Below are 110,031 nucleotides of genomic sequence, written 5' to 3'. Positions count from 1 at the left end.
CCAAGCCCCACTGCACATATGTTAGAGTTGGCTAATTGACTTGATGCTGTGTTCTGTAGACATTTAGCATCAGTTCTGAAGCTTTGTAATTTGGAGCCAGTAAATTTTGTTTCCATCTAAGTCATTTCAGCAGGTTCCTAAAGAGTTGAGGGCTCTGGATGCTATGCCTTTAAGCTGAATGAACACGGGAAGAAAGGGTGGGAGACTCCGTGAGGTTGCCTCCCGTAAGGCTGGCAGGCACTGGGCACTAGGGCAGCTCCTGGCTGTCTCTGCTCCCCAGGCTTCATGCTGCACTGATTCCCACCTCTCCAAAGGCCCAGATAGCAGTCAGTGGGGCCAGGCTGGTGGGCAGGGAGGAGGAGTTCCCAGAACCAGAGGCTGCTGTCAGGGTAGAGACCCAAGTTCTTCCATTGATGAGACAGTTTCTTTCACCACCTTCTCTCTCTAACCTCCAGTCTCTTTTCTCAGCTTGAAGTTCTGTTCTGAATGCAAAGACTGAAATGCAGCTGGCCCCGGTTCTCTTTCTAGGGCAGCTACTGTGGGTCATGGTCATAAGTGAGCCAATAGATGGGTCAGGTAAGCCCTGGTTCAACAGGCTCTACTTGGGTAGAGGGTGTGCAGGGTGACCTGGCTCACCCCACGTTATCCTGTCAGCCTCAGAGAGACTTGTGAAGCAATCTTCTAGATCACTGTTTATTTTTCTCATTTCCTCCTTTCTTCCCTGTTGCCTCTAGTATCACAGTAGACATGTGTGATAGCCTGACATGTACTTGGTAGAGGACACTGTGTTCACCATGCTTGGTGGAAGAGACCTGGTCCTTTCATCTCATCTGCACCATCCTATCAGGAATTGTGGCCTTGGAACAGGCTCCGAGTTTGTCAGCATAGACAGTGAGACTAATTAAGACACGACTGCATTAGTCACATTGGAGGTGACAACTGAGCAGCATGTTTCTGGTTTGTGTCCGAGAGATCCTGACACACTTTTCAATTATGTGGAACTAATAGCATGTGGCTTCCATGCAGCCATGCTGGGTGGGAGGGAGGGAAGTCTCAAATGAAAGCATGACCCACTGTGGGCAACACTGGTTTGTTCCTCACTTACTGTTTTGCACTTCCTTTTGAAAATCACAGAAGTTGTCACTGGAGTGAATGTGCTAAAGGGTACCTGCCTCTTTCAGAAGAGCTTTTGGTTTCTACCCCTTTTGCAGGAGAATTATGAGACAACTCCAAGGGGAACCTGGGTGACATGAGAACCTGTCATTTCAACAGGCCTGTGATGAAAACACCAGCCTCCCCTGTCTTGAGCTCACTCTGATCTGACCCTCACCCGGCCATGAGGGCCCTCCAGGCAGAACCATGTTTTGAGAGAATCAAAACATTAGCCATAAGGAAAATGGGAACATTCTCCTCCACATGTAATCTCAACCTAATTAGGGAATGTTGCTAAAATAGCTTCCCCTTTTGTTTCCCCTGGGGTATTAACACAATTTATGCCAGATTAGCCAGATTAGCATAGCGCATTTCTATGTTTTTGAACTAAAGCTAAAGATCCCTTTCTTCCTCAAGCACTTTGTGAGATCCCTAAGTGGCATCTCTCCAGTGACAAAAGAATGTTCCTACAGGTGTGTAAATGTCAGGCTGTAGGAGGCAACTGGAAAGGACAGAAGCACTTGCATTTTTTCCTTTTGTAACCATGAGTGAAATCATGTGGCGCTCTGGCTCCCCAGTGGGGCTGATGGCATGATTCCCAGTCACACTGGCAACTTGTCCTGGCCTTTTTCAGCTCTCCCTGCAGCAGACCTGTAAACACAGAGCCAAGAGCCAGGCTCTGGGTGGAAGGACCCCAGAGGTATTCCACTTGCAGTATTTCTTCCATCTGTGTCATCACTGGGGAGGTCCTCATGGCCTTGTCTGCCTTCTGAAGTGCACAAGCAGGGGTTCATTTTCTAAATGGCACGTGGTGTTGTAAACATGCTGTAGGTGACATGCCAGCCCTGGCTGCCCTTTCCTGGCTGCCCTTTTCGAATACCCTGGCCACCTTGACTGACTCCCTCCACCAATTACTGAACATGTTCCAGATAGTATGTGAATACACATCCATATGTAACAGCTATTAAAGCTCCATAGTAGCCCATCTATGTCATAGGCAAGGAAACTGAGGCACAGAGATGTGACTTGATTTGCCCTGGCAACTGAGGAAGAAAGTGTTAAAACTGGGTCAGCCACAGGTCTGCCTGATTTCTGTCCTCCTCCCTTTACCTCCAGGTTCCGTTTCTCCCTGTATTAAAAGGAGCAGGATTTGATCTTCCATATTTACAATGGGAATCTGAGAAGACAAGGGCATCATTTTTATCTATTTTGGAATTTGGGGGTTTAAGAGTTTGCTTAAAAAATAAAAGTTTGAAATTTACAGAATTTGAATGTTTTTAACCTTCTCCCTGACTTACTATGACTTATTTTCTCCTAAGTTTCTCCACTGCTCAGTCTTTATCTTTAAAATTTTGAGGTAATTATTTTACAAGGACATTACCATTAATATGAATAAGAAATATTTGAGAAAAAAAATATTTGAGGGAAATAAATCTGGCCCAAAAATTTGTTGTATTTCAAAGAAAAGTTCTCTGCACCCTATGGCTACCCATCTTTTTTTCTTTTTTTTCAAAATTATTTTCTTTTTTTTTTTTTCTTTTTTAAAGGTTTACAAAAGGTTTATTTACAAGGGAAGGGAATGAGAAAATGTACAACTCAGGGAGAAAAGAGGGAGATAAATTCTTAAATGTGTCCTACCTGTTCCACCAACCTGGAATCCCAATGACCCCCCCGGAGACCAAAACTGCCTGGCCAAGAGCACAAGCCAAGTATGCCCGACCCCACTAACATGGCTGGTTTTTATCTACAAACAGAGAAACTGGCTGCTTAACTCCGCCTTTACGTCATCACCACTTCCCTTTGAAGATCCTGGGATTTGTAGTTCCCCATGTCTTGATGGAGTGGGGGTGGCATCCACAAAGCCTGTATGGAATTTGGCTACCCATCTTTGGGTGTCCTTGACCCCAGGTGATATCCCCATCACCAAAGAGTGGAAAGGTGGCTAACTTTGAACCTCTCAAGGCCACTTCCTCACTTTGTAACCAGGGGCAGGAGATCTTGTCTCTCTCTGCCTCAGTTTCCTCATCTGTCACCCCTCACCTTGCATGATCCCAGGAGGAGGAAAGGAGAACAGAGATAGGACAGGCAAGTCCAGCTTTGAAGTCTTGGAAAGCACAATTACAGCACAGCTTCCTAGACGTCCTGCATATCCTCTTCTCTGCCCACTTTCTCTTCTGCTCCCCCACCGCCCCTCCGCAATTTTCCTCTCCTGCCAGTCCACATTTCCTCTGTCCGCTCTCCCCTGCCCCCAACTCATCCCTGTTGACCCTAATCAAAGGCTATTTATGACTGAGCTAGCTTAAGAGAGAGGTGCAAGGGCATTACAGATACTCATGATTTAACCTTTAGCCTTTTTCTTTTTCTTTTTTTTTTAAGATTTATTTATTTGTTTATACAAGCACTGGGTACAGTCAGAAGCGCGGGAGGGTGGGAGAATTCACCAGAGCCAGAGCGGGGAGCAGAGCAGGCAGAAGGACCAAAGCACACTGCTGAGGGGAGCAGCGGGCGGCAGGAGAGGTCTGCGCGCCATGTGGGACCCTCCTCCAGTGGCCGGGGAGCAGCCGGGGATTGAACCGGCGCTGCAGAGGCTGCGGGCAGCCTCGCAGCCCAGAGCTCAACCGCTGCACCACCAGGGAGGCCCCCTTTAGCCTTTTTCTTTAGCCCTGTCACTTAGAGAGACACCAAACCCAGAATACACAGCATGGGTAAGCACAGGTCCTCACTCTCCCAGTTTCTGCCTGGTCCTAAGGGTGCCCTGGGGAACCCCCACACCACCTGATGTCCGGTCCTCCACCCTCACGTCTCTCCACACCTCCTCTCCTGCTGCACCCTCACTCTTGTCAGTCGCAGCTGGCAGCTGCTCATGCTCTGGACCCCCCAGGCTACTCTGTCCCATCACACTCCCTTCCAACAGCCTGTTTGCTTTCTCCCTTGAGAATTAGGAAGGCACATTGTGGTAGTGGACCCAGAGAGAGCATATTGGAGGCAGACCTCAGACCCAGCACACTTCATGCCTTGTGATCTTGAAAGGTAGCTAATCCCCTTGAGCTTCGGTGTGCGCATCTATACCATAATGGCGCCTGCCTTATAGTATCTGACAAGGAGTAAATGAGAGGTGACTGGGGCACGGAGCTGGGGTGCCCAGTGCTGGCCTACTATTTGCTTAGCAAGTGGACTATAAAACTGCCAAACAGAGTTAGAAAGGAACTGTGGCCCTTGCGAATGTTTTCTATACCGCTGCCTGCTCTCTCCTTTCCTCCTAACCCCAGTCCACAGAAACTGCATCCATGTGGTTAAGAAGTTTTTTTTTCCCCTTTCAGTGGAAATATTTCCCCCCTTTCCTTGAAAGAGATGCTGCAGGTGAAGAGGAAACAAAAGTTCGTCTTTGTCTACTTTGCCCAGAAAGAACTTAGAAGGGTGAGGACGGATGGGTCAGGGAGATGGTGCAGATTTGGGCTCAGGGCTCCTAAAGCTGGGAAAATTCCAGCAACCAGGTTTGGGGAAGCAAAGCCATGGCTTACAGAGGGCGCCAGAGGCTGCTGGCAAATGCTCTTTCTGACTCAGCCTGAGTGGTTCTCCAGAACGAAAGGAGCTGCTTTAAAAGCTTGTTAAATGATTTTCAGCAATTTCAGAAGATGCTACAGCTGGTTGTTTATATTTCCCTGCAGACTTAGATTAAAGTGGAAAAGGAAAAGGCCCCCAATGATAGAGAATTAGCTTTGTCCCAGAAGGGCTACTGCTATTGGCAGCCTCTGGAAAAAATGGAAAGGCCTGAGTTGGTCCTGCCACTTGTTTGGCAGGCATGCGGGCTTCAGCTGTGGGCCTGGGCCATGGTGGGCCATGAAGACACCCAGGACCCATGCACAGCCTCACTCAGCAACTTGCCAGTATCTATACCTTGAATCCACTCATCACAGCTTATCTGACAATTTTACTGGGTTCTTTCTCCTCACTCTTAAAAAAAAGACAGCAAAAAAATCAGTGCAGGCCTCTGCAGTCAGCCTCTCTGACTTAACCTCTGCAAACTGTTGTTGTTCATTGTTTTTCCTTTGAAGGACTGGCAGGAAGGATGCCAGGTTGAGAGCTAGTGGCTTTCTCCTTCCAGAAGCAACTGGGAAGAAAAGAAAGGCCAGAATTTAGGTTGCTACTGTTAAGGTGGAATTTTCCTAAGAAGGGAACTGTCTACAGCTAGGACTGACAGACAGAAGGAAACACCAGGCATCTCTGGGTCTGGAGCTCCAATCCTTGGGGAAGGAGGAAAACTGTTACCAGCGGGTCATAGCTGAGTGTTGGGGGCTCCATCTGGCTTTTCTTTTTCTCCTTTTCTTCCTCCTGCTCCTCCCCAAAGAGTTCTGACCTTGTATGCCTGATATTGAGTGCACAGTTCACTGCTCTGGGCTCCCCTACGTCCATCAGCCTCTGTGGGCCATTCCCCACTCTGCAAGGGTTCTACTTGTCTTCAGAGCTTGACAGATGACATTTTGACCTGGGAGTCTGCTGTGGATCCAGATGATCAACAAAACCGGGAGTCCAAGAACCATATTCTAATCCCATTCCTGTCTTTGTTGCTACCTGAGACCCCAAAGGCTGGTCTGACTTTGCTCCACATGTGAGAGCAGAGGGCCGGTGCATTCTGAGGCTGGAGAACCAAATCAAAACCAGTGCGGGAATCACAGAGGGACTCTAGAATATCTCTGTGTATTATTTTTCCTGATAAACTACCTTGTCTCCTGATAGTATTGTGTCTTTTGTGTATTTTCTGAGATTAAATTCTAAATTGTAAATTATAAATGATCCTGGGGCAACCAGTGCCCTATAGACAGAACACAACTAACTTCCTCGGCCTTATTTCACTTTCATGTAGTCCATACATCTTGCCTTATACTGCCCTATAATGTTCTTTATATGTACATGGTATACTGTTTAAGGGTGTTCACGTTGTTTTTCTATGTTGCAAACTGTGTGGTGAGTTTCCCAACACAGAAACACAGAAAATGCTTCTGCATTTTCCCTGCTGGTGAGCCCAGAGAATACACTTACTGTATTGGAGCAGGCCTCTGCCCCTCAACTGCAACCTCGCCCTAAATGGAGCCCAGGATGGAACAAACCAACATGGGCAGGTCACACTAAGTTAATGAACTGCCAGCATGGAGCCCGGGACTCACGGCCTGCTGGCCAGTGGCCAAGCCCTCTTTTCACTTGGTTCCATGTCTGAAAAAGGGCTTCACACATTGCCACACACCCAGGCAATGGCCAACATTATCTGTGACAGCAGGCCTAACTGGCACACTTCCCCACTGCAGAGGCTGGGAAAACCCTAGAGGAGCAGTGAACTCTGGTGTCCCTGGTGAGCATAAGCCAGCAACAAGGACCTGGGCCTCCAGGCTCTGCAGCCTCTAGGCTCTGCGGCCTCCTCAGCAGAGTGTAGCAGGCTCCATGTGGAGAGTATGCATCTACCCCAAGAAAAGCCTTCCCAAGAAATATCAGGAAAGTCATAGAGGACCCAACCCTCCCCCTAGAGAATCTGTTTAACCAGCCCTGCAGATGGGGACCTTGGGGACAAGTAGATAGAGGAAAAGTGGAACAGCCAAGGCAGACATTGCAACTCACAACTCTGCTCCCCCAACGTGGCTTCAGGCCTCATTTCCTAAGGGTCTTGTTTCTCCATCCAGAAGCACGGGTGTTGTCCCTTGCCCTTGAGGCCCATTTTGGTGATCTTGGTGCCTGTGAGCTGCCTGGTTGTGAGTGGAGTCGCTCACGCCAGCTCAGAGCCTCTGGGCTGCGGACCTGAGCGTGGACCCTGCAATGCTGTCTTCCTGCTATGCTGAGACCCTGATGATTTACTCCACCTCTCGCGGCTCAGCCTACTCTCAATACCCTAGCTATTTTTATTTGTATTTTTAAAGATTTATTTATTTATGCATAAAAGAACTGGGGTATAGGCCAGAGGTGTGGGGGTGGGGGGGGGGAATGAGAGGATTCACCAGAGAGTGGGGAGCAGAACAGGCAGAGCTATTGAAATACACTGCTGAGAAGAGCAGTGGGAGAGACAGGCAAGGTCTGCTGTGCCATGTGGGTAGTTCCCTGGCTGGCTGGGGATCAAACTCATGCTGCACAGGCTGCGGACAGCTTCACAGTGCTGTGCTTAACCCCTTCAGCCACCAGGGAAGTCCAATTTTCTTTTGACCATAACAGTACATGTACATAGTTTTAAAAGTTGAACATTAGGGCCTCCCCGGTGGCGCAGCGGTTGAGCGCTGGGTTGCGAAGCTGCCCGCGACCTCTGCAGCGCCGGTTCGATCCCTGGCTGCTCCCCGGCCACCGGAGGAGGGTCCCACATGGCGCGCAGACCTCTCCTGCCGCCCGCTGCTCCCCTCAGCAGTGTACTTCGGTCCTTCTGCCTGCTCTGCTCCCTGCTCTGGCTCTGGTGAATTCTCTCACCCTCCCGCGCTTCTGACTGTGCCCAATGCATGTATAAACAAAACAAACAAACAAACAAACAAACAAACAAATAAATAAATAAATAAAAGTTGAACATTACAAGTCTGTAACCCCCTCCCCCCTCCAAACAGCAGGTTCTGTCCTCCCACCCCAAGTTCCCGCCTCCTTACTCCATCACTGTCAGTACTTGTGGCCATTTCTCTTCAATTTCCCTTTGTATTGACCTAGTATGGAAAAATGAGCTCTGAGAGACACATCCGTGCACACTTCCCTCTCATTCTTTCGATGTCTTGATTTGGGGCCATTTGATGTCCGATGTTTATACGTTTAAAACAATGTAAGTATTAGTGTCTCTAACCCAAGCAGTATCCTGTTTCCTTTCTGCCACCCTCCTTGGTGAGGGTTTTTTTTTTTTTTTTTTTTTTTGAGAGAGGGATGGTTTACAATCCATGTTTGGTTTTTTGGAGTAATTTATGCTCTCCCCTATAAAATCAGGAAACTCTGACTAAATGCCATAAAGCTCTTCTCAACATGACAACCCTGGAGATACGGCTTGGGGAGCCCCTCATCCTCCTGCTGCCCTCATGATCTCTTTTGTTTGTCCTCTCCCTTTGCCAGAGTGAAAATACTGAGGCTCAGAGAAGTCAAGGAAATCCGCCCAACCTCACAGAGGTAGCACTACTGGGCAGAGGTGGGGCCCCGCCCAGCAGATGCAGTTAGGGGTCAAGGGCCAGCCAGCTCCAGCTTAGAATGCCACAGCCCAAAGGGTGTAGCATGTAAGCCGGAGCACGTGATGGGGTTAATACCTGGGGCATCTGACTGCAGAGGGCAGAAGCAGGCCTCTCTGTCTTGTCCAAGTGACCCTCCCTACTGAGTCCCCCGAGTCCATTTCCATCCCTATCCTGAGCAGCTCTGAGACTGGGCTGGGTGACAAGTCTGCCCAATAGCCAGGTTCACTGGGCTGGGTCACAAGTCTGCCCAATACCTTTGACCACCCATGGCAACCTCCCCTTAAATATGCCAAAACAGCTTCTACCCAACTGCCAATTGACTTGTGTTCCCAGTGCCACCAGCAACCCTTCATCACTGATGGGGCCACTCTTTTTTTTTTAAGATTTATTTTATTTATGCATAGAAGAACTGGGGTACCGGCCAGAGGTGTGGGGGGATGAGGGGTCTCACCAGAAACAGAGTGGGGAACAGAACAGGCAGATCTACTGAAATACACTGCTAAGGGGAGCAGCGGGTGGGACAGGGGAGGTCTGCCCCGCCATGTGAGTTAGCATCCTGGCCAGGGATCAAAATTATGCTGTGGTAGCTGGTGATAGCTTCATAGTGCTGAGACTAAACCTCTGCACCACCAGGGAGACGATGGGGCCACTCTTTATTATGGCCCTAGGTCTCCTTCATGGCTGGGGAGAGCTGAGCTCTAAGCCCGCACCCAGGGAGCTCTGCATTGGAGGTCAGAGGAGGCTAAGGTCAGCTCTGGGGAAAGTATGGAGGTCAAGATGGTTCTGGGGACAGGCAACAACTAGGAGAAGCACACAGATATTGTGCTGGAGCAGATGGAGAGAAGCCACTGAATCCAGAGCTCTTCCTGGAAACGACTGTGCCTCAACAGGAGAAGCCTGTGGTTGTCTGGGCCGCCCATGATCACAAGAGGCTGCACACAAATGTCATCCATGTGTTTCTGCAAGTGGGGGACCAGACCTCAAAGGGCGCTCTGCGACCACCCGGGGCAGAGGTCAATGCAGGACACATCTTCCCGCCTTAGCCATCAAGAGACAGGAGTGGGCGTCAGAGACATTTGGGAAATGGAAGACACGTAGCTATCTCTAAGTGGCCACACGCTCTCTAAACAGAAAACTCAATAGGATTTAATCTGCAACTCAGATTCAATCTGCTAAGTAGGGAAGAAAATGTGTGGTTGTTATGGCAACCCCAAATTGCCCAGGCCCATTTTGGTCTCTGAGGTGGGGAAGGGAGTAGATCAGAGCTGAGCCTCTGTCTCTCTTGTGGGGATGTTCTGGGGAATGGGGGAGGGAGGCAGGCTGGACACACCTGCAGGGAAGCAGAGGCATCCTTCCCACCTCCCTAACTTGGGTCTGAGAGCCTGAGCCCAGTGGTGTTGTACAAAGGGGGCTGGCTGTTTCACGGCCCCCAATCTAGGGACTGGGGTCCAGGTTGCTTAAGCATGTGTGTTCCAGAGCCAGCCTCTTGCTGAGGGGCAGTTTTCCCTTTTCCTGGAGGGCCAGTCACACCCCAGAGCAATCTGGATGTGGAGCCTCCTGTTCCTGCTGCTCCCCAATCCTACATCTTCCTGGAAGAGTTGGTGCCCATAAGCCTGGTCATGGATGTGGGCACAGCCTGGTACAACCCCTGAGTCCAGTCTGAAGGATCGAGGGACCCACAGCCTCATATCAGTGCCAACCAAACCACAGGGGGAAGGATGTGGGACTGTCTTCCACTCACAAGCACACTGTGCTGCCAACCTGGCCTTCTCTTCCCCACCAAGAATGAAATAGAATCAGCCTGATAGGTTGCCCCATGTGGCCTGTGCCAATCTGGGCCCAGGTGTGGGTGGTAGAAGAGAAGACTGTTGCTGTAGAGGAGAAGCTAAGCATCAGGAACCTCCCCTGCCCTTGGACCCGTCTTATCACCGGTCGACCTCTGAGCACCTAGGGCCCCCAGGACAAGGTTCTGGCTCTTGAGCAGACCTCCAAGGTCCAGCTAACCTGCTCAGCCTGTAACGTCCATCTCTGTCATCCCAGGACCTGGCTATAGAAGACCTAATACATGAAGGGATGAGTGAATGAATGAATGGGTGAGTAGAGTAAGGGCTGAGAGCAGAGGAAATGAAAGGGCCAGGTTAGGGTGAACAGCCAACGGGAATGCCTTAAATGCCAGGCCAGAGGGGTATTTGTCAGGCTCCCCACCCCCAGCTTCTGCCCTGCCCCCAGAGACAACTCCCATCTTCCAAAGGGACCACTGAGGTCCCTGGCAGCTGTGGCCCTGTCACTTGATCTCCCCTCAGAGAGACAGGCACCCTAGGGCCCATCCCTCAGAGCCTGGTTTGCCTGGCCCCTGATGGGAGCTGCCTCCCTGGGATCTTGCAGCCCAGACGCTTTTGCTACACAGTTTCTGAGTTCTCCTGTTTATCCAATTAGTGCTAATTGGGAACAGGAAGTGGGGAGGGAGGGGAGGTCTGAAGCTCTGATGTCCTTGTCAGCACCTTGAGCCATCTAGGGACAGGTGCTCCCATGGGGCTTGGGTGGGGTTGCACAGGGTGGCCCCAACATTGTGTACACTGAGTCCATGTGCAGTCAGGATACTTCTGTCCAGAGGGCTTGTGCTGTCTTTGGCTACCTCCTCCTCAGGTGCTAACCACCCCCAGCTCAGGGTAGGTCACCTATTTGTGCTGAATCTCCTACCCCTGTGTAGGGTAAGGTAAAAGGTATCAGGCTTTTCTGCCCTCCCGCCATCAGGATAGATGAGGGAACCCTGTGATCCTGAATGCATGCCTGATGGCGGGCACCTGAAGTGGGTACACCTGCGCTAAGACTGTGCTTTTAAGGGCGGCATCACAGGGACGCCAGAAGCCGAGAAAGCAGCAGCAGAAGCTGAAGAGAAGCCGAGATCACCAGAGAGCCCAGATAGTGAGGATTTGCTGGGGGCTGGGAGGCCTGCCAGGCTCCCGGCCCCGCAGCACCCCTGCCTGCCATATGCCTGGTGAATCCCAATAAAAGACCTGCAAAAAGCCACTGAGGACTCTGACTCCTCCTTTACCCGGTCTGCATGGGATCAGAAAACCTGCACTGTGCCCAGTTCCTGCCCTTACACCTTGACAGAGAGACATAGTTCTTGACAGTTTTTAAACCCTAGGAATGAAGGGCTCAGTGTCTGGCGAGAGAGGCATGGAGGGGCTGGGGGTGTCCTCTGTCCCAGCCTCAACCCCTGGCACAGGAACACAAGAAAAGACTTGCTATCTCTGACTGGGTGCATGCTTGTGCCTCCCTTGAGGGACAGAGGATGCAGAGGCCCGTCCTAAAGTAGTGGGACATCCCCTTTTCCCCCCATGCTCCCCCAACCCCATCTCCTTTCATGTGAGGCAGAGATAGGGGAGTCCAGAGGCAAAGCACCTACTGCGTCAAGCATTAGGCCAATTTTCAACTTCTGTGCTACTCTGCTCCCCCAACACACAGGTACTGGCCACAGCCTGATGACATAGACTGCAATGGGGGAAACATGGGGTGTGGGTACATGAGGACAGGCATCACCCCAGCCTGGGCAGAAACACTTCCCACTCCAGAGATACTGCTCTCCCCACCCTGTGTTGTACTTGTGTTAACCATCGACAGTGACCACCTTCATCCAGGGCACACTCAGGCCTCCCTCTTAGCAGACTTGGACCTGGTGAACATAGGATCATCCAGAGTCCTAGACTGGGGGAGTTCATTTCTGAACCCTCAGGGTTCAAAGGTGTTCAGAGATTAAGATTCCTGGATGCCAGCTGGGATCAGCCTGTTTCAGCCTCTGTGAAATAGATTTGTTTCTGTGCTGCCAGCACTAGAGATGGTAAAGGAGGCAGTGGCCTCCTCCCAGGCCCAGGAGCCTAGAAAAGAGGCTGAGCTACTGGTGGCCACTAGAGGGCAGGTTCCTCCTGTGTGTTTCCTGCCCTGGATTGAGTTGCCTGCTAGTAGGGTCTAATAGAGGCTGGGATGCTGCCCAGAAGTCCATTGAGCTCTAGACCTAGACCACTGAGCACAAGACCTCCCTGTGTCTTTAGGCTCCAACCTCCTGGGAGCCCAGCCCTGGGTGCCTGGCTCATGCATTGGCAGCGAATGACCTGTCAGTCCATCTTAAAAGGTCAGCCTCCTTCCTGTACACTAGGGAAACTGAGACAGGCAAGAAATCAGCTGACCCCACCCTATGGCTGGGTTGAAGTAGATATTTCCTGAGGGCTGAGAGAGGATTTCCTGAACCAGGAACCCACAGCTTGGGGGCTTTTAGGATCACCCTGCTTTTGCTGATGAGGAAACTGAGGCTCAGACAGGATTTCATTTGCAGGAAGGGTGGTGCTAGGATTCCAGCCTAGGCAAGGAGGATGGCAGAGCCTGTGTCTGAGCCCTGAGCATCAAGCATGTCTGGAACAACAATCCTACAGAGAAGGGGTTTGGGAGACCCCTGTCCTTTTGCCAAATATCCAGGGAACAAACCCCTCAGACTTTAGAGTACATCCACATTAATGCAAAGGCCCTCTCTACAGCTCCAGTGACCATAGGAATTGGTGTACCCATTTTACAGACGGGGACACCATCATTTTGCTAACAGCTTCTTCAGTGGCCTCCTTGGATTTAGTACACTCTGTTCCTTCCTGTTTTCAACTTTTTTTTTTTTTTTAAACGTATACATACAAGAACTGGGGGACCCTCCCTGGTGGCGCTGGCGCAAGGGGTTAAGATGTAACCTATGAAGCTATACTCAGCCACGGCAGCACGAGTTCGATCCTAAGCCAGGGAGCAACCTACATGGCACAGCAGACCTCTCCTGACTCGCCCACTGTTCCCCTCAGCAGTGTATTTCAGTCAGTCTGCCTGTTCTGTTCCCCTCTCTCTCTGGTGAATCTGCTCACCCCACATACCTCTGGCCTGTGTGCGTAAATAAATAGATCTTTTAAAAAAAAAAAGAAATGGGGGGAGCAGCAGGTGAGACAGGAGAGGTCTGCTGGGCCATGTGGGTCAGCTCCCTGGCCGGGGATCAAACTCATGCACCAATGGCTGGCGATAGCTTGATGGCGCTGAGACTTTGACACCTGCACTACCAGGGAGGCACCCTGTTTTCAACTTTCAAAAAGTAATTTTAAAGTTACAAAAAAGTTTAAAGTGAATTGTTTACTTTCATTACATAAAAAATAAATGAATACATGTTTAAACATTTTTACATGCAGTATAATAAAATTAAATGAAAACTCCCTTGGCCTGTTCCCCACAAGTTTGGGGTTCACCAGCACTCATAGTTTGTTATTTTTCTATGAAATGAGAATAAGGGCCTCTCTGGTGGTGCAGGGGTTAAAGTCAGTGCTATCAAGCTATTGCCAGCCACTGTGGCATGAGTTCGAACCCTGGCCTGGTAGCTGGCACCTCTGGCCTACACCCCAGTTCTTGTATGCATAAATAAATAAAAATAAATCTTGAGTAAATAAATAAATAAATGAATAAATGAGAATCAAAATACTTCCTCTACTCAACCACCAGGCTTGTTATTGCTATAGCTATTTGCTGTAAAAAATAACCAGGGTGATAGTAGTGCATGTGTTTAACATACATGGCTGATTTAACCTTTACTAGGTTAAAGTTTTGAAAAGGTTTTGATCTCCCAGCAACAGTGCTTGAGTGCGCTTACTGCCTGGGCCCTGTAGGCCCATTACATAAGGATAAGTCGCCTGATGTCCCAATTTCCTGTCTCTGTCCCCTCATTTTGGCTTCAATATTCAACCCCTTTTACTTTAAAAGCTTAAATCTCAAACTGTTTTCAGATCTTATTTTCTCCTTTCTCCTCACCCCCTATAGTAAGATTTTTGTTGGAATGGGGGCAGGTAGGGAAGTGGGAGAAGCCCAGCAGGGCAAGAAATGTCTTCCAGACACCAGCACTAGGTGTTTCCAGCAGAGCCTGCTCTCTTGAGAGGGACAGTGGAGGGTGGTCTCTCTCCATGGACACAAAACCCCCTCAAACCAGCCATCTCCAGCTCCCTTCTCCATTCATGTCATTGTTGCAGAGCGTGTGCCTATAAGGAGAATCCTTGGGGTTTAGCCATTCTCTTATTCCTGGGCCTCTTGGCTCTTTCTAGTGGGTGCTCTTACAGACTGTCACCCTGGACATCACTGCAGAGATCTCCTCAGGGATCTCCTTGGGGACACGGAAAAGTGGAATTTCTGAGCTGAGGAGAAGTGCTATGTCGTCTCCAAAAAGCCTATGCCCACAGGGTATGCAAGCATTAGGGGACTTACTGCACTTTGTTGCATTAGCATTTTGCCAAAATACCTCCCATCAATGTGAATTCCCTCATTACCTGAGTTTGCTCATCCTATCTATCTATCTATCTATCTATCTATCTATCTATCTATCTATCTATCCATCCATCCATCCATCCATACATACATACATACATTCATCTGTATATATTTAAGATGTACAACTTGATTATTTAATACACAAATACATTGTGAAATAACCACCACATTCAAGATAATTAACATATCTGTCGATGGCCACTTAGGTTGCTTCTGTATCTTGTTGATAGTGAATAATATTGCATTGGATGTGGGAGTGCAGGTGTCTCTGAGATCCCAATTTCAATTCCTTTGGATAAATACCCAGAAGGATTGAGGACCCTCCAGATTAGTTTTCATAATGGCTGGTTGTGCCAATTACATTCCTACCAACAGTGTACCAGGGTTCCTTTTTCTCTATGTCCTTGTCTACCCTTGTTATCTTTTCTTCTTTTAAGCACTAGCCATCCCAATAGGTGTGAGAGGGCATCTCATTGTGGTTTTGATTTGCATTTCCCTAATGACTAGTATTAGTGAATAGTTTTTCATATATCTGTTGGCCACTTGTCATTCGTTTGCATTGTTTAGAAAAATGTCTGTTCGGGTCTGTGACTATTGTTTGGGTTATTTGTTTATATGGCATTGAGTTCAGTTTCTTAAGTATATTACATACTAACCCCTTAGCAGGCATATACTTGTCAAATATTTTCTCCCATTTCATAGGTTGCCTTTTCATTTTGTTGACTCATCATTTCTTATTTAGTGGCCACCTTTACTTTTTCTTATATGAAGAATCTGTTTATATCCTTTGTCCATTTTCTCATTGTCTTTTTTTCTCATTGATTTGTAACACTTTTTGGATTCTGAATTTTAATCCTTTGTTGTATGTATGGTATTTTTTTCTCTAGTCTGTCACTTTTATTTTAGCTTTTTTATTGTGGTTTAATATTATGTTAGTTTCAGGTATACAATATAATGACTTGATACTTGCATATATTAGGAAATGAATACCACAGTAAGTCTAGTTAATATCCATCTAGTTAATATCCATCACCACACATAGTACCAGAATTTTTCTTTCTTGTGATGAGAACTTTAAAATATTACCCTCTTAACAACTTTCAAATATAGAGTATAGTTATCCTTTAGTATCCATGGGGGAATTGGCTCAAGGACCCTCCCCAGATATCAAATCTGCAGATGCTCAAGTCCCTTATATAAAATGGTATTTGCATATACTTTAAATCAGATGTGAGTTACTTGTATTACCTAGTACAATTTAAGTGTTATGTAAATAGTTGTGATTGTGTATTGTTTCGGGAATAATGACAAGAAAAAAAAGTCTGTGTTCTTTACAGATGGAAACATTAGAGGTGGTATACAGCTCTAAATTTCCATGCTATAAACTGCTACTTATATGTTCATGACATCATTCATTATCCAACAGGCTAGATATTCAGTTGTCACTGATATCAGAACTAGGAGGACCCATTACCGGCCAGGGTCACACAGGATGGGCTGGAAGAAGGGCTACTAGTGTGCAGGCACAGGACAACTGTCTGCCTCCCCTGCCCACACCCCCCAAGGCCTTTCCCAAGGGGCTCTTCATTGCAGAACACACCCTGGAGGCTTGTTTTTCCTGTTCAGGAATAGCTTACATTTAGTAAAGTGCATTAATCATGACTTTCACATAGATGACACCCATGAAACCATGACCTTGAAGGTTTATCTTCCCAGAAATTCCCTTGGGCCCCTTCTCAGTCATTATCTCCTACCCCAGAAGTAGCTACTGTTCTGATCTCTGTCAATAGAGATGAATTTTTCTGTCCTCGATTGTCAAATAAATATAGTCACACACTATGTTCTCTTTTGTGTCAGTCTTCTTTTGAGCAATATGTTTTTTAGATTCATCCATGTTGTTGTGTGTAATATTTATTTATTAGCTTTCAGAGAACAAATACTGAGTAGCATTTCAGTGTATGGATGTACCACACTTCAGTCAATCTTCTGCTGACAGACATTTGGATAGTTTTGTTTTTGGCTATCATCAGTAACTTCTGTAAATATTCTTGTGCAATATTCTTGTTCACTCTGTGTGTGGACATGTTTTTATTTCTTTTGGGTAAACATCTAAGAATGGAGTGACTAGATCAAAGGGTAAGTGTGTTTAACTTTGTAAGAAACTACCAATAGCAATGTGTGTGAATTCCCATTGTTCCTTAGCCTTGGAGGTCCCTCTGCTTTAGACCATCTGTTGCATCAAAGAGCAATTGCCCCATTTGGAGGTGGGCCTGGCCACTGGGGGTGGAAGGCATCCTCCAGGAAATAGAAGTCTTATTGCCAGGAAGAGGGCTGGCTGATGTGAGTTATACTCTGGGGCAGCCAGCAGGGGAGAGGGGAACTCAAACTTGGTGCGCACCAGCTGCAAGTCAGGCATCACATGAAGGCTCTTATTTAATCCTCTGGGTGCTGGGATCCTTCCCCGAATAGCAGACACTCACTACCCACAGAACACTACCCCCACCTACAAAGTCCCTAACAGCCTCTCTCTGGATGCCACATTGGATGGACTCTAGGACCCAGCACAAAGGCCCTGGGAAGGTGTGTATTACCTAGCTTCAATCTTCCAACTGCACCCAAAGGAAAGGCCTTGAGAGAGAGGGACTCTGACACATAGTTATAAGTAAAACTGGGCAACAATTGTGATTTTCTACTTCCAGCCAAACAAAGGAAATGAGGCCTCCTGCACACACACACACACACACACACACACACCCATATAAAACCAACCCTAGAAAGGGGTCACTCAATTGGGAGCTGCTCTGGGTGGGTCATGTCACAGTCCTGTGTGTAAGCCTTTGTGTGGGCACAGAGCAGGCATCAATGAGAGATGGATGAATGAGTGATTTAGTCTGGCTCTACTGTTTGAAAAAATGCTAGAAAATTCATTCTCTGAAATACTTACAAGTGTATTCACAGCTCAATCCCAAATCTTGGAACTGAAAGAACTTCTAGGTATCTTTGAATGTACTGTTCTACTTTAAATAGCCCAAGTGTTACTAGCCCAATTTTAAGGATTAAGTAATTGGTGTCAGAAAGTTAAGCTACTGCCTCAGATTTTGTCCCCCAGACCTGATAGAATGATTGGTTGAACACAGTGCAGAATAGAAACTGGAGGTCCTAGGAGCCAGGCCCTATAGGAATGAAAATCATACATCTCAGAAATTATGAAGTAACTAATGAGAATATTAGCATTCAATTAATCACACTTCATTTTGTACAAAGCTAAAAACATGAGTCATTGACATTTTCCCAGATTTTGTCTGTATTACACAGAAATATTTTTTTCTCCTAAATCTACCCAGTACTGACATGCAGGGACCAAGCTGGAGGGTATAGAGGTGGTATCACTCATTGGTTGGTAAGCTCAGGCAGGTAATTGTGAGGCTTTTGCCTATCAGGGAAAATAAACTGCTGTGTAGCTATAGAAGGCAGGTATAGATTCATACCATTGTCCTAATAGCTGTTGTATGTAGTATGTATAATACTTTAATAAGACAGGAAAAATTGCAGCCTGGGGAAAGGCAGGGAGTAGGATGGAGGGCTGAGACAAGTGGAGAACAGGGTCTCCAGTTGTGGCAAGCAGGCGGGGTGTGGAGAGAGGGGGATATAAGCTATGCTGGCCGAAGTCTAGCAGGTAGGACTGGGAAGGTCTATGGAAATATCTCCCCTTACCACTTTCTATCCTGGATGACCTTCTCCTACCAAGTCTCTTCCAGGACCTCAATGATCAATCCTCTTCATGAACCTCCCACCCCTCTACGAGGGTCATGATGGTCTTAGAGAATGCCTGAGCTGGCCCTCCTGTCCCCGCCCACCTCCTGGGTTGCAAGTAGTCAGACAGGTGTCCTTGGCCAGAATAACAAGCCTTGGTGTCCTGGTTTCCAATAGCAATCCCTCAATCCCAATCTGACCCCCAGGTCCTGGCATTAGCCTCTCTAGGTTGAAGCTATCCAGAGCAGGTGATTAGAGGACCACAAGGAATGGAGACTAAATGCCCAATCAAAGCCATACACGTTAAATAAAAGTATGTCTATTTATATGTTTACATATATTGGTGTGTGTATGTGTGACTTTTTCTAATGTGAATGACAACTGATTGAGATTTTTTTATTATGCATATTCATATTTATTTATTTTAAGATTTATTTATTTATGCATACAAAAACTGGGGTACAGGCCAGAGGTGCCAGGGGTGAGGGGATTCACCAGAGACAGAATGGGGAACAGAATAGGCAGACTGATTGAAGTACACTGCTGAGGGGAGCAGCGGGCGAGACAGGAGAAGTCCATGGCACCATGTGGGTTGCTCCCTGGACGGCCAGGGATTGAACTCCTACTGCAGAGGCTGCAGATAGCTTCACAGTGCTGTGCTTAACCCCTCATATATATTTAATATATACTATATGAATTACACTGTGCTGTACATTTTTATATTTTTATATATATTATATATTACATGTCATACTTTTCACATTACATTTTATTACATATTTTCATAGAGCCTATGTAAATTATGTAATTATTAATACATTATATTTTATATTTAATATGTAATATATATGCTGTTAACTAAGAGGAATGAAAACACATGTTCACAGAAAGACTTATACATGAATATTCATAGCAGCATTATTCATTGTAGCGCTAAATGCCCATCTATAGCAGAATGGATAAAGTGTGGTAAAGCCACACAATGGAATACTATACAGCAAGAAAAAGGAATGAATTACTGATATAAGCAACAATGTGGTAGGATCTCAAAATCATTATGTTGTTTGACAAAAGACCATTAAAAAGACTACTTACTATATAATTCCATTTATATAAAATTATAGAAAATGTAAACTAACCTGTAGTGACAAAAAGCAGACTAGTGCCTGCCTGAATACAGGGGTAGAGGGAGGGATGGATTGCAAAGAGACAAAAAAGTAACTTTTGGGGGGGTAATGAAAACATTTTTCTTTGTTGCAGTGATATACTTTGACCATGTAGGATAAAACACATCTTTGATCACCTTTCTTCAACAATATTACTAATATTTTCAATATCATAATTTTCTTTAATATCATTAAATGCTTTATTTTTGAAGACCAAATGATTATATTCTCTTGATAAATAAAATGAAAATTATTTAAAAATAGTATTGAGGGCCTCCCCAGTGGCGCAGTGGTTGAACGCTGGGTTGCAAAGCTGCCTGCTGCCTCTGCAGCGCCGGTTCGATCCCCGGCTGCTCCCCAGCTGCTCCCCGGCTGCTCCCCGGCCACCGGAGGAGGGTCCCACATGGCGCGCAGACCTCTCCTGCCGCCCGCTGCTCCCCTCAGCAGTGTACTTCGGTCCTTCTGCCTGCTCTGCTCCCCGCTCTGGCTCTGGTGAATTCTCTCACCCTCCCGTGCTTCTGACTGTACCCAGTGCTTGTATAAATAAATAAAATAAATCTTTAAAAAAAATTAAAAAAAAAAATAGTATTGATCTCAGGCCTTCCTGGTGGCACAAGGGGTTAAGTGTCAACAATCTGAAGCTATCAGCAGCCACTGCAGCAAGCGTTCAATCCCCGGCCAGGGAGCTAACCCACGTGGTGCAGCAGACTTCTCCTGACTCTCCTGCTGCTCCCCTCGGCAGTATATTTCAGTCAGTCCTCCTGTTCCGCTCCCCACTCTGTCTCTGGTAAATCCTCTCACATCCCCATGCCCCTGGCCTACACCCCAGCTCTTGTATGCATAAATAAAATAAGCCTTTAAAAAATAGTATTAATCTCATTTGTGAGTGTGAATGACAACTTTATTTATTTTTTTAAAGATTTATTTATTTATGCATACAAGAGCTGGGGTGCAGGCCAAAGGTGCAGGGGGGTGAGAGGATTCACCAGAGACAGAATGGGGAAGAGAGCGGGTGAATCGACTGAAACACACTGCTGAGGGGAGCAGTGGGCGAGACAAGAGAGGTCCGCTGCACCATGTGGGTCAGCTCTCTGGCTGGGGATCAAACTCGAGCTGCAGTAGCTGTGGGATTGCTTCATAGTGCTGACACTTAACCCCTTGAGCCACCAGGGAGGTGAGTTCTTAATTGAAGTTGAAGGTTAAAAAAGGCTTCAGTATATGGCCCATTAATAGGAAATCCAGAATATTGTGCTCAACAATTTATTCTTTGTCCCCTCTCCCCCCATGAATTGGAAAAAGCAGACTGTGGAAGGAGAGAGGTTTCCCTGGGAATGAGTGGGGTATGGTCCTGGGCACTCAAGGATGGAAATGGGATGGGAGGAGGAGCTATGCTTTTCCCAAGAGGGAAAAGCAAGCTAAGTGCCCTAGGTAGACAAACATATGTGGGAAGCTATTTGGAGATCTCCTGGAGGACATGGCTTTGGGACTAGGCCAATTATTTCTCATAATTCTGTTGTGCTCTATAGTGTGCAAAGAATATTTATAAACATCGTGCTTTGATTCTCAGAACTCAACACAATGGGTGGCATCATCTTCATTTTATAGAGCTCAGGAAACAGACCCAGATAAGTTAAGGGTCCCATAAAGATGGTCTCTGTCACAAGCAGTGATTAAATCTGAACTTGAACCCAAGTTCTCTGCCCCCAAGTCCACTGCCTTTTCCCTGACAACATAACAGAGAGGGAAGTTTAGTGGGGGGACTTGCAGGTGCCAAGATGGAGAGGGGCAAATGTTGAGGGGACATGTGGCAACGGCCTGTGCCACCAAGGCAGCAGGACCAGCCTAGTCCACTAGGTCTCAGTGGAGAGTCACATGGCGTTAGCACCTAGCAGAATCATGATGTGGCTTGCCTTACTTGGGCAGGTTTTGTTTTTTTTTTTTTTTTTAAATATTAAATTTTATTTTTATATTCCCCCTGGCAGGTTTTGTTTTTGCTTTTTACACTTGAGCTGATGGAAGTTGACTGGTTGGTAGTTAACGAGGCCACTGACTGGTAGGCTATGGAACTTGGGTTCTTTTTGGGTTGAAAATAGCTCCATGCCCTGGTCCAGGATGCTACTGACTTCAGAGTGGAGGCCTCGAACTCACACTCTTATTCACAAGAAGGCCCTGAGTTGACGCCCACTGACAAGAGAGCTGGCCTGCCTGAAAGGAGCAGGCAAAGTGCCAGGGGGTGGGGGTTTATGTGGGATAGTCAAACACTGACCCTTTAGGCAGTGAGTACAGGGAATTATAACCCCCACCTCACAGAACCAGTAGGAAGTAGAGACAGAGTTGGGAATCTAGCCCTGTCAGATGTAGGAACCTATTTTAAAGAATCAATATTTAGATCCATATGGTATTTGCTCAAACCGAGGTCAATGAATGGGAATGGAGATTTCAGAAATAGACCAACCCAAATCAAAACCTTGCATAAAAGTAGATTTGCTAAACAGAGTAAAGAATTATTTCATGAGTGGTGACTGCGTAAGCTGTAGCGGTGAGTTAAATCCATATTTCACTTCACATAGCATTAAAAAATGGGGGCGGGGGGGGATGATGGAGCCTCCTTGATGGTGCAGGGGTTAAATTCTCAGTGCTATCAAACTATTGCTAGCCACTGTGGCATAAGTTTGATCCCCAGCCAGGGAGCTAACCCACATGGCACAGCAGACCTTTCCTGTCTCACCTGCTGCTCCCCCCGGCAGTGTATTTCAGTAGATCCACCTGTTCTGCTCCCCACTCTGTCTCTGGTAAATCCTCCCACCCTCTGTACCTCTGGCCTAAACCCCAGTTCTCGTATGTATAAATAAATCTTTTTAAAAAGCGGGGGATGGATTATCACCAAAGAACTAAATAGAAAATGGAATTGTAGAAAATTAGCAGAAAATAAACTATCAGAAGGGTGGTACAAAGCTCACTCTGCTGGCATTAAATCAAAAATATCACGAAGATTAGAAAAGGATTGAACGTCAATGCAAAACATAACAAAACTAGGATATATTTGCATCAATGATGACACAGGAATAACAGCTTCAAAATAAAATATGCTTACTTAAAGTTAGAAGAGGTGCAAGTCCCCAACAAATGAATGGATATGAACAAATCATTTACAGTAAAGGGAACAGGGACAAAAAAATGGGTGGAAAGACATTCATTTTAAGTCATCTAAGAATGCTAAAGTAAACTTGAACTACCCATAGACACTAACAAAGCAGGGTGACGGAAAAGAGGGTACCCAATGCTTAGAAAAGTACATTATACTCCTTACACTCGTTCCTGGGAGACTGTAGAGCTAGTGGGAAAGCTCTTTGGGAAAGTCATAGGACAATATGAATCAAGATCACTCTGCTAGGGCTAGCCTTCCACTTCGTTATTCGATGCCCAGGAGATATCAGCAAACAACTTGTAAAGAACCCAAATACCCCACGTTAGGAGACCTGCACCCCTCACAAATGAATCATGTGAACAAATGAAAAATGTTAGTGATCGTAGCAAACACAAAAAAAGATAGTATGGCTGCAACTATGTTAAGACATGTACATAGATGAAAGGCTTTCTGTGAGAAAAGTTGCATTCTATAGTAGGAGTATGGCTATTTTATCTGTCATGTATTTTTTCCCCTCTGTCATTTTTTTTTTTTTTAAATAGTGGCTTAAAAAAAATCTCGGTTCAAATCCAGCTAGCAGTGCGACTTTGAGCAGTTCTGTCCGTAAAGCGCAGTCATATTTTGCTGCGCAGTGGCGAGGTCAGTAGGAAGTAGCTTGAGCCCCGCGTCTGACACCCCAAACCTCCTCCTTGTGCTGGGGGGCGCCTCTTTCTTCCTCTAATTCAAGAGCCATCAGTACTCGGGTCCGAGACCGCCTCCCCTGAGCCGGGAGTCCGGGCTCTCCTGAGTCTTGGAGGTGCGGGGACTCCCCTTCGGAGGGAACTTTTCGGAGCAGGTGGGGAGAGGGTGCTCCACCAGCACCTGCGCTCGCAGGTAAGGAGCAAGCACCGGGAGCGTCACCGCCCATGACACCTCGACTTACGAGGCCAGATTGCTGCCACCTTCGGGCTTCTGTCCCGACGTGGGACCCTTAGCTTCTCTACCCGGACGCCGCAGCCGCCTTGCGCCCCCTCGCCGGGCCCCGAGCGGCAGGAAAACTCGGATTTACAGGGCGCCTCCTGCGGAAGCCTGGCGAAACGGGATGCGCGGGGGGCCCGGCGGTAATTTCGCAGACGGGGAGCACTTGAGGGCTCCTCCCGGTCTCCAAAGGGAGCGCCCGCTGCTCGACGCGGGCCGGGCGGGCGGGCGCACGCAGCCCTCTCCGGCGGCGACGCGCGCGCATGGAGCACCCCGCCGAGGCGCCGTCCGTTCCCCGGCTCTTGCCATCTTGTCCGAGGCGGTCACGTGCGGGCGACCGCGGCGCGCTCGGCCCCAGCGCGGTCTGCAGGACCCACCCGGGGCGCCTCGGGGTTCCCCGCAGCTAGGTCCACACCCCGAGGGGAGGCGCGGGGGCCCCGTCCTCGTGGCCGGCGAAGGGACCGGTGGGCGCCGGGTCCCCGGGGCTCGTCTCCCCGGCGCGGCTCCCCGGCGCGCGGCCGCAGCGTCGTCGGGGGCCGGTGGCGGCGCCGCGTGCGCTGCACCACGGCCTCCGCGACAAGTTGAGGGCTGGGGGCTCCAGAGGCGGGGGAGGCCGGCGGCGCTGGGTCCTCGGCACCCCAGCCCGCGGGCGCTTCGCCTCTCCCGGCACCGCGGCTGGGCGGGGACACGCGCGGACGGGCTCCGCGAGGCCCGGCCCGGGGGCGCCACGCGCGCGGCGCGAGGGGCGCGGGCTGCCGGGAGGAGCGCGGGTGGGGGGGGCGCGGGCGCATGCGCTCTCCGCCCGTGCCATATTGGAATGAGTCGGAGCGCGGAGCGCCGCCGCCGCCTCCGCGGAGCGCGGGTGGAGGGGGGCGGGGAGAGCTGCCGGCCGCCCCGCTCCGCCGAGCCCAGCAGGAAGGAGGGCGCGAGCGGGCGAGCGCGGGCGGCGCGAGCGGAAAACGCGCCCGCGCGGGAGAGCGCAAAGACGGAAAGAAAGAAAGAGAACGAGCGCGAGAGGGGAAAAAGCGAGCTAGCGAGCGAGCGCGCGCGCGAAAACTCCCGGCAGGTAAAAAAGCGGGGCCGCCGGCTGGGCCTTCCCGCGCGGCGGCCTGAAGGGGCGGCGGCGCCGCGGGGCGGGGGACGGCGCGGTGCCCCCTCGGGGGGGCCGCACAACTTTGCCAACGGAAAAGCCCCGGCGGGCGGCCGGCGGCGGGCGGCGGGCGCGCGGGCTGAGGCGCCAACGGGCGGCGGCGGCACGTTGGGGGCGGGGGCCGAGCGGGGGGAGCGCGGCGCCCGCGCGCGGCCTCGCGCGCCTCCGCGGCCCTGCGCGCCGGCCGGCCGGGCTTCAGGAGCGCGCCTGGGCGCCTCGCCGCTCTGCAGCGGGCGGCCGCGGCGGCGGCGGCGGGCGGCCCCGGGTGGGCAGCGCGGCGCGCGGCGGCCGGGGCAGGCGTGAAAGGAAAGTGGCCCGGCGCCGGCACGGGCGGGCGCCCAAGTTCCCCGGAGCGCTCGTCCCGCCGCGCGCCCCTCCCCGCGGGTCCTGCGCTCCCGCCCGCCGAGCCCCCGCGGACCCGCCCCCCGGGCTCGCTCCGGGGCCGGGGCGCGAACCCGCAGTGGGGGCCCGGGGCGCGCCGCCCGCGCGGCTGTCCGAACTTCCGAGGGCCGAGGTGGCCGCTGCGCGGTCGAGGAAGCGTCTCGCGGCCGCACAACCGGTTGCTTCGGGCCGGCGAGGTGGAGGGTGCCGGGCCTCCGCGGTGCCGCGCGCCAGCGGGCGATGGGCTCGCCGGGAACCCGCCGTCCCACCCCATCGCCGACCGGTTAGGGACCCCGACCTGGTCCTGTGGAGGTCGGTGACCGTTTCGATTTCTGGTCTTGAAGTGTCGTTTTGGACACCGAGGAGGCTGCGGAGAGGCGAGCGAGTGTCCTGAGAAGCAAGGCCTGCTCTGTGGGGGGGCAGAGACGCCTTGTGAGAACAGAAATAAATTCCCGCGGAAAGGATGCATGTTAAGTTTTCACAAAATGTCAGCTGCTCGCTGGGGTCTAAAACTAAGCTTTGCATTAAAGCGCAGGTCACCTGCAGGTCTTGGTACTGGGAGTGGGGTAGCACACCCCTGTCAGGAGACAGCGTTCTTATTTAGTGGGGGGTTATTCAGCGGGGAACTCAAAGCCTGGCCAGCGAGGTTTCCTGACTCCTGCTTAGCGGTGATAGTTTTGAGGACCAAGTAAGCATCCAAGAGATTTGAAAGGAAAGAAGGATTTTGTCAATCTCTGCATTTGCCTTTTTCTCTTGCACCGCATTTTTGAGATGCCCCCTCAAACATGAGATGTCATGTTTCCTTATTGCATTGGAAGTAAAATGTCTGAAAATAAATTGTGCGTTTGCCAACTGGGTGAAGGAAGAAGAGTGTGCCTTCCTGTATGCACTTTGGGGCCTGTTGACCTGGTGTACTGAGGGATCTGTTGAATCGTAGCCACAGGTAGATTCAGAGTTCAGATTTGTTTACATTGTCAGAAAAGTAACGGCCTAGTGGGAACGGGAGTGGCCTAAAGATCAGGAAATAGTTGTGCTACTGCTGTTGTCATTGACTGACTGCCTTGGGTACTTTTTTTTTCCTCATATAGATTTGATTTTCACTATTTGCAAAATTGAAGGATGAACAGGCCATCTCTCTGGGTACTTTCAGTTCTGAAATTCGGCAACCATCTAAAACGGAAGGTTTTAAAAAGTCTTGATCTGTAGTTTGAAAGGTTCTACATAAAAGTGCTCACAATATGCACCTTTATTACAATACATTTGGGAAAAACATCTAGGTAGTTACATTTAGGATGATATTATGCAATTTATTATCTGAACAAATACATTCAAAATGTGTTTCAATTTTTTTTTTTATCTCTAACGTCCAGTAAGATCTTAAGAATACGTACAGTTCAACGACATTTTACATTTGTATAAGCCCTGATTACCACACTCAGATCAAGGTAGAGAACATTTTCAGCATCCCAAAGGTCTCCTTTTACAGTCAGTAAACAACTTCTCCCTCCCCAAGGCAACCACTATTGACTTCTGTCACCACTGGTGAGTTTTACTTCAAAACAAGACTAGTTTTGAGGTTGAAATGAGGCGGTATTAATAATTAAGCTGATTGACAACAGGTGTGTAAACTTGAGAGTTATGGTCATTTTCACCATGACCCTAAATGCGTTTGGTTTTTACTATCTAAAATAATTAAAAATTTTGAACTGGGAGATTTCTTAGTCCGAAGGTCATTGTATCTGTGGGTCTAGGAAATCCTTGCAGTTACAGGCCAGATAAATCAATGTCTTCTCTCCCTGCCCCCTTTTATTTACTTATTTTTATTTGGGGTAAATCAGTTTCTAAAAGCTTAGAATTTGCTGAGAAATTTGAATGAAAATGGATTTTTTTTTTTTTAGAGTTCAGTGACTTGAATGTGAGTATAAAACTAACAATAATTAATTTTTATTGAGGTGATATTGGTTTACAGCACTGTATATGACTCAGAGGAATAGGGTCATACTGTTTCATATGTTATGGTACCCATTTACCACCAAGGTACCTATAGCCCTCCACCAGAGTACTTTGGATCCCCTTTGGATGCTGCTCTCTACCCGTTCCTCCTGCTCTGGTCCCCTCAATTCTGAAGTCAGACTTCTAGGATTTGTTACTGGTTTGGGTCTGCCTGACCCTTTGTTTTGTTTAACCACCTTTTTGTAAAATTTTATATATTTTTTACATCATTTTTCATTTTTGTACATGTATGCATTTTCATCTTGGTTATAGTACCCATACAATTCCCACCCCCTTATTTTGACCCTAATCCCCCTGCCCCCCACAGTGTGTCTTTGATTTTCAGTTGCTTGTTGATTTTGATTTTTACTTCATTATAATTAGTCTTTTTCCTGGTCCCTTATTTAGGTCTTCTAAACTCCTGCTATGAGTGAGACCATTCGGTATTTTTCTTTTTCTTTCTGGCTTATTTCGCTGAGCATGAGCCCTTTCAGCTCCATTCATGTTGCTGCAAATTGCATGAGTTTATCTTTTTTGATTGCTGAGTAATATTCCATGGTGTATATGTACCACATCTTCTTGATCCAGTCGTCTATTTTTGGGCATTTGGGTTGTTTCCAAAGCTTAGCTATTGTAAATGGTGCTGCTGTAAACATAGGGGTGCAGGTGCCCTTTTGAATTAATGATTCTGTGTCCTTTGGGTAAATACCGAGGAGTGGAATTGCTGGATCATATGGAAGCTCCATTTTTAGCAGGTTGAGGAATCTCCACACAGCTCTCCATAGTGTGTTTAATCACCTTTTCAATGACAGCAACTACCTTGATTTATATCTGCAAGATATTCACCTGGTTTATCAAATCTAGTAATGAAACTCTAGTAATGGAAAAACAAAGCTAACTAAAAATTACGTCACTTTTTTTTTTAAGTTTTAACAATATTAAGATACCTTTTTGTATTTGACATCTAGGAAGTTGGATTTTTATATTCTCAGCTGAATCAAATACTTCATCAATTTGCATATGCTTTCCAAATACCTTTTAACACATCCGTGTACCTTGTTTCTGCTGCCAAAGGAGGTTATAAGTGAATTCTTGCTACTCATCCCAAAGGCCTGTGTTTTTCATCTGTGTGGCAAAGTGTTGGGAATCATCTTAGGTCTGTGGTAGGGATGTATGGGGCATAGTCTACAAAGTGCAAAGATTTTCTTTTGTGAAATGATTCTGCTGAATAATTCTGTTTTTCTGTGATTAAGTTAGTCAGTTGCCCAACAGCCAAACTGGATTTGGTCACTCTGTTTCAAAACTCATAGCATCATTAGCTAAGAGAGAGCAAGCGATCATTTATTCATCCACCATTTTTTGATGACTCTTGATTTTAGTTTTTGCATTATCAGATATTTAACTTAAAGTTTATTAAGATTTTTAAGATATGCAACTAAAGAGATGGAAATAAGAAACTAAATACTTGTGAAAAGGAATTTACTCTTGACAATTGTAATATCTGATTTTTTTTTTTTAAATGCTTTGCCTATTCATAGCTTCTGCCTCTGTAGGGTACTTTCGCTTTCACAGTGGTAACTAGACTGTCACAATAGTAACTTAGCTCTAAATGATAGCCTGGAAGCAGATACCATTTGACCTTAAAAGAATTAGTAGAAAAGGTGAACTGTCCTCATTGGTTTTTATTCTGACTTCATATTATGTATTCATTTTGAATGCAAAATATTTTTATTTTAAACATTTTCTATGTTATGATTTCCTGAAACTTTACTTTCTGGAATGGTTTGGCTGCTAACCACTATTTCAGAATAATTTAAGTGAGAATAAAACCATTTATAATCAGTAAGTGGTATAGTTTTGTTATGACAGTGTATTTCTTTTTAAGTAAATAGCTTTTGTTATCTAAATGGGATGTTTAGTAATTGAAAAATATTTCTCCTTATACTTAGTTGTTAAATTGGACTGAAGTCTCCAGGGATTTTGGTTACCTGGGAGATTTTAAACCATTAGACTTCAGGGAGTGGGATTTTGATATGACTCTATGCTTCTTCAAGTGGTACTAGCCCCACTGGAAAATGACTTAAAATAGAAAGGATGTGGTCAGGTTGCTACAAGTTCATTTTTAAACTTTATAAAAGTGGGAGAGAAGATGAGAGCAAAGACAAGTTATTAATATAAAATTTAAGACTCAGTGCAGAAGTTTTAACAAGTTTTACTAATCAGGCACCTGAAAATTTGTATTGTATAATTATTTTCTATATCTTTCATTCAAGAGTATGTTTATAACCTTCCTTATTCAGCTTTTTGTCTTTAGATGATCACTCAGCTGAATCAAATACTTCATCCAATACTTCATCATTATACCACAAATACTTCATTCAATACTTCATCATTATACCACAAAAGATGTAGTCTAGATGTTGTGCAAAATGATATGTTAAGTCCCTGTTGAACTTTGTGGTTTGATAGTAACTTCAGAAGCAAGCACTTCATAAGGTGATATTTATGCCATGGTGTACAGTGCTGCATGCATTGGTTCTTTTTTGGTATTTTTGCTTAATCTAGGGAAGGTTTATTACTAAACTGATTTGGGGTAGATAGAGCACTTGGGAGTACTTGTTTTGTTGGTTCTGGTCTGAGATGACATGTGGAGAGGTCTTGGATGGGAATTGGCAGGTGCTTTGCCAGCAATCTCAGGTGCAGCAGCACATTCTTGGGTTTGGAAGGACAACATGAGATTGGCAGAGCATGTTAGCAATTACTAAAGTTCCTCAAGAATTTTTCTTACTGAAATTCAGTTTTGAGTGTTAACCAACAAGCACTGTGATTTGAATTCCAAATTGTTATATTTATACCCCAAATAGTCTTTTTAAAAGTATTTGTGGTGGGTGGCTACTATGCAATATTTGCTCAGTCGTTAATGCCACCTGTGAGTTGCCGTTGGTTTTTCACTTTTTTCCCCACGTTGATTCACTACCGAGATCAGTTTTTCTTGTCCTTGAGTTTTTGCTAGTGTTTTGTTTCTTTCTTTTAAATAGATCAGTTCCTATAAAACATGCTTTCTTTATGTCAAAAAAAGTATACAGTAATTAGGAATAAAAATGTTAAAGTACACTTGGCGCTTTTAATCATGTCGTTATAAAATAACTTTCTTGGAGTGATTAGACGGTAATCCCACAGATTGAACATATCACCTCTATAGAACATAGTAAATAAGTAAATTTTCATGATTTAAAAAAAATTGTTTTATTTAGTCATAAGATATACATAATGAACATTTACCACTTTAAAGTGTACAATTCAGTGGCATTAAGTATTTTCACAATGTTGTGCAACCATAACCTTGATCCATTTCCAGAACATTTTCATCTTCCCTAAAATCTGTACCCATTGACACTCCCTAGTCCCCTGTTCCCAAACCCCTGACAGCCACTATTCTGATAGAGCAATATCTCTCTTGTGTTGGAGAATGACACTCTTTTTTCCCCTCTAAGTTTAGCAAATCTTGATTTATATGTTTAGCTAACATCTTGCTTTTTCCTTGCATTCTGAGGACAAAGGGCATTCTGCAAAGAAACTTCAAAACAAAGTCTAAACTTGTAAAGACATCAGAATTGCTGACCATCAGATGGTGACAAAAACAAACTGATGTCCATCAACCAAGTCATCAGACACTTATGTTACAAGAGTGGATGTGTTGACCTTAACCCACTCCCCTCTTTCATGTCCTTGTAACTCTGGTCAAATACCCCTATACTGCTAGTAAGCAGGATGGTAGTCTTTCAGCCTGTAGTCCGCTACCCTCCTCATTTGTCGACAAATAAATGAAACTACTTTCTTCTCTTCAACACGCTCTTCTTACTGGTGAAGGGAACCGTGACTGGCAATTCTGGTAACAATTCTACTTTCTTTTCTGTGAATTTGACTGCTCTAGCTACCTCAAATAAGTGGGATCACAGTATTTGTTGTCTTGTGACTGACTTATTAATGTCCTCAAAGGTCATCCATACTGTAGCATGTCTCAGAATTTTTTTGATGAAATACATTTTAAGAATGATTTCCACAGTGGGTGAAATAGAGTTTACAAAACACTGTATGTATTAGGACTGGTTTTGCCTCCCTTGGAAGAGCTCTGTAGGTGCCCAGGAGAGCTCTGAGAACCAGGTACCTTTCCTTTAGATGTACTTTGGGCTTCCTTGGTGATTGGATGAAAGAGAGATGGAAGTAGAATGTGATAACAGGGTGGAAGACAGGGAAAGTATAAAAACAAAGGGCACTACAATCTGGGATCTCATTTGGATGGGAGAGTGAGCCTTGTGGGTCTTAGGATACCGTCTGACTGTATAATCACTGATATTTAAAATGTTTGCGTAAGCCAAAGCAGTCTATCCAGGACAGTTAACCAGAAAAGTTTGTGTGTTCAAAGCTGTAAATAAGCCTGTAGCTATCTGAGAGGCATGATTATTCAGTGACTCATTCCCCAGCTGTTCTGGTTAGTTGAGATTTTGCCATATTATAATGTCATTTCTGTATTAATGGCAAACTAGAGGCCCAATAGCTTACATGTTAGTTATACCACATAATTAATGCTTTCTATTTTAGATTTATTATATTACTTTTACTGTGTATTTATGAAATATAGATGTCCAGTCACATAGATGGTGAGAAAGTAGGTTTACCAGAACTAAGGATTATGAGTTGAGCAGTTAAGCACTTTGAGAATGGCTAAGGGGTATTAAGTTTCTTCTGTATTATTATTTTATTGCTATTTTTAATTGCCTTCATTAGTGTAATAAACATGGGATGTGTTTCTTGAATACTGTTTATTACTGGGGGAATGTAGACATTTTGATCACTGCCTTTTCTTCCTTCTTGAAACCCCTGAAGTGGCAGTGAATGTCAGGAAGCTTGACTTTGTGTGTGTGCGCCTTCAGTTATTGATCAGTAGTAATTTTGAAGAAAATCAGTGGTTAGTTGGATTTTAGAGTTTGTAAGGTGTTCCTGAAAGTTATCAATTTCTTTTGCAACATATTGTCCCTGGGGCACTAGTTAGCACCTCTTCTACATCCTATCTCTGTGTCAGTGATACACCTGGAATGATAGTGTAGAATTTTGAAAAGTCTAGTTTATAGACCAGAGTAAGTAATTTTTAAACTATGGAGTTCTGAGTAAATTGTTAGAAGGGGCTGTTTTCTTATTAAAAAAAAAATTAAAAGTTAGGTATTCTTTGCAGAAATAGGGTTTCCTTTTGATTAGTTTTAATTTCTATTGAGCCAAATGGGTAGTAGTATATGAATCAGTATCTAAAGCTAGAGATTTGAAAAACTGGGCGGTGGTTGTTTTGGTCATTTATTTTATCGTAATCCCATGACCTCTTGATATATTGTTTATTATTTTCATTTTGGTTTTCCAGTTCTCAATCATGAACTATATTTGCCTTTAAAATATACATCATTTAAAATATTGTTCATAGAAGTAACACCGCACAAATTGGGAAACACTTAGGACTGGTCCTAGGCATTATCTGTACCTGATTTTCCTTAAGGATACCTAGGGGCTCCTGGGTGAACTGGGAGAAGATTTAAATGATCATTACCAGACCTGTTACCAGCTGTGGCTGGCACAAGGGAATCAGGGCTGGGTGAGCTCTTCTGGCCTCTTTCTGGGATGAGTCTCCCTCTTCTACAGGTCTGCTTGAGGAAGGCTCAGAAACCACAGCCAGACACAGGGCCTTATGGCACAACTGCTTTACTAGTGAAATCTTAAGGTCTGTGCTGTTTTCTTTTTCCCATCCTTCCGGAGGGACTTCCTTACTCTCCCTATCTCATTTTTTAACTCATTTTTCTCTCACAGTTACAGTCTCTTTAGACCTGAACCCATTGTTTAGGCTTTCATTTACTTCCTAGCCAACACCTTTTACTCTTGCCCTTTGTGACCTCAGTTCTGTAGAACACCCCTACTTCCCCACCCCAAACATCCCAGCTAGTCCTGCCTGTGCCTTGTCTCCTGGATACTCACTATCCTGCATTCAGGGTCTCTTCCTGAAGTGGCCCCTGTGTGGATGGTTTTGTCCAGCACACCTTTTTCTTTTTGCCTGCTGTGACCTTTTCAGATTGCCCCATTTCTTCGGGTCTCTCTCAGTGGATTCATTCACATTTAGATTTTGTTTAGCCTTTGTGCCTTTCTAAACTTTGCTTCACTTCCTATATCCTCTGCTCTCCATTTCAAATGCCCTACTGGGACCCCAAATTAGCAGGTTCTAAACAAACCCTTCATTCTATCCTAAAGCTACAGTAGATCCTCTGGTAGGCTTATCTGCCTGGATTTCTTTCTTTACATTTCTCCTCATTCATGGTGTTTCTGTTTGGGTCCCCCTGAGCTGTCTTAACCTCCCCCCCACCCCCCAGCTTCACAGGGAAACTGAGTCTTACTCTTGAATTACCAGCCTCTGACTTAAGAACCTGCAATTCTGACTTCTTGGTTTGTTTCAAAGCCAAGAAACTATTGGAACTGTTTTCAAATGAAATATTGCTCGGAAGCCCAATACGTAAAATAAATAAAATTAGCGTTTCCCTGGTGGAAGGGGAATGGCATCCTGTTCTGGTGGCGAGGCTTCTCAGTGCTGCTCTCTTCTTGAGAGACAGAGCTGGTAGCTGGCCCTTGGGATTGTCTTCCCCTTGGACTCTGTACTTGATCCAAGTCACTCGCCATACTTTGGCATGTTTGAAAACTATTTCTCTGTTTAGCACCCCACCTCTTTCCAATTGGTTTTCCTTTGGAAATTTTAATTGTGACTGATAAAAAGTAGTGCCTATGATGAATCTTGCCAAGGAAAAGAAAGTCACTTGGTAAAGTGAAACAAGATTTTGAAACAGTGCTGAAGCACAATGCAATACAGGTTAAAGGATAGTGCCAAGGCAAGGTAGGGTACAGGTCACTGTCTATGGGTTCTCACCTGTGAGCACAAATGTAAGACCACCTAGGCTCAGAGTTCAACTACAACATGGTTTATTTACAAAGGAGAGAAGTTGGGAGAAAGTGTTAGAGGCAAGGCCAGAGTTAGCAGGGCATGATGCTGGATATGTCAGACAAGGGACCAGTGTTATAGCTCTCAGACATGTTGGGCATAAAGCCAACAGCAACCAGCTCCTTTAGGGACACTTAGCACACGGCCAGTGGTGTCATTCATGGTGAAGTATTGGAGACAGAGTTGGAGGTCAGGTCTGTGAAGGTGTGGTGCCACTGGACAGGCAGGGTTCATTGTTACACCTCGATGAAGGTCTGGATGCTTCTCCAATTACCTGTTCAAATCTTTTTCCAAGCTTCACTCAAGTCCTCTTTCAAGCTCCCCCACCACACACTTCCCTTAAAGCTGGTTGGAGCTGTCTCTCAAGAAGAGAGCAGCACTGAGAAGCCTCGCCACCAGAACAGGATGCCATTCCCCTTCCACCAGGGAAACGCTAATTTTATTTATTTTAATACTCTCCAGTGTGCCCACCTTTTTAACCTGATTGGTCCTTTTAGTTGACTGGCATGCATCCATGGGAGCTACCGTCAGCTTTGGGAGGTTTATAGTCCTATATTTGCATAACTGCCAAAAGGAGGAGGGCATGCTGCAATCTGCTTGGTGCTGGTCAAGCTTCCATCAAAAGTGGCCCATTCTTAAGTAAAATTTGAAGCCTGATATAAAAGGGAAAAGCCCTGCCCCTGCCCAGATTAGACCGGCATTGAAGTCAGGGCAGGCTTCTGGGCTGGAGAGCTCCAAGGAACTCATTGGGGCTGCCTTCTGCAGGGCCAGAGGCAAACTGCACCTGATGTCCCTCAGTAGGACTGGGTCTGATAATTTAGGGGCCCTGCTTCAAGTGCCCTGGTTCAGTTTTAAAAAGAGCCAACTCGATTAAATGCTAAAACCTTCAGAGGTGCCAAGGATTCCTACTGACTCTTTAAAGCTCATCTCTGCAGCATAAATGTAAATGTAATTAATATAAATGTAGTTTATATTAATTTACCAATATAGCAGGTGTATTCAATTCATGATATAACTAAAATGTATATTTTAGCAGTGAAAAATAGAAATTTAATTTTATTGCCTCCAATGGACCCTCCATTACTCCTCCTAAGTCCATGCCACATAGTGGCCAGAAAAGTTTTCTCAATAAACTTGATTTTATCATGTAAAAATCCCCCTTCCAGCAGGGCAAAGTCCATTTTCTTTGGGAAGGCACATGGCATCCTTGAAGGGCCCTGTGTCCTGTCCAGCCTGTCTCCCTCTCACGTATGCACTCTCTCCAGCTATGCTGAGACCCCAGTATTCTGCAGATCCTTTTCTATGTATATGCCTTTGCCTAGATTGTCCTTTCACTAACACAGTGCTCCCAAAATGTCAGTTTTGTCTCTCCCACTTTAATGTTTTTCACCGTATTTAAAAAACATTTTTATCAAATTTTATTAATTTGTCAGTAATTTACATAACTAATTTTGGTAGTACAACTTCCACATGTAGACGTGCTTCACTCACTCTCCACCACCACTTCAGGGCCTGTGTCCTATCCCCTTACTTCTCCTAGTCCCTTCTTCACTAACCCCATCTACCCCCCTCAGTTTCCTCTGGTAACCAGTATATTTTTCAGAGTCTAAAAATCATTTTTGCTATGCTTTGGCAGTTTGTTTTCCTTAGTTACTTACATTCCATATGTAATGGTCTTTCACTTTCTGACTGATTTCACTTAATCACCTCAAGATCACCCGCTTTGCCCCCGAAGGCACAATTTCATCTTTTAAAAAAGCTGAGTAATATTTGATTGAGTATGTATTTCAATTTATCCATCTGTGTGTGGTTGGGGATTAAGATTGGCTCCATGACTTGGCTATTATAATAATGCTGTTATGAGTAGAGGAGTCCATGAATCTTTTTGGATTAGTGTTTTTGTGTTCTTTGGGTAAATACCTAGCAGTGGTATTGCTGGATCACATTGCATTTCCATTTTTATTTTTTTAAGGGATTGTCATACTGTTTTCCATAGAGGCAGTATTAAAATTACATTCCCACCCACAGGTATGAGTGTTCCTTTCTCTTTACATCCTGCCAACATTTGTGGTTTCTGGTCTACTTTGATATTGGCCATTCTCATGGGGTGAAGTGATTTTGATTTTAATTTTAATTTCCCTTATAAATGATTTGAACATTTTTTCATGTGCTTGTAGGCTATCTGAATGTCTTCTTTGGAGGCTTGTCTTTCTAAGTATTATACCCATTTTTTAAATTGGGTGGTTTGGTTTTTTTGTTGTTTAGTTGTAGAAGTTCTTTGTTTTGCCACAATTGATTACCATAATGACTCTTTTTAATATTTTTAAAATTGACTTTTAAAAATAAACCAGAGACATTCTGCAGTAGAGGAATAGGGAGAAGTATCAAAACAGGGGTGGGAAGAACAGAAGAGACACTGGTGTTGTGACACAGGTGAATTGGTGGTGGGAATTTCACGGGGACTATGCCTGAGAGGAGAAAGCATACATTGTACAAGAATGATGTAAAACATATGTAAAATAATTGACTTTTAAAAATTTGACTCTAACTTAAAATTTGTAAAATATTATATTTTAAGAATTTTTTTTTAAAGATTTATTTATTTATACAAGCACTGGGTACAGTCAGAAGCGCGGGAGGGTGAGAGAATTCACCAGAGCCAGAGCAGGGAGCAGAGCAGGCAGAAGGACCGAAGTACACTGCTGAGGGGAGCAGCGGGTGGCAGGAGAGGTCTGCGCGCCATGTGGGACCCTCCTCCTTTGGCCGGGGAGCAGCTGGTGATCGAACCGGCGCTGCAGAGGCTGCGGGCAGCTTCGCAACTCAGCGCTCAACCACTGCGCCACCGGGGAGGCCCTAAGATAAAAATTAAACAATAAATTCATCAGCTTATTAAAATACGTTCAGTAAAGTTCTCAACAAATCCCCTGTATTTAAGGAAAAAGTGCCGGATAATAGGTGATATCACCTGTTAGGTGATAATGGCATTGCGTTATGTAAGAGAGTACCCGAATAGCTGCAACCTGAAGAGCTTAGAGTGAGGTATCATGGTGTCTTTAATACTTTCAAAATGGCTTATAAAGTGTACATATATGTGCGCATGTATATAGAAAGATAAGGAAATCAGGAAAATTTTTAGCAATTTTTTAATCTGAATGGAGAGTATTTGGAAATTTTTCAAAATCTTTGTGAAAGTTTTATAAAAACTTGTTTAGGGGTATAGAAAAATGACTACAAAAAACTTGATATTAAAAAAAGCTTTTAACCATAATTTAGTGGAACGCACACACACACACAACATTGATCTACTTGTTGAAGTGCCATTTAGGCTACCTCATTTTCAGTTTTGGGAAAACCAAATAATTGAAGATCTTAAAGCCAATTTAAATAATCTGTGTGAAATTGCGTTGCATGCCCACCCCTCATTCCTCCTCAATAATCTTACACAAATGCTTTAAAAGAAAGCTGGTAGCCCCTAAATTTTCTTGTGTCCTGCCAGTGGTTTGGGTGTTTCTTAGTGAATGCACTTAGAAAAATCTTGCTTGACCTGTAAGACCTAGATCTTCATGAAGTCCCCCGGACCAGATTAATTACCCTTTTGTCCTGGGTCTCATAGCATTCTAAAATTTCCACCCGTACTACAATTGTAATTATTTGTTTAATGTTTCTTAGTTTTACCAGTGTGGGAGCTCAAGATTAGAGAGATCCTATTTTATTCCTCATGATTACCTTACACACAGCCTAGCAGAGAGTAGGCAGTAGATAAAATGAAGGCATCACCATCATTTATATAATGTCATTTCTACTCAAGTGAATTATGTTCTAAACAAGAAACTATTATATTTAATCAGATCCTATCTTGTGACCCTTAGGCCTAGAGCCTGCCAGTGACTCTCCATAGTATTTAGAATAAAATCCAAGCTCTCTTTGTGGTCGGTACTGCCCACAGGTGCTCTTTCCTGCCTGCTTTCCCATAATGTAGCCACATGATTTTTCTCTCCCTCCAAGTACACTAAATTTGTCATACTAAGCTCCTTTTCACCACAGAGGGTTCAGCTCAGTAATGAACCCTCTAACCTTAACTATCGTTAACTTTATCCCCAGGCACTTCTTTGTCATTACTCTTTGGCATTTATCACCATATGAAATTATCTTATTTTAAACTCACTTTAATATTTTCATTTATTATAAAATCCTTTGAAGCCACACTATAGAGAATATTAAAACCTACTTCAAGAATGTTTTTCCCTATTGTTACTTGTGGATCAATAGGATATCTTACTGTTATCAATAAAATAATACACTGCTGTGTTATTCCTTGTGTTTTATTTAAAGATTTACTTATTTATGCATACAAGAACTGCAGGCCAGAGGTGCAGGGGGTGGGTGAGAGGATTCACCAGAGACAGAGTGGGGAGCAGAACAGGTGGATCTATTGAAATACACTGCTGAGGGGAACAGTGGGTGAGACAGGAGAGGTCTGCTGTGCCATGTGGGTGGGTCAGCTCCCTGACCGGGGATCCGAATGAGTGCCTTTTATTTTATTTTATTTTTTTTTTTAAAGATTTATTTATTTATACAACCACTGGGTACAGTCAGAAGCGTGGGAGGGTGAGAGAATTCACCAGAGCCAGAGCGGGGAGCAGAGCAGGCAGAAGGACCGAAGTACACTGCTGAGGGGAGCAGCGGGCGGCAGGAGAGGTCTGCGCACCATGCGGGACCCTCCTCCGGTGGCCGGGGAGCAGCCAGGGATCGAACCGGCGCTGCAGAGGCTGCGGGCAGCTTCACAACCCAGCGCTCAACCGCTGCACCACCGGGGAGGCCCCGAATGAGTGCCTTTTAATAGCTTTACAGCGCTGAGACTTTAACTCCTGCACTACCAGGGACGCCCCTTGTGTTTATTATTATTAACTCTGTGAGGGCAGAATTGAGTCAGTCTTTTAATCATCGTGGTATTCCTGGTTCTGAAAACAGTTCATGGCAACTAACACAAGTTAAATGGAGGTATGAATAAATGACCAACTTGTCAGTGATCTAAAAAATACTTATTTTTCTAACTCTGCAGACTTCGTATAGTGTTATAGTTTAATTACTAATGTTCACATTTTTAAAAGATGAGAAGCCATTATTTTGTCACATTTTGTTGCTTTGAGTATGTTTTGATTAATTTTCTACTTTTTATTTAAATGAATTATTTATTGATTTACATTGGTTTACAATACTGTTTAAGTTTCAGGAGTACAGCTCCACACCTCAATATGTGTCTATACTATAGCACCATAGTTGTAGTGCCATGATTAATGTTTTAGCAAAATTCCGAAACTTCGTTTTCTTTTTTATATAGACTATGTCACTTTCCCCAGGATAACTAAAGATCTTCAACAAATGGATTTCCGTTAGTAGGAATTAAATTGAAGGGCATTAACTTTAGTTAATTGGTTTACTCTTTTTGGTGGTAGTTATAAAAGGTAATCAGAGCTCTGGCTCTTTGTGGGCTTGGGGTGGGGCAGCTCCACTTCCTGTGCCCTGGTGTGACTGATAGGATTCTATTATTTGCAGGTGCATGAGCCCCAGGTTTAGCTTCAGAACCAAATCCAGTGGAGCAGCTGATCTTCCACCATTAGTTGATTCAGTGCTTTTACTCTGGTGGGAGTGCAGATGGATGGCTGTATCTGGATGAGGACCTGGGGTTCAGGCCAGGGAAGGCATCTGTAGAGGTAAAAGAGGGTTGGATAGGCTTAAACTTTGTCTGCAGTCACCTCCTTCCCCTTCCCCATCCTGCTTGGAAATGAAGACAGTTTGGAAATTTTGAAGCTATGGGGACAAATCTATTTTTTTATTGAACTGACTTTTGGCTGGGAAGCATTTAGAAAATTAGAATTCTTCAATTCTTTAATTCTTTGTTAGCTTAGAAACAAAATAATGTGTAAAACTCTTCTCATGAAATATGATTAAGATATAATCATGAAATGTAATTGAAATTTAAAAGTTGAAATGTAATTGAAATTATTAATATAAAAAATACAATAGATATTTAAAACATTGGTTAAAATGGAGTCAGGGCCTCCCTGGTGGCGCAAGGGGTTAAGACCCAACCTATGAAGCTATTTGCTTCGATCCCCGGCCAGGGAGGAGACCCACATGGCGCAGCAGACTTCTCCTGACTCGCCCGCTGCTCCCCTTGTATTTCAGTCAGTCTGCCTGTTCTGTTCCCCACTCTGTCTCTGGTGAATCCTCTCCCCAAACCTCTGGCCTGTACCCCCATTCTTTTTTTTTTTTTAAGATTTATATATTTATTTATACAAGCACTGGGTACAGTCAAAGCGCAGGAGGGTGAGAGAATTCACCAGAGCGGGGAACAGAACAGGCAGACTGACGAAATACACTGCTGAGGGGAGCAGCAGGTGCGGCAGGAGAGGTCTTTGGCACCATGTGGGACCCTCGCCGGTGTCCAGGGATCGAGCCGGCACTACAGAGGCTTGCGGCAGCTTTGCAGCCCAGCGCTCAACTGCTGCGCCACCAGGGGAGGCCCTGTACCCCCATTCTTGTATGCATAAAATAAATCTTAAAAAAGTAAAATGGAGTCAGTCATTTCAGGGATTTTTGCATCTTGATTCAAGAAGCAAGTATAATTTATTTTTTATAGCATCATGGCCAGAAATGGAAAGTTACTGTGGTTTTGAAAGAGGAAGGTAGAGTGAATCTCTTCCTATCCCATACCTTTCCCAGCTCTGATTTACTAAATTCAAATTTTGCCACAGAAAATCTAGAGATTGTTCTTAATAGCTGTCACTTTTTAATCTATTGCTTTATTTTTTATCATAATCACAGACATAAGTACACCTAAATTTTTTAAAGTAGAGATACCATTACAAAGTAAAATATTTTTTGAGTGGTTGCAGGGGCAGGAATGACACAGGGCAGGTTTTCTACAATCCCATGCAGACTGGGTAATGGAGGAGTCCTGGAGCCCTCAGTGGCTTTTGCAGATTTTTAATTTAGATTTACTAGGCACATGGCAGGCAGGGATGCTGGGGGGATGGGAGGACTGCCCAGCCCCCAGCAAATCCTCACTCTCTCTGGGCGTTCTCTCTGCTTCTCTTTTTCTTCTCTTGGCTTCTGTTCGTTCTTAGCTTCTGCTGACGTCCCTGTGATGCTGCCCTTATGAACTCAGTCTCTCAGCCTAGGTGTACCCACTTCAGGTGCCCGCCATCAGGCATGCATTCAGAACCACAGGGTTCCCTCATCTATCCTAATGGCAGAGGGCAGAAAAGCCTGATACTTTTTACCTTACCCTACAGTGGTGAATAGAGTGTATTCCTTTGCCGAGATCCCTCTGTCCCTTCTGTAGACCACTGTTATTCCTAATTTTTTTTTTTATTGTGGTATTGTTGGTTGACAACACTGTACTTGATTTTTTTTTTTAAGATTTATTTATTATTTATACAAGCACTGGGTACAGTCAGAAGCACGGGAGGGTGAGAGAATTCACCAGAGCCAGAGCGGGGAACAGAACAGGCAGACTGACGAAGTACACTGCTGAGGGGAGCAGCGGGCGTGGCAGGAGAGGTCTGCGCGCCATGTGGGACCCTTGCTGGTGGCCGGGGATCGAACCAGTGCTGCAAAGGCTGCAGGCAGCCTTGCAGCCCAGCGCTCAACCGCTGCGCCACCAGGGGAGGCCCTATTCCTAATTTCTTTAGAAAAATTTCGTTTGCATGAAAAAATGTATTTCCCTACCCATTTAAAAAAAATCAGTTGGTAATGAATTTTCTTTTCATTAGAAATATCCTGACTATATCTAAGTACTCACAGAATCTGCCTCATTCTTTTCATGGTTGCCTAGTAGTCTGTAATATGGATGTACCACAATTTATTCATTTGTTTTTTCATTTGTATGATTTTGTGTTATTGCCAGTTTTTTCTGCTACAAACAGTATTGTGAGCTAGCGATAACTGAATTTGCTTGAATTAAGGCAGACTATCTAATACTTAAAAGTGTTTGTTTTATTAGTTTATTTGTAAAGGTAGACCTTTCTCCTACCACTCGCTGACCCCAAATGCAGAAGAGAGAGGAACGGGGTGCAGTAGAGTAAGAGGAGTTGAAGGGTTATATGCTCATTCCAAATTCTTGGTCGTTGACCTTTAGTCGAAGAAATTCAGAACACTCCTCAGAGCATATATCCATACTCCAATAGATATGTTCTGCATATTGCCATCTCCTGTGGGGTGGGGGGGGAACCACAAAAAACCGCTTTTCTCAAAAATGAGTAACAACTCACGGTAGTATGCACGTATGTGTATTTTTTATGATAGTATATTCCTAGTCCATGGCTGCTGTTGCTTGCTCAGGGCATGCAATCTCAGCTGGTAGTAGGTGAGCCAGTAGTGCACTGTCCTGCAGAGCGCTCTGCTAGGTTTTGCTGAGTCAGGTATGCTTGCCCTGCTGTGCTTTCATTCTCCTATTTAGGGAATAGTTTTCACCCATGAAGACAAAAGGATGTGTCTTGTAGAGTTGGACTTGTGGCAGAGAAACAGTATCACTAGATATCAAAAAACATGTTTTATGGATCAATAAGGAGCCTTCAAGAAGTGATTTGAGAAAAAGAAGTATAGAAATCAGTAGGTAATTAGGGTTAGTCAAGTCCTTTGTATTGTGAAACACCTTGTGAACTACAGGACAACCTGAGAAGTTGGACTATCCAATATTTATAAAGAACAGGTGAAGAAATAATGGTTTTAAAGGCATTCTTTAACTTCAGGGGGTTTGAAGAGAACTGAAGAGCTAGCAAATTGTCTATGGATAATGTCTGGTAAATTTACAGAGGGACTCTACTTTAATGACCTCACAGAGTCTTCCATGCATTCTTGTTGAGAGAGCACTCCTGAGTGGGTAGTGTGTACAAGAGCTAGTCACTAGTATTGTCCTCCAGGCAGAAGCAGGCTCTGCATTTCTTTCTTTAGTGAATATGACATTACCACTCCCTGGGCATGATATATGCCTGCTGTGTAGAAAGTTGTAGTTTTTTTCTCATTAGGACATTGGAGCTAATATAGAAATTCATTTAGCAGATACTGAATAACTGTGAAGTAAAACGATGGCTCAGGGGTTAAGAAAATGCAAAGTTGAATAATTTCTCTGCCCTCACGAACCTGATACTGTATGATAGAGAATAACTTGTGTTTAAGTGCTGTCAAAAAGGTACAAAGTGCCTATACTATTAAAGGCATTTAGACTGAGGTGTGGGAAGGTGCTAACATTTTGTAGGTATTGTTTTGAAAAATGATTTGTTGGGGAAGGTCAGGAAGTGAGTGATCTGTGAACACTTGCTCACATCTTATTAGTGTAAGAATTTCTAATAAGCTAAAATATTTCACTTTTTAAATGGAGAAAAGTCCCAGTATAAAATAAGAAAGTGAATTTTTCTTTCAATTTTTTCTTTCAAATCTCTTTCCAAGCCTTTATCTTTAGTGCTGCTTTCTTCCAAAGCTGTTTAACTTTGGTAAGATTCCTGCCAATTCTTCATCTTTGCGCAAAGAACTAGCTATAGTGGTCTGTGGACTGTTACATCTGAAAGTGTAGTGAGACCCACAAGGACTCCTTGGAACTAGGGTGAGCAGCCATCAGACACAGGGATGGAAACACTGTTAACTTGTGACCATGAGCATGTACCTTAGCAAGAATTACAGTGTATCCTAAATGGGCTCAGGCTTTTTACTTTGTGTTATCTATTGAATTACCTATTTGCTCTTTCAAATTGCTGAGGGAGGTTATTATGCTGAGTGTGCTTGTATGTGAGTTGTTTGCTATTTCGATTTATGGTTTGGTATTTTTGTGGATCTTCCCTTTCCTATGCAGATTAATCTTAATAAAAAAAATATTTTTTAAAGTTAAATTTGTTTTGGTACAAAGGTAGGAAAGTTACCAGAAAATTGAAATCATGACAGCTTTCTAGAGAATTTTGGTAGGGCCAGAGGTCTTAGAAAAAAATGAAAAGCCCTCTTGTGCAGTTTGCTCTCCTGTTTATATTTTTAAGATCGTGTCTGAGATGTAAATATGATCTTGACAATTTGTTTTCTTCCTTCCTTCCTCCTCCCTTCCTTCATTTGTTCTTTCGTTCGTTCTTTCATTCATTCTTTCGTTCTTTCTTTCACTCTTTCTTTTGTTCCTTCTTTCGTTCTTTGTTTCTTTTCATGCACACAAAACTGGGGCACAGGCCAGAGGTGCAGGGGGTGAGAGGATTCACCAGAGACAGAGTGGGGAACAGAACAGGCAGATCTACTGAAATACACTGCTGAGGAGAGCAGCGGGCGAGTCAGGAGAGGTCTGCTGCTCCATGTGAGTAGCTCCCTGGCTGGGGGATCGAACTTGTGCTGCAGTGGCTGTAGATAGCATCATAGGTTGCATTTTAACCCCTTGTGCCACCAGGGAGGCCTTCAATTTGTTTTCTTATGTGGTGACGTTTATAGTGTTAATGGTTAGGAAGTTAATTTCTCCTTAAGTAATTTTTAGAAACTTTACATTTCCTCAAAAATGATGAATTGTGTTTTGGGGGCAGAGCTTATTCTAAAGGAATGTACATACATACATCACTTTCTAACCATCCATTTGTGGATAATCTTAGCCCTTCATAACATAACTCAACACCCTGAATAAGCATAATTGATTTCCAGGCATTGACAGTAATTGTAGTAAAGACTTCTGTACTAAAGCTGATCCTTTTTCTTCTTAGTTCTTACCCAGTTTTACTTTATGAATAGTTCTTAACTAGTTTATTTCTTAACCAGTGTATTACTATTTCCTCTTGATCAGATACCATTAGCTAGGAGTTTGATGGATAATTGTTAAGTACTACATTGGGTGGCAGCAGTTTGCAAATAAAGCCCAGGATTTCACTTGGGTTGGACATCATAGTTTTTTTTGAGAGACTGGGGTTAGCAAAAGAACTTAAAGTGTATTCTGAAGATAAGGAAGTAAAAATATGTTTTAGAAACATTTCCAGCCACTATTAAAATATGTTTTGATGCTTGAAGGGCCAGGCTTTATTACTTTGGTCCAAAAATAAAATGAATGGGACTTTTAGATCGCTCTAAATCTAAAATTCTCTGTGGAAAATTTACAAATGACAATTTTCCTTTTAGAGTTATTAATAAGGTTACATTTTATCTCAAATTTGCTCAAATAGCGGAGTTTGTAGCTACTTCTATATTTATCTAGTATTTCTAGAGAAGTATTAAATTTTTATAGTCCTATGTAGTATGCATTAGCTTTATACTGTTTACTATTGTTGAATGTTAATTTACAATTATTTAATTTTCTTTGACTAAAGCCATTATATTCTCACCTGACAGAAGACCTGTAGACATTTTTATTCATGTGAGTTCCACCAGGGTTCAGGGAGCAGCCCCTGACTTTTTAAGGATGAGATAGGATTAAAAAGATATTTATAATTTGCTTAATATCCTCACTATCACCCATTTGGTCCTTGCTATAATCCACTTTCATTTGGATTATTACAGTAGTCTCCTAACTGGTTCCCCTCTTTCAGCCCTTGCTTTCTCCAGTCTGCCCTTGACACAGAGAGTCCTATAACAGGTAAGTCAGATGATATCACTCCTCTGCTCAGAATTTGCTGCTTTAGCTAAAGTTTTATGTCCCCGAAGGCACCCTCCTCAACTTTCAGATTTCTCCCCCATTACCTGCTGTGTACAACTCCTGCTGTTCTCTAGTGTGCCAACATGTCTCTTTATTTAGGACCTTGCATTGTTCCCTCTGCCTGGAATGCTCTTCCTGTAACTGCACATGATTAGCTCTCTTGCTTCCTTGCATCTTTTCCCCAATATCACATTATTGACCTGTGTATTTTATTTTTGTTTTTTGTTTTTTTTAAAGATTTATTTATACAAGAACGGGGGTACAGACCAGAGGTGCGAGAGGGTGAGAGGATTCACCAGAGAGAGAGCAGGGAGCAGAACAGGTAGACAGACCAAAATACAATGCTGAGGGGAGCAGTGGGCATGACAGTAGAGGTCTGCCATGCCATGTGGGTTTCTCCCTGGCCGGCTGGGTATCGAACCTTTGTTGTAGAGGCTGCGGACAGCTTCACAGCGCGACACTCAACCCACTGCGCCACCAGGAAGGCCGACCTATGTATTTTAAATTTCAGCTGAACATTTCATCTCCCTGCTCATACTAACATTATTATCTAGATAGATAATATTATTTATTGTCTTTCTCTTCCACTAGCAAGTAGCTCCTTGAGGACAGGGATTTTTGTTTGTGTTGATTACTGTCTCTAGCACCTAGAACAGTCTGGTTTATAGTAAGTGCCCAATAAAAATTGATTGAATTAGTCGGTGAATGAATGTTTAATATAATGTAGCTCTCTACCCTCGTCTGTAAATTATATAAAAACTGAATTTGGTGAACTATCAGTCTAGTCAGAAAACCACTCAGCTTTCTTCATTCAAAAGGGATGTAATTCGAGGAATTGGATACAAAAGGAAGGGTTGAAGGGGCAAAGTGAGGAAGGTGGTATTGCCGAGACCACAAACCCCCCACTTCCAATGTTGATGGGATTCACTGCACCAGCTACTACCAGAGGTTAATCGAAACACAGCTGACTAGGGGCTTTGGGAATGTACATTTTAGGCTAAGTACCAACTATTCAGCACAGGTGGCATTTATTTCATTTTTGTGTGGAGAAAAATTAGATGTAGGATAAACTAAATTGAGTAGCTTGGACTGTGGTGCCAAAGTAATGGCACAGGGTAAGATCTTAGATCATGAATGAAACATTAGAAAGGTAAGAATTAAATCCCAATTTAGCCTAGTCATATCCATGTGTTGAACCACAAAACTGAGCTCAGTGTCTACAAATGGAATACAACAGGAAACATATCTTCACTGTGGTGGTGATCTCTTAGTGTGATTAAGTGCCCATTTCCGTGAGTTCAGTAAATCTGTGTTTAGATCCAATGGTGTCCCTGATTAGATCTCTGTCACCTGAAGGATTATATACTCTTCTCTCATTAAGATTGCAAAGTCATTACTCAGAGCCCTGTTGTCATTGATAGGTCTAAGATGTGACAGGTGTATTTTTATGGTACCTCTGAGTAATAGCTCCTCCCCTTGCTACTCAAATAATCCCTAGCTCCCCATTCCCCCAAGGTGCTTTGCCAATGTCTTAGTGCTCCCCTTCTCCCTTTCTTTCTTTTCTCACTCTCTAGGTGGGGACATCAAAATCTAAATTTACTCAGTTGAAATGACATTCATTTTCTGTGCTTGTCAATCTTTATGATATGAACCTATCACTAATAAAATTAGTTTTGATTAAGGATGGCTAGTTTTAATCTCTCAAGATGTGGAGGTAAAAAACAGTGGAAGTGGGAGGGATTGGTGGTAGCTCTGCTCCCCTTGCCCTTTTCTCGACTTCTCTAGGCCCCAATTACGATTGCTGCAGAGATACAGGTTGAGTGTTTCTTTTTTTTAAAAAAAGATTTATTTTATTTATGTATACAAGAACTGGTGTGTTGGCCAGAGGTATGGGAGGGAGGTTTGAGAGGATTCATTAGAGACAGAGCGGGGAACAGAACAGGCAGACTGACTGAAATACACTGCTGAGGGGAGCAGTGGGTAAGACAGGAGAGGTCTGCTGCACCATGTGGGTTGCTCCCTGGCTGGGGATCAAACTTGTGCTGCAGTGGCTGCTGATAGTTCATAGTGCTGAGACTTAACCCCTTGTGCCACCAGGGAGGCCCCTAGGTTGAATGTTTCTTGAATGTGAGATCCATTTTTGGTAGACCAAGTGGCTTTTTTTTTTAAATAAAGAATCATTTTCCTTAAAAACTGTCTTGAGGTCAGGGAGGAAAAGAGCTAACAGATAGTGCCTGTTATAAAATCTGTTATTTTTTATATGACTCAAAGATGAATTTTGCCTTTTTAAATTATTTTGCTGAGATGAAGTTGTGTTAATGCTCTCTTTTTGGGAGTCCTCCAGCTTCATGATTTCTCTCTGTTGAAGTTCATTCTAGCTGTGTCTTGATTCATTCCCATACTTTATCAACACTCTGAGTGCCTGTTTGTTTTCAAGAGTCCAGTACCAAGAGAGCTGGGACACATCTGTCAGGGACTTGGACATCTGATTTTGTGATACAGAGTGAAAAATGTTGTAAAATAGCTCTACAGTTATAAGGTAGATTAGATGTGCTATTGTTCCCCAGAGATTTTTACAAAGAAATACCTGTTACCAGTGACAGTGCTCAGATGTATTTATTTATTGTTAGGTAATTCATTAGGTGGTGGCTCTAAAAATTTTCTAAGGAGCAGTCTGTCATCTTCTTTCATGAATTGAGGATTAAGAATATGCAGTAAAATATCTAAGAGAAAATGATAGAAGATGAAGAAATCCATTTTAGAAAAAGCTTGTATGTAAAGATTATACCTTGAATGGTAACTTGGTATGGTGGAGAAAGAAGTTAAATTTCGGATTTGGCTGTAATTTACTAGTTGTGTAACCTTGAGCTAGTTAACTAACCTCTGTAAGTCTCGTTTCCTGACCTTTAAAATAGGAATATTTCAAAGAGTGAAGGAATGAGTGAGCTATCTTAACCCATAGTGGTTGGCACAGTAGGCACTATATGTTACCTCTTTACCTCCCTGACCTCAAGACAGTTTTTAAAGAAAATGATTCTTCATAAATAAGCCATGTTTCTCCTTAAAGTAATTCAAGCTACTAATTAACTGATTAGTGTATAGTAACAAAATTATGAGCACTTTTTGACAAAAGAAAAAAGTAAACATATACTTAGTTATAATTGTTTTGTAGAATGTGGAAAAAATTATGGCAATTTTAAAATCTCTTAATTCTTTTTTTTTTTTAAAAGATTTATTTATGCATTCAAGAACTGGGGTACTAGGCCAGAGGTGTGGGAGGCGAGAGGATTCACCAGAGACAGAATGGGGAGCAGAGCAGGCAGATCGACTGAAATACACTGCTGAGGGGAGCAGCAGGTGAGTCAGGAGAGGTCTGCTGCGCCATGTGGGATCAAACTGGTGCTGCAGTGGCTGCAGATAGCTTCATACTGCTGTGCTTAACCCCTTGTGCCACCTGGGAGACCCTCTTTCTATTTTTTATAGTCTCTTTTAATGTTAGCTTTTCTACTGTGAAGCAGGTGAAATATGCTCTAATCATATTATATTTGTGTATGTTTATATTTGTTGGTTATGGAATTGTGCTTATAAAAAAGTAAAATGTGTCTGTCATTTTCCTTTATTCTAGCACCTTGAATACTATGAAGTATGGGTCCTAACCTTTGATTTTTGGGATTGTTGGTCAGTGTTTTCCTAATTATTGAAATAAAGGATTATGAGAACTGCATGACATGGCCATTAAATCTTGTTCTTTTGTTACTTGGATGTCTAAACATTGACTTCTCATTCTTTGCATTCACTTTGTATCTACCTCATTCTCTTCTTAGTCATCCACTTCACAGCCTGTGCTTCTCCTGGAGGTTGGCAGTAATCTTTGATTTGGAAGTTCATTGTACTATTCTGTTTTCGTTCTTCTTTGAACTTCTTTTCATATCTTCTTTTCATTTTTTTTTTTTTTTGGATGGGTGTACTCTTTGTGAGAGGAACTGTTGTTGACTTCCTCCCTCTAGATTTTTTTCTCTACTCTATGTTTATAGTGTCTGTGTAGTGTCTGATAAAAAAGTGTTACCTTCTTACCCTGTTTTTTATGGTTGCCTTTTCTTCATTCTCTGTTCATTTTTCCTTGGATTTTTGTATATGGTGTTATCTTCACTGTGCCAGTTGACTCAAATATACAGCTCATCCTGTTTTACACTCTGACATGTGACAGAAGCCTTCTTTTCTGCTGTCTCTAGAACTGTTTACATGGACAGCCCTCTCTTAACCACAAAGCACACCAATTGTCATGATGAATTACCCTAGACTTTGACCTCCTTCTCCCCAATCTCAACTCTTCTTCATTAATGTTTGGTCTTCACAGGATAGAATTTGGAGTCATCTTTGATTTTTTTATGTCATTTTCTGCTTGAAATGTCTAACTGTTCTGATGACTGCTTCTGTGTGCCAGGCACTCAGCCTTACACCTCTGGGCTAGACTGTCTAATAGTCTTCCTGCCCACCTTTAGTCATCACTATTCATTAACTGTGTATATGTCAGTTGCAAACTTCAGAATGTAACACTGTTATTTGTTATTTACAGTCTTATGTGTGACCTTTTTTCCCCGTATACCAGCATACTGATCCATCTTACCACCTTGCATGTAAACCCACACCCCTTCTTCCCAACACACACACACACACACACAGGTGATTCCAACCTCAAGCTTCTATACTGTCTTTTGCATGCTACTTACCCTGCTGAGAATGTCTTACACTCTTTTCTCTACCTTTCTAAGGTTCTGTCTATGCTTCAAAGTGAGGTTCATACTTTGTTTTTGGTGAAGCTGTTTGCAACTATCTTGACCCACAGTTAACTCTCCCTGTTGACCATGGCTAATTTTCTGATGTCTTGCATTTCCCCCAGTGACTCTGTCCCTAACTGTAAAATTCTTTCAGGAAAGACTTACTTTCTGGCACAAGGGTTCATCTAGGATTTCTCTCCTTGTACAGTGTAAGGTAACTTGGTTACCTTAGTATCCATTCCATTCTGCAAGAAAAGAAAAAAACAAAAACTACCAAACACCAACCTCTTTTGTATCTTTAGTTATATATCACTCGGAATGACTTTGTGATACTACTGTGAAGATGGCAGAGAACCTGATATCCCCTTTTGTGCATTTTTTCTTTCTCTTCCCTAGGGGAAACAAGAGGTCTGGGATATGCCAGAAAGAGATAATGTAATTGTCAAAGTATTTCCATAGTTAGACTTTAAAACAAAACACAAAATACAAAACACTTTGGTGTTTGGAACAAAAGTAGAAGAGGAAGTGTGTGCTTCATTTTTTCGCTCATCTATTGTGTATTTAAATGCATATATATCACAGTCAGGCACCAAACTGGATTCTTTGCAAAGCAACAGGGATACCAGAGCAAAGAAAAACCAATGTGGTCTTTATATACCCTCTTGGCGCTTACAGTCTAGTGGTTAAACAACAAATAGTCATAAAAGGAATGCCCCGAGCAACAGTTCATTACTTGTGAAATGTGACAAATATTCTACTTTACAGATTGTTCTGAGGGTTATGAGATCACTTAAGTGAAAGTGAAACAGTATAAAACATATTTCAAACAGGGCACAAAGAGTACTAAGAGAGAATACCAAGGTGGAAGACAGGTCACATCAGTGGGTTCTTACCTGTATGCACAATTGCAAGACCACTCAGCCTGAGAGTCCAACAACACAGGGTTTATTTCACAAACAGGAGACTGGGGAAAAGAGTTTTTTTTTTTTTTTTAAAGATTTATTTATTTATACAAGCACTGGGTACAGTCAGAAGCGCGGGAGGGTGAGAGAATTCACCAGAGCCAGAGCGGGGAGCAGAGCAGCCAGAAGGACCGAAGTACACTGCTGAGGGGAGCAGCGGGCGGCAGGAGGGGTCTGCGCACCATGTGGGACCCTCCTCCGGTGGGCAGGGAGCAGCTGGGGATCAAACCGGCATCGCAGAGGCCGCAGGCAGCTTTGCAACCCAGCGCTCAACCGCTGTGCCACTGGGGAAGCCCAAAGGAAAGAGTTTTTAAGGCCACAAGTGGCTAGCTGTCTCACCCCAGATAGTGTCCTCAAGTGTCCAGAAGTCCCAACAAAGACCTCTTGTGGAAAATGAGGTGACACTGCAGCAGCCCACAGCAGCAGTTTGAAGGCTGGACCAGACAGTGGTGGACTCAACAGCACCAGGAGGTGGTGCTGGAGAATTGGAGGCTCTGGCTAACTCTTTGAGATGCTGGGCTAAGCCCAGTGGTTCTCCTTGAAGGTGATGTCAGAGGCAGGGCTGAGTGCAAATGCAGCTGCTGAGTTTCTGTGCAGGTTTGTGGAAGTCTGGAGGCCTGGAAGTTGTCTAGAAGTCTTATGAGGTCCACAGAGGTTTGCTGAATCCCATGAAAGTCGATTGCTCGATGCTTCATTCTTTTCAGAAGCTGGGAGCAGAATCCTCCTTCTTCAAAGATGGTCCGATGAATATTTCATCTCTGAAGGCTGAAAGCAGAATGCTGCTTCTTTGAAAGTGGTCCAGTGAATCCTTTCTTCAGAAGCCTGAAACTTCGGAATGAATCAAGCTGGCTCTTGCTCTGCCATATATCCTCTCAGCATCCCCCACCCTACAAGCCTGAATGCACAGTGTTCAATCCTAAGTGTCTGATTAGGACATTTACCACCAATCAGCTAGTTTTCCATTTTCAATCTGAATAATTAATGAAGTAAGCTTGTATCTGATTGGTCCATTTAGCTCATACCTGCTTGGTCCAGTTGGCTCATACCTGTTTGGTCCATTTAGCTTTTACCTTATTGGTCCATTTAGAATCCTAGAGCCAGATATAACGGGGAAAAGCCCACCCTGTCCTGCCTCTTGGCTACAGGGTGAGGAGGAACGTCCACAGGTAGTGGGCTGAGGCAGGCACAACTCAGCCCCAACAAAGTCACCTTGCCCTGTGGTCTCTGGCTGCTGCGAATATCTGGTTATAAAAGTCCTCTGTAAACTGTAAATGTGTTATATCAATGAAGTGTTTCTTTTTTGTCTTTTCAATCTTCTGATATTTTGGGGTCTTTTTTTATGTTCTTTAAGAACTGCTAAATAAGCATCCCCTGAACTAGCTTTCATGCTCTTCCTCACCACTTCATCCTAAATATCACTCCCATCTACATATGTACACTACCATTTACTTTCATGCCGTTTACCCTTGTTCAAAAACTTTCAGTGTTACCGTATTTTCTTCAGGTTGAAGTTCAAATTTTTGATAAATAAGGCCTCCTGGCTTGCCTCAACCTAACTTTCTGGTTTTATTTTTTTGTCTTAATGCTCTCAGCCCAAAACAAATTAGACTAGCTGCTATATCTGAAACACACATTGCACTTTCCTCTTTTACGTCAAATCTAGATCTCTGCTCTTATCTTTTAGCCTGAAATTATCTTCATTGTCTTGGTTTTTCAAAAGTATGTCCTCATGCTGGACCTGATTTAAACCGACTTCCTTTACTTTGCTCTTATCATGTGTACAGTCTATCCAGAGTATTTGGTAATCGTCATTTGACCTCTGTGTCACTGTTAGATTTACTAAACTGGCTTTACATGCTCTCAAACTATAGGGGCCATATATAATGTATGTATATTTCCTATATATATGTGGTGTTCAATAAGTTTTTTCTGATTAAGAAAAGTGTTCTGACTCCAGCCAAGTACTAGGAATTTAAAAGCAAGAAACCGTGACTTTTCAATACCAGCAAACAAACTGAATTTGTACTGGGAGAAAAACTTACTACTCTATATCACTTTGGCGTTTTGTTAAAAGTTGTAGCACATCTGACTTAAAATGTCCCGTGTCTCAGCAAAAGGTAGACAACCTTGCACTGTTGTCAAGGAGGCAGTTGCAACCCCTTTTGTCCCTTCCTTTTTTTCTTACTGAGATATAATTGACATGTAACATTGTATTAATGTCAGGCATAAAATATAATGATTCCTTATTTCTATTTATATACAGGTGAAATGATCCATGAATAAATATAGCTACCATCTATAGCCACATAGTTTTTATGTGATGAGACTTGATAAGATTTACACTCACAGCAGAGTTCAAATATGCTCACAATGTTGTCCCTCTCCTTGATACATTTTGCCACCGGTGGTGGCCTGCTTCAGTTTGGATGCCCACAGTGATACAGATGAATGAGAGTGGGGCTGCAGAGACAAGTGGCTTAAGATAAAACCTAATATTTCTCTTTCGTATATAAGATTAAGATTATATAAGTAATATAGAAAAGTTGCATTTTAAAATCTCAGGAATCTGCCACTTGATTTTATCTCTTATAATTAAAAATCAGTGGAAGTGTCCCTGAAATCTGTGAAGGAAAAGTATTTCATGCTATGAGAATGTAAAACACACAGTCATGAATTTGTTTTGGTAACCAAATGTCTCATTATGCTATTCTTTTATAGTTAAAATCTCATGTTAGATCTGTAACTTCAAAAGATGAATTTCCAATGATAGAATATAGCTTCCTTTACTACTTTAGCTTTAGCATTCTTTATTGAAAGAACAACTGTTGAAAGAAAGAGTTGTCAGGAGTCGAAAATATCCTGGTAACAGTGATGATCATTTAGTCAATGCATACTTTTTAAATGTCATTGATTCGTCATGAAAGATGTCTGCAATACAAAATGTATTTTGGATGCAGTGTAATGACATTTCAGATATAGATCATGGGAATCACTTTTTATGTTACTGAAAATACATCCATTTCTTCAGCAGAGTAATAAGCACCCTTGAGTATCAGGTCAGTTACCATGCACCCTTTTTATTTTTGTGTTTAAAACAATTAATGATGACTCAAAAAAAAAAACCCAATTAATGATGATGCTACTATTTCTTTGTCAAAACCTCTGAGAAAGCTGGGTCATCATTATACTTTTATTTTATGGTTTACTTTTTATTAGGACTGTATCTCAAACACAGAAGACAGAAAATTCCATTACTTGGTTCCCACGATAATCAACACGACTGAATTATTTTATCTGTACTGTCTTTTCTGAGACATATACATAGTTTGCCCACCATAACATATCATCTTACATCAAATCTTGAGAATTATATCAATACTCAGTATTTATAGTTAAAAATGGTCTTTTTACCATACCTTTATCACATGTAAAAATGAATAATTGTTTGCCATCACTAACTAGCCAGTTGATATCATTTTTTTCCATGTGAATATTAGAATTTGTGGTATTGGCTGTAATATAAAATCTATAGAAGTCATTTTCTTTTGAAATTGAATTGCAAAAAGAATAGTTTCTGGAATGAAAATTTAAATACTATAATTTTATGAAATATTTTGGGCTAAGACCAAAACAAAAGCAACCAGCCACTAAACATTTATGTATAAATAAAAGTCTTGCTGAGATTTAACTTGCCTCATTTTGTTTTCTCATGGCTTTGGTATTTAATGAATAACATTTAACTTGTTGGAAAAGAGAAGAAACTGTTTCAAAAATTCCTGCTCTAGATTTAGAAAGCTGATGCTAACTAACTGATGAATTCATGGACTCTTGAGCCTAAAGACTACAGTGTTCTCTGTAAGAATTAGTGATATTGAACTGTGAGTTTTAGGACCCTCAAGACAGGTATCTAGGTTTTGTACCAGTTACTCAGTACTGTTCATTTCAGCAGGGAGCAGCAGGCGAGACAGGAGAGGTCTGCGCCTTGTGAGTCAACTCCCTGGCCGGGGATGGAACTCTTGCTGCAGTGACTGCTGATAGCTTCATAGCGCTGAGACTTAAATTGTTGCGCCACCAGGGAGGTCCAGTGCATCTTTTTTAAACACTAATCTTATGTCATACTAACATTATCTTGTTTTGTAATTAGATGAGCCTTCTAATAGGAACTATATGTAGCAGGTATTTAAAATGATCAGAGCTCAGTGAATGGATAGTCAGGGTTGGGGAAGCTTTGTATACTACTTGATCAGCATGTAACCAGTATTTGAAAGCTGTAGATATTTAATGGAAGATCATGTATTTTAAGTAACTGCCATGAATGTAGTAAGCGTTTAAAAAGTACAACAGGGGCCTCCCCGGTGGCGCAACGGTTGAGCGCTGGGTTGAGAAGCTTCCCGCGGCCTCTGCAGCGCCGGTTCGATCCCCAGCTGCTCCCCGGCCACCGGAGGAGGGTCCCACATGGCGCGCAGACCTCTCCTGCCGCCCGCTGCTCCCCTCAGCAGTGTACTTCGGTCCTTCTGGCTGCTCTGCTCCCTGCTCTGGCTCTGGTGAATTCTCTCACCCTCCCGCGCTTCTGACTGTACCCAGTGCTTGTATAAACAAAAACAAACAAACAAACAAATAAATAAATAAAATATGCCTCTATACAAAATAAAAAAAATAAATAAATAAATTAAAAAAAAATTAAAAGTACAACAGACCAGCTAGTCTGAGCCAGAAGTACAATAGGTTAAATTTTTAAAGCAATTTGTTTTAAAATGGACTTTAATGTGTGACTTAGTATATCAGCTGTAATAGCTATGCTACAAATAAAAAATTCTGGTCGCGAAACCTATACTACTCTTACACGTTACATGTGTTTAGCATATGGATAGAGTGAAGTACAAAAACTGTAGTTTGTTGTGGGTTTTTGGAGTTTATTGAAAAAACTTGGAGTTTTGTTTAGAAAAAAATTTTTTGACCTTTTTTAGTCTTATTTATGTGATATTTTGGAAATTCTTGATTTTCTTAAACTTGTAAGGCATCATATTTTCAGAGCTGGAATACTTTTCAATAGTTATTATAATTTCTTGACATTCTTTTAAATTAGAGGATGCTTATGAGAAGTATCAAGAGTTGAGACTCAAATTTTATCCAAGTAGAGGAGGGCACACAATTTTCATTGTTGGGCACACAGATTGTATGCTTGTCCTTGCCAAGTGACAGAGAGAGATGAAGCAAAGTAAAGCCCTGAGGAACAGATAGGCCTCACTGTAGGGGAAGTGCTCTTCCAGAAGGTCCTATATAGAGCTGTAGTAATTTTGAACAGGGAGAACTGAATTCTGCATGTGAGTGTTTAGTTATTTTTCCCTTCATGTTGTAAGATGCACTGATTAATTTCTAATTCCTTTAGGTTTTCTTTCTGAAAGATGATTTGCTTTTATGAAATGATTGCCAATTTTCTTTCTTGGAAAGATAGAACTCATATTTGGATATCAAGAAATTTAAAAATTGCAAATCCCTTGCAGCCAACTTAGAGTACCTGAAAATGGACTCCTTTTTCTTCTCTAGCTTTAGTAACGTCTATTCAACTCTCAAGTCTACAATTACAAACTGAGTATCCTTACTGAAATCTTTCCAAGAGAGCCAGTTTCTACCTGGGACTAATTTTCACCACAAAATTGCTTAAGTGCAGCAGTAACTCACTTGTTAAACCTCTGGGTCTTCCTATTGAGGTTTTTTGTGTTTTTTTTTTTTTAGCCTTGGTTTAGGGTTTGCAATAAATGGATTCTTGCTGCTGCCCCAGATATAATGGTTAATTGGTGCTTTGAACTTCTGAATACCAGTAGTTAGATTTTGTCCTTGAAACTTAATGTCCCCAGTATTTTTTCTATGTCTCTACATATTTACTGGGCTATTTGTTTGACCTTTTTAATATTTTGTGTTGACCAGTGTAAATTTTCCTTTCTCACATAAATTTCTCGGTTGTTGAGTTTCTTATTTCTTTTCTTTCTTCCAAATATCTATTGAGTGTTTCAAACTGCAAGTAGAGAGAGAAAATAACCAAGTCCCTGATTTTAAGAGTATCTGTCAATATCAACACCAAAATTTTTCCCCCCAGTTTTATTGATATATAATTGGCATGTAACATTATGTAAGTTCAAGGTGTACAGCATAATGGTTTAATGCATGTATTTATATTGCACAGTAGTGACTACAATAAGTTAGCATCCATTATCACACAGTTAACACATATTTTTTCATGTCATGAGAACTTTGGAGATTAACTCTCAGCAACTTTCAAATATTTAATACAATACAGTACTGTTAACTACATTGACCATGCAGTACATTATAGCCCTAGGACTTACTTACCTTTATAACTTGAAGTTTGTACCTTTTGGTTACTTTCACCTGTTTTCTCTACCCCTTGCCTCTGGCAGTCTATTTTATATATTTGCAAATTCATTTTTTTAAGATTATACATACAGGTGGTTCTCTGTGGTATTTGTCTTTCTTTGACTTATTTAGCCTAATGCCCCAAAGGCCGCCCATGTCACAAATTGCTGTTTCCCCCCTCTTTTTATGGCTGAATAATATATCATTGCATCTATGTATATGTGTGGGTGTATCACTTTTTAAAAATCCATTCATCTGTCGCTGAACACTTAGATTTTTTCCATTATTGTAAATAATTCTGGGATAAAAATGGCGGTCATTGTCTTTGAGACTGATTTTTTTTTTCATTTTGGATATATGCATAGAAGTGGAATTGCTGGATCATATGGTAGTTGTATTTTTAATTTTTAAAAAAGATTTATTTATACAAGAACAGGGGTACAGGTCAGAGGTGCAGGAGGGTGAGAGAATTCACCAGAGACAGAGTGGGGAGCAGAACAGGCAGACGGACCAAAGACACTGAGGGGAGCACTGGACGAGACAGAAGAGGTCTGCCGCGCCATGTGGGATTCTCCCTGTCCACCGGGGAGGCCCCAGAAGGAACAGTTATTTATTCCATCAAGACTGCTTATCGAGCTCTTGATATCAAAATCTAATTAATTGCATAAACTTATTTTTGAGATATTTTACCTGGTCACATAAATGTGTAAAGTGAAATCAAACTCATTGCCAGTTTTTATTTTGTTGTTGTTGTAATATGGATAAACTAAAACGTGTTTCAGAGGAAGTCTAAGAGGGTGAGAATACATATTTATCCGATATATACATACAGGATGCATATATATGATATCTATATATATAGGATAAGTAGACTGGTAGGTTTAAATAAGATATAACTTAGATAGTTATCACTTACATTTTACTTACAATGTGTTGTTGGGCATTGTTTTATGTACTGTATGACACAAATATAGGTGTCAGGCACATACATAGTAGGTCCTCAAATAATATTTACTTTTTTTTTTGATAAATGGTTAACTAGTGCTTCTTTAATTGGAATGAAGTTTCTAATCTGTTTGCTGATATGAGAAAACTGAGAAATATCAACCATTAAATTACAGAATGGTTTCAAGACTCATAACTGAGTTTAGAATGTTGCTTTTATAATACCTTGGAAATTGGCAGTGTTTATGTTCGTGAATCAAATACCTCCCAATTTAATCAGAACAAAGACATATTGACTGGTTCAACACAGGCTCATGTACTTGTTTGCTTCTACAAACAAAGTCTGCAATCAATAAAAAATACGTCAGTGTTTGAACTCTAAAAGATAATATAAGGATAAAGAAATTATTTTTAAATGCTGCTGTCATATTTTGGTTCATTGAAAGATTATTTCAGAACTATGATTTAGTAATCTTGGTTTCTGGCATAGAGTAGGTGCTCAATACTTGGGTACTAATTAGTAAGTGCTAAGGAAACAGGGCTGTGAAATGACCATACTTACAACTGAACCAGGGATTATTTATAAATTCATTAACATGAAATTTCCAACCTCATTGTAGTATGAATTAGTTTTTTAAAATTATGCCTTAAAATTTTTGAAAGACACATACTAAAGAAGGCTTAAAAATTGACCTTGAAGTACTTTTCCTGGAAAATTTGTGGGTATTGGAATTGGGGTTGTAAACAATGAGACAGCATAAATTACTGAATTGTTATGAAGAAATCGATGCCTTCATGTATGATGAGTAAACCTAGAAAAGGTGAAATGGAGTGGGATTGAAGTTGACAAAAAGGGAACGTTCCCAAGATGTAAAATAAGAATTGAACCTGTTGTAACTAGCTTAAAGAGTTTTGTTATGCTTACATGAAGCATAACAAAGGAAAATAGCTTATAAATTTCAACTGTGAACCAGGGATTATTTATAAATTCATTGGCATGAAATTTCCGACCTCATTGTAGTATGAGGTTGGAAAGGAAGGAAGTCCATCCAGATACTGCTATACCTCACACCCCACATTTAGTTATCACCACTCTGCACCCCTACTCCTCTAGTTCTCAGCATGATCCAGCATGCCAACTCTATACCCCCTTCTCCAGGGTAGTGTTGACGTGGCCATATTCCCAAGTTAACAAAAGCAGAGGGGTTCCATACAGCAGCTGCCCATCTCTTGTGGGTTGTGTTATCTCCTAATTGCTGCAAGCAGTTTAATTGCAGCTTTCCGGCTTTTTTTCTCTGTACCTTTGCTCCTGATTTGTGCAGTAGTCACACATAAATTCATGCTAATGAATTTATAAATAATCCCTGGTTCAGTTGGTTATCTTTCAGGGGCTGTTTCCTTTCTTCTGTTGTAATTTAGTTGTGAACATACGGAGGAGGCTAACCTCCACCTGTACTCTGCCACCACTTTCCTCTATTCTGGTCTTTTTTCCCTTAATTGATTAATAGTCTCATTCTGGATTATGGCTATTAATCCTTTGTCTCTTGTATATCCTGGAAATATTTTCTTCTATCTATGTATAGTTTGACTTTTTAAGTTGTTTATAGTACTTTTGTCAATCAGAAGTTTTAATGTTTTTGTCGTCAGATGTATCCATTTTATGGTTTCCTTCCTTCAGGAAGTCCATGCTGTCCCAGAGTTGGAACTTGAGTGTCTTAGGTTTTTTTCATTTGTTTGGAGTCTTGGTTTTCATGTTTTATGCTTCTAACTTACCTGGAATTTACATGGCAGCATGAAGTAAGGATTTCACTTTTTTCTTTTACAGTTGGTATGAAGTGCTGTTTTATCATAAACTATACTTGTGTAAATGGATCTATTTCCCATCCTCATTCTACATTACTGATGTATTTGTCTTTTCTTGCACTAATATCACATCATTTTAACATTTTGATAGAAGGAACTTGCCTCATCTGTCATCTTTTACTAAAAATGTTAGTTGGGTTGTACAATTTTTCTTTTAGAAACATTTTAAAATTAGCTCATTGGGCCTCCCCTGGTGGCGCAGGAGTTGAGCGTTGGGCTGCGAAGCTGCCCTCAGCCTCTGTAGCGCCGGTTAGATCCCTGCTGGCTGGCGAGAATCCCACATGGCACTGCAGACCTCTCCTGTCTTGCCTGCTGCTCCCCTCAGCAGTGTATTTCGTCAGTCTGCCTGTTCTGTTCCCCGCTCTGTCTCTGGTGAATCCTCTCACCCTCCCGTGCATCTGGCCTGTACCCCAGTTCTTGTATAAATAAATCTTAAAAAAAAATCAAAATGAGGCGATGGACACAAATTAGTCAATTCTTAGAAGTCACGTGGTCAAGCAAAAAATGGACACAGGATTTTTAAAAGTTAATGTAGATAACATCTTTATATTATTTACTTTTTTCTCCACACAGCATTATAGACAGTATTCTCAGCTACTTTTATAAATTTACCCAAATTCTTCTAATGATTACAGGGTATTTCCTAGTGTGGTGTATCTTGCCGTATGTAGTCATCTTTTCATTTGGTGGATGTATAGGTTGTCTTTGATTTTGCTCTGCTATTAATAATACTGTGATGAACATTAATTATACAGCTTTCTACCCATATTTTGTATGAAAAATTTTTAATGGTAAAATTGTTGCTGGAGAGTTTGTATCTTTTAAATCTTTATAGGTTAAAATGTCATCAGGTTCATCTCCAAAAAAAATGATGCCGATTTGTGGTCATAAGTTCTCACGTTCTTCCATGTTCTTTGCCAATGCCAGACATTTTAGTTTCAAAATTCTTTCCAATTTGAAAGGTGGAAAAAATAGTATGTGTTTAAAAATTCTTACTTTCCTCACTAATTAGATTGAGTACATTTTCTAAATATTAACTCTGATTTTTAAATGTAGATTGACTAGATATTTTACTCAAAGAAAAATTGGATTATGGTGATGTTTGTACAGCTGTAAATTTTCTAAAAATTATTGAATTGTATACTTAAAATGGGAAATTTTGGTATTTGAAATGAACCCTATTGAAGTTGTTAAAAAGTGGAGTCAGCTTATTTTAGAGGGATTCTCTTAATTAGTGTAATTGTAGAATAATATAATGGAAACTTTTGGTTCTGCATAATAATCCATTCTAGGTAAATAGAATGGAAAACTAAATAAATTAATATGTCCTGAATCTTTTTTTTTAAAAGATTTATTTTTTATACAATAGCTGGGGTACAGGCAGAGGCGTGGGAGGATGAAAGGATTCACCAGAGACAGAGCAGGGAGCAGAATAGGCAGACAGACCGAAAGCACTGCTGAGGGGAACAGTGGGTGAGACAGGAGAGGTCTGCTGTACCATGGTGGGAATCTCCCTGGCTGGTCGGGAATTGAACCCATGCTGCAGAGGCTGCAGACGGCCTCACAATGCTATGCTCAACCCACTGTACCACTGGGGAGGCCCTGTCCTGAATCTTATTCATTGTGTAAGACAGCAGATTGAATGCTAATTCTGATCCTCCCAACCTCAGTTCCCCCACAGAAAATCAAGGAATACAAGTTTTTGTGGCTAGGAATCATGGTGCTTAATTATTATAATCTAAGTTTAAAGGTTGTGTTTCATATACTTGTTAATTTGTTGTGATTTTTGGATCTCAAGATCTCATTAGCATACACTACACACAAATACACACATGCACAGCCTTCAAAATTAGATAAGGTGTCATTGTTTTTTTCCTAATCCCATAGATTCTGCCTGTATGTTTTATATTTGTCCCCTTAACCTATTTGAGTACCATGTCTTATGAGTGAGTAAACACACTTGGCTTTCAGACTATTAATGTATTCTTTTTGTTTTTTTAGCACTTTTCATCTGGACAGTTAAATGCCCATTGAACAGATGCTTGAGACCTGCAAGTGATCTTCTGATCATAGCACAAGAACGCTAAGTCCTGTCCTTCGTGTGGAGGTGTGATAGCCAGTGTGCTGTGGAAATGAACGGGGAACAGCAGCTCGATGCAGGTATTGGTTTTGCTGAGCAGAATTTATTCTTCAGAGTGTGGAATTACATTACTTACTGTGTTGCATTGGCTGACTTGTCCTTCTACCACTAGACTGGAAACTCTTTGAAGACTTGAGTGTGTGCAGTGCAGAGAACCTGGACTAGAGATACTCACGATGGCCACTGAAAAAGTATTTTGCCCTTTTTCTAGGAGAGTAGATTCACTGAAATGATACCCTGCCATTTAGGAAGTGGATTTATTTTAAACATTATTGAATGTGTCTATCACTTGGATAGAAGAGGTGTAGTCTGAGGCACTACAATTTTTAGAGCTTTTTCTTTCAATTTAGTAAATGTTTCTAAATTGTATAAAGTATCTGTGCATATATAAAGTCAAAATTACATAACAGTGTTCCCAGTTTCAACTTAATACTATTCACCCTTTTTCTCCTCCATATACATAAAGTTTTACTATTTTTTAACTTACTTCATTGTTCATATGTGTGAGTATATACAAATATTTACATTAATCTCACTCATCTTACACAAAAAGTAGAGATATAGTAAAAAATGCTCTTTAGCTTGCTTTTTCACTTTATGCTTGAGGCTATTCCACATGAATATATAAAAGTCCTTCTCATTCCTTTTTATAGCTATATAGTATTAGATGTGTATATAATATTTTATTCAGCAGTTTATTACCAGTGGACTTTTGGATCTTTACAGACTTGGTATTACAAATTATGCTTCAGTGAGTAGCTTTGTATGTATGTCTTTTTGTATTTTGTCATTTTATCTTTGAGATAGATTTCTAGAAGTAGGATTGCTGAATCAAAAGATAAAATATACACGTGATACTGCCAATTTCTCTTGACCAGGATTGTGTCACTATGCTTTAGTTTCACCATAGACCATGTTGTCAAACTTTGGAATTTCTCTTCTGATATTCAAGTATAGTTTTAATTTGCATTTCTCTTAAAATGAGTAAATTTGCACATCTTTTCATATGTTTAAGGACTGTTTGCATTTCTTTTTGATAAACTTTTCATGTATTTTGCTTATTTTTTTAAATTAGATGATTAGTCTTGTTCTCAGTTGAGTAGTTTTAATGTATAAGAGATTTTGATCATCTTTTTTTTTTTTTTTTAATGCCAGCCCTGTCATGTTTTAGTTATGGAAATCAACCTTCCTTGGCCTGTATACACTTCTAGAATGCTCGCAATGCAGTTTTTGTTGGCTTGTATATCTAAAGAAATTTCAAATGCATAAAAGCAAATGAAACAGTATAACAACCACCCATAAACATACTTGAAGATTTAATAAATATTGCCTCAAGAAAAAAATTGCCTCAAATATTGCAGTAAGAAAATACGGCAAATTTTATTTCCATAGGAATTTTTCCATTTTTTATATGTAAAGCATCTACAGCACAATTTGCCATTTTTGAAAATACAGTTAAGTGACATTAATAAATACATTCACATTGTTGTCCAGCCATCACCACAGTCCATCTACAGAGCTTTTTTCATCTTCCCAACATGAAACTCTGTGCCCATTAAACTAACTCCCCTCTCTTCAGCTCCCATCACCACCATTTTTTTGTGTCTGTGAGTTTGACTACCTCATACGAGCGGAACCATACAGTGTTTGACCTTTCGTAACTGACTTATTTCACTTAGTGTAATATACTCATGTTGTAGCATGTATCAATTTCCTTTTTAAAACTGAATAATGTTTCTTAGTATATATATATATACCACATTTTGTTTACCCCTTCATCTGTTGTTGTACCTTTCGGTTATTGTGACTAATGATGTTATGAACATTTATGTACAAATATCTGTACATTTGAATCACTGCTTTCACTTCTTCTGGATTTATGCTCAGAAGTGGAATTTCTGAGTCATACAGTAATTATTTTTAATTTTTTGAGGAACCATTGTATACTCGTCCATTTTACATTCTTAGACTAACAGTGTACCATATGCCAATTTCTTTACCAACACTTATTTTGTGCTTTTTTGATAATAATCATCTTCATGGATGTGAGGTGATAGATAGCTCATTGTGGTTTTGATTCACATTTCTCTAATGATGTTGAACATGTTTTCATGTGTTATATGCTCATTTAGAAAGAAAAGTAAGGCATAATACATTTTAAGCATCTTTGGTACTTCTAATTCTGTTTTCTTCTCTCCACCCCCAAAAGTAGCACTGTTGAAGTTGAAGGGTATTTTTCCCATTCTTGTTTTTTGTACTCATATTATTATGTGTGTATTTATAAACATTATACTACTAATAAACATTATAGCTTTGTTTTGAAACCTAAATTGTACCTTGCTGTGCTTTCATTCTGCACCTACCATCTTTGCTTGCTCTGTATGTGTGTGTGTGTGTTTAAAGATTTAGCTATAGCAATACTAGTTCATTCATTTCAACTGATACCTGGCAGTACTACATTGTTACATTGCCATAATTTATCTCTTCTCCTACCAGTTGCTTCTGTCTTTTGGTATTACAGACTACATGGTAAGCATACTTGCACTTGCTGCCTTCTGTTTGTGTAATGCCAGGGCTCTCCTAAAGTACTCATTCAGTGACTGTTGTGATCTTGCCGATGCCAGGCATTGTTTTGGGCAGTGAGAGAGACTACATTGGTGAAAAAACCCTTTTTCTTCAGGAATTTATGTGAAGTGGGATTATTATTTTATGGGGTGTTTGAATATTTTCTCACTTAATAAATACTTATTCAGTATCTTCTACAACAGCGATATAGGTGTGACTAAAGTAAAGTTCCTATTTTCATGGAGGTTATTATGAAATGGGGCAGATAAAAAGGCTTAGGTATACTATCAAGTAGGTGTAAATTCCATGAAGATAAAAACAAAACCTGGAGGTTTCTACTTTAGATGGGTCCGAATGGACAGCCTTCCTGTAGTTGAAACTTGAGTGAAGTGAAGCTGTGAATGATACTGAGGAATGAGTCTTTGAGCTGAGGACATAGTAAATGCAGAGCCATTGAGGAAAGAACATGATTAAAGAAAACTGGCAAGAAACTCAGTGTCACTGTGTGTTGTGAACAGAGGCTGGTTGGGCATGAAGTGACAAGATAGGTAGCTAGGTGTTGGATCATGTTACCTTTACAGTCTTCCAAAGACTTCAGATTTTATTATGAATATGATTAAATGGTGAAAGGTATTGTGGTTAGACCTTTGGGTAGAGGAATAACAATATATTATGGGAAGTGATTAGATTTAAGGAATGTCTTAAAGGTAGTATCTGCACAAATTTCTGAAGATTAGATATAAGATGTGAAGGAAAAGGAGGAAAGCAAGAATAACTGCACATTTTTTGATTGAGCTAAACTATTCACTAGTGGTATCTTTTATTCAGTTGGAGAGTACTAAGAATCAGATTGAAAATTTAAGTTTGGGGCCTCCCTGGTGGTGCAGTGGTTGAGCGCTGGGTTGCGAAGCTGCTTGCAGCCTCTGCAGATCTGGTTCAATCCCCGGCCACGGGCAAGGGTCCCACATGGCCTGCAGACCTCTCCTGCCGCCCCCTGCTCCCCTCAGCAGTGTACTTTGGTCCTTCTGCCTGTTCTGCTCCCTGCTCTGGCTCTGGTGAATTCTCTCACCCTCCCGCGCTTCTGACTGTACCCAGTGCTTGTATAAATAAATAAATAAATCTTTAAAAAAAAATAAAGAAAATTTAAGTTTGAAGTGCATGTTCACAATCTCAGATATTTCATATATTAGATAATAAATTACACTTCAAAGTAATTGTGGTAGTTATTCTTACCAGGTTATCTGATCCATTTGGAGTGAACCCCAGATAGATCCCAAAAGGAAAGTCTGTCACACTGATATGCTATTGAGGTTCATTGGCAGTCACTGCACAAAGGGAACCTACCATTTAAAAAACAATTATTTTGTGTATAAATAAATGATTTTGTTTAGAACTAAATTGTAAGTTAGGTTTCCTAAGCTTTTGATTTTGTACTTTGAATTTTCTTTAATTGGAACTCACTTGTTTCTGTTTTATTTTGTTTTTAAATCCAGATGCTGGATCTGGTGTGGAAGAAGTGGAATTAAGCTGGGAAGATTATCTAGAAGAGACAGGGTCCACAGCTGTTCCCTATGGATCTTTTAAACATGTAAGCAGAAACTATTTGCTTTACTGACAAACTCTTTCCTTTGACTCACTATACCATTATTAGAGACTTTAGTGTTATTTTAAGTTTGGGCACCTGGAAGAATTATAGTGCTTTTTCCCTCTCTTTGCCACCCCCATTAAGAAAATTTGATATATTCTAATATTTTTTGTTTTGTATATTTTCTGACCCTCAGTGTAGGACTTGTGTTTTTGACTGGTCATCAATATTTATTTTTGTCAAAAAAAAAAAAAACTCATTAATTGAAGAAAATGGTGTATTTCCTTGTGTTTAACAGTGTTTTATGTGAATTATCTTTGGAATGGAAGAAAGTACTGCAAATTTTATTAATAATTTATATTTAGGCCTAATTTTCCACCTGTTCCTAAATCCTGCACTCATAAAACACACACAATTTGATCCTAAAACTGCTTTTTTTTTCGTATTTGTCTAAGTCATCTTGAGCAAACATAGCAAAATACTGTAGACTAGGCAATTTAAACAACACAAGTTTATTTTCTCACAGTTCCGGAGATTGGGAGTCTGAGAACCAGGTTACCGTCGGTTGAATTCCACTGAGGGCTCTTTTTCTGGTATTAAAAGACAGCTAACCACCTTCTTGTGTCCTCACAGGGAGGAGGAGTGAGAGAGAACAAACTCTCTGGGGTCTCTTCTATAAGAGCACTCAACCCCTTTGGATCTGGGCTCACCCATATGCCCTCGTAACCATAATTACCCTCCATAAGTCCCTGTTTTCAAATACAAAAGTTAGGGTTTGAACATATGAATTTGGAGGGAACTCACTTCAGTCCATAGCAATGTGTAGCAGGCCATAGTTCCCTTATTCTGGGATTTTCAAGAGACTAGTTGTTACTTAGTATTGTTTATGATTTATGGAGTTGGACCATATTCCCTTAGGTCTTTAAAAGCCAAACTGTCCTGCTGTTTTTAGTTTATTCATATGTAAAAACTCAGTCATCATGGTTGTCCTTTTTGCTTTTTTCTTAGTCATGTCTCAAGTTGAAGTGGTGGAAATTGTACATACTAGACAAGGATATCATTTTATATTGCATTTGTTAATCTTTAACTTTTTTCAGGTTTTTTTAAACTGGAAAATCTGCTAGTGGTTATTTAATATCTTTGAATTCTGATTTGTAATGTTATTATTCTGGTATGTATTTATAGAAGTATATTTATTTATACTAAGATGCAAAAGGAAAACAAATCCCTTTACTGAAATTTGATCCAAAGAATCGTGTTTTAAAGAAACATGCCATCTTTTCCTCTTTGGATGATAAAGCAATAAGGAGAATGAAGATAAATACCTACTTCTTCATTGTCAGGTATAGGAAATATTTGTAAATATTTGTAAACCCAGTAGAAATTTCTTCCCAAAATGAAGGAGAAATATAGACTTATTTAAGAGACAAAAATTGAAAGCAATACAAAAATATTAATATAATTAAATAGGTAATGTTATGAAAATACTAAGAAAGGTTCTTTTTTAACTATTGTAACTTATTAATAAAAAGACTAAACTGAAGCAAATACTTGTTCTTGCAGCTGATTTGACTATATATACTGGTGATGTGAAAATTTCTTCTTTTTATAAGAACTTAGGTAAAAACTGTCAATATACCAATTCCATCAAAAATGACATATCAGTATGTCTAATAAAGTTAGGTAAATGAAATTAAAGAGAACAAATTAAATATTAAAAAGTCACAGGAATCTCTCCATACGAAGATCATAGGACTCTCCTTTAATAGTTACAATGTTGCTCATTTGCATTCATAAAAATTTCATCAAGATCAGTCATGTTGTACAACCCCCATAGGAAAAAACTGAGGGAACTCATGGGTAATTTTCACAGTTTCATTGGAAAGTCGAAGATCAAAAGGATGGTTATGTTACCTTTTAAAACATAAGTTGCACACATAACGGTTACCTTGGCCATTACTTTTCCAATTCTTCCAGAGATTTCTTCATCAAGGGACTCCATCAATTGAGTGATTCCATGTTTTCCATCTCCATTTGAAAGAATAAACCTTTTTCCAATGGAATGACTCTTTCCCAGCCTTCTGATGAAGCAGACCAGCCAGTTGATGAACTGAGCTAGCATGCTTGTGTTGATGTGCAAGCTGGGCAACTCTATAACCTTGACCATGATTGTGGTACAAGGTCAGCAACTGATGGGAAACCGTGCCTAAAGGAAGTTCATAGGGCAGAAAGAATTTAATACAGGCTCCCCCCTGTATCAGAAAGTAGAATATTCCTGTAGCCATTGAAAAATAATTCCCAACTAGCTCCTCCTGGGTGAGATTCCCATAGTCACCTTTGTATACTTTCTTTTTCTACGAATCTACCTATTTTACATAATTGGAATCATACAGTTATTGTCCTTTTATGTCTGGTGTGTTCATTTAGCATAGTGTGTTCAGTATATCATCATACTTCTGTTTTAAACTTTTTAGTTGTGGGGATCCTCGCTGGTGGTGCAAGGGATTACGTCTCAGCATTATCAAGCAACCACCAAACACTGCAACATGAGTTCGATCCCCGGCCAGGGAGCTGACCCACATGGCGCAGCAGACCTCTCCTGTCTCTCCAGCTGTTGCCTTTAGTAGTGTATTTCAGTAGATCTGCCTGTTCTGCTCCCTACTCTGTCTCTGGTGAATCCGCTCACCGCAACCCTTCCCGCCCCGCCCCCACCCCATACCTCTGGCCTATACTCTGGTTCTTATATGCATAAATAAATAAATGAAATTAATCTTTAAAAAATAAACTTTTTAGTTGTGGACTACCCAAAACACCTACTACTTGAAACATTAGAATGGATAAATAATGGCATATTTGTATATTGGAATACTGTAAAGCAGTGGAAAGAAGCTTACATATAACATAAACAAATTCAGAAGCAATGTTGGGCAAGAAGTGCCCCACATAGAAAAACATTTGTACTGCATTATTGTCTGACTTAGTATTAAAAAGGCACTATTTAACCATAATGTTGTAATTCAGCATAGTGATTACTTTTCAGAAGTCTAACAGGGTAGTGATAAGGAGGAAGAGTTTTACACAAAATGTGGAATTTTCCCTCTGACTCCTTTGCAGGATTCCTCTCACTATTTGTGATGGCCACATTGCATTTAGTTGACATGTTTCCATGACCTTCCAGTTGTAGGACTGTTCCTCATTCTTTGTTTTTCATGACCTTGACACTTTTGAAGGGCATATTGCATAGATATCACAATTTTTTAGAATATTCCTCAATTTGGGTATGTTTTTTCTCTTGATTAATTTGAGTTTATGCATACTTGGGAAGAATGTCATAGAAATGATGTGCTTTTTTTGATTGATATCAAGATTATATGATATTGATGTTTTAGAAACAGTGGTATTAACATTGATCATAATTTAATTAAGGTGGTATCTGCCAGGTTTCTTCATTATATTACCCTTTGCAATTAATAGGAGTCTTAGAAGGAGACCCTTTGAGATTATGTATCATAGTCATTAAAGTCATTTTTAGCATAGTCCCATGATTTTTGCTTGCAATATTTACTTCTGTGGTGTTTGTATAATGGTGATTGTCTACTCTTTTTCCTTTTTTAAAAAATATTTATTTATTTATTTATACAAGCACTGGGTACAGTCAGAAGCGCGGGAGGGTGAGAGAATTCACCAGAGCGGGGAGCAGAGCAGGCAGAAGGACCGAAGTACACTGCTGAGGGGAGCAGTGGGCGGCAGGAGAGGTCTGCGTGCCATGTGGGACCCTCCGCCGGTGGCCGGGGAGCAGCCAGGGATCGAACCGGCGCCGCAGAGGCCGCGGGCAGCTTCGCAACCCAGTGCTCAACCGCTGCGCCACCGGGGAGGCCCTATTCCCCTTCTCTTTTAATTCTAGCAGTGTGAACCCATGGCTACTTATTTAAATCTTAGGGTTATAATCCATTACTCATTATTTGTTTTGTTGGTCAGCTTGTCCCACATGGGACCATTGGATCATCCGCAGTGTTGACTTCTGTGTCCTTCCAAAATGCCCCCATCATTTTTGGGGCATTTTCTTCCTGGCATCACAAGATACCCCAGGCTTTTCATGTATTTTACCTGCCTCAGAATTCAGATCAATCATTTCTCTATGGAGTACTTGTTCTTTTTTTTTTTTTTTTTTAAATTACCGAAGATTTAGATACTGAATTGGCTTATTGCTACTGAGTATCATTACTTCTAGAGGCTGTTATTTCACAGAGCTAGGAAATATGTGTATATTAACACCTAAAACATGTATATCTATACTTTTTTCCCTGTATCTCGGTGTCTATCATTCTTGTCTCTGTCTGTAATCATGACCTCATGCTGATACCTTCAATTCCAGTTCATTACCACAAGGTTTATTCTAGACTTCCTCTAGTCTTATTTTTACTTATTTCTTCCACAGTAGAAACATGATTCTGAGTCATCCACCATTTATTTATTTATTTATTTATTTATTTATTTATTTATTTATTTATTTATAATCTTGGTGTACACACACAATAAATAGTTCCAGAATTGCTAGCTTATACCTTTGCAGCCATGAAATTTATCATCTAAATTAGAGTACTTTTGAGAGAGAAAATGGGTATTATTAATTTACTCAAGGTTAATAGGTTTAAACATAAGCTATTTCAGAAAAACTGGAATAATATGTAATAATATATAATCTATAACATATTAACACATAATATAGACACTTATAATATGTACATGTGGTGCATACTATACTATTTATTATCATTTTATCTTACTTTTGTCCTTTTATTGACTTCCTAAATTTTCTTTTGAATGATCTAGAAATCACTCTTGAAAATTTTATGTGTTGAATGAAGACTGTTAAAATGGTGAACACTTAGGGATTGATGTACTTAGCAGATAACATTTTCTGTAATCATAATAGACTGCTTAGGTGAAAATACTGAGTTTCTTAAAATTCCATTGTAGTCAAATGGAACAGAGCAGCTTTGCTGTTCCCTCTTTTGTTTGGATTGTTCTTGTGAGTTAGAATGGGAATTTCTCAGGTTTCTCTTGAGGAGATTTTCTTGCATTTTAATGCTCTGAACCATTGTAAGTAAAGAAAAAATAATATTGGCCAAAGAAATACGCATTCAAGTTACTTGACTAATGGTTTATAAATTCCCTGTTCAGGTGGACACACGTTTGCAAAATGGCTTTGCTCCTGGGATGAAACTGGAGGTGGTTGTGAAAACGGATCCTGAAACCTACTGGGTTGCCACCATCATTACCACCTGTGAGCAATTGCTGCTCCTCCGCTATGATGGCTATGGAGAGGACCGAACAGCGGACTTCTGGTGTGACATCAGGAAGGCTGACCTCTACCCCATTGGGTGGTGTGAGCAGAATCAGAAGACCCTTGAAGCCCCAGAAGGTAATAAGATACTTGCTATCAAGACATGATAAATTATTGTGGGGAAGTTTTGGCTTTTCCCAGACTTGGTGGGCTTAGCATTTTGAGTGGATTATTTATAGTGAATAGTGCGCATGTCTTCTAAAATTATTTTCTGTGCTTATAAAACCTCACAGGCAGCATCAGTTGTGTATTTTATCCTGTAAGACTGTGAGACTAGAAATCGGATTGTAGAATTGAGACTAAGGGGTGGGGGAGATGGGAGGAGTAAAAGAGGGAGAGAGGATTATGGAGTGCTTTGGTGGTGAGTGTGGTATGGTAACATAAGTCTGCAGAGTTGTGCATCTATATTTCTAAGTTATATACAATGTTGTAAACTAACAGTACCTCAAAAAATGCAATTAAAAAATTTTTAAAATCAAGAAAAACAAAAAAAATGCTATAACAAAAAAGCAGAAAAAAAGAAATTAGGCAAGAACTGGAAATTTAAAAATATTAGAAATGAAAACTAAGTTAAAATGAACACAGGAACAAATCATCCTGTGTAACACGTGGAGAAAAATATAAAATGAAAAAGATAAAAATTTAAAATCAAAAAAGAAATAAAATGGACTTGGGAGAAGATACATAGATTCATAAAAATGATTTAATATTCATAAAATAAAAATCTCTGAAGAAGAAAATCAAATAAAATACTATAAACGATAATTCAATAAAACTGATGAAATAAAACAGGACTCGAATTACATATTGAAAGGGTTCACTGTGTACATGGGAAAATGAAGTCACAGTTATATCATGATTTGTTCTAAGGAAATGATTAAACTTTAAAGCAAAAGATAATCCCTTGGTTATTTAGGCAGAGAGACTAAGTTCTTGTAAAGAAAGGAAACAAGATTATAATCAGACAAATTGACAATATGCTTTATGCAAAAGACAGTAAGGTAACATTTCAGAAATTCAATGAAAGAAAATATAAGCCAGATTTTTTTTTTTTTTTTTTTTATAGAGGCATGTTTATTTATTTATTTATCTGTTTTGTTTTTGTTTATACATGCACTGGGTACAGTCAGAAGCGCGGGAGGGTGAGAGAATTCACCAGAGCCAGAGCGGGGAGCAGAGCAGGCAGAAGGACCGAAGTACACTGCTGAGGGGAGCAGCGGGCGGCAGGAGAGGTCTGCGCGCCATGCGGGACCCTCCTCCAGTGGCCGGGGAGCAGCCGGGGATCGAACCGGCGCCGCAGAGGCCGCGGGCAGGTTCGCAACCCAGCGCTCAACCGCTGCGCCACCGGGGAGGCCCAAGCCAGATTTTTTTTTAAGATTTATTTATTTATTTATTTATTTATACAAGCACTGGGTACAGTCAGAAGCGCGGGAGGGTGAGATAATTCACCAAAGCCAGAGGGGAGAGCAGAGCAGGCAGACTGACAAAGTACACTGCTGAGAGGAGCAGCAGGCAGCAGGAGAGGTCTGTGCGCCATGTGGGACCCTCCTCCAGTGGCCGGGGAGCAGCCGGGAATCGAACTGGTGCTGCAGAGGCTGCGGGCAGCTTCGCAACCCAGTGCTCAACCGCTGCGCCACCATGGAGGCCCTAAGCCAGATATTTAAGGTTTAGTCAAGATTATATGTCTTCATGTATAGAAGCCATTTACAAACTTTCATGCAAAATTAAGCATTCAAGGAATATTGTTCCCATGAGCCCTTCCTAAGAGATCTGTTAGAGAATGAGCTTCAGAAAACTAATGAAGGGCCTCCCCGGTGGCGCAGCGGTTGAGCGCTGGGTTGTGTAGCTGTCCGCAGCCTCTGCAGCGCCGATTCGATCCCCGGCTGCTCCCCGGCCACCGGAGGAGGGTCCCACATGGCGCGCAGACCTCTCCTGCCGCCCGCTGCTCCCCTCAGCAGTGTACTTCGGTCCTTCTGCCTGCTCTGCTCCCCGCTCTGGCTCTGGTGAATTCTCTCACCCTCCCGCGCTTCTGACTGTACCCAGTGCTTGTATAAATAAATAAATAAATCTTAAAAAAAAAAAAAAAAAAAAACTAATGAAGAAATTTTGCATAAGAACTGTTAGTAAAACATTAAATATAAGTAGATATAGCTGTAGAACTTAGAACTAAATGATGGTAATAAGGGAGACAATATAGTGTATAATGGCTACTTGCGCTGACAATGTAAATACAGCATGATTACCGAAAATATGGGACAATGGTGGAATATTGTGATAGAAACTCGCTATTGCCCTTTTTTTTGTGTGTGTGGGACCCTCGCTTGTGGCCAGGGAACGAACTGGCGCTACGCAGCCTCGCAGCCCAGCGCTTAGCTGCTGCGCCACCAGGGGAGGCCCACTATTGCCTTTCTTTAAACAGCTTTATTGCCAAGTAATTTAACTAATTGTCTTTTAAGTGTTTACTGTTAAAGGGATATTTTCTGAAATAAAATGCTGGAGAGGAGAAAAAAGAGGTTATAACTAACTTTAGTATTGTTTAATAGAAAAATGAAATAGAAAATAGTCCCAAAATAGAGGACTTAAAAGTTTTGTATAATGATAACTAGTAGAACAAAAACACAAACTTTTATAAATACCAAAGAAATACCTTTTCATTTTAAAATGAAAAGGTGTGCATGCAAATAAAGTAGATCACATAGGGTAAGACTGTGTACATACACATATATCATTTAGCAATTATTAAATACATTGTTCAATACATATTCATTATTTAATACATATGTAATTTTTAATAACATTGCTTTTTAATTTAATAATATGACAGAAGTGAGGCCATACATATTGATAATATCAGTAAATGTTAATGGGCTTACTTTTCTAGTAAATGTAAAAAATAATCCAGGTTAACTCAATTTGAGAAAAACCTACTTCTTTGGTATGTATAGGATGCATACCCAAATGGAGAGATTCTGTAAAAATAGAAGGATTAACAGATACATAGACAAAAGGCAAGTAGAAAACAGGCGCCTCAGTCTAAGATCTGAAAAAGGTAGAATTCAGATCAGAAAGCATTATAAGAGACAAAAAAGGGTACTTTATAATAGCAAAACCTCCAGTTAGTAGTAAAAAGTGTAGGGGCCCTCTGTACATAGTCAAGGAGTATTATCTAGCATGTCTTGTTAGGGAAGCAAAAGAAAAATAGGTTCAGAATTAGGGAGAAGAAAAACATGATGTGTATATGTGTGTGTGAACTTCATTTTTTTAAAGAGTAAAAGAAATCATTTTTAAAAGTTACATGTAAGGAAAGAAGGGGTAGACTGAAGTGGGCAGGGATAGAATGGAAGCTAAGTTTTCTGAATGCACTTTATTTTATGGATTTGAATTTTGGACCATGTAAATATTTTATATAAATATAAGGCAGAATTAAAAAGCAATTTCTAAAAAGCAAAATATAACAAAAAAACCCTAACTGTATGGAACTTGTAAAATAACTACACAGAGAACTATTTCAGTGCTTTTCAAATATAGTAATTTAAATGTATGTCCCTAGGAGGGCCATACCATAAGGATCAAAGAAAGTTATCATATTGTTAGTGGTGGTGTTGATGTTATTTTGAAATAGTTATTTATGTATTGTGGAACAAAGTAAATTAAATGTGTAGGGCCTCCCCGGTGGCGTAGCGGTTGAGTGCTGGGTTGCGAAGCTGCCCACAGCCTCTGCAGCGCTGGTTCGATCCCCGGCTGCTCCCCGGCCACCTGAGGAGGGTCCCACATGGCGCACAGACCTCTCCTGCTGCCCGCTGCTCCCCTCAGCAGTGTACTTCGGTCTTCTGCCTGCTCCGCTCCCCACTCTCGCTCTGGTGAATTCTCTCACCCTCCTGCGCTTCTGACTGTACCCAGTGCTTGTATAAATAAATAAAAATAAATCTTAAAAAAAAAAATTAAATGTGTAATTGAGATCTAGGATTTTCAGCATGAGAGAAAAGAAACAGCTTAGATGAAGTTAAGTACCTTCCTGAATTTGGATTGTAATTATCAATATGAACACCTGATGTGATTCATCTTTTTTTTTTTTTTTTAAAAAAGGGCATTTAGTATATCTAAACAATTTTTTTTTAAAGATTTTATTTTATTTATACAAGAGCCAGGGTACAGGCCAGATGCACAAGAGGGTGAGAGGATTCACCAGAGACAGAGTAGGGAACAGAACAGGTAGACTGTCTGAAGTACACTGCTGAGGGGAGCAGCAGGCAAGACAGGAGAGGTCTGCTCGCCATGTGGGTTGCTCCAAGGCCGGCAGGGATTGAACCGGCACTGCAAAGGCTGCGGACAGCTTCACAGCACTGCGCTCAGCCACCTGTGGCACCAGGCCTCCCTAAACAATTTGAACACCCTGAAACACACACTCAGTAGCAATGAGTCCTTCTGCCCCCCAGTTATGATCGCTAAATACCATTTTCATGGAGACAAATTAGGGCTCCTTTAGCTGATTTCTATTCCAGGACAGTAAACGTGTAAGGCGAGCCTGGAACATCTTTTCATAACAAAAGGAGAAAAAGGTATCAGTGACTATTTACTAGGGTCTTATCAAAAGAGACTCAGGACCAACTTGAAGACACTTCCTCTACTTAACAGATAGGATAGTTTTCTGTTATCAGCAGAACAATAGATACAATGACTTGAGACATATAGTATATGTGATTTTACCTATAACTTCACAGTGAAACAAAACCCTCATTGGTTGCCTCTGGAGAATGCTAGAGAACCCCACTGATAGTTTTTCTTCTTTTGTTTTTTTTCCTTCTTTTTCTCTTTATTTTTATATACTTCTTTCAACTGATAATTTTGAAGACTGGTAAAATACAGGGAAAGAATGAAGAAACTCAAGCATATATATCCTTCTTTTTGTTAGCTATACTTCACAGAGTAATCAAATAGTTGAAGAAGAGAAAAATAATTTAAGGAAGTATTTTGGTTAGTAAATGAAGAAGAGGTGATAGAATAGCACAATATTTTTAAAAAGATTTTATTTATGTATGTAAGAACTGAGGTGTAGGCCAGAGGTATGGGGAGTGAGACAGAGTGGGGAACTCACCAGAGACAGAGTGGGGAGTAGAACAGGAGGGTCTACTGAAATACACTGCTGAGACAGGAGAGGTCTGCTGCACCCTATGGGTCAGCTCCATGGCTGGTGATCAAGATCAAACTCACGCAGCAGAGACTGGCAATAGCTTGATAGCACTGAGACTTAACCCCTCCACCACCAGGGAGGCCCTGGTATACAATTTTTTTTTTTAAACTATCTAGAGGAACATTTTTAAGTTCTCAAAGAAGCCCTAACTGTTGTACTCTTAAATATTAAAATGAAAAATTTATCTCTAAACCATTTTCACTGATTTAGTTTATACTCTTTTTAGTTTAACCTGTGCTCTTTGACTAACATGAATAATCAGTCATTTATTCCCTCATCTAGGCCTCAGAGATAAAGTGTCTGATTGGGATGAGTTTCTGCAGCAGACCCTGATGGGAGCATGTAGTCCTCCTGTTCCACTGCTAGAGGGCGTGAGTATTACTACTTGCAGAATTAATGAGGAAAACCCATTTAATCTTCAGTGATATTTCCTGTTCAAGGAATCTTAAAATTGGTTGCTTCTTTACCTCTGCAAGGCAAATTTGGCATTATTGCAGACATAGGCGTGGGTTTTAGGGAGGTTTAACTTTAATTTCAGAGGTTGCAAACTAATGGCTTATTTAGTGTTTAAAATGTTCTAAATGAGTTGCTAACACAAAAATCTAGTTGTCTAGATTATTTCATGAGTTGGAGAATGTAACATTTTTGAACTGAACAGGGGTCAATTCTAAGTAGGATGGTCATTTGTAACTCTTGCACCAGGTGACTTGTACCCTTTTTTCTTTCATTCAGAAGACACTAGACCTATTATGTTCCAACCACCTATCTGCTTTCAGCAGTCCTTTTAAGCTAATGTGATGTTTGAGATTGTTAGTGAATATAGATTTCTTGTTTTGTGAAGTCTATTTGATTATGACATTTCTACATTATATGTTGTCACTTTTTGCCATAACACTAGCAATCTTCTGGCAAATGTGAAATGCAATGTGTTGTAGCTTCCAATTTCTCTACATCTTTGCCAACACTTGTTGCTCTCTTTTTAGGTTTAACTGCCTTAGTGGGTGTGAAGTATTGTCTCACTTTGATTTACATTTCCCTAATAACTATCTTGTTTTGTATCTTTTTATGTGCTTAGTGATTTTTTGTGTATATACTTTTGCTAATTGACATGGTCCATTTTTAAGTTGTGTTGTCTTTTTTATTACTAAGCTGTTAAGAGTTCCTTATAAATCTGGTTATAAATCCAGATCCAAATATATAATTTCCCATATTCTATTCTGTGAACAGGGAATCCCTTTTCACTTTCTTGATGATATTATTTGCAGCACAAATTTTTTTTATTTTGATATAATCCAGTTAGTGTATTTTTTCTTTTGTTGCTTGTGCTTTGTCATATTTAACAAAACCTTCCTTACCCCCAAGTCCCAAAGATTTATTCCTATGTTTTCTTCTAAGTGTTGTATAATTTTAGCTCTTACATTTAATTCTGTGATTCATTCACAGAACATTTTTTTATGTTGATCTTTATATTTTATACCATGGCTCATTACGTTATGCTTGAACTGGCACATACTAAACACTGAGTAAAATTTGAATGAACTCATGAACTCATGAACATATGACTTGTTAAACATCCTATTATGCATTTTCCTTAATTCCACCATCCTGATCTTTACCTGTGAATGTGTTCTTCCATTTTTTCATATGTTCTTTTGCATATGTTTTGAATGAATATGTAAGTATCACAGAACAGTTCTTATTAGGGGAAAATGTAAGTTTGAATATTAGGAAATGAGTAAGTGGTAATGTTGGAATCAAGCATCCTTTTTTGTAGCTTTTAATACATGTCTATATAGTGATACTTTGCTTTCCATCAGTGTAATCAAAATACTGTGTTCATAAGAGTACTGTTGTAGAATGAGTAAAAGATCAGAAACAACTGAAATGCCATTGGTAGATAAGTGGATAAATTACTGCCCTTATAATATAGATCAGCAATAAAACAAAGAGGTTTTAAAAGAAAGAAGAAGATTTATATGTGCTATAGTAGAAAGATAGTGATGATATATTTACAAGTGCACATTGGAAAACAATATACAGTGTGCTCCCATTTGTCAAAAAACACAAGAGAGAGAGTGAGATAGACAGGGAGACAGACCGGTGAATGTTGATTTGTGTGTAGAAAATCCGATCTGAACAAACGTATGACAGACTGTGTAGCCTGGTTCTTTCTTGGTGGTAACTTAACTTTTCTTTGAATTTTTACTTTCAATTTGCTTTTAAAATCAGACTAAATGAGGGCATTTTTAAAATTCTTAGTAGATGAAACTAAATAACAACCCTGCAAGTGGAGATGTATTAAAATAGTTTTATTATAGGTAGATTTTCTTTTTGATAAGCATTTTCTTATCACCTAGAAGCAATACTATGGAGAATTATATGATATTAGGTAACTGGTGTTACTGACTTTGAGTGGATAAAAATATAAAAGCTTATTTGAGATCATTTAGAATTTGACTTTTAAAAAAAATTTAAAATTCTCTTATTTAGTCATTTTACTTTTTTTTACCTATAGCTCCGTAATGGAAGGAATCCTTTAGATCTCATTGCTCCAGGTTCCAGATTAGAATGTCAAGCTTTCCGGGATTCTTTAAGCACTTGGATTGTTACTGTAGTAGAAAACATTGGGGGAAGGCTGAAGCTGCGCTATGAAGGACTGGAACATTCTGACAATTTTGAGCATTGGTTGTATTATTTGGATCCGTTTCTTCATCATGTTGGTTGGGCTGCTCAACAAGGATATGAACTTCAGCCCCCATTAGGTGAAGAATAATGTAACATTTTCTTGTATCATTACATTATTGTTTTATGTTTTTATTTATATATATATGATTGAAAAATGTGTTGTTTTGCATGGTTATTTTTTTCAAAGATTTATTTATTTATACAAGTACCAGGGTGTAGGCCAGATGTGCGGAAGGGTGAGAGGATTCACCAGTGACAGAGCGGGGAACAGAACAGGCAGACTGACCCAACTACCCTGCTGAGGGGAGCAGCAGGCGAGGCAGGAGAGGTCTGCCACGCCATGTGGGTTGCTCTGCTGCCGGCGGGGATCGAACCAGCACTGCAGAGGCTGTGGATAGCTTCACAGTGCTGCACTCAACCGCCTATGCCTTGAGCCACCAGGGAGGCCCTGTTTTGCATGTTAACAGAGATATTGCTCCCCCCCAAAAAAAAGATTATATGGTTCTGTTGCTTTCATAATTTGTCACACGTACTGTTATACCTTGAAGACTTTTGCCCTAACTCATACTAATAACCCCTTACAGAGTTAAAGGAAAATTCTCTAGGTAACATTCAGATATGCTTAGGAATAGGACAGGTCTTGGGGTTCACAATGGTTGTTGATTAAAAGACGTTCCAATAATACTAAAAACTGGAGTTACTGTTTAAATGAATTTTTACTTATTATTTCATGCCCCAATTTGATTGTTATTTTTTTTTTGTGGATTATAGCAATGCTTATGATCTTACTAGAAGTATTTTCATAAAACTATACTGAAGTGTAGGTGCAAGAACTGAAGTGTTAAGTTCTTTGAAGATGGGCTTGAACCTTTTACATTTCCAGTGGAAAGTTACTTTTTTGTTTATGTGAATGCTTTCAGAACAGTTACAAAGTGTGTAAGTTTTCTCATTTAAAGTATCCTGTCTGGTTTTACTAAAGCCATCAGACATCTGAAAAATGAAATTGAGTGGCAAGAGATCTTGGCCAAAGTGAAAGAGGAGGAGGAAGAGCCATTACCATCTTACTTATTTAAGGTAAAAATAAAAATGTGTGATTGGAATATCTCCTCAGAGTAGAGTAAAGCAATTTGGGGGACCTGCAAAACATTAAGTAGTCCCTGAAGTTAGCGAGAGTACTGTGATCATCCTTTTTTACTTGTAAAAATAGTATAGGTTTTCTGAGTGCCCTCTTAAAGCATTTTGAGTTTTTTTCTGTTCTTCACTACACAGCACTAACATGTTTATAAACTTGTTTTTTCCTCCATATGGCTCTTGTTTTGAATAAAGATTGTGGCAGTACTTCCTGTGTTCCCCCCCGCCCCCCAACCTGGATAATTTTTTTCCAGGAAAGAAAATTACAGGATTAGATTATTTAGCAGAAGCTGAACAGTTCCATTATTTTAATTAGGAGGCATCTTCAGCTATATATGAGCATAAAGTTAATGTGAAAATACTACATTCTCCATCTTGGTGTTTGTATTTCAGGATAAACAAGTGATTAGCACTCATTCATTCTCTGTAAATATGAAATTGGAAGCTGTGGACCCCTGGTCTCCTTTTGGGATCTCTCCTGCTACAATTGTTAAGGTAAAATGGGGGCAATTCTTTTGGTAAGAATTCCTGTCAGGGTGACTGGTTTAGGAAATTGGTGGTTTTTTAATCTTCAGGCTCTACTCATCCAACCCATTGCTTCTCCTAAACTCTAAGGCTAGAATTAGTTCTATGCACACTTTGTATTTATGTGTTCCAGTTCCCCGTGACTCATTCCTTCTTCAGTGCTTGGTAGTCCCAGTAGTCCCAGTCAGTAAAAGCAGATTGGGGCTTGGGCACCACAGTTGCAGAGGGCATATTCTTTGGGGCAGGCTTAGGTATATATAACTAAAGGAGATTTAACCATTCGGTGGGTCGGCCATGGCATCTGAAAGTATGGAGGCAAGCATTGTCATCAATGCCCACCAGGTCCCAGGGAAGTCAGGGTGTGGAGATACGTGAGGAACGGGTGATTGGTGTCATAAGATCTGTCAGTAGGTTTGCTCCAGCCATGAATTCTAAATTCAGACTTTAATCTTTTGGAAGAATGCTAAAAGAAGACTTTTTTTTTTTTTTAAGATTTATTTTATTTATACAAGAACTGGGGTACAGGCCGGATGTGCGGGAGGGTGAAAGGATTCACCAGAAACAGAGTGGGGAACAGAACAGGCAGGCTGACTGAAATACACTGCTGAGGGGAGCAGCGGGCGAGGCTGGAGAGGTTTGCTCACCATGTGGGTTGCTCTGAGGCCGGCGGGGTTCGAACCGGCACTGTAGAGGCTGCTGACAGCTTCACAGTGCTGCGCTCAACCACCTGTGCCACCAGGGAGGCCCTAAAAGAAGACTTTTTTTTATAAGAGTAGCTACAAGAGCTGGACAAGTTGTCAAGTTCCTGTTTACTCATTTACTAAAACTGAGGAATGAGGGCAAGAATTTGAGTTGAGGACTAGTGCAGAAGCCTCTCTACTGAAAAATAGAGACAAAATCAAGTGTGACTTGAGGAATACAAGATGCTGACTCATCTTGTCTGTTGAGATTTAAATTATCCTTGCCCTGCAAGAATATAATTCTTATACCAAGGAGGAACGCTGAACTGCAGTGGGTCCAAAAGGCGTCGTCTGGAGTCTGAAGGAGCCATAGGAGGTGCATAAAACCTTCTCTTAGGCATTAGAAACTAGGCTAAGATCAGGAACTCGAACAAACAAATGTTGTTTAGTAAGCCTAAACTAAATTTTGTTTGGAATCCAAATATTTGGATCTGAATCCATGTTCTGTTTCTTTGTGACTATGCAACATGGAGCAAATTATTTAACCTCTATTTTATTTTGTTTTGTTTTATTTTGTTATGTTATTTTTTATTTATTTATACAAGCACTGGGTACAGTCAGAAGCGCGGGAGGGTGAGAGAACTCACCAGAGCCAGAGCAGGGAACAGAACAGGCAGATGGATGAAGTACACTGCTGAGGGGAGCAGCGGGCGGCAGGAGAGATCTGCGCGCCATGTGTGACCCTCGCCCAGCGCCCGGGGATCAAACAGGCGCTGCGGAGGCTGCAGGCAGCTTCACAAGCCAGCGCTCAACCGCTGTGCCACCGGGGAGGCCCTAACCTCTTTTTAAACTCAGTTTCCATATCTGCACTGGGGCTGATAGTGGTACCTAACTCTTTAGATTGTTAGGAATGTTAAAACTGAATTAATGCATGAACAGCATTTAATTGAAACATTGCATGACACAAGATATATTTTTTTGAGTGCATAGTATTATTATCATTATGCACTGTAGCTATGAAGTGTGTAACATGTTTGGTTATGCCGAGGAAATGACATGTGTGTTTATATATACATATACATAAAACCATTTGTCTGTTTTATCTGTTAATGGTGTCTACAGGTTTTTGATGAGAAGTACTTTCTGGTGGAAATGGATGACTTACGACCAGAGAATCATGCCCGGCGATCTTTTGTGTGTCATGTCGACAGTCCTGGTATTTTTCCCGTGCAGTGGAGTCTCAAGAATGGTTTACACATCAGCCCGCCTCCTGGTGTGCATTTGTTCTGTTCTGAATTGTTCATTGGGAACTTTTCCTTTAAAATGAGGTTTATCAGATGGCATTGCCTGGGTCTTTTGTCCTCTCTATCCTCATACCCTCGCTTGTCAACATTTTAAGGACCCACGGCAAGTGTAAATGAAGGCGTAGATTGCACATATTTGCATATTTGAAAGTTATAAATTAAACTGAAAAACTACTAAATAAAGATCTGTCCTCCTTCCTTGACAAATGTATCTTCAAAACAACCTGGGGTTCCATATGGATCCCTTAATTCAGTCTATCTTGTATCTGTTGGCAGGTCACAGATGGGGTGGGGGACAGGATGCACAATTTTGGGAGCTGGTTTAGGAGAAGAGACTTTAGAGTCATAGCTAGGAGGTAGATTACTGATGACTTTTAGGTTTCTAGGCTCCATTTTGGAAGGGGAGTCTTCAGACTAAAGAGGTTTATGGTCAAGAGTAGGACCTGGAGAGCCTATAGGTAGGAAAGTAGCAGTTCATTTTCCTGGTGTTTGCAACTTTGCAAAATGTAATCTTTGACCTTTAAATTAAGTCTCTTAAATAGGACTTAGTTGAGCTTGATTGAAACTTTACTGTTTTTTAACTTTGAGTGTCCAGAAATGTTGATGTTTTCCATCTGATCAGATTATTTGGTTGTCAAATATCAGATTATTTGGTTGTCAGTCTATACTATAGACTTTTGATACAGCACAACTTCACTTTCTGACTGGTAACTGCTAAAACACTAGCCTAGAAGTGCACTTTTGTATTAACAAAAGATGAAAACTCAGAACCTTTGCCTTTGCCTTTCATCCAGGCTTTATTCATTCAATAAACATTTATGGAACATTTGCTATGAGACAGGTATTGGGCTTGTCACTGGAGAGTCAAAAAACTGTATGCAGTGCTTCAATGAGCAAAAGGGAACCTCTTATGTTCTCCTTCATCAGTGAACACAAGAGTAGGGATGTCTGCCTGGTGATAATGTTGGTAGGGGATACCTCTAGAGGAGGAAGTTCTTGCTTTGCAGGAAGGATCTAGACATCCCAAGCTCTTTATTCTGCCTGCTCTCTTTATGAAAAAGGAATAAACAACTATTACAAGTCTTAGATCTTTCGGCATTGTTATTGGGCAACTGTATTTGTAAATAGAAGTAAAGTAGTAGGTCATGTAATTGGAAATGGAATACAATTTACTATGAGGAATTGAGCGTCAGCAGAATGAAAATGTAGTGCATGTCTCAGTTAGGCAGAGGTGATGATTGAGGGACCAGTTGGGTGAAGGACAGCAGGGTTTTGAGTAGCCTCAAACCCTTGTGAGATTCTACGCCCTGTGGGACAGAGAGCAGCTCAGAGACAACAGGGCCTGTTCTAGCTGCTTACACACAGGTGGTACTGTCAGGTTATTAGATTGGAGGGGGTGCTTCCAAGAACTTCAGTATATTTAAGCAGGGTGCTAGACCCAACTTCTTTTTTTTGGAGAGGAATTCATGATTGATTATAAGTGCATATGGAACATGAATCTGAAAGCAGTTCTGATATTCTATCAGTAGTAGCCAAGACATGTTTAAGGAAAGACATTTATGAAAGAAAATTCTTTACTGAGTAAATAGTGTTCTGGATTATTTCTGTCTCTTTATGTTTAGAGTCAAAGTCATAATAGAGTTATTAATAAGATAGGATTTATTGGTACAAACCAAATCCTGTTATTATAATTGTATTAAATTCTTTTGGTAAATAGCCAGCAACTAAATCATATAAAATATTGTTCAAAATAGATTACCTAGTTTGAAACTTGAAAGTTTTAAAGTGTATCCGAAGAATTTTGTTATAGTTTGACCACATTGCTTTATTTTATAAAATTAATGCCTTGGATTTATACGTGTTTTTCCCCCTCTAAAATGATCAAGTCCTCAACTGAAAAAAATTAGGACTTGTGAGTGGACACCTGGCAGAATGGTAAAACCAGCAGACATGTGTGGTGTGACTCATTGTTCTTTTGTCCCTAACTAGGCTACCCCAGCCAGGACTTTGATTGGGCTGACTACCTCAAACAGTGTGGTGCTGAAGCTGCTCCTCAGAGGTGCTTCCCTCCGGTGAGAACTCCTATTCTCTCATGGGCACTGTTTTGAGGCTGCCAAGACTGCTATGCTTTCCATGCTTTTTATGATTATTACTCTGAAGTCAGTCTTTTCACTTAAGCTAAATAAGCATCTTGTTGATTGTACTAAAATGGTCCATGGACCTCCCTCAAGGTGCAAGGGGTTTAAGTCTCAGCACTATGAAGCTATCTGCAGCCACTGCAGCACAAGATCGATCCCCAGCCAGGCAGCTGACCCATATGGCACAGCAGACCCCTCCTGTCTCGCCACTGCTCCCTTCAGCAGTGTATTTCAGTAGATCTACCTGTTCTGCTCCCCACTTTATCTTAGGTGAATCCTCTCATGTAATTGGAAATGGAAGTTTGCTATGAGGAATTGAGCGTCAGCAGAGTGAAATGTAGAGCCTGTCTCAGGCAGGGAAGGTGATTGAGGGACCACTTGGGTGAAGGACAGCGTGGTTTTGAGTAACCCCACTCCCCCTCCCCACGGCCTACACCCCAGTTCTTGTATGCATAAATAAATAAAATAAATCTTTAAAAAAAAAATAAGGGCCTCCCCGGTAGCGCAGCGGTTGAGCGCCATGCTACAAAGCTGTCCACGGCCTCTGCAACACTGGTTCGATTCCCTGCCGGCCAGGGAGAACCCCACATGGCACAGCAGACCTCTCCTGTCTAGCCTGCTGCTCCCCTCAGCAGTGTCTTCAGTCCGTCTGCCTGTTTTGCTCTCCGCTCTGGTGAATTCTCTCACCTTCCCGTGCTTCTGACCTGTACCCCAGTCTTATATTAATAAATAAATAAAATCTTAAAAAATAAATAAATGAGTGAATAAAATGGTCCAAGGAAATTTTCACTTACTACAGAAGTAAATTTGTTAAGGTAGTTAGTTTTTAAAAGTTTCTATTTTCTTATTAACTAAAATCATGTGAATTAAAAAATTTTAGTTCATTATTTTTTGATTGTTCAAAATATGAAATATTAAGTGAAGAAAAATTAAGTTTACTTAAAGATACTAAAAAGCCAAACAGCAGTAAAAAGCTTAAAAAACAATAGTTCCCTACTTATCCATTTCCAAGGTCTCCCTTCCAAGAAGTATTTACTTCTTGTTCTTTTCACTATTATTCTGACAAGTATACTTCTTCATTTTCAAAATAATATGCTGCTGTCTTTTGAGTCATTAATTTTAGACATGTCTTTTGGTTCCTTATTAATGGCAAATGAACATGAGTTACCTATTTCATATTATGTTTCTCCTCTATCTTGCCTCTTTTTCCCTTTAGAGTTAATATTACAATTTTTGGTTAAATATGAATTGAGTGTTTACATTATCATATACATTCAGATATTATTTATAGCTGAGCACTGTAGTGTATTAAGTTTCCCTTTTTAATTTATCCTCAAGTTAATAATTGCCGTGTTTTTCATAGATTAATTTCTTTGTTTTTATTGCTATCTCTTGCCATACCTTTCAGCAACCTCTCATAACTATTTCTACAAAGGAAATCTGTCTTTGTAACATTTTCCTTTGAGATGACAGCCCTTCTAGCAGGGCTCCTTGCCCTCTCTTCCCCTCGGTGGTCGCTCACTGGGCTTGCCATGTAGCTTTAATCCTGGAAATCACCTTTCAGTGTCATTAAGGAATTGCCTCTTCCTGTTGTTAGGAGTTGGGATTCCTGTTTTATATTTCTTAAGACCTCTTCTTTCTACTTACTTCTTTTTTTTTTTTTTTTTTTTTTTTAAAGATTTATTTATTTATTATTTATACAAGCACTGGGTACAGTCAGAATCGCGGGAGGGTGAGAAAATTCACCAGAGCCAGAGCGGGGAGCAGAGCAGGCAGAAGGACCGAAGTACACTGCTGAGGGGAGCAGCGGGCGGCAGGAGAGGTCTGCGCGCCATGTGGGACCCTCCTCTGGTGGCCGGGGAGCAGCCCGGGGATCGAACCGGGGCTGCGGAGGCTGCGGGCAGCTTCGCAACCCAGCGCTCAACCACTGTGCCACCGGGGAGGCCCTCTACTTACTTCTTTTAATAGAACCTGTTTCAGTTTTTTGGAATGGGCTGCTAAGGAAGTAAATTTTTATAGCTATTGCATATCTGAGAATGTCTTCATTCTACTAACTTGACTAATAGTTTGGCTCAATGTGGAATTTTAAGCAGAAGTTATGTTGTTTTACAACTTTTAAAGTATTTCTCAATTTTTTTCTACCTTTCTGTGTTGCTTTCAGAAATTGAAAAATATTCTTGTACTTGATCTTACATAGGTGACTTTCCTTTTTCTCCCTCCCTGGCAGGTTATGGATGGACTATCTTTGTCACCACATTTCACAGTGATGTATTAGTGTAGTTTCTCTCCATCTGTGTGGTAGGCTGCTCAGTGAGCATGTTCTCTCTTGATACTTGTATCTTTCTCTGCCCAGAAGTTGCTTGAGTCTCTTCTTTGATTTCCATCCTTTCATTTTTTTCTTTTCTCTTTCTGGAATTTCTTTTATTTGTGTTGATCCTCTCAATCAGAGGATCCTCTGAACCAGGATCCTCTACTTATCTTTTTTTCTCTTGTTTTCTGTTTCTTGGTCTTTGTTTGCTTGGTCTTTGTTTGAGTTTTTAATTTTTGATACCAGGTTTTGATTTTCCAGAACTATTAATGTTACGTGAATTTTTTTTAAATAGCATACTAGTCTGGTTGTAAGAAGAGTTTTTTGGTTTGGTTTTGTTTTATCGTTCAGGGTATGTTACTTCTCCCTACCTTTGGGGAAGTTTTCTTCTAGCAAAATCAGTTTTCTCCAAGATATTTGTCTTTTTTGATCTCTGTGTCATCTGATAGATGAGGAAATTGAGGCAAAGAGAGTTTGCACAGCTTGAGCAGGCTCAAATAGATAGCAAGAACACAGGTATATCAGAACTCAAAAACCATACTTCCTATAACACCAAATGAGACATTTTTATTTTGCATCATTAAGAAACAAAGCAAAATAAAGCTATAGTTTTAAAGAGTTACTCTAGGATTGAATATTAATTTTAAAAATATAAAATGTTGGAAAAGTTCTCAGATGAGCACATGAGTTAATACTGAGTTTTTCTCTTTGTGTTTGATTAATTTATTTTCTAGTCAATTTTTGAGCATGAATTTAAGGAAAACATGAAACTTGAGGCAGTGAACCCTCTTCTCCCTGAAGAAGTGTGTGTTGCTACCATTACTGCAGTGAGAGGCTCCTATCTATGGCTCCAGCTAGAGGGTAAGGGCTAACATTCCTTAGAAGCCTACCTGTGACCACTATCCTTTGCTTTTCCTGTTACCTCTGTAATATGATTAGCTATGTAGGGGTTTTATTCAGAGACTGCTAATTTGCGATTCAAGATTCTAATTTGTGATACAAGATTTCTAAGGTAAATTCTAAAAATTTATCTTCCTGTCCTTGACTTTCAAGTTTGAGGAAATGACTGTAAATAAAAAACATCAACTATAGAGTCCTCTATTTTCTTGAAGAGAAAAAAAGTGTAAGTTAAATGGCATATATTTTGATGTGACGAAAATATAAATGAGCATGAACATTTTTACACCTGGCTTATTCAAGAAATAATATTTTGGCTGTCCCCAATTTATAGAACCAAAAGGTATGTATAATAGAGAAGATATACTAAAAGTAATATTCAAGGGTTGGACTAGTTTGTGAATGGAAAGCACAGTGTGAGTACTCAGTGTGGCAGTAACTATATATGGCCTAGATTTCTTTTTTATTTGACTGACTCGGTACTTACTGTTTCCAGTTTATAGAGTTAGCATTGAATGCAGATTTCCAGGACTTGTATTGAATATAGACTTCTACACAATGCCTACTGAGTATCTTGCCTATGTCACTTTGAATTCACTGGTGTACCTCCTGGCGTATTACTGAATACCTAATATTCTCATTGAGTAGAACAGTTACTTTTGCCCTTTGATTTCCAGTTGTTTCTTGGAGTTGACTGACTTTTGTTAACATCTGAATGCTATTCTCACTTCAATAGCACATACACTAAAATTGAAACCATAAAGAGAAGATTAGCATGGCTCCTTGCACAAGGATGACATGCACATTTGTGATGGGCTCTATAAAACAAAACAAAACATCTGAATATGACTACTAGTAATTCCAGTTGCTTTTTGGTGTTCCCTAGCTGAGAATCACCCGGTACATTCACTGTCCATTTTGGTCTTTAAGCATTTATGCATGGGGGACAGCTTTCCTTTTTTCCTTAGTGTTTGTCACACATGAAAAAGTAGGTGTTTTGTGTAAAAGTATTACAGACTGTTTTATTGAAATAGTAGGACATTAACTAGGAAGTAATTTAGGGGGTTTTTAATTGACAAATAATTTTTTAAATCTAAACAGGTTCTAAGAAGCCCATACCTGAATGTATTGTGAGTGTGGAGTCCATGGACATATTTCCTTTGGGTTGGTGTGAAACCAACGGCCACCCCCTCAGCGCTCCTCGGCGAGCACGCGGTAGCTATGTATTTCTGTGTCAGGGGTTGATTGATAAATTATTTGTTGTGTGACTACAAACATCAGGATGAATCTGGACATTTCAGAGAAAAATAAAATGGTTATTATTTACTGAAACAAACATCATCTGTGTTTTTGTGGGTCAGAAATTTGGACACAACTTAGCTGGGTCCTCTGGATCCAGGTGTCTCACAAAGCTGCAATCAAGATGACTCTAGTCATCTATGGTGCAACTGGGGGAGGCTCTGCTCCTGAGTTTATTGAGGTAATTACTGGCAAGAATTCATTTCTGTGTGGGTTTTTGGACTGAGGGCCTCTTCATAGGCCAGCTCACAGCATTGTAGTTGGCTATCTTTAAGAAGTCAGAATGTTTTTATAATCTAACCTTAAAAGTGACATCCACCCCACCCCCTTTTAAGAACAGCTTCATCATACCCCTTAGTAATCATCTCTCCATTCTTCCCTAGCCCATGGCAGCTACTAATCTCCTTTCCATCTCTATAGATTTACCTGATCTGTACATTTGTGTAAATGAACTCTATAAATGGAATCATATAATATGTAGTTTTTTGTGATGACTTCTCTTACTTAGGATAATGTTTTCAGAGTTCATTTATGTTATGTGGGTTGTCGGAAAAGTCATGACTTATTTTTTTCTATGTTTTTCAAGCAAAAATGTATCATGACTTTTCCTACAACCCAAAAGTTTTACATTCTCCCCAGCACTTGCTGTTTTCTGGAAGGTTTCTGGTAGGCTAGTTGGCTTTTTTGGGGTAATAGCCATTTTGGCGGGTATGAGATGATATCTTACTATGGTTTTAATTTGCATTTCCCTAATTGTTACGTTGAACATCATTTCATGTGCTTATTGGCCATTATTATATCTTCTTTGGAGAAATGCCTAATAAATCCTTACCCATCTTTTTAATTTTTATAATTATTGAGTTTTAAGATTTCTTTATATAGTTTAGATATTAATCCCTTACCAGATAGATGATTTGTAGATACTTTCTCCCATTCTGTGGCTTTCCCTCTCTTGACTGTGTCCTTTGGACATCGGTTTTATTTTTAATGAAGTCCAATTTATTTTTTCTTTTGTTTCCTGTGTTTTTGGTATCATAGCCAAAAAATCATTACCAAATTCATTATCATGAAGATGTTTCCCTTTGTTTTCTTCTAAGAGTTTTATAGCTTCAGCTCTTATGTTTACATTTTTGATCCATTTGAGTTTATTTTTGTATTTGGTGGAAGTTAAGAGTTTAGGTGGTATTCCCTTTTCCCAGCACCATTTGTGGAAAAAATTACTTTCTCCATTGAATGGTCTTGGCACCTTGTCACAATCAGTTTTTCTTTTGAATATCTGTTATTTTGAATATCCTGCTTAGGAAATATCCTGCTTAGGAAATATTCATAAGAGTTGATTGACCCAGGGAACCCTGAAAATATTTTTGGTCTTTGTTTAAAGACTCCTACACAGAAAATGTGCCTTAGTCTGGATATTTAGAGGTAGCACTAATTTGTAGTATTTACTAGTTAAATATACACAGAACCAGATTTTAAATAGGCTGTTAATATAATACATATTTAATTTTTTTTTAAATTTTTCTTGACATTTATATTTTTGTTTTGTTCTTGTAGTACACAAACAGAGGAAAATTGCAGTGGTTCAACCAGAAAAACAGTAAGTAATATAACAAATATTTTGTATAGTTGACATTTAAAAATGAGAATCTCTAGAAAAAGAAATAACTATTTCAATAGAATATATCTCTTCATATGTTATTTTCTCAGATGGGAACATACTCCTTCAATTCAGAATACTTTTTTTTTTTTTTAAAAAGATTTATTTTTCCATACAAGAGCTGGGATACAGGCCAGAGGGGGGTGAGAGGATTCACCAAAGACAGAGTGGGGAACAGAGCAGGCAGATTGACCGAAGTACACTGCTGAGGGGAGCAGTGGGCGAGTCAGAAAAGGTCTGCTGAGCCGTGTGGGTTGCTCCCTGGCCGGGCTGGAGGATCAAACTTGTGCTGCAGAGGCTGCGGACAGCTTTATGGGTTGCATCTTACCCCTTGCACTCCCGGGGAGGTCCTCAGAATACTTCTTATAGATGCACACATTTTCTAAAGTGGCATTATATAAACAAAAGGGTAAAATGAGGTTGTATGATACTCCCTGAGTTGAGATTTGGCTATTAGAGCCTGAGGCTATTTGAATTAAAGAGAGGAAATGGAGTCTTTCTGCCATATTTGTTAAGGAAGAGCAAAAATTATAAATCAGGGGCCTCTTGGTGGTGCAGGGGTTAAAGTATCAGCACTAATAAGCTGTCACTAATAAGCCACTGCTGCAAGAGTTCAATCCTAGGCCAGGGAGCTGACCCACATGGTGCAGCAGACCTCTCCTGTCTTGCCTGCTGCTCCCCTCAGCAGTGTCTTTCAGTAGATCCACCTGTTCTGTTCCCCACTCTGTCTCTGGTGAATCCTCTCACCCCCGCACCTCTGGCCTATATCCCAGTCATTGTATGCATAAATAAAATAAATCTTTTAAAAAATTGAAAATCAGAATATGATCTGTCACAGTGGGGGGAAAGAAAACTTGCATTAGAAGATAACTCTTAAAAAAAAAGACATACCAAGAGGAGAGCCTTCGTATCCCATTGAGAAACCCTTAGTAGAATACCTTCATACATGGCTTTTGAGAAGGATTTAGCAGTGCCATAAAAATACAAGGGTTTCTGTGTGTATGTTTGTGTGTTTAAACATTGGGTTTTCAATTCTGTATTGGTCTGCTTGGGCTCTCATAACAAAGTAACACAGACTGGGTGGTTTAAAACAACAGAAATTTATTTTCTCATAGTTTTGGAGGCTAATAGTCCAAGATCAAGATACCAAATTAGGTTCCTGGTCAGGGCTCTCTTCCTAGCTTGCTTGGAAGCTGTGTCTGCACATGGCGCAGACAGGAAGCAGAAGCTAGGGATATGTTTTTCCATTTTTCTTACTATATGGCCACCAGTCGTATTAAACTATAGCCTCACCCTTATTTGCCTAAAAGCCCTATCTCCAAACATATACTGGGTGTTGGGGTTTCAACAAATGAAACTAAAGTGTACACAATTTAGTATATAGCAAATTCTATGTAATTTGTAGCTACTTTTAAGTAGAAAAATGAAAATACAAGTGGGAGGAAAAAAACACAGTATTGTTTCCCAGGTACAGGTGTGAGATAGCAATAATGAAAACTGGCCTTGGGTTTTTCATTGACTGAATTATCAAGACTGAGCTAATGCTTAGTTAGGGCATACTCTAAGAAGATAATAATACTTTGGCCTTGCTACATACAGAGTAAATCTAGGTTGTGTTGTATTGTTGTTGTTATTTTTGTTTTTTTTTTTTTTTACATAATTTGTCTTCAGTTTTGAAACTAAAGAAAACAGATCCTGTGTAAAAAATATTTTGGTTTTTGCTTAAAATAAGTTTACTTGTGAATTAAGAAACCCACAAGGAATTCTATACTTTGTTGCTCATATAAATGAAAGAAAATTGACTTGAACTTGTAGTATCACAGCATTTTCTGCAGACTGTTGGCTCTTAGAACTAGAATGTTAGAAGTTGGAACATGTTCATAGTTTTAAAAAACAATTTTTTTTTTTTAAAGTAAAATCAAGGGAAGCACCTTCCCTTACAAATTTTGTAACCTACCACATTTGCTTTCTTAGATTTGAGGGAAATTAGCTGTTAGACTTTACTGACCTTAAGGGTTATCTCATGATTTTGTGTGTTTTCTTGACCCAGAATACCATCTTCAAGGACTCTCCATGAGGGCCTGAAGAATCAGGAGCTGAACTCCGCAGACTCAGGTAAAAGTACATATAATCTTATGAAAAAGAGGAACTTTAGTTTCTTTTAATGGATTTTTCCAAAAATAAATTGAAGAACACATTTGATTATAGGCTGTAGCTTCATAGAGGGGTGTCTTAATTGTGTTTTAGAATAGTAACTGGAAGACATGTATTTAGTTTAACAATTATCTCTAAGCAGTTTCTGTTTATTTATAATAATTATAGCTATTTTTTACTGATCACTTATCAGTGCCTCGAGGCAGTATTACCATCACTGAGTTTAAACAACCTGAGGCTTTTCAGGCAATAGTCTTTCTTAAGCTGAGTAGTTGAAACATGGATATCTACTCATTTTTAAACCCTTTTTTAAAATGATATAAACATTCTCTCTTTCTCTCTCTCTCTCTCTCTCCCCCCCCCCGTGTGTGTGTGTGTGTGTGTGTGTATTTTACAGTTAAAAAAATAGTCATAATAGTCATTGGGAAAACAGATTATTCCAGAGGGTATGCCTGATAAATGAGACAAAAATCATGTTTTTTTTTTTTTTTTTTTTTTTTTTACCCAAAGGTTTTTTTCCCTAGAACTGCTCTTGACGACCTTTGCTGGTTGTATAGCACTTACCATCTTGACTGTGTATTCTTGTACCGATATTTATTTGGAAGGTATTTAGTAGTTGCCTAGAAAAGAAAGGAAACCAGAGTTCACAGTGGTCACACAATCTATGGCTGGTAGGGTCAAAATGGACCTCAAATTTTTCTCAAGTTCAAAGTACTTTTCTCTCTTCTTCCTACTGCCTTTTCATTATATCACTTAAACAGAATCTGAGCTGTTTTAACACATTTACTTTTTTAATAGTTACCTTTATTAGAATAACAATTTTATTTGTTTATTTTTATTTCCTTATAGTTTTTTACAGAACTTTTAGTGCATTTAACACATAGGGTGGTAGTGGCACTTTCATGACATTAAAGGGAAAGCCCTAAACTTTCTCTAATATAAATAGCTGACTGATACGTAACTGCTAAAGAAGTTTCCCTATACTTCTAGTTTTCTGTGAACCTTGTTCAGAAACATTTTTGTATGTATATGTTTACAAAATAATTTTTCTTCAGCATTTATACATTCATATTTACAAAATAAATATTTTTCAGCATTGAATGATCATACGATTTTTCAAGTTTATAATGTGAATTTCATTGGGAGAATTTTTTAAATGTTAAACCATCCTTGCCTTCCTGGGGTAGCTCTCACTTGATCATAATTCTTACTTGACCATGTCTTTTGCATGCTCAGCAGAATAGCATTAGTACTAATTTCTCTTTTGCAACTACCTTTTAAAAGTTGCTGTATAATTGATATATTAATTTCAGATGTACAATACAGTGATTTGACATTTGTACATTTTATAGATAATCACAATACATCTAATTAACATCACCATACCTATTTACATTTTTCCCCCTCAGAGGAAAACTTTTTTTTTTTAAAGATTTATTTATTTATGCATACAAAGAACTGGGGTGTGGCCAGAGGTGTGGAGGGGGAGAGAATTCAGCAGAGACTGAGCAGGGAACAGAAAAGGCAGATCAACTGAAATACACTGCTGAGCAGAGCAGCTGGTAAGTAAGGAGAGGTCTGCTACACCATGTGGGTAGCTCTCTGGCCGGCCGGGGCTCAAAATCATGCTGCAGAGGCTGCAGATAGCTTCACAGTGCTGTGTTTAACCCCTTGCGCCACCAGGGAGGCCCCAGAGGAGAACTTTTAAGATGTACACTTGGAGTTACATCCCTGGCCAGGGAGCTGACCCATATGGTTGGTGCAGCAGACCTCTCCTGTCTCGCCCACTGTTCCCCTCAGCAGTGTATTTCAGTCAGTCTGCCTGTTCTGTTCCCCACTCTATCTCTGAATAGTGAATCCTCTCACCCCCAACCCCAGCACCTCTGACTTGTACCCCAGTTTTTGTATGGGTAAATAATGAAATCTTTTTTTAAAAAAAAAAAAGTACTCTCTTAAGCAACTTTCAAGTATATAATATAGTATCATTAACCATAGCTGCCATGTTGCAGGTTACATCCCCAAGACTTATTTATAGCTGGAAGTTATTGTACGTTTTGGTCACTTTTACGCATTTCGCCCATTGCCCTGTCTCTTCCACCTCTGTCACCACCACCTCCCTCTGCCCCAGTAGTCACCATGTGTTCTCTGTGTCTATGAGATGGGTTTTTTCACATTCTGTACATGTAAGTGAGATCATAGGGTTTTTGTCCTTTTCTGAGTTATTTCACTTAGCATACTTCCTTCAAGGTCCATGCTTGTCATGAATGGCAGGATTTCCTTTTTGTGGCCAAATAATATTTCATTGACTAATATTCTAGTATATTTATACCGTATTTTCTTTATCCATACATCCATTGATGACTTCCATGTCTTGGCTATTGTAAATAATGCTGCATTGAACATAGGGGTGCATAGATCTTTTCAAGTTAGTGTTTTTATTTCATTCAGATAAATACCCAAAAGTGGGACTTTTTGGGTCTCATGTTATAATTTTGGTTTAAGTTTTTGAGGAACCTCCATACTATTTTCCATAGTGGCTGCACCAATTTGCGTTCTTACAAACAGTGCACAAGGGTTCCCTTTTTTCCACATCCTTTTCAACACTTTGTCTTTTTGATAATCACTATTCTAATAGATGAGACATCACCTTCTCATGGTGGTTTTGATTTGCTATCAAAGGGTAAGAGAAATTTTAAAAATTACAAGAAAGCACTGTTTTTTAATGTTAACTATACTAATGCCAACTGAAACTACAGAATTAAGGCATATACATCTCCTGTTGTGACCTCTACCAAGTTTGTTTGGGCTAGGTTTTGTCATAGGTCAGTGTACCCTGGGAACATATTCTGAGACTCTGATACTTACATGCAGGTGTTTCATTGGGGAGTGCTTTTGGGACTAGTTCCTGGCAGGGTAAAGAAAGCAGTATTGGGCAGAGGGGAAAGTTCAACTATAGTCCATTTGTAACAGAAATTACCACCAGTCATACAGGAAACTGGGATAGCCACTCTGAGTCACCCTTGCCTGAAGAGTGGTGGCTATATCTTTGTAATTCCTTATTGGTTACTTGTTAAAAATTGGCTGCTGCTCCCTTTCCACGTCACATAGGGTAGAACCTTGGGCAGAGTGGCTCTTTTCTATTGAGATCACACCCTGACTGAGGATAATTGCAGAACAGTTTTACAATCACCATTCCCAGCAGCAGGGAGCATAACTACCTTAATTCCAAAGAGAGGGATCTGGGTGGCAGAGTTCAAATGGGTAAGTGGACACAGACATAATAACCACTGTGCTGAGACTACATTCTTTTATTTTTTTAAAGATTTGTTTTATTTATTTATGCATAGGGTATAGGCAGGAGGTGCAGGGTGGGGGTAAGGGGGTGAGAGGATTCACCAGAGACAGATTGGGGAGCGGAGCAGGCAGACTGACTGAAAGGCACTGTTGAGGGGAGCAGCGGGCGAAACAGGAGAGGTCTGCTGCGCCATGTGGGTTATCTCTCTGGCAGGGCATCAGACTCAGGCCATAGAGGGGATAGTGCTGACACTTAATCCCTAGGCCACCAGGGAGGCCCAAAGGCTAGTTTTTTTTTTTTTTTTAAGATTTATTTATTTATTTATACAAGCATTGGGTACAGTCAGAAGCGTGGGAGGGTGAGAGAATTCACCAGAGCCAGAGCGGGGAGCAGAGCAGGCAGAAAGACCGAAGTACACTGCTGAGGGGAGCAGCGGGCGGCAGGAGAGGTCTGCGCGCCATGTGGGACCCTCCGCCAGTGGCTGGGGAGCAGCCGGGGATCGAACTGGTGCTGCAGAGGCTGCGGGCAGCTTCGCAACCCAGAGCTCAACCGCTGCGCCACAGGGAGGCCCAAGACTACATTCTTAATGAAAGAGTGAATACTGTGTACTTCAGGGCAATGTGGGCAATGTATACATATTTCCTTTCCTTAACATTGGATTAATAGGGCAGTATCATCAGAAGAGTTTGTCTGCTCTATATGAAAATGAAGATGTTTTAGTGCCTTTGAATTTTTTATATTTATTAGCTAACTTCCAACCACTATGAGATAGATTAAAAAGTTACATTGCAGTACAATATTCATACTGAAAAATAGTTGAAGGCTTAGGTACATTCCATAATGCCAAAAAGACTTAGAGATATGGGGGCCTCCCTGGTGGCGCTGGGGTTAAAGACACAGCACTATCAAGCTATTGTCAGCCAATGCAGCACAAGTTTGACACCCGCCCCATCCCCTAACCCTAGGCCAGGCAGCTAACCCACATGTCGCAGCAGCAGACCTCTCTTATGTCACCAGCTGCTCCCCTCAACAGTGTTTTTCAGTCACTGTGCCTGTTCTGTTCCCACTGCCTCTGGTGAATCCTCTCACCCACCCCCGCCCCCAGCCTGCACCCTAGTTCTTGTATGCAAATAAATAAATCTTTAAAAAGAAAAACTTAGAGATGTGGTCACAATGTAGTCTCAGCCCTTAGAAATATTTCAGAATAGATTATTGAATAATTGGCAATCAGGAAGCATCATGCCTTCTTAAAGTAAATCCTCTACTTCCTTTAGTGCTAAAAATACAGGCCCCTGGAACATTATTGCATTTACCCAGGAGTTAATCTGCACATAATTCAGTATGTTGTTTGATATTAGCAGATGAATCTATAAAGTTATCAGTATTTCTTTTTTTTAAGGGAAGCCACCATAGGGTTGTTTTGGGGTTTTTTTTAGATTTATTTATTTTTGCATACAAGAGCTGGAGTACAGGCCAGAGATGCCGGGGGTGGGGTGGTGGTGAGAGGATTCACCAGAGACAGAGTGGGGAACAGAACAGGCAGACTGACCAAAATACACTGCTGAGGGGACCAGCGGGCGAGACAGGAAAGGTCCGCCTTGCCATGCAGGTTTCTCCCTGGCCGGCCAGGGATTGAACTCGTGCTGCAAAGGCCGTGGATCACTTCACAGTGCGGTGCTCAACCCCTTGCACTACCAGAAGGGTATTCTCAGATAATGTGTTAAGCTTCAAAATATGTAATTCTTAACTTTATATGATGGTAAATAGACTTCTTGTTTCCCAGTCACTTCCCCATTCATCTTTGGAAACAAAAGGTAGACAATGACTTTGTTCTGAATATTTGTTTTTTTCATTTCCCAGTTATGATTAATGGAAAATATTGCTGTCCAAAGATATACTTCAACCACCGTTGTTTCTCAGGGCCATATCTTAACAAAGGCAGAATTGCTGAGCTTCCTCAATGTGTAGGACCTGGAAACTGTGTCCTAGTCCTCAGAGAGGTAAGGTTCTTGCCTAGAGCAAAGGAACTTGGAAATTTCACAGCAGTCTTGTAGATTTACTCATACAGGGATCTGTATGTCATAGATGTGACAACTCTACCAACATGGATGGAGCTAGAAGGGATCATGCTCAGTAAAATAAGCCAGAAAGAAAAAGAAAAATACTGCATGGTTTCACTTATAGGAGGGATGTAGGGGATCCACATCAGGGATTAAGGGGGAAAAAAGTTATTAAAGTAAAAATCAAAATCAACAGGCAACTATAAACCAGAGACATTCTGCCAGGGGAGAGAAGGGGGTAGAATCGAAACGGGAGGGAAGAGCACAAAGGACTAGGGTGATGGTTCACAGGTGAATTGGTGGTGAGAATTTCATGGGCACTATAACTGAGATGAGAAAGCATACATTGTACAAAAATGAAGAATGATGTAAAATAAATAAATAAATATGTTTTTAAAGTGACTAACTTTTCTCATGTTTTGGATAAGAAAATTGGGCACTTAATTATTTCTGATCCCTAGAAGTCATTCACCTAAGCAGTTCTACACACAACAGGTTCACTTCTGTCAACACAGATGTCAGAGTCCACATGAGAACTATGAAAGAAAATATGCAGTTACTTTAGTTCTTGAGAGACTGTGTGGTGTTAACCCTGAAAAAGCTACACATCCATTGGCCTTTCAGAACTTCCCAGCCAGTGCTATACTATCAGTAATATATGTGAGGGGTATTATACCTCTTAGTCATTAAAGTAGAAAGGCATGCTGTGGGAGCTTGGAGCCTTCTGGGACAGATACTTGCAGCAACAAGAAGACTCAGCTGCTTACAAAGTGTCCCAAACAAATACAGTTTTTTTGTGTGTGTGATGTGACTGACTCGGAAAGGATTTAGAAGCATATATTAAAGTGATTTTTAATTCATGGTACCTGTTTCTTTTTCACTAAAATGTTTTGAATATTGAAGGAGGATCTGGTTACTTTCTTATTTACAACTTTGGCCCTCTGCCTCATCTTCACCATTATTATTTTGTTAATATTTATTAATATTGCTAGCATTGATCTCCTAATTGACATTCTAGGGTTCTAATGGTCTATTTTTTTTTTCCTTCCCAACTCTTGTTTTGGTTTTAAAAAAATGGAATTCAGGTCCTCACTTTACTTATCAATGCAGCCTATAAACCCAGTCGAGTCCTTCGGGAACTGCAGCTGGACAAAGACTCTGTATGGCATGGATGTGGGGAAGTCCTTAAAGCCAAGTGAGTAGGTTCTGCACTTTATTCTTATTTGTCCCTAACAGGTCATGGAATCAGGTCTTCTTGGATAATATTAGAATACTTACATTCTGTTGGTTAGTTTTTCAGCTATTTATGAAGGAGCAGTTGTTTTCTTTTTTAAGTTTCCATACTGCCATGAGCCAATATTTTTATTAAATATGATAAAAATTAGTTATAAGAAATAAGAAATTTGAAAGACACAAAAATATGAGAACAATTTTTGTTATTAAATTTGAGAGCAATATAAAATTACTTTCGCAAACTACTATGAAAGTTTTATAAACGTTTACTCTTATTACCTGACCTGATTTTGTCGTGGATGGGTGACACTTGGAAGGTTATGCTGGTCCATGGGTCATACACTGTGGGTCACTATCATAGGGTAAAGAAAGATTTACTAAAAGTCATTGTTCTTTCAGTAGTTAGTGTAGAAGTTACTATTTGAAACTTAAACTTAGGAACCAAAAGCAAGAACTATATTTTGCTAATTTAAATACCCCAGCTTTTAATTATCATAGCTTACTAAATTATAAATTTACTTACAATGTGCATAAACTTGTTTTCAGTGTTCTTAAACTTTAAAGAATATTCTAAGTAGTAAAAAAAAAGTTTACGTCTGTTAATATAGTTGATTTTTCTGTGGTTAATAACTGGCCCATTAAACTTAGTATCTGGTGTCTTCCAATGGCAGATACAAAGGAAAGAGTTATCGCGCTACTGTTGAAATAGTGAAAACAGCAGATCGGGTAACTGAATTCTGCCGGCAGACCTGTATCAAACTGGAGTGCTGTCCTAATCTTTTCGGTCCACGGATGGTTCTGGATAAATGTTCTGAGAACTGTTCTGTACTTACAAAGACCAAATATAGTGAGTCATTTTTTCATATTTGTTACCTGTACCTTTTATCCTGGTAAGTTTTTATTTCACAGGCATTCACTTAGTGCAGAGATATACAAACTTTGTCTGTAAAGGACCTAATAGTAAATATTTTGGGCTGCAGGTCATATGATCTTTTTTGTATATTTATTTTTTGTTTTCACTGTTTAAAGAACACCTTTAAAAATGTAAAAACCATTTTTAGCTTGAGTACCATACCAACGCAGGCCGTGGGCTACATTTGGCCCACAGAACCTAGTTTGCTAATATACACACACAAATATACTGTAATGTAATATAATAATATGAGCATTGTATATAAAGCATGTAATGGGATATATAATAATATATAATTCATTCACATAATCTGCAAGTATATTTTATGTGTCCACTGTGTGCCACCACTGTTATAGGAGCATTGGCATGGCATACAGGAGTAAAGAAAAAAATCCCTTTCTTCATTGAGTTTACATTTTTATGTGGAAGACAGATAATAAACAAGTGAACAAATATAGAGAGGTAAGTACTATGGAGAAAAATGAAATAAAATAAGCAAGTAAAGTAGGAATGTGAGGAAGACAGGGAGGTTGGGCGAAGTTTATACAGATGGTCAGGACTGTCTTCCTGATAGGTAACAATCTGAAGCAAGAGAGCCAACTGTGTGCAGACATGTGGGTGAGACTGTTCTTGGTAGGGCAGCAGGAGCACAGGCATGTGGCAAGAAAGAACATGCTTAGTGTCTTTATTTTTTTATTATAAGTTCTTTTTTTTTAAGATTTATTTATATATACAAGCACTGGGGTACAGGCCAGAGGCTGGAGGGTGAGAGAATCCACCAGAGACAGACTGGGGAGCAGAACAGGCAGAAGGACTGAAATACAATGCTGAGGGGAGCAGCGGGCTCGACAGGGGAGGTCTGTCGACCCATGTGGGAATCTCCCTTGCAGAGCGGGAATTGAACCAAATCAAACCGGTGGCACTGCGGAGGTGGTGGACAGCTTCACAGCACTGTGCTCAACCCTCTGCGTCTGCGCCACCGGGGAGGCCCCTTTAAAAAGCAGCAAAGAGCAGGAGTGGTTGAGGAGGTAGGAGGGTATGGAGCAGGTAATGGGAAACCTCTGAACCAAACCATCACCTGTTCCTTCTCATTGCTTCTCTTCCTTGTGAAATGGCAAAAAGGAAAAAAGTCATACAGGTTGAAATTTCCAATTCAGAGCCTCTTCAAGGTATTGTTACCAAAAGACAAAATTGTGTTCAACCTTTTCTTAAATCCCACAATATAATGCAGAATAGGGATTTCTAATTCTGTGCCTCATAAGTTTTATGTATGCAAATCACCTGAGGGTCTTGTTAAAATAGGGGTCCTGACTCATCAGATCTGAGGGTATCTATGACCAAAGTGTCTGCATTTCCAATAAGATACAAGATGTTGATGTTTTAGTTCCAAGATCCACTTTAGCAAAATGAACTTTCTAATAAATATTACAAATTCATGTAAGAATCTAACCTTCTAGTTTCTATTTATTGGATTGTTAACTCCTTAAAGGCACAGATTATCTTAGTTTACTATGTCAGAGTTAGCATTTACTTTGCAAACTTTTAGTAGCTAAGTAAAATACCCTCTTCATGTAAGTCCATATTTAGCACACCACTTCGAGCCTTTGGAAGATGCATGGATTTTGTTATGCCTTTTTTTTTTTTTCTGTTTTAACAATGATACATTTGAAACTAGCTTAGATTTTAGGAGACAGTCTTTGTAATTTTTCTTAATTAGTAATTTGAGTAACGTCAAATGGATGTATGTTCTATATACATCCTTTAGAAGAACTTACGTTTTTTTCTGCAAAAATTATATTTCAATATCTAACTCAGCTAAAATATATGTCTCATTTCTTTAATTGTCTCTGTATTCTACTTGATATATAAATATGTGAAGGATCTAGAATTGCCAAAACAATTCTAGAAAAGATTAAAATTGGAGGACTTCAAATTTTACAAGAAAGCTATAGTAATTAAGAGTGTGGGGTATTGCTGACCCAGTAGTCAGCGTGATGGCACAGAATAGAGAGTTCAGAAATAGAGCCAAAAAATGTGAAACAACTTATGTGGTTAAATGATTGTCATCAGAGATGACAAAAAAAATTAATGGAGAAAGGAAATTCTTTCAACAAATGGCAGTAATACAATTTGCTATCCAAATCAAAAAAACAAAATTCCTTGGCTTGTACCTCAATTTCTACAAAAATCAAGATGTATCATAGACCTAATATAAAAGCTAAAGCTATTAAGCTTCTAGAAGAAAACAAGGATATCCTCAAGACACCAACATAAAGGGAAAAATTAATAAACATCACCAAAATTAAAAATCTGCTTTTTAATAATACTGTTTATAAAATGGAAAAGACAAGTCACTGTCTTGGAGAAAATGTTCTTGCTATATCTCACAAATAAAAATTATGTACACTGTATCCTGTATATACATATATATGTATATGTTTCATATATGTGTATATATCCAACAAAGAACTTATCCCCAGAATATATTAAAAACTCTCACAACACAATAAGAATTTTTGAAGTTAGAGAAAGCTGGTATCTGTACAACATTGTGAATACATTAAAACCACTAAACTGTTCATTTAAAAATGGTTATGTGAATTTTGCCTCAATTCAAAAAAAGAATCAGAATGTTCTGGAATTAGATAGTAGTAATGGTTGTATAACATATACTAAAATGTGCACTAAAACCCAGTGAATGTGTACACTTTAAAATGATGAATTTTGGGCCTCCGTGGTGGTGCAAGGGGTTAAACACCACACTATAAAGCAATACACAGCCTCTGCAGCATGAGTTCAATCCCCAACTGCCTGCCAGGGAGAGAGCCACATCATGCAGCAGACCTCCCCTGACTTGCCCGCTGCTCCCCTCAGCAGTGTATTTCAGTCAATCTGCCTGTTCTGTTCTCCACTCAGTCCTCGCATCTCTGGCCTGTACCCCAGCTCTTGTATGCATAAATAAATCTTTAAAAAAAAATAAAATGATGAATTTTATGTTACGAGAATTATATCTCAAAAAATGCAAAACAAGGGCCTACCTGGTGGTGTAGGGGTTAAAGTCTCAGCACTATCAAGCTATCCATTATCTAGCCACATTGCTGCGTGAGTTCAATTCCTGACACAGCAGACCTCTCCTGACTCGCCCGCTGCTCCCCTCAGCAGTGTACTTCAGTCTATCCACCTGTTCTGCTCCCCACTCTGTCTCTGGTGAATCCTCTTACCACCTCCCCCCACACCTCTGGCCTGGACCCCAGTTCTTACATGCATGCATAAATAAAATCTTTTAAAAATGCAAAACAAAACAGCTTTAACAAATGAATAAAAGACTTGGACACTTGACAAAAAAAGATAGGCAAATTGCCAATAACAAGCACATGAAAAAGTGGTATTCAGTATTATTAGTTATCAGGGAAATGTAAATTAAAACTGCAAAGAGAAGTTACTACTCCCCCACTAGATTGGCTAAAATAAAAAAGACTGACAATCCCTTTTGTTGGCAAAGATAGTAAACAACTAGATTTTTCATTCATTACTGGTCAGAGTATAAAATTCACCTCCCTTTTAGAAAGCTGTTCAGTAGTTTTTTAAAAGTGAATCATACACCTGCCCATCCCTGGTCCGGCAATAACATTCATATGTTGCTGTCCCAGGAAAATATGTCTACTGAAAGCCTTTTGCAAGAATGTTCATTGCAACATAGTTAATGTTGAAAAAAAGCGCAACTGCTCATAAACAGAAGACTAAACTGGTGTCATTATATAATAGAAAGCTATTTATTAATATAAATGAAAAAACTACTCATACACACAACAGCATAGATAAAACTCAAAAACATACCAAATGAAAGAAGCCATGCCCCAAAACATACCACCAAATGGTTCCAGAGATGAGGCAGAACTATTCTTAGTGATGGAAATCAGAAGAGTGGTTGCTTTTGGTGAGGAGGACTAACTTGAAAGGAAGAGTGGAACTTTCTGGGTTGATGGAAATGTTCTACATCTTGATGGGGGAAGGTTATTCAGGTTTATGCATTTGTCGCTAATCAAACTATGTTTAAGATCTGGTATTTAAACTTTACTCACATGAAGTATAACAGTTTTCTGCTATGCTATTAGAATTCTTGTGATTTTGAGGTACCCAGAAACAGTGAAACTACTTTTTCTTTGTCATTCACATTTAGCACACTATTATGGAAAGAAGAAAAATAAAAGAATTGGGAGGCCACCTGGTGGGCACAGTAATTTAGCCTGTGCCCTGAAAAAAGCCAGTAAAAGGAGAAAGAGGAGGAAAAATGTTTTTGTTCATAAGAAGAAACGCTCTTCTGCATCTGTTGATAATACTCCAGCAGGATCTCCCCAGGTATCTTTATATGATTTAAAGGAGAGAGATCTGTGATGTAATCTGATCTGTGATGTAATCTGTAATATCTAGAAGCCAGTAGATCACTGCTTTCCCATACAGACACACAAAGAATGCCACAGGTCTTTCTAATTTAGATGTCTTGACCTAATAGATGGTTTTGTGACCCAGGAACTGGTTTGTCCCGAATTTCAATGAATGTTTCCCTTTCCCTCTAGGGAAGTGGGGGTGAAGAGGAGGATGACCCAGATGAAGGGGATGACGACTCCCTAAGTGAGGGCAGTACATCTGAGCAGCAAGATGAGCTGCAGGAGGAGTCAGAAATGTCAGAAAAAAAGTCATGCTCCTCCTCTCCCACCCAAAGTGAGATATCTACATCGCTGCCTCCAGATAGACAAAGGAGAAAAAGAGAGCTTCGTACTTTTTCATTTTCTGATGATGAAAATAAACCTCCTTCACCAAAGGTACCCATTTTAAAAAACACAGTCTTCCTTTTTTCTCATGTTAGAATTTCCCACTAGAACCAGTTGTTAATGATTTCAGCATTCCATTTATTTCAGTATAGACTATAGGTGAATTTCCTGGGTCTTTGTAAATGATTACAAAATCACTGATATATTTGTGTCTCAAAGATTGTTTGGAAATCAGGTGCTTCTTAAGGAGGAAGGCCTCTCAGAGTGGCTAATAGTTTTAAGTATTAGCAATGTTTGCATTGCTAGTTTATTTGTAGCCTGTTACTGAGTTTTGGAAAAATTCTTTTTCTAAGTGTTTTTCATAATATGGTTTGGTAGAAATTATCCTTTTGATTCTCCTTAAACTATTTTTTCTAATGTTATATAACACACATATACTAAAAGAATGATAATTAAGTTAGTGTCTTAAAACTGGATTGCTGTTTAAATATATTCTATGAACAGAAATACTAATTTCTCCTGATAATTTAGTTAAACTGTCTCTTTAGAAATACCATCCCAGGGCCTCCCCGGTGGCGCAGCGGTTGAGCGCTGGGTTGCGAAGCTGCCCACGGCCTCTGCGGCGCCTGTTCGATGGCCTCTGCGGCGCCTGTTCGATCCCCGGCTGCTCCCCGGCCACTGGAGGAGGGTCCCACATGGCGCGCAGACCTCTCCTGCCGCCCACTGCTCCCCTCAGCAGTGTACATCAGTCCTCCTGCCTGCTCTGCTCCCCGCTCTGGCTCTGGTGAATTCTCTAACCCTCCCGCGCTTCTGACTGTACCCAGTGCTTGTATAAATAAATAAATATTTAAAAAAAAATATATGGAATGAACTTATAAAAAAAAAAAAAAAAAGAAAGAAATACCATCCCACTTAACTCCCTACCAGAGAGTGTGTTGAAATACACCAAGGAGCAAATGGGAGATTTAGAAACTATTTTTTTCTGTTGAATTGTTCAAATAAATCTCCACTTCCCTCCACCCCCCACTGATAATTCTTATTATAAAAGGCAAGCATTTCTGAGTACCTAATGTTTCTAGGGATGTTTTTAGAATAAAATAGTTCTTACACCATTTGGTTTGATTTTGTTGTGGGGAATGAAGGAAATAAGGATTGAAGTTGCTGAAAGGCTTCATCTGGACAGTAACCCCCTGAAGTGGAGTGTGGCAGATGTTGTGCGGTTCATCAGATCAACTGATTGTGCTCCTTTAGCAAGAATATTCTTAGACCAGGTAATCACAGAGATCTTTACTTTTTAGTTAATATGTCTCTTTAGCAAAGGACTTTGGATGCAATAGCAAGTCTTAGGAGAAGTATTTCTATCCAAAAGAAAATTACTTTAGTTTCCTTTTATTAGAAAGATGGTTTTACATATCTGACTTCCTTGAAAGCTAAAGCAGATCATCAGCGCATTCCTATTTTTCTTAGAATTTGTTTCCATCCCCCAAATATTTAAAAGGTTAAAATCAGGCATGCCAGGCTTAATAATTTCCAAAATAGTGATTTGTTTGTTTAAAAAAATAACATGTAATTTGTTTGGCTATAAAGGGATGATTAATTTTAAGGCAAGTTTTCTGAAATAGTTCTGTGGCCTTAAATAAGTATGAAATAAGTTTGTTTTGTTAATTGGTGAGTTAAAAATCTATTTGAAGAACTTATCAGTGTTTTATAAATATTACATTCCTACAGAGTAGGAAAAATTGAGTTTACAATTTATATTTTCTTTCAGATTTTCAAAGAGTCCTCTAAAAAAGACATTTCTTTTGGCACATTTTCTTGCCAACTGTAAGTCTAGTTGGTTTACTAGAATGAATTCTTATCCGTCATAAAACTTGATTACTAATTCTGAAGATTCATTAGTGTGAAGGTCTATGAGACACATTTTAAAGGACATGGATGATAAAACATAATGAAAGAAAAGCACAAGGACTCTGATTTTGATAAAGCCTAAGTGAACAGAGCTATCATGATCTGAGTTGCCATTCATGTGTACATCATAGATAATTTGTATTTTATGCTTTAACAGGAAATTGATGGGCAGGCCCTGTTGCTCCTTACCCTTCCCACTGTTCAAGAGTGCATGGACTTAAAATTGGGCCCTGCCATCAAACTTTGCCACCACATAGAGAGGATCAAGTTTGCTTTTTATGAGCAGTTTGCCAACTAAGGAGAACAACCAAAGTGAGCTGTGTCTTTGAAGCACAAATGCAGCAAATCCTTCACCTGCTCTACAAGTGGAGCTGAAATAGTCCTGGGGCTCTGGGCCCAATGGGTGTCGGCTTGCTCTCTTTGCACTTTCAGGGAAGGAGGATCCACACTGAGGAAGCAAAATCTGCACAGAAGTGGCTCTCCTGCCAGTGAACATGCGGGCATCTCTTGTTCAGCAGATTGCCATTAAAAAAAAAAAAAAAGAAAAAAAAAAAAAGGTTGTGAAGAAAGGACTCTACGTAAGAAGAATAAGGATTTCCTTTGGTGTGGCCTGAAAAGAAGGAATAATCTAGGCTGTTGGAAAGAACCCTTTTGGTTTTCTTTTTATTCTGTTCCTTCCCATTGTAGATTGAACTTTGTTCTGTGCTTTCTCTTTCTTAGAAAGAGAGGACCTAGCTTTAAGTCAGCACTGATTTGGGACAGTGCCTAAGGCACATCAGTGCTGCTTTGTCATTGTGTTTTTAAGCTTTCTTAAATTAAAACAGTTCATTTGGGGGATGATTTTGTGACTCTAGGGTTTTGAATGTACAGTCACACTTTGATCCATTTTAAAAATCTATTCTTAGGAGTTCCTTGGTTTTACTACCTCTGTTGATAATTGAGCTTACAGCCATGTATGAGGTTTTTTGTATGATTCCATTTTTAAGCAACACAAACACTAAGACAATGATAAGAGGTGGAGGAAAATAAGTTTGCTGTCTTAAAAAACATTGTGTGAACACTTATACTATCCCATAACTTACCTGGCCTAGGGACTTTGCAGTCATTATTTTCCATCTTGACCTAGCTTAGGCTGTCTGCTTCAAGTAATATTTCAGAGATTGTTGGTATTTCTTTTTAATTACTCTTCCCCATCCCCAGCTGGTTCTTAGAGTCTTTCATTTTGTGTTTATTTTTCTCCTCAGTTGTTTTTCTTTCATTTCTAGAGTCATTTGGGTAAAAATCACTAAGCCACAGTAAAGCCTATGCCCCCCCCCCTTGTATCTACAAGCATATAGTAAGGAAGCACAACAGAAAATGTTTTGAAGGGTGATGCAGAGCATGGAGTTTCTGCATCTTCAGTGATTGATAAAGATTGAGAGGTGGTTAAGGATT

The 110,031-nt window shown here is 40.6% G+C and overlaps 2 protein-coding genes and 1 non-coding gene across 6 annotated transcripts; 2 read left to right on the top strand and 1 right to left on the bottom strand.

The window, feature by feature from the left end:
- Nucleotides 1-24,496: 24,496 nt before the first annotated feature.
- On the top strand, nt 24,497-109,437 carry SFMBT1 (Scm like with four mbt domains 1). Of its 4 annotated transcripts, none has more exons than XM_037530588.1 (21): nt 24,497-24,753; nt 62,812-62,970; nt 67,009-67,103; nt 72,285-72,525; nt 77,921-78,009; nt 80,154-80,400; nt 81,303-81,397; nt 81,848-81,949; nt 83,782-83,932; nt 85,953-86,035; nt 89,144-89,270; nt 90,408-90,521; nt 92,160-92,202; nt 94,313-94,377; nt 99,572-99,711; nt 100,857-100,966; nt 101,676-101,851; nt 106,098-106,276; nt 106,495-106,740; nt 107,832-107,960; nt 108,755-109,437. In XM_037530588.1, the coding sequence occupies exons 2-21, from the start codon at nt 62,943-62,945 to the stop codon at nt 108,893-108,895; spliced, it is 2,601 nt and encodes an 866-aa protein (XP_037386485.1). In that variant the 5' UTR covers nt 24,497-24,753; nt 62,812-62,942; the 3' UTR covers nt 108,896-109,437. The 4 variants fall into 4 exon arrangements, with proteins under 4 accessions (XP_037386485.1, XP_037386475.1, XP_054550607.1 ...); XM_037530578.2 differs by lacking the exon at nt 24,497-24,753 and adding an exon at nt 25,437-25,530; XM_054694632.1 differs by lacking the exon at nt 24,497-24,753 and adding an exon at nt 26,318-26,760.
- Nucleotides 68,890-69,267, bottom strand: LOC119261340 (replication protein A 14 kDa subunit-like). Its single transcript, XM_037530609.2, is given in 2 exon segments — nt 68,890-69,018; nt 69,021-69,267. Coding segments are annotated over 2 exon segments (354 nt in total). The 3' UTR covers nt 68,890-68,911.
- On the top strand, nt 90,024-90,134 carry LOC119237723 (U6 spliceosomal RNA). Its single transcript, XR_005123375.1, has one exon. It is a non-coding gene; the product is annotated as a U6 spliceosomal RNA (small nuclear RNA).
- Nucleotides 109,438-110,031: the final 594 nt, after the last annotated feature.

The sequence above is a fragment of the Talpa occidentalis genome, unplaced genomic scaffold, assembly GCF_014898055.3.
Source record: "Talpa occidentalis isolate TD23 unplaced genomic scaffold, MPIMG_talOcc4v2.1 talOcc4.10, whole genome shotgun sequence".
NCBI classification, from domain to species: domain Eukaryota; kingdom Metazoa; phylum Chordata; class Mammalia; order Eulipotyphla; family Talpidae; genus Talpa; species Talpa occidentalis.
The sequence above is the reverse complement of the archived record's forward strand: the minus strand, read 5'-3'. Positions and strand labels throughout refer to the sequence as shown.

What these genes read in the sequence shown, in the direction of transcription:
- SFMBT1 (XM_037530588.1), top strand. Translation starts at nt 62,943, where the DNA reads ATGAACGGGGAACAGCAGCTCGATGCAG. An exon ending in GGAACAGCAGCTCGATGCAG is followed by an intron (nt 62,971 to 67,008) that starts GTATTGGTTTTG and finishes TTTTAAATCCAG; the next exon opens with ATGCTGGATCTGGTGTGGAA. An exon ending in CTCAGAGGTGCTTCCCTCCG is followed by an intron (nt 86,036 to 89,143) that starts GTGAGAACTCCT and finishes TTTATTTTCTAG; the next exon opens with TCAATTTTTGAGCATGAATT.